Genomic DNA, 144,179 nt, shown 5'->3' with positions numbered 1-144,179 from the left:
CTTTGACAGAAAAGCTGTTAGTTTTGCAGAGCTGAACATGGCAAGAGATGAGGCCAGAAAGGCAAATTGGGGCCATATGGTGGAATCCTTACGTGTTATCCTAAGAAGATGGGTCCATATGTGGTGTGCAGGGTTTTTTCCTTCCCCACAGGCTTTTTTTTTAATTGAAATAAAGTTGATGTACAATATTATGGTAGTTTCAGGTGATTTACATAGTGATTTGACCTTTGCATACATTACGAAATGTTCACCACAATAAGTCTAGTAACTATCATTTCCTAAAGTTATTACAATATCATTAACCATATTCCTTGTGCTGCATATTACATCCCTGTGGCTTATTTATTTTATAACTGTAAGTTTGTACCTCTTACCCCTCTTCACTGATTTTGCCTACCACTATCCCCCTCCCCTCTGGCAACTACCCGTTTTTTTCTCTGTATCTATAAGTCTGTTTCATTTTGTTTTGTATGATTGTTTGGTTGGTTTTCTGGATTCCACATATAAGCGAGATCATATGGTATTTTCTTACTGTAACTTATTTCACTTAGCATAATACCCTCTAGATCCATCCATGTTGTCACAAATGGCAAGATTTCATTTTTTTAATATTTATTTATTTTCGCTCTGCCGGGTCTTACTTGTGGCATGCATGTGGGATCTAGTTCCTTGACCAGGGATTGAACCTGGGCCCCTGCCTTGGGAGTGTGGAGTCTTACCCACTGGACCACCAGGGAAGTCCCAAGATTTCATTTTTTGTGGCTGAGTAATATTCCATTGTATATACTTGATATCTTCTTACCACATCTTCTTTACCCATTCACCTGTCGATGGACACTTAGGTTGCTTCCATATCTTGGCTATTGTAAATAATGGTGCATTGAACATAGGGGTACACCATAGGTTTTTAAGCAGAAAGTTACTCACTATAAATAATAATCTAGTAATTGTTCAGGATAAATGGAAAAGGGGAGAGACTAGAGGCCCTAATACATGTTAGGAGACTTTAGTGGATGCCAAGGATGGGATAATGAGTATGTGACCTTGAGTGTAACAAGGCAATGGAATGTAAGAGATGAAATGGACACTGAGTTGGAGGACAAAAAGAGAGAGAGAAATCAAATCTAAACTCAAAGTTTCCAATCTGGAAGTCTGGCAGAATAATAGTAACATCAATAAAAATAGGGATATCGACAGGAGGAGCTGGTAGAGAAGCAAGAAAATATTCACCTGAGGGCTTCCCTGGTGGCACACTGGTTGAGAGTCTGCCTACCAATGCAAGGGACATGGGTTCGTGCCCCGGTCCGGGAATATCCCACATGCCGCGGAGTGGCTGGGCTCGTGAGCCATGGCCGCTGAGCCTGCGCATCCGAGCCTGTGCTCCACAATGGGAGAGGCCACAACAGTGAGAGGCCCACACACCGGAAAAAAAAAAAAAAGTATTCATTTGTGTTCAAATTGTACTTTTAGAAAGTAAAAAAGTTCAAAAAACAAAGAAACAAGTTCAAAAAACAAAGAAACAAAGTTCGAAGTTATAAAGTCCGAAGTTCTTTAAAAAAAAAAAAGAAATATTCACCTGAGTTTTCACCATGTTGCATGTGAGGCACAGGTGAAATGTCCATCTAGATGGGGAGGTGGAGCAGGCAGGTGAAATGCAGGACTGAAGTTCACTGAAGGGGGAGACCTAGAGATGATAGTTAAACAGAAGAGAAGATAGAAAAAGAGAATATGATGAAGGATAAAACCTGGGGGGACACTGTTACTTAAGAATGGAATAAATCGGGCTTCCCTGGTGGTGCAGTGGCTGAGAGTCCGCCTGCCGATGCAGGGGACACGGGTTCGTGCCCCGGTCCGGGAAGATCCCACATGCCGCGGAGTGGCTGGGCCTGTGAGCCATGGCCGCTGAGCCTGCGCGTCCGGAGCCTGTGCTCTGCAACAGGAGAGGCCACAGCAGTGAGAGGCCCGCCTACCGCAAAAAAAAAAAAAAGAATGGAATAAATCAATCAAAGAGACAAAGACAAAGACAAGAAAGAGGAGGAGAACTAAGAGCTGAGGGTCTCAAAGCTCTAAGAACAATGGGTTGGCTGATCAACTGTGACAATCTGGGGAGGGTAAAGTTAGAAAAAGGCTGCCAACATCTATCTTATTATTGACTTTTAGAATGCAATTTCTGAAGGGCTGGAGGTAGATGCAGTTTTACAGAATCATGGAGCAAAAAGATTTTGTGTAATGATCTCGTCATTACTTATGGTCCAGGTGTCTGACTTGATGGATTATTGCTTATAGCTTCAATTTCTGCCTTTTGAAGTCGGGGATTATTTGTGGGTTTTATTTTTACCTTTTCTATATCTTCAGTAGAGTAAGTGTAGGTCAGAAATAAATATCTACAATTTCATACACAGTAGTTTAGAGTTAGCTGTACTATGAAGCTGTAAGCAAGCTTTTTATATTTAGGACTATTTTTATTATCTCATAAATACCTTTGAGTTTTATTGCTAGTTGATAACAATACATAGATGTTTTTAGAGTATTTATTCTCTCCGTAAATCACACAGTAGTGGCTTTTAAAACTGCCTAATTTAATGATGAAGATTATTTTATTTACTAGGACTTTTTTATAACCAAGAACTCAAACTCTCTAAACCTGGGGGCCAGCAAGTTAATAAATGTTCCTAATTTATTTAAACCATCACCTTGGGAATATTTTAATTAAGGTGTGTTCATTTAATATTCTTTAAGGCATAGTGTTGAAGGCAGTGGTGTAATTGGGGGTGTCCTGTTGACTACTGTCTCCTCCAACCCCTCTTAGGAAAGTCAGGAGGCTGTGGTTTAAAGGTGCAGGCAGAGGCGCTCCCCAGAGCAGAGCTGGGGGTGCCTGGGTAGGAGGAGACTTTGAACTCGGTGGTCAGTCCCAGCCCAGAGCGAGCCACAATGCCCCACCGCCACCCCTCCACCCCTAGTTTTCATTCATCCCTGAGGTGCCGTGCCTCTGGGTCCAACCTCTTAACTCCCTGGGGAATGCCTGAAAGCCTCCACTGCCGGAGGCTGGGCCTCCCAGTAATTGCCGCCAGGGCTGTGTGGCTTTACCCACCTCCCTGTCCCTCCCCACCTCCAGTGAGCAGGGCAATGGCAATTGAAATTTGGGGCCCATCCTTTTTAGGATACTAAGTGACAGCAAGTCTTCCCTCCTCACAAGTGAATTTTATCTTTTCAAATGGCCAAAAGCCATTGAGACCCTCTTTGGAGAAGGATTAATTCAAGTAATAACTCTTTTCAGTCAAAAAGAGCAGAATACAAAGGCATGAGTGATTACTTGGTATGTGTGTTTTTGTAAACAGGTCTGAAGGCAGTCCTAAAAGAAAGTTTTGAATGCTGGTAGTTTTTTATTAAACAAGTGTGTCGCATCAGAAGCTAATGCTTTGAAAGACAGTACTTATGTGAATCTGTAAGTTCTTGTGTGATTGCTAACAATTCAGTTGCATTTATTTGTTGTAATGACAATGTTCATGTACCCTCCTCCTGGAATCCCCTTCCTCTTGCTTCCCTGTGTCAAATCTGACTCATCCATCCTTCAAGGTCTATTTCGAATGGTCTTGTCTCCCAGAAGCCTCTCTGACCTCCCTTGCTTATTACCATGCCCTTCCAAGCTGGAAGTTATCCTTTTCCTCCACAGAACTTCTGTAGTACTTCTTAAAATCTGTACTTCTTTTATGATGCTTAGCACTTTCTACCTTATAAAGCAGTTACTTATTCATTTCGGTAAATATTTATGAAGCACCTACCACGTTTCAGGCACTGGGTGCATTACTGGTGACATTAAGATGAATAATGAGTGGCTCTTCAGAGCTCGGGCTCAAGACATGACCAAACCCAAATTCACAGACAAATAATTACGATATAATGTGAAGTATCATAATAAGGGGGTTCCTAATGAGCCCTTGCAATAGAGAAACAGAAAATTTCCTCTTAGGAGAGTTCCAGAAAACCGACAAAAAGAAGAGAACTTTGAGTTGAGCCTTGAAAGGTGTGTAAGAGTTTTCCAGATAGTAAATTGGGAAGAGCCTTCCAAACAAAGGCACAACCTGAGCAGAAACATGAAGGCTAAGAGCCAATTGCCTGCTGTCAGGGAGAATGGAAGTGTCTTTTCTCTCCTCTGAGGCTGTGAGCTCATTGAAAGCAGGGTTCTTTCTCATTCTGCATGGGATCTGCAGCAGTGACTGGTACAGGGCCTTAAATACAGACAATGTCCAAACACTTTTGCTAAATTGAACACAGTAATTGGTAATTGCATTTCTTCACAGTGAAATTTCCAGAGGCTTATTCCACTAACTACAGATTGTGTTCATTGTTTAAGAGCCACGTAAATACTGTTCCTTTATTTCTTATATCAAATGATGGTAATGGAAATGTACAATGCATTTTCTTATAGGCAACGGCAATGCCTTCCCTGCACTTGTCCCTTGCCATCTGCATGCCCCTAATTCCCAGTTGGTATAAACTCAGGAAATACAAGCTAATATTAGATTAAGTAAAAAGGTTTTCTTAAGAAGGGATGGAGGGAAGGTGCAGATTGTCTTCTAAAGGTAAAAGAAACCCTTCATAGAATATAACATAGAGCTAAGTCCAGATTTATTGGTCCAGGTTGCACCCTTGATAGAAGCTGAGCTAATCACAGACACTTTCCCAGACCTTTCCTGCAAAATTTGGAACTGAAATTGAGGCAAAAGTTACTTTGTCTTTAGTGCACCTCAGCTATAAACCTCAGGAGATGCTGATGCTTCTATTTTTTTATTTTTTCCTAAGTAAATAATGTAAATAGTACAGAGCCAAACGTAAATCATCTTCACAACAGCTCTCACTTCGCCTCACTCCCCACCGCTGCCGTTTACCAAGGATGGATAATTTAAGAAATACAGTTATTTCTCTATGATCCTAAAATCCAAAAGCAAAACAGAAACTTTAATTCAATGATTGTTCAGATCTAGGCTTTTCTGGCCCAATGAAGTCACAGTCCAGATAATTCAAGCCACACATCACTCTTGGTCTTACAACTGTTGGCTATCTATAGTTTGTCTCTTTGTTGGGTATATTCTGCTATCTTTAACTCTGGACATTTTTCCCATGGAAAATTTAATTTTATCTTTCCTTTTTTTATGAGAAATTATATTTTCAAGCTGCCAATGCTGGCAGACAAGAAGAAAAAACAATCTGGGAATCCTAGATTTGGTCCACAGAGCAGTAGCAAAAAATAGGCCAAACCAATCATTAAAGCTACTTATGAAGACAATTTATGCAAAATAGCTGGGTCACTTGAGCAAATTAGGTTGTGTTCAACATATTCTCTGGAATCTGCTCTGAGGGCTTGGTCTGCTTTTATCAAACATCTCTGCTTTGGGCATGTACAACAGGAATCACCACCTGTGGTTTTTGAAGGGCCACATCCAGATCTATAAATTAGGAAACAGTAAGCATAAAAACACTAAGTTACTGGTTTCCACAAACTGATATAGACTGTGTAAGGTATTCTCAGGCTGTTTTCCAATTTAAAGCTGTTTTTCCTTCTCTGAAGGGACTTTGTTTCTTGTTCTTTTTTCATCTACCACCATATTTCACATCTCTCCAGATTATCAAACGAATAACATAGAGAGACCCCAGGAGGGTGGGGAGAATGGGGATGAGGAAACCATCAGAAGTTATTGGCGAAACCGTGAGATTTGGGTTTTTCATTACCTTTCCTGTTGTACCTCTGTCTTGGGCTAAGGGAGTTTGGTGTCTTGCCTCTGAAGAAAAGTGATCAAAATGGGCCTTACATTTCCTTCATAATTGTGGGACCATCTTTTTATTTTGACGGTATATAAGTACCCTTGGTATTTTTATGGAAACTTGAAATTCGAGTAGTATTCTGTTACCATAGATGAAATAGGAAATATTCCCTAAATTGACTTTTTAAAAATTGTTAATAAACATATGCTTAAAATATTATATAGCTCTTCATTGTAATATTTTTTAACAATTCTGTTTTCCTGGAAAGGCCCCCAGAAACTTTGCTTTCATTGGCAGAAGTCTAAAAATTATAGGAAGTGATAGAAATAAGAGAACAGAGATTAAAGTCACAAATTCACTTTGGTTTATACTCAGGTATAAAGGATGATTATCTGTTTATGTGCAGTCTTTTTTCTTGAAAATGGTTGTCTGCCAACAGAAGTGTTGTATAAATATGCATGTAAAATTTGGACATACTTATAGAAATTGACAAATTTGGAAATGTATCAGTTTCACCAAGTTCTTGATCTAAGTACACCTTTCAGAAAATAGAAACTAGTTTTGATGGCTAAAATATAAACAAACCCTAAACCATGAATTTGTGAAGTATTTTTACTGCTATGAAAACTAGTTTATGTATATAGAAAGTTAGTCTTTAGTTCTGAAACTGTAGTTCTTTCTTTTAATCCCTCCCTCCTTTTGTGGTATGTGAGAGGTTTATTATTATCCTGTTTATGTGCCATGTTACATTAAGATCATTTGAGATTCTTCATCTTTGGAAAAACTAATAAACAGCATTGGCAAAAGGCTCAGTTGTAAAACACTGTGAAGTCCTATAGTTTTAGCAGGTTAAAGTAATAAGTCTAAGTGTATTTGTGACTGAAATGGCTTTGTGATTTTTAAACGCTTTATTTGTTTGTTTATTTATCTTCGGCTGCGTTGGGTCTTTTTTGCTGCATGCAGGCTTTCCGTAGTTGTGGCGAGCAGAGACTACTCTTCGTTGTGGTGCAGTGGCTTCTCTTGTTGCAGAGCATGGACTCTAGGCGTGTGGGCTTCAGTAGTTGTGGCACGCAGGCTCAGTAGTTGTGGCTCACGGGCTCTAGAGCGCAGGCTCAGTAGTTGCGGTGCACGGGCTTAGTTGCTCCGCTGCATGTGGGATCTTCCTTGACCAGGGATCAAACCCGTGTCCCCTGCATTGGCAGGCAGATTCTTAACCACTGTTCCACCGGGGAAGTCCCTGAACACTTTTAAAGTGTATAATAGGGCACATGTAATGTACCTGGAAAGCATTAAGTGTAAGCCAGGCGATTAATGGACCAGGCTGTCTCTGAGATGGACAGCAAAAGAGAGAACCTGACCAAGAAACTGAAGACAGCCATCTGTGTGTGTGTGTGAAGGGGAATTGAGGTGGTGGCCATAAGGAAAGGATGGGGGGTGGGAGGAAACCCATAAACAGTGCCACTGCATGTCAGCTGTTTCATTTTGTAGCTTTATCTGTGATCTCCACAAATACTTAAAGATGGTGGCTCAAAATATTGCTGTCACTAAGCTAGTTTTATATAAGAAACATCATAACAAAAGCTCTGCTGTGAGGGACAGAATCCATCTGTTCCAAGAGACTGTCACAGGGGTGATTTTGATTTTCTCGGTCTCTGCCTTTTAAGAAATTGGGAAAAACACACACCAAGATGTAGGTTGCCAGGCCTGTTCTTAAAGTTGGAGATTAATATTACGTGTATATACATTTCTCCCTCAGTCTCTCCTTACAAGACCTGTGTCCTCTACAGAGCATTCGATGGTGTGGCCCCGGCCTAAGTCGTTCTCTGGCTCTCCTGACCCCACTGTCCTGAGGAGAGCTGGCCACACCCTCCTTTGTGCTCCCAGTGTTCCTGTTCACGTGACACACGACACATATCAAACTGAATCTGCAGCTACTATTTTGTGCACTCGACACTCCCACTGGATTATGAGTTTAACAAACAAAAAGTTTAACAAACAAGACATATGCCTACTTCTTCATCATATACCCAGTTCCTTGCAAGGTAGCTCTAGGCAAATGTGGAATGGACAAACGAGCCTACTTATTCTAATTGACTTTCAGTCTATTAAAGAGGTTCTATTTAGACCAAATCATCTGCTACCCCTATTGCTGAATTTGAAAAATCTTAGACTTTAAAAAGTGAAAGTTGAAAATTCCCCAAAAATGTAACTCTTAAACAGAAAATCTTAGATGGAAAACTTTTCTTTGTAGCTGATTTTTTTTTTTTTTTTTTTTTTTTTTTTTGCCTAAGGAGCTGTGTTTCACTTTTTTGCTTAATTTTATCACAAAGACATAAAACCTCCATCTAAAAGTAGTCTATTAGTCTTACTTTCAACAGACCCAACAAAATGGAGAATTGGAGCCCCGTTTGCAGATTATTTAGATCCAAAGCTAGACTGTAGCTGAATTAACTGGATAACTAAGACAGTGGTATGGGCTGTGGGAGATAGAAGTGGTTGTTAATTACATGTGTCAAAACAATGTGGAGATTTCGTTTAAGAACTAGAAATAGTTTCCCTTTCAGAATAAAACCTAAATTCCAAGGTAATAAAATGATAGGTAATTATTTCAAGTGACATTTAATGGAAAAAATTCTGATGCACATTAGTACATAAATATATTCCATGTAATACAATTATAGAATTTTACATATATAGTATATATAACCAAAACATTACGAGCTTGCCACATGCCACATACAATGGTTTCATTAGTTCATAATTATAGTTCATATATTTAAAGGCAGAGGAAGCGGCTGTTCCCAGGACAGTTGAAATTAATTTAGAGAAAGGGATTGGCAGACGTTTTAAAAAGTCTTTGTGCCGCCTTTACCCCGACTCCAAAAAAAAAAAAGTAAATAAACATCTGCTCTCAAAATTAATCTTAATAGAGCTTTCAGAAGCAGCATTGTTAGGTTTTGTGCTGTGTTCTTACAACATAAGTGAACACCTGCACCCTAAATGTGGCCACTTAAAATCATAAATGGCTTTTTTTTTTTTCCAGTTGGAAACCATTGTTACAATGGCTTTAATAAAATGTGTTTTTCAGTTGTTTCCAGTTTGGGGTCTAAGATACTTCAGACTCATTTCGTCAGGATAAGGTAGCATCTTTAAAAAGCAGCTGTGTGGGGGTCGCTGCTCCTTCACTCAGGTTAAGCCTTTCCCCCTTCGACTTCCTTCATTTCGGCCCTCACCTCACCTTTACTTTCCAGTCTGTGTGACCTTGTGCAAGTCACAGGATATCATAATTCTGTAGGCCCTGAGTTTCTAGAAGTGTAATTCTACACTCTAGAAGTAAAATTGTGTTAGGGTAAAACACACCATAGAAGATTGTTTTATTAAGGGTTTTTTTTAGAAGGACCGGAAATACTCAGATAATTTGCAAGGGAACGGCATCTTTTATTAAATGTCCCTTATTCTGTATGTGTAAATCTGACCCCATAGCCTCTATTCCAGGAAATGAATGCAATCTGCAACCTAATTAAAGGTTATCCCCTGTGAGTCTCCCAGGACCCTCTCAGGTTCCTGGTGCAGGCTCAGAGACAGAGTTGCCCACTGGAAGTTTCCATCTGTATCCCTGCACGGCCTTGACTCACAGTGTGAGCTGGGCCAGATCTGCCCCCCTGCCAGTGCTCCTTTCCCCTCTTAGCTAGTCTTCTCACAAGGCCCATATCCCATTGAGAACAAGAAGCAGCAGATCCCTCAACAGGCAACCGAGGTTGTAGGCTTGATCTGACCCACTACTTCTCATTCAGTCTAGACAACCTGGTGCATTACCTCTGCCATGAGATTTTATCTAAGAATAAATCACACCCAGGGGCAATGCCCTTAAATCTCCAGTCCCCAGGGCGTGGGGGGGGGGCAGGTCCCCATCCCAGAACAACTTAGACACTAGGCAGGAAACTGAGATTTGGGTGCAAGTACCCCATTACTGGCACCCGTGGGTACTCAGGAAAAGTGAATAAGGCAAGAGTCCAGTTGCTAGAACGCAGGCACAGAGTCAGAACAAACTAGCGTCCAGGGTGACTTGATGCTGAGATGCCAGTGTCAGTACTCAAGACATATCCCCATGGGATCAAGCCTGGCTCCAGAGTTGGCCATAGGAGCCCAGTCAGCTGCTAAGGCATTAGAGGGAGGGAGCAAGGAGTAGTGGAGATAAAAATTAAATTATTACACCGCCTCCCAACACTTCACGTATATTTAAGACAGAGGCCCAAGAGCAACACGACATATGTGTAGGGTCGCCCACACCTCTGGTTAATTTGACTAGTGGCTTTTTTTTTTTTTTTTACGTCTGAATACAGCATAAAGGATTTCCCTGAAGAAGACTTTAGAATCAAGCAGATATGTGCTTGAATTATGTCCCTGCCATTTACTGGCCATTTAATATCGGGTCATACTTTCTGACTTCCTGCTTTATTTTCTGTGAGAGGGGGATTTCACTCCTAGTGATGTGGTTGTGACGACTAAGACGAATCTCAGCACAAAGCATGCCGTGGTTGTTCCCAGACTTGTGCGCACGTTGGAGTCACCTGTAGGGAGCTTCAGAAAATGCCCGTGTGCTGCCTCCCCAGAGTGTTCCTGCCGCGTGGCCTAGGCTTGGCAACTTCTAACAGATCCCCAGATGATTCTGATGTTCAGACAACTTTGGGAACCCCTTGGCATAGAGCCTGTCCTACACTGAGCATTAAATATGTGTTAGATGAGTGGAAACAACCAGAGCCTGGCATGGACGAGCTTTTCCAGAATTCCTGGCTCCCTTCCCTTCCCTGCCGGTCTCCCCTCTTTCACCGGGGTGCGTGAAGACAGCGTCGGGCTGTGATTCCAATCCGTGCGGCTGCTGCTCATGCCAGACACGTGAGAACGCAGAAAGCCCTGGTCCCACCTGCCTGCAGGAGGAGAAGAGGAGGCGAAGATAAGTTCATCACGAGGGGCAGCCCATGAGCGCCTGGTAAGGGACTCTCTGAGTTTGCTCTCGAGGACACTTGTACGATAAAGCCCCTGGGCACTGCTTGTCAAGTCACCCTGGAAACTAGAGCCCAGGTGTGTGTTCTCACTGGGGCCGATGCAGGAATGAGCCAACGCACAACGGATAAGCCAGTGGCAGAGTTTCAGCTGGTCCTGAGTTCTCCTCTTTTTTTTTGGCTTTTAGAGTCAACACTTGTTGCAGTAAAATCCTTTGTTTGGTGTTCCTGGGTCAGCCATCTGAATGTATCAGAGTTCCAAGAAGCTGAATATGTGGCTTATTGGTTTCAGTGTCCTTTAATGGCTCTTGGAGAGAGCCATGAAAGAATGAATGCTGAGAGCTGGGGAACCATCTAAGTCATTCTAAGATTTAGAAGCCGGTGGTGTCTCCCCTTTCCACAAAATAGGAGAGCTTTAAAGCTGCAGTGTTTCGCATGTGGGAGAGGAGCCTGGCCCTTCGCTGACTATTTGAGTTATTATGTGCTTGTGAGTAAAAGTAATATGTCGTGGCTCTGAGTGTCTGGAACTGGAATATTGTTTGATGTGCAAAGCTTATATTTTACACTTTATGATTCAGAGCAAATGTTCAAATTTCACCCCAGTAACATAATAGGAAATAATTAAAATGCTAAAAAAAAAAAAACAAAGTAGTCAGTCTCAAGAACTGTGCAGTCATTTTCTACTTGACCCAAGAATCCTGATGGAGTCAGGCTGTTTTTCCTTATAAACAAAAAAAACTATCACAAATTATCAGTTCAGGAGATGAGACCTCCAGCCTACTCAGTTTTTAAGATGTGCATTCTCAGTAAGAGAAGAACCTTTTATTTTCAGGATAATTCTACACTAAATAGGGATTGTATAAGTACTTTGAAAATAGTGTGGATTTTTTATTTTCAGCGGAAAACTGCCACAGATTAAAACTTCCTGATATTGACACTTTGTAATACTGTGTTGTTTACAAAAATAAGGATCTGCTGTCTTTGTTAATATTTAGCACTTATGTGATGTTTTACATATCGTATTTCGTACTGAAAATATATAAGCCTCAGGCACATTTTCATCACTCTCAATTTTTATAGTTTCCGTTTTTTTACTTGAATTAACTTCTCATTCTTTGTCATAGTCATACAGTTCTACTTCAGGGTTTAAAAGTAAAATGGTACATAACACAAGGTTATTGTATACGTGTGCTTCTATCTTACTAGTTTTAAGCTCTGTGACAGCTTCGTCTGTGGGGTCCTCTCAAAACATTGAAACAAATCCCTCTATTGTCTATCACCTTTTACTGACATTTCAATTTGTTAGAACTTCATATAGAAAACAAAGATTGCACTTCACATAGCAGAGAAGAGAATAAGCATAGGTCTTGCTCAGGCAAAATACAATTTTCTCTGGTTTACTAACAGTCAGCATTAGATGAACCAAACCATCAGAAGCATCCTGGACCCTGATCACCTTCATGTTTGACAGGCATCCAGGTCACATGTGGTCCTCACTTGGGGTTCGGTTTGAGGCATGCATACTTGAAAAATGAGTTGCAGAGAAAGAGTTTCAGTATCTCTTTCTTTAGCTGCTCATAAAGCTAACCACTGAATATTTTTCCTGTCTCTCTCTCTATCTCATTGGTGGTTGTAATTCCCAGTGTCCCCAAAAGAATCCTCTTACTAGTTGGACCACTTTTTTCTTATGATTATCAATTGGCCAAAGCCCAGTTTCATTCATATCCTGAGCTTTGGCCATGAACCTGTGAATATGGCTTTGTTTGCCTCTGAGTTGGCAGCGTGAATCTGGCACGTGCAGTTTCTACTGACAGGGCTGTACAGCTACGTGATGCTCCGTGTTCCCAAGGCAAACCCCCACTTGGTCCCAGGTCTTCCCAAACAGACCCGTGATGCACAGGTATACCCCTGGGTGCCCTTTGTGAATCTCGAACCCCACTCCCTCATTGACAACAGGTTCTAAGTGATGTTGGCAGAATCCCAGCTCTCAGCAAGGATATCATCTCAATAGAGTGCTTTCCGTCTTCTCTCTCCCACAGGGTCCAGTAGCATCAACCGCATCAGCGTTGTCTGTCCTCTCCGTTGGGCCTGGCCTTCCTCCACCTCCACCTCCTCCAGGGCCACCTCCACCCTTTGATAGTGAGGGCAGAAGAGAGGAGTCCTCTCCTTCACGCTCAGCTTTGTTTGCACAACTTAACCAAGGGGAAGCAATTACAAAAGGTGAGAAAACCAGACCTTGAGGCTGTCCCCCTCTGGCTTCAGGCACACAGATTCCTCAGAGCCCGCGGTGATGGATACATCATTCCATCCCAGTCCCTACTACATGGAGAGCCGTGTGTTCTTCATCTCAAGGTAGATGGGCTCAGTGGGCTGTTGGGTGGATCAGAAAGAAGAACTCAGAGATCCTAGGTTCTAAATGGACCACCGCACTGTGTCACCACTTCAGCCCTGGATGCTTCAGCACCAGCTACAATCCAGGCATCAAGATCAAGTGAAACAAAAATGACAGATGATAGAACCTCTGTCCTCAGAGGTGTATGGGCTTGTCAAAGAATTATATCATTGAACTACCTTTGTGAATGGTTAATATTTTTAATCATATACTTAATAAATTCATGTTGCCAAAAACTTTATGCAGATGTATTTTTGCTTTGCATGGGTAATAGGAATTATGGTATAAGTGTTCTCGTGTGCTGTGCTGGGAGCTAAGAACCAAAACTATTTCTGTGGCTGCAACTGGCTGCATTGTCCCCTCATCCGCAAAGGAAGGGAATGGACTCATAACCCTTAAGTCGATTCCATACTCTGACCTATGCTTACTGAAATGCTCTAACTTTTTAGACTGTATCTAGGAAATGATTTAGCTATGACAGAAGTAAATCATGGAATCCTTTCTGGCGAGGGGGTTTGCATTTTGCATAATTTTTATCTATTAGCTTATCTCCTTCAAGAAGAGGTTCCTCAAGGGGAATTTCCTGACAGTCCAGTGGTTAGGACTCCAAGCTTCCACTGCAGGGGGCAATGGTTCAATCCCTGGTCAGGGAACTAAAGTCCTGCAGCCCATGTGGTAGAGCCCATGTGGTTAGAGGTTCCTCAAATTAAAAAATACTTACAGGGCTTCTATTAGCTCTAAACTTACATAGGTCTCAACCTCTGCATACTGCCCTTGAGAAAACACTCAACTGTTATGAAAATAGCATTACCTGTGCTGTTTACATCATGTTGATACAAGAAGTTAGGGACATTTCCCTTTGCATAAAATGTAGGAAATGTGTCTATGTGTTACCTTCCCAGGGCTCCGGCATGTTACTGATGACCAGAAGACATACAAGAATCCCAGCCTCCGGGCTAACGGAGGACAAACTCCATCTCCTACCAAAAGCCACACTCCAGGCCCCAAGTCTCCCCAGTCTCATCCTCCTAAGAAACATGCTCCTGTGTTAGAGTTGGAAGGGAAGAAATGGAGAGTGGTGAGTGAAGCCCTTTAACTTTATTTAGGACATACTCCGATGAAAGAAACAATGGCTAAACTGTTTGCCAGGGTCTTAAGGATTTCCCATTTTTTCTTCAACTTTTTAAAAATTATTTTTAAAATTGTGGTAAAGTACACATAACACAAAATTTACCATCTTAACATTTAAGTGCACAGCTCAGTGGCATTAAGTACATTCACACTGTCCTGCACCCATCCCCACCATCCATCCACAGAACTCTTTCCATCTGGTAAAACTGAAACTGCACCACTTAAACAATAATTCCCCATTCCCCCTCACGTCACCACCTGGCAACCACCTTTCTACTTTCCGTCTCTATGAATTTGACTCCTCTTTCTGGAAACTTTTAATCTGTGCCCCATTCTGATCTACTGTAGGATGTTTCATCCTATTCCACTGGCCGAGGTGCTGATATAACCTACTGCGTCACCCACCACTTTCACAGTTGTCTGAGCAGGAAAAAGACACTTTGAATGTGGATGGAAGCTGGTGCCCCCTGCCAGTTCAGGGGCCTTCCCTAAAGATGGAGGAACAAAGTCCCCAGAAAGGTTGTCATGGTCTGAAAGTACACTGGGACTTAGACCACTGTTGTGACCTTTGCTGGTTTATTTGTCCAACTCCTACTTGCAGATAGTGCTGCAGCATCAAGTCCAGACTCAGCGGCCAGACTCAACCCAAAGCCCTCACATCCCTGCTGCAGCCCCCGCCCACTAGCCAGCGTGCCTGATGCCTAACGTTTCACAAATTGACACCGACCCCCCTTCCAAGCAGCCGTTCCTCTCATTCCCAACATTACAGTGACAAAGTCAGACCTGCAGTTTGGTTTGTTCAGAAAATGGTTCCTAAAGGAAGAACATATTGAGAAGCTGTAACTGGTGAATGCTCCACAGTGATTGCAGCATGCGGTGGACTTGATTTATGCATCCTTATATTTAATATTTGCATATGTTTTAATTTTAGGAATACCAAGAGGACAGGAATGACCTTGTGATTTCAGAGACTGAACTGAGACAGGTGGCTTACATTTTCAAATGCAGCAAGTCTACTCTACAGATAAAAGGGAAAATAAATTCCATTACAATTGGTAGGGCAGAATTATGGGTCTGTACCTACTATGATAAGCTGCTTTGTATAAATATGCTGAATGAATTTAGCAGATTGTTTTTTTTTTTCCCTAGACAGCTGTAAGAAGTTTGGCCTTGTGTTTGACAATGTGGTGGGCATTGTGGAAGTGATCAACTCCAAGGACATTCAGATGCAGGTAACTGACCCTTTCAGCCATTCCTGGCCCCCACTACCTATGGCTTTGCCTAGACGTCCCCTCTGCTTACAAGGGGCCCTCCATGTCCACCTGTAAAACTCTTATTCTCTTTCCCTCTAGACATAGCTCTGTCTTTACCTCCTCTCTGAAGCCCTCTCTTACTTTTTGGACAGTGTTAATTCCCCCTTTTTAACCTCTTATAACACATCCTATCTTGCACAGCAATTACTAGTTTACCATTTCTATTTCAAGAACAGCCAGTTAATCTTTACAGCTCCAGAAATTTGCACAGTACCTGAACATAGTAGGTGTCCAATAAATGTTTGATGAATGGGTGATTGGAATAAATCAACTAATGAGTGAACCGAAATATTAAGAGGTTCTCCTAGCATAATAGTACCATGCTGAAGAGAATTTATTTCCCTCAGGAAAAATTGGTTCTGGGTAAAGTTTTTCTGAAGAGTCAATGAGATTATCAGAAAAACAACTTGGAAAGCAGGATTGCAATTGAATCTGCAAAACAGAAGAAAATCTGCACTGCTTTAGCAATATTTATTTAGCCAAATGGGATTTTATAACATGCCAAAAGCTAAATGACTTCTTACTTTGGCCAGCTATAACTACTATCTTTGATTACACTGTTTTCATATTGTTAATCACCCCTTATTATCTGATGTTTCCTGATAATGTTTGTTAAAATTGGCTGCTAGTTGTATAGATTGTTCTCTTTGGTTTTACTAGGCTTTTCACCACTGCCCCTTTTAACTAGAGTAGTACATTCAATAGTTGGCACATACATGGAGATGTATTTTAGGACCCTCCATGTGGGAAAAAAATATCTAATCTCTACCTCATACCATATTTAAAAGTAAAGTCCTAATTATAAAAAGAAATACTTTTAAACTTTGAGAATAAAATACAAAAGAAAATCAGTAGAAAAGCAATTAGGGTCAAAAAGCACAAACTATAAAGAAAAGGACAGGTGAATCTAACCACGTTAAAATTTATGTGTTCAACAGAAGACATCACATACAAAGCTGAAAGATGGGGCATGGATTGAAGAAAGATACTTGCAATGCAGATAATCAAAAAGGATTTATAACCAGAATTTATAAAGAACTTAACACAGGGCTTCCCTGGTGGCGCAGTGGTTGGGAGTCCGCCTGCCGATGCAGGGGACACGGGTTCGTCCCCCGGTCCGGGAAGATCCCACATGCTGCAGAGCGGCTGGGCCCATGAGCCATGGCCGCTGAGCCTGCGCGTCCGGAGCCTGTGCTCTGCAACGGGAGAGGCCACAACAGTGAGAGGCCCACGTACTGCAAAAAAAAAAAAAAAAAAAAAAAGAACTTAACACAAATCAAGAGGAAGACTAACAACTCAGTAGAAAAATGGACAAAGAATATCAGGGCAATTCAGAGAAGAAAAAGTGAAGTATTTGATAAATATATGAACATATGCACAACCTGCCTAATAGAAGAAGAAATGCAGATTAATTAGCTATATCTTCTTACACTCAACAGTTTTGAATTCAGGCTGTCCTTACTTTGCAAGGGGCATGTTAGCTGAAACGCATGCGTATCCGAACTGTGCAACTTGAGGACTGCCTGTATATTAAAAAGTCTCATGGTACAAGCGTTGTTATTAGAACCCTGATACATCAGTGTTGGGAGAGTAAACTATTACACTCACTGTGCAGAGCAAATTGGCACCATCTAATAAAGTCAAAGGCAGTCATAGCCTGTAACCAAGCAATTTCACTCTTAGGTGTGTGCACTAAAGAAGCTCTAGTACAAATGTTGATGAGACATGGATAAATGTTTATTGCAGTATTATCCATAATGGCAATAAAAACAAAAACAATTTAAATGTCCACCAGCTGGTAAATGAATAAATAAATCCACCTAATAGAATACTGTACAGTGGTTAAATAAATGAATGAACTACACTTACATGTATAAAAATAGGAAAATCTCAGAAGCAGCCTTGAGTGACAAAGGCAGATTATAGAACAATAGGCACTGTGTAATGTGTCCCTTTATATAAAGATCAAAAACATGCAAAACAATATGCACATTTTAAATATACTCATGAGGGCTCAAGTTCACCTTACGCAAGAGACAAACCTGCTGTGAATTGTAAATACAAAATTCAGAAGAGTAGTTACATCTGTGGAGGGAAGGAAGGAGGACAGTGAGATGGGGGATGGAAGAGAGGGGGCTTCAACTATATTGTAAGATGATAGTCCTAAAAAAAAGGCAAACGAGCCAAAACGTTAAACTCTGATAAAGCTGTTTAACAGGCATATATGTATTTACATTGTTGTTATATTATTCTTTGTATGCTTCTATGTTTGAAATATACATTTTTAAGGCTATGGGCCTTAAAATAATCTGGAAGGATAAATCATGGTTATCTGTCCAAGAGGGATAGAAACTTGGCAGCGTGGTTCAGAAACAAGGGAGAGACATTTTACTGAACACTTCAACCTTCTGGATGTTCAAACCAAGCGAATGTCATTACCTATTTAAAACATTTAATAAACTATTTTAAAAGGGCCTGGACACAATAAAGACAGAACGCAGATTAGTGCAGGCTGCCTGGGGATGAGGACGGAGATTGGCTATAAATGGGCATGAGGGGTATTTGGGGGATGACGGAAATATTCTAAAACTGAATTGAAGTGATGGTTGCACAAATTCACTAAATATCATTAAATTGTACACTTAAAGCAGGTGAATTTTCTGTTTTCACATTTTACTTCAATAATGCTGTTAAAAAGATTGAAAGGAGGAAAAGCGCACAGAGGAAAGTTCATATGATTTACTTCAGTAATTCTGTTTTTTTGCAAACTATCCTAGAAAAATAGTACAAATTATGGGAGAGAGGAGACTAAGATACTATGTGGAAATTTTTTTAAACGTATAGAGAAATAAATTTAAGAAAAACAAAGAATACAGGTACATGTATTAAATGCTAGAGCATTGGCCTGGGCAAGGTCACATAGCACCTGTCACTCAACAGGGGAGCTACTTTTTAGTCCGGTTCTCCTGATAAGGAACAATCTCTGTTCTCAAAATGTTTACAGAGTACCAGGGAAAAAAGGCATGTACTGTATATAATTTACTCTAAGGAAATATTGACTAAAAATGATGTGGAAATGACAATTCTTATCCTCTCAGGGCTATTTAAAAAGTCTACTGCTTTTCAGATTTTCAGATACATCGATATTTTAGCATTTTATGTGCTAAATGTGCTATCCTCGTGTGACCCCACTCTGTCTCATAAATGAATCTCCTAAGACACACTGACAATTTACTTCTTTCCCTTTGCTTGCCTGGTATTCATACAGTTCTGGTCGCTATGGAAATGCTCTTCATCATTATAAAATAAACCTAGAAATTGCCAAAACATTACTGCTGACACATTCTTGATATATACATATAGATATTATTTTATTTTATTTATGGCAAAGCCCTGTGCTTACCTGACCTTAAACTACCTCTGCCTTTTTTTTTTTTTTTTTTCTTTTGGCACTGGGGCTCAATTCCAACTTGGTGTCCAGTTTCTGTGGGGAGAGGAGAAAACAGAGAAGTGTGGTGACCTGGCTAGATTCCCCTAAGGAATTCTTTACATCACCTTCACCATCACAGGAGTTGCTCCTTTAATTTGCAACCCAGCCTATTCTTCAGGGTGAAAGAGGAGATGTTGTTATCACTTCAATTACCATTACGAGAAGGAAAATTATGTAGTTGTAATATGGTCGTTGGGGGAATAGTCTGTGCCTGTAGAGATTTGGGGGGTGGGAATATCTGAAAACTGACTGTTAAAAAAGAAATTTAAAACTGATCATAATGTTTATAGCACTTGATATTTGTAACAATACAAAGAACCACCTCCTCTTGTGTATGGTACTATTTACCTATACAGTGAGTAGCCTGAACCAAGTCTCCAGTTTGGGCTCCTGAAATGAATACATTTCAGAATACCTAGACACTCATTATCTCATTTAAGCTTCACATTCAGCCAGTGAGATTTTTATCTAGCAAAGGACTTATGTGAAAAGAATTGTAGTGTTTCTTATTTATTCTTATTTAGATTCAGGAAAAATCTTCTCAATTACAGAATAATTTATTTACTCTTAAATGACAGTATTAGTGAGTGTTTTAATCCAAGTTTCCTAGAGATTCATCAAAACTAAAATTTTAAGCACATGAAAGCAAATGCATCTTGTTTCTTTTATCATGAAATCAAATATATGTTTCAAATCCACTAACGGGGTTGTGAAACTTTTTCTGAACATTTAGCTGCTGTTTTCCAATTAGTCCCTTTATTTTGTGTCAGGAAAGAGACCCTGAGGTTTGAGAATCCCCTTGTGTGGTCCTTTCATTCTGTCCCCAGATGACACGTACTAATTCACCCTGGAGACTTTGTCATTCAGCCAGCCTCTGCAGCCCTAACCCAGCCATTCCTAATGCTTGTTTAGGCCTGTGGACTGTACTTATTTGGGGACATTGGAATTTCTGTTTATTTGCTTTGGCCCTAGATTTTTTCCCCTTCTATTTCAGGTGATGGGGAAAGTGCCAACAATTTCCATTAATAAGACAGAAGGCTGCCACATATACCTCAGTGAAGATGCGTTAGACTGTGAGATTGTGAGTGCCAAGTCATCTGAGATGAATATACTTATCCCTCGGGACGGTGATTATGTAAGTACCTTTGAAAAGACTGTGAAGAATTTTTCTTATTAACATTCTTAGAGACTGATTAATCACCTCCCAACCTTTGACCTTCCTTTGGAGAATAATTCACAGGCAGGAGAGGAAGTCACCTATCTGCTCCCCTGTTAGTTTCTTGACTATGCCCGGTCCTGGATCTGTGATTCTCACAGCATTTTCCTAATAACTACCTTAATGGGCTAGCTCTTATCAAATAGTACACCAGGCATCTGAGTTCATATTATTTAGGACTAAATATTTTCCTTTGCTATGGTGGAGGCAAACAGAAAAGAGAGAGAAGCACTTTGGGGGAAAAAAAGGAGGGAAAGGAGGTAATAATAAGTGGACCTATTTGTATAGGTATTCTCATGTCAGTGGTTCTCAAACCCAGCATAAGAATCAGCTGGGAAGCTTGATGAAAATACCAGCTCCCAAACTTCACACCCAGAGGTTAGATTCAGGAGGCTTGGAGGGGGCCCAGGAATCTGTAGTTTTAATATACCCAGGTGATTCTGATATTATCAGTCCATCCAGTGACCCTTCTAAGAAACGGTAGCCTAAGCCACCATGTATTTTCTTTGTCTCCTCTCCCCAGCAAAGCAGTTTCTAGAAAAAGCAAGCAGATATTCTCACACACTGAAGAGGAAGCATAAATAAATACATTTTCTGCATCATGCAGTGTGATGGACTTGCTGGCTGTTGCCATTTGAAAGCAAGTTATTACTTCCTATTAGTTGTTGCTTTTTTTTTTTTGATATGGACCCTTTTTAAGGTCTTTATTGAATTTGTTACAATAGTGCTTCTGTTTTACCTTCTGAATTTTTGGCCGAGAGGCATGTGGGATCTTAGCTCCCCAACCAGGAATCAAACCCACGCCCCCTGCATTGGAAGGCGAAGTCTTAACGCCTAGACCTCCAGGGAAGTGCCTAGTTGTTGCTTCTTGAAAGTGGAGAAGTAAATCCAGAGATCATTCCCTCTGGTTCTAGCTGTGCAAGGAAGCAGTGAACTGGGAAGGACGGGAGAAAACGTAACTTAGGCACACCTTTGAAAGAGGACCCCCCCCCCATTAGCCTATGGGTCAATCACCAGCTGTCTACACTGCAGTCAGCACTCAGGTTAATCTCCTTAGGCAGACAACTGGATTGCTGCCATGTTCTCCTTTCCCCACCTGCCAGTGAGCACTACCCAGGCACACACCACATATTTCAGTTCAGAATTCATTGTTTAAGTCTAAAGAACAAAACTCCACAAGCATTGGAGTCACTAGGTATCTGGACAGCCTAACCCTGAGCTAGAGAAGTATCTCCTCTTGGGCTCTCCACCTAAAAAAAAAATACTGAAGAGCTAAAGCCAATACAGAACAGCTTCAGAAGAGGAAAGCTAAAAATTAGGATGATTCCTGGCCTTTGCAGCTGTTTAAGCAGAAGGCTCAGCTTCATGGAAACTGGCTGGAACTGCTAAGAAAAGCAATGGGGGTTTGGACGAGCACTGCAGACTAATTAAACTAGAATCCCTGGATGTGGTATCCAGACATCTGTATTGGTTAAAACTTCCCGGGTGATTCCAGTGTGGAGCCAAGATTGGGATCCACTGACCTAAAGGATGAGTATAGCTCAGAACCTGAGCTTTTATGCTGAAAATGTAGTCTCCCCTCTATAGGTGAATTATCTTGTGTCTTCAGTCCATGGCCCACTTCACGCATTTTCTAACTGGGGGTAGTAGGGAGCAATACAGAGGTCCTGCCACGGGCATTGTAATCTCGAAGTAGATGGTGGGGATGATTCATCCTGAAGGGAATCAGTCTCCCAGAGAAGGTCTGTCATCACATTACTATCATGTCACTCCCAAGAAAGACTGGGAACAGCTGTAGTGCAGTTACCATCAAAGAGGTACCTCCACTCTGGAGCACTCTCCACCTGGCTTGGTTTATTCATCAAGAAGAGCCCCAGAAAGGATGTTAGCCACACACACACACTAGGTTTCTCAGACTGTGGCTTCTTTGCCTTCTCTTAAGACTATTGCAGATTTCACTCAAGGAGAATTCACCACTCATGATAGAAAGGGCCTTCCCTTTAAAGTAGTTAAATAAATAGCTTCTTCCAAAAGAAACAGCTGGACCCAACATCTAGGAAGATACGTGTTAGTGTGTGTATTCCAGTAGATGTGAAACATCACATCTCACCGACAGATGAGCACAGGCACCAGCTTATCACACTGCGGTACAGGAAGTCCAGGGATGTCACAAAGCCAGGGCTCAGGGGACCGCTTCTCAGCTTCCTTTCCTGCCCTCTCCTGCAATGACTGGGGAATCACTCTCCAGGAAAAGGAGAGAGCCCAAACTAATTTTATTTTGACTCTTCTGCATTTTTCTTTGTGTGTGTGTGTGTGTGTGTGTGTGTGTGTGTAGGGGTGTGTGTGGAAGGGGGGCATGTATTCCCCAATGGGAAGAGTAGGAAAGCAGGATGAAGGGTAACAAGTTTATATATAACTTGCAGCACATTTTTATATTTCATCAGAGGGTAGACATAACGCCGGGATAAAGCCCTTATTCAGACTGGGGGCCAGCAGCCTTGGCATCCCCTTGGAACTTGTGGGAAATGGAGATTGTCATCCTCTTTCCCAGATCTACTGAATCAGACAGAGTCTGCCTTTCAGCATGATCCCCAGTGCATGTTTGAATCTGGTGCAGGGTCAAGGGTAAAAAGTCTCAGGTTTGATCTTTGGCTGCTCAGAGGCTTGACCTCTCAGGCCTCTGTTTCCTGTAGATGGCATCTCAATAATATCTAGCTCTTAAAGTTCTTGCAGAGATTAACTGAGTTCACGTATATCTGGTGCTTAGCAGAATGCCTGGTTCTTAGTAAGTGCTAGCATCAATGAGGATGCTGGCAGGCAGTCACAGAGCTGACACGTGACCATGCATCGCTCCCTGATGCAGGTTTGGGTTCCATAAAAATGTCTTTGTCCATCATGTGACACTAATCAGCCTTCCATCTGTTTGCAAAGCCTTGGTTTAAATAACTTTGTTCTTCTGGCCTTTTTCCAGAGAGAATTTCCCGTTCCTGAACAGTTCAAGACAGCATGGGATGGATCCAAGTTGGTCACTGAACCTGCAGAAATTATGGTTTCTGAGAGACCCCCGAACCCCCTGACCTGAATCCCCCCCATCAAAAAAACAAACAAATAAAAGCAGCATTAAAGACCTAGAAGTTGCAGTAGCACCTACTGCTTTAGCTTTGGCCTCCAACAATTCTGTGCTATAGAAACAGCATAATTTCTGGCACGCCTTCGTGGGCATTTTGGAATATTTAACGTTTCTTCGTGATTTGCCTTTGTGTGTGATTTGAGTTCCACATGATGACTTGTGAGCGTTATACATTTAAAGGAAAAAAAAGAGAACTCTGTTCCCCTCATATCATTATCACAGTAGTTAAGAGGTAAAAATATTGCATGACTCACTTTTACACTTACATTTAATTGCTAGTTGATAAATAAAACCTTTGAGAATCTAAGATGTACATTTTTATCTTTCAGACAATTTCCATATATTTGGTAGTATGCTCTAAAAAATGTACGATTTTTGTTTTCTTCTTTTTACCACCTTTATCGGCATGAATACACTGTCAGCCTGAATACATATTTCAACCCATGTTTTTAAAACAACATAAGTTCCATACTAAGAACCACATCCAGTTTCTTGGTCCTTGAAAAGACCTTTATTCTTTGCAGTTACCAGAAACCAAAAGTAAACTCTAATGATTTATCTTAAATACTTTTCTGCCATGTCACTTGGAAAACTTTTACTTTTCTGAGATTATTATTTTTTTTTTTTTTTTGCGGTACGCGGGCCTCGCACTGTTGTGGCCTCTCCCGTTGCAGAGCACAGGCTCCGGACACGCAGGCTCAGCGGCCATGGCTCACGGGCCCAGCCGCTCCACAGCATGTGGGATCTTCCCAGACCGGGGCACGAACCCGTGCATCATCAGGCGGACTCTCAACCACTGCGCCACCAGGGAAGCCCTACTTTTCTGAGATTTTTATGCCAAAAGATGGATAGGAAAAAGCAGGGTGTTTTTTGCTCTATAATACCTCACAATGTTGCTCTAGGAACAAGCTCAGTTGTTATTTTCCAATTTTGAACCTGTGAAATATCAGATGCTTTGTAAGTGATGTCTTTAATGTTTTATTATAGACTTTCTTCTTTTCCACTTGCCAGACTCGCTAGCCAGTCTCAAAAATGAAAATGAAAAAGCCGTAGTTATATTACAACTTCTAAAGCCTAAGGGATTGTTTGTTGGCTTGGCTTGCCGCTCCTGTTTTGCAGTGTTGATAGTACATGCTTTTTCAACGCGAGAGTAACTCTGATACTCCTTTCTGTCTTGTTAGTACATAGTGCTGAAAACCTGCAACTTCTTGGATTACATGTAATGAATTTTAGTATAATGCTTGCAGACCCAATACAAGCATATATATTGTGCCTAGTACAGCCTTTGGAATACATCATTTCCATTTTTTAAATATCTTCTATAACCGTATAGTATTCAAATTAGTAATGCTTGTGTACCACAGTTTTGCTAGAAAAGTTTTTGTCCGTATGAAGAATGTTGTGGCTTTAGTAAATACCTTTTTTTCAGCTGTAAACTTATTCTGAAATAAAGTAAAATTCTAATTGTTTAAATACTGTGATGAATTCAGGGTGTTAAAATATTTTCCTCTTTGATTTGCTCCTTGCTCGTATGTCAGCTTTAGAAAATGCAGCTGAGCTTTTCTAGTTGAATTAGAGAATTTACCCAGCATGCCATCAGTTTTCCTGAAGAATAGCTTCTTCTAGATAAATATCAGATAAAGCCATTTTCAGTTGGAAGAACTGTCAGAAAAGTCTAGAATCAAGTTTTTTTAAATATTGCATTAGTTTAGTTTGAGGTGTACAGCATAGTGATTCAGTTTTTTTTTTGCAGATTGTATTCCATTCTAGGTTATTACAAGATATTGAATATAATTCCCTGTGCTATTCAATAAATCCTTGTTGCTTATCTGTTTTATGTATAATAGTTTGTATCTGTTAATCCCATACTTCTAATTTATCACTACCCTGCACTCTCGCCTTTGGTAACCATAAGTTTTCTATGTCTGTAAATCTGTTTGTGGTTTGCATATATCACTAGATTCATTTGTATTATTTTTTATTTTAAGTTTTATTCATTTTTATTATTTGTATACATATAAGTGATATATAGTATTTGTCTTTCTCTGACTTATTTCACTAAGCATAATATTCTCTAGGTCTATCCATGTTGCTGCAAATGGCAATATTGCATTTCTTTATGGCTGAGTAGTGTTCTATTGTATATATATACCACATCTTCTTAAGCCAGTCATCTATTGATGGGCACTTGGTTTGTTTCCATGTCTTGGCTATTGTAAATAGTGCTGCTATGAGCATTGGGGTGCGTGTATCTTTACAAATTAGAGTTTTTGTTTTTTCCGGTTATATACTCAGGAGTGGGATTGCTGGATCATATGATAGTTCTATTTTTAGTTTTGTAAGGAACCTCCATACTGTTCTCCTTAGTGGCTGCATCAATTTACATTCCCACCGACAGTGTAGGAGGATTCCCTTTTCTCCACACTATTGTTTGTAGACTTTTTGATGATAGCCATTCTGACTGGTGTGAGGTGATACCACATTGTAGTTTTGATTTGCATTTCTCTAATAGTTAGAAATGTTGAGCGTTTTTTCACATCTCTGTTGGCCATATGTATGTCTTCTTTGGAGAAATGTCTATTTAGGTCTTCTGCCCATTTTTTGATTGGGTTGTTTGGGGGTTTTTTGATATTGAGTTGTATGAGCTGTTTGTATATTTTGGATATTAACTCCTTGTAGTTTGCATGATTTGCAAATATTTTCTCCCATTCCATAGGTCTTTTTGTTTGTTGACGGTTTCTTTGCTGTGCAAAAGCTTTTCAGTTTGATTAGGTTCCACATGTTTATTTTTGCTTTTATTTCTTTTGCCTTGGGAGATTGATCTAAGAAAATATTGTTACAATTTATGTCAAAGAATGTTTTGCCTATGATTTCTTCTAGGAGTTTAATGGTGTCATGTCTTATATTTAGGTCTTTAAACCATTTTGAGTTTATTTTTGTGTATGGTGTGCGGGAATGTTCTAATTTCATTGATTTACATGTAGCTGTCCAGCTTTCCCAACACCACTTGTTGTAGAGACTGTCTTTTTTCCATTGTATATTCTTGTCTCCTTTGTCATAGATTAATTGACGGTAGGTGTATGGGTTTTTATTTCTGGGCTCTCTATTCTGTCCCGTTGATCTATATGTCTGTTTTTATGCCAATACCATGCTGTTTTTTTATAAGATAAATTTATTATTTTTTTGACCAAAGTGCAATGATTTTTAAATCTTCTTAGACAACTATGAAAAAAAGTATTCAAGAAAATAAAATACAAATGGAAAATTTAACCATTAGATTTCTTCTACCATGCTGTTTTTATTACTGTAGCTTTGTAGTATAATCTGAAGTCTGGAAGGGTTATACTTCCAGCTCTGTTCTTTTTTCCCAGGATTGCTTTGGCAATTCTGGGTCTTTGGGGCTTCCATATAAATTTTAAGATTATTTGTTCTAGTTTTGTGAAAAATGTTGTGGGTATTTTGATAGGGATTGCACTAAATCTGTAGATTGCTTTGCATAGTATTGTCATTTTAACAATATTAATTCTTTTAATCCAAAAACACAATTATCTTTCCATTTCTTTGAATCTTCTTCAATTTCTTTTGTCAGTGTTTTATAGTTTTCAGCATATAGGTCTTTCACCTCCTTGGTTAAGTTTATTCCTAGGTACTTTTTTTTACATGATTTTAAACAGGATTTTTTTTTTACCTTCTCTTTCTGATATTTCATTATTAATGTAAAGAAATGCAACAGATTTCTTATTAATCTTCTATACTACTACCTTGCTGAATTCACTTATTAGTTCTAGTAGTTTTTTTGTGGAGGCTTTCGGGTTCTCTACATAGAATATCATGTCATCTGCAAACAGTGACAGTTAGAATTCAGTTTTATAATTCAAGGCCTCTTCACTGAGAGAATCCCCTTCACTGATCTTTGTTAATGTAAACATCCCAGAAAATAAATGTAGTTTATAAATGTAATAGAGTATTATATATACTATATAATTAAATATATAATATAAATAACTTTTAGAATAAATTTATAAACGTGTGGAGAAAACAATTTGTGGCAAGAAAAGACTTTTAAAAAACTGCTATATACCTATTACATAGTAATAATTTTATAATGAGAAATAAGTTCACTCAAAATTCTTGGAATCTCTCAACCAGCTTTGGACTTGGCATCCGCCTTTCAAAATACTTCATTGAAGATATTGAACATCTGCATTTGAGATTCACAGAATTATTTTACCAGCCTTGATGCCTTAAATCACCTACTGGCTTTTTGAGCAGGTTGGATTTATTGAAAAAGAAAAAGAGAAAAACAAAAACAAAACCTTTGGCAATGTGTAGGAAAACAATTACCAAAGACAACACTGCATTTCCAATATGTTTTTTTTCTTGTACTTCATTGAATTCCAGTGTTACCAATGCTGTGACCTAATAAATATTGTCAAAGGAGTAAGAAATCCATACTTTGCAGAATTGCATGTTGTACACATTCACAAAAAGTCAAAACAGAAATACGTCAGAAAAATTAAATGCCAAGGGTCTCTTATCTCTCTTTGTAATAATACAAAGTATCATTTTATATGATCAAAATGATGAAATAATCCAAAAGAGTCCTCGCTGCCTTGAAAATCTTTTCCTTGATAATACTGTCTCCATTAGCTAATCTATTACTGATAAACTTGCTTTCACAGCAAGATGTCTTGAAGTGAGTAGTCAGTACTAACCACTTCTCCTTATCTATGAAAAGTATTTCTAGAACTGGTAGGAAATACACTTAGTTTTATTTACTCTTTCATTCATTGAAAATATCTACCTCAACTTCCTAGAATCTAGACGTGTTTATCAAGGGAATCCCCTCGTTTTAAAGATAAAAAGCTGAGGTCCAGTGACATTAACTTGTGTAAAGACAAGCAACCAGTTAGAGATAGAGCAAGGAGTGGAGTGCGTGAGCATGCACACACACACACACACACACACACACACACCTTTTTATCACCTTGTAATGCGGCCTCTAGTCTCACCAAGTTTCAGAAACTCTCAAAGGTCATTAAATCCAGTGGCTTTATCTCATTCCTCATCCATTGAGATTCTTGATGCTTCTTGTTTCTCATTAAACTTCCTTAGATTTTGTGATACACAGTAGACTTCTCTGACTCTTGTCTCTTCTACCTCCCCCCCGTCTCAAATGCTCATTCCTCTCCCTTAACTTCATCTATCACCTCTATGTAGATGACTCTCCAACTCAAATCCATCTCCCAAGAATCTTTTTTTTTTTTTTTTTTTAATTTTGGGCTACATTGGGTCTTTGTTGCTGCACACGGGCTTTCTCTAGTTTCGATGAGCATGGTCTACTCTTTGTTGCAGTGGCTTCTATTCTTGCGGAGCATGGGCTGTAGGTGCGCGGGCTTCAGTAGTTGTGGCACACGGCTCAGTAGTTGTGGTGCATGGGCTTAGTCACTCCGCAGCATGTGGAATCTTTCAGGACCAGGGCTCAAACCTGTGTCCCCTGCATTGGCAGGTGGATTCTTAACCACTGCGCCACCAGGGAAGTCCCTTCCCAGATTCTTAACTCCAGGTGTCCACAGAGTATTTCAACCTGCCTGTCCCAACTTCATTCATCATGGCTAAAATTAATGCACATTGCCCACGCATAGCATATTTTCCTTATCTGCATTTCTAGTTTCAGTCGTAGCCTCCTCATACCTTTCATCATAGATGTAAAATCAGCTCTTTCCTGTGATAGGAAACAGTGAAATAGAACCAGGATCTGGAGGGAACCATGGTTCAGTCTTGAACATGTTTAGCTCAGGGCATCTTTGTGACACTTAATTGGAAATGGAGAATAGGTGGTTGGATATGGGTCTGGAGTCTTTTCATTATGTCTGATACCAAATCCTTAAGAATCATTTCAAAAGTATAATATTTTTTAAAATGACTTTCATTAAACATGTTCATTGCAAAAGAATTATTTTAAACCATTGGCACTTTCTGCACCACTTGAGATACACATATAATTTTAAAGACTTTAATTGCCTCAGCTGAGAAAAGCTGATTTTATAGTCTTTCACAGATATCTTTTGCAAGTTTAACCGTTTTAATGTTTCTGTGTATGATGAAGCTTATATCTATGCTACAAGCGAAAAATGAACCAACTCAGATTAGCCCTTGATAATTCATCCATATTTCTCCAAATGTTTTTTGTTCCTGTACTGTCTAGTAACGTGGCAAAGAATATGTAACTAATGAAGGATAATGTTTGCCTGTTGGTAGAGAATTTTTTTCAGGTTTCCCTCCAGTACAAGGTACTTATATTTAAAGATAATTCTTGCTTAAAACTACAAATTTGAATATTTGAGTTCTAAGTCAACTTCTATTTTAATATCTTGCTTTTTAGGATCCTCATAGTTAAAAAATGATACTTCATGCTGAAATGAAGATCCAGATGAAAGAAATACATCATTGACCACACTTACTAAACCATGATACTAATTATTAAATTTCTTTCACCAATATCACAAGGGTTTTTTCATTAAAATTCAGTTAATAATTTTCCATGGTGTCAGTAATTCATCTTAGAAACTAATCAGAAGGTACACGTTTAAAAATTTTTTGTTATTTTTAATAATAACTCTATGGCCTCATTTCAACTCATAAGCCAAGAAACTTGCAATAGGAAGCCTTCCCATGAACATAACAGTTCTGTAGATTTGTTTGGTATGATGAGATCTGTTTGGGAAGACTGTACTTTCCTGCTCATGGTCCCTATAGGGCATAATCATGCCCACATATAATGAATGGTACACATTCCTAGCAGGGATGAGCTAATGACACATGTTCCCCAGCAGCCTTCCCTGCGTGCAGCTGATATTATGACACCCCGTGCTTCAGGTATTCCTCTTCAGCTTAAAAGCTATAGAGAAAATATCAGAGTTAGGCAGATGCAGACAGTTCCAGGGGGGAGCAATTGCCTTCTGCAATCAAACATGATAAAATCTTTGATCCTTTGTGGATATTTAAAGACATCATCCGGTAGCATTACTAAAAGATGTATAGAGGTCCAGAGAAGTATTGTACAAGAACCATGTATCATATGTGTCTTCAGGAAAATGATACAAGTTTATGGCAATAGGATATTTAAAGGAGTTGTAAGTTGTATATATTCTCCATATCCTGGGATAGAGAAAAATTGGATTAAAAAAACCAGGAGTTTCCTCCACCATTGTGAATCTCACTTCTTTACCTCTGACTGTAATGGCAAATCAAAACAGATTTTTATATTTATCTAACTAACTTAGGCAAAAAGAAATTAATTGTATATGCCTATTGAAAAAGAAATAGTATTTGAAAACCTAAGGTATCCAATTTACCCATCCAGATTACCTGATTAAGTGGCCAATATTTTACTATATGCTCATTCACAGGTCATGTGTAATTGTCTGAATAAAAAGAATATTTTAATATAAGCCCATTCAGTGGATGTGGAATTCAGGGAGTGATGTCCCATCATTAACAACCAAAATCTGGTTCTCTAGAGAGTTATCAAAATGTTCTCTCCTTTGTTAGCATCTAAAATAATTACACCAACAATATCGTCTACATTCTGCAGGCTGTTTCTACCAAGTGGCTAGACAACTATTTTCTCAAATTAAATTAATTCCATACTCTTTAGTTTACAGAAATAAGTCTCTCTTCATCTACCAGACAGACATATTTCCAATAGAATTTATCTTCAGGGGAAAAAGGCTCACACTTCATTAACTCTTCAAAAAAGTAAGATAAGTCTTGCATTAATCAGAAAGAACTTTGGCGGGGAATCAGAAGATACGGTTTTCATTCTGGATCGGCCACAAACCAGAGATGTGCCCATTTGACAAATGCCTGTGACACCTTTAAAGACATGTAATTCTTTTAAAATGAGATCAGTGTGTTAAAATGTTTTTCAAATATACAACAAAACTGCCTGTGGCAGAGTCACTAGTTGACCACCAAGATCTATTCTTCTTTCTTTACTAGGCTGCATTTCCCAGTCTCCACTGCAGTCTGTTGGCCATGTGACTAGATGCTCCTTGAGGGAATGTAAGTATTAAGTAATGTAAATCCCACTTCAGGACTTAGTCTTTTAAGAGAGCATATTTTCTCATGTTCCCTTTCCCTTCCACCAGCCAGATCCTGGATATGGCAACCAGCCTCAATCATGCAGATGACAATATGCTCTTGTTATGCAAGAATAACAAGTTAGAAGGAGCCTGGGTCCCTGAGTTACAATATGGAAGACAGCCACTCACTGACCTGACCTGCTTTAGGTAGTTACATGGGAAATAAAATTACCTTGTGATTAAACTGTTACATATTTGGATTTAGTTATCAGAGAAGGCTAGTCTACCAAAACTAATATGCTATCCAGAAACCCCTGATTTACTGATTCAGTCATTAGAAATACCTCTAAAGAGTTTGAAAGATGTGCAGAGTACATTAAAATGAGCATGTATCAGAAAAACAGATTGTAAGAAAATTTTTATTAAAGTGTATGTAATTAAAAGAACTATATTTGTATATAAAGATGTAAATATATATTTGATGAGAGACAGTTTAGTATAGTTTAGTGGTTGAGAGCTTGGATCCTAGTTTTATCACTTACTGGCTGTATGATTTGGGAGGAAAAAAATCACTTCTTTACACTGTGGTTTGTTCATCTTTAACATAGCTATAATAATAATAGTACTTAGCTGTTGGGTTGTTTTAGGGAGTAAATAAATATACTCATAGCACACAGTACAGGTCATAGAAGCTTTAGTTACTATTATTATCATCATCATTATAGCATAGAGAAAAATATAGAAAGATACACACTAAAATGGCAACAAAGGCTATATTCAGAGTATGGGGTTGGAGGAAAGAATCTTTCCACTTTTGATTCTTCTTATTGTTTGAATTTGTCAGAGTAAACATGAGCATTTGGTTATTAAATTTCTCATAATTCTTAGTGATTACTAAACATCCAATAATTTAAAAAATATATTCAAAAGAAGAGAATTACCTTTTCATCAATTTATTTTATCTGATTCAGATTATAGGTTTTCATTTCAAAAGAGTATACAATGAAGAAAATGTTTTATAATCAACTTGAAAAACATAGTCTGAATGGCAAAATCATGATATTTTTAAATGTTTATTTTACAGAAAGAGTGGTAAAATCTAACAGCACAAGTGTTTAGAACCTAGTGATTTCAATTCAGCAAGTTAAACATTTTTTAAGTACTTCTATGTAATGGGTACTAAGGATACAAGGGGCAAGAGTCATGGTCCCTGCTTTGAGCAAAATTATAGTTTGAAGAATTCTTTAAAGAAACTTACGTTTTATTTTCAATTTCTTAAAAATTATTTTAAAGATAAATGCATACTTTCTAAAACACTAGAAAAGAGAAAACACAAAAAATAATTATATAGGGAGCCAATAAATGCCATCTCAGAGCAGAAAAAAAATAATAATTATATACAAAGTGCAGAAAATAAAAGGACGAATGAAATAGTAAAAATAGAGCAAGAGAAAAAATAGACCAAAGATAGTATAAAAATAGGTATAAATGTGACAAATTATATCATGAGAATAGAAAAACTTGATTCAACAATTATATACACTGTTTTTAAAAGCCAGATCTAAAACAAAGCATCTCAAAATATTACAGCTAAAAGGATGGGCAAAGGGATATTAAATAAATGCAAACAACAAGAAAGCAGGAGTCACAATACTAATAATATATATAATACAATAAAATTCAAAGTAAATATATTAAACAGAACAATAAAGTTTATTTTATAATGAAGGGTGTAATTCACACTGAAAATATAACTCTCAGAAAAACTCTTTATGTGTATGTGTTAGTTTTTATTGCTGCATAACACATAACTACAAACTTAATGGCCATTACTATCTCTAGTTTATGCAGTCTGAAGTCTGAGCATGATGTATTTGAGTGCTCTGGTCAGGGTCTCACAGACCGAAATCAAATCAAGATGCCAGTCAGTCTGTGTTCTCATCTAGTGTTCATCTAAGGCTTGGGGTCCTCTTCCAAGCTCATTCAGGTTATTAGTAGAATTCAATTCCTTGAGGTTGTAAGACTGAGGTTCTCTTACTGGATATTGTCTTCTTTAGTTAATTTTGGCAATCTACCTTTTCTAGGAAATAATCCATTTCTTCTGGGTTTTCAAATTTGTTGGAATGAAATTGAACATCGTATTCTGTTTATTTTTTTAATTGCTTCAGTATTATAAATTATATGTTCTTTCTCATTCTTAATGTCCTATAGCTATAATTTCTTCTTTTTTCTTAATTAACATTGCCAGAATTTTATGTATTGTTTTTTCTTCAAAGAACTAGTTATTGGATTTGTTGACAAGTTATACTATCATTCTACTTTCTAATCTTTTAATTTTTATGACTAGCTCATTTCTTTTTATTGTTTTACTCTTATAAATAATCCTACAGGAAATATGCTTGACTTGCATCTTTTTACCCTAGTGCTCTTATGTCTATAAGGTAGATTCCTAAAAGGGGGATTAAAGAGTCACAAGTCTGATATTTTTTAATGTTGATGGATGCTGCCAAATTGTCCTTTTAAAAAGTTGTGCAGACTTACATTTCCACAAACTGTGAGTGAACCTGTTTCTCCGTACCTCGTCAAAACTGGGTACCATCAGTCTTAGTAATGTTTCCAGTCCAATAGGCAAAAACATGATACGGCCTATCAATGCACGGAACTGATGGGGTGGGAGTGGGCAGGCTAGTGTATAAAAAGCAGGTACGTTATCATGGTTAGCTAGTGAGAATAAACTGAGCCAGGGTATTACATTTAGAAAAGAGTATACAGGTCAACAAAACTCTATGATAAGAGAAAATGGAGAAGAAATCAGCAGAATTGTGGAATTTTTCATTCTTTTGACCGCAAGAGTGAGGGGGGCCAAGAACAGAGTGGGCACTGGATGGAGCTGATTTGAAGTTTCAGTTAATGTTACAACTCCAGACTGGCCTGGCAGGGGACCCTGCTTTATCATAATGATAAGAAAAAATCATGTAAATAAAGTAAATAATAATGGGGTCTTGGAGGGAGCTCAGGAAGAAGCGTGGTAGGATGTGCCAAGGTCAAGGAGGAAGTTCCAAGGGGAGAATCTGAGTTAGGAAGATGAGGACTAAATTGACCTGCGTGCTCAAAAGGTTCCGTGGCTTTTCCCCCTGGATTGGTTGCTTCCGGTGTTGTTAAATAAAGGAGAAACCGACAGAGGCAAATCAATTCTTTTCACGTTCATCATGATGTACTGACACTCGATAGCTTAAAATATTTGTTCTTTGTCTTTCTTAACAGTTTTCCATTGTTGCCTGGACCAAAGCCAAACTCAGCCTCCTTCCTTGACCTTTATGCAAATCCTAACACTTTCCAACATCTCACCAGGGCTCTCTCTTTCTGGCCTCTTTCCTCCCTTATGTCATAGTCATTTTCTTCATACACCCTACTTATTTTCAGCTTTTTATCTCATGCTATACATACCTAAAAAGCTTTCACCTTACCCCCAGTGCTCATGTTTCACCAGTAAAATCTAATCCTAACCTAAAATAGTCTTTCCTTTTACCGGAATTTCCTGGGCTCTATATGTATATGTAACTCAAAGCTAGTCAACATACATAACGTGAAGCTAGTCAACAGTCCTTGGTTTCTGTTAGGATAAAACGGAGAAGACTGGATGGATGACTTTTAAGATTCTCAGATTCTGAAGGCGGGTTTGGGGAGTGCCGTGGTTCTTAGCTTTGGAAATTCCTCCACCTACTGGTTGTCTGAAGTCAGTTTACGCTGAGATTGATGTTGCTTTATGAGTCCGCCCATTTTCAAGAATAACATGTGCCTCTAGTGAATGCTGACACATTTATAAATCACTTTGAATTCCTAAAATAAAAAAGTCTGTTTTGAAGAAAATGTATTCTTATAATATACAATATTTTTAAACAGATGATAAATTTCTTAATGCTCTTTGACAACCACTGGCGGGCAGAAAAACATAGAGCAACTCACTCCAAGTTTGGCTAGAGTTGGAAAAGATGCCTTATTTTAATGTGTATTTCTAAAAGTTAGAAATCAAATTATCTTAAAATTTAATCTTTTATTTTGTGCATTGGACATCTTTTCAGATGAAACCTATGGCAGTGGTTATACTTTTTTTTTCAAATTGTTTTCTATCAATGTATCAGATCAGACAAACCTTTATTCTAAAGTACACTTTAAAAAGCAATTTGCCATCAGGTGTGGGTTTGTCAATATTACTAATAACAGTTGAAATATGTTGATAAGTTAAATATCACTAAAAATTAGAGAAATCAACACTAAAACCACAGATTCATAGCTGCCTGATTTTTAGGAACTCTCTTTTCAGTTATCTTAGCAAAACGCAGCTTCAAACATGGCTTAAAATTATTAGCTATTTCCCTAACACCTTCTCTTCCAAAATAAACTCCCAGAAGTTTAGTATACAATTACTATGTCTACTTCCTCACCTTCTATTCCCTCTTCAATCAACCTTTCACCCTTCACCTCAAGAAACTACTCAGGTAAAGCCATCAGTGACCTCTTAATGGCTGAATCCAATTAAGGTTCTTTAGTTAGAAGGATCATAAACCAGCACTTGCTAACTTCCACGTCAGAGGAACTTACTGGAAGGATATCACAGTCTCTGAAATTAAAGAAAAATGTGTCCCAGTCTCCAATTTGGCACCTCTCCACCCCATCTTCCACAGGACTACCAGAGAGATATTTATAAAAGACAAATATGACCAGGTTTATCTCCCTGATTAAAAGTCTTCAACAGCTCACACAGAACCAAGATGGCGGAGTAGAAGGACATGCTCTCACTCCCTCTTGTGAGAATGCCAGAGTCACGGCTAGCTGCTGGACAATCATTGACAGGAGAACACTGGAGCTCACCAGAAAGGGTATCCCACATCCAAAGACAAAGGAGAAGCCACAATGAGACGGTAGGAGGGGTGCAATCACAGTAAAATCAAATCCTATAACCAATGGATAAAGAGGTTGTGGTACATATATACAATGGAATATTACTCAGCCATAAAAAGGAACGAAATGGGTCATTTGTTGAGACGTGGATGGATCTAGAGACTGTCATACAGAGTGAAGTAAGTCAGAAAGAGGAAAACAAATATCGTATATTAACGCATGTATGTGGAACCTAGAAAAATGGTACAGATGAACCGGTTTGCAGGGCAGAAGTTGAGACACAGATGTAGAGAACAAACGTACAGGCACCAAGGTGGGGGAAGATGTGGGGTGGGGATGGTGGTGTGATGAATTGGGCGATTGGGATTGACTTGTATACACTGATGTGTATAAAATTGATGACTAATAAGAACCTACTGTATAAAAAAGTAAATAAAATTAAATTTAAAAAGTTTTTAAAAAGGATAATAAGGGAATATTATGAAAAGTAAAGCATTAGGCTAATAAATTCAACAACTTAGAAAAAAATGGACAAATTCCTTGAAAAACACAACTTACCAAAATGAATAAAATGAATTAGAAAACTTGAGTATCTACTAAAGATATTAATTCATTATCAAAAACCTTCCCCAAAGACAACTCCAAGCCCAGATCATTTTGCTGATGAATTCTATCAAATACTCTGCAAAATTCTATCAGACACAATACCAAAGAAGATAAAGGAATAGCTAACAAGCCCACAAAAATATGTGTGATATTAGTCTTCAGGGAAGTGCAGATCAAAATCCTATGAAGTGATATTACTTCATACACACTGGAATGGTTAAATGTAAAAAGGCGTTGTGACATCAAATGCTGGCAAGCGTCTGGAGCCACCAGAACTCTCATACATTGCTTGTGCACTACGACCCCTTTGGAAAACTTTCTGGCACTTTCTTACAAAGTTAAAAATAAACCTATTCTATGACCCATAAATTCCATTTCTGGGTATTTACCCAAGATAAACGAAAACATATGATCATGAAAATACTTGCACAAGAATGTCTACAGGAGCTTTTTTTTTTTTTTCGGTACGCGGGCCTCTCACTGTTGTGGCCTCTCCCGTTGCAGAGCACAGGCTCCGGACGCGCAGGCTCAGCAGCCATGGCTCACGGGCCCAGCCGCTCCGCGGCACGTGGGATCTTCCCGGACCGGGGCACGAACCCGTGTCCCCTGCGTCGACAGGCGGACTCTCAACCACTGCGCCACTAGGGAAGCCCTACAGTAGCCTTTTAAAAATTGGGTACAAACTTTCAGTTATAAGATAAATACATTCTGAGGATCTAATGTACAGCATAGTAACTATAGTTAATAATATGGAATTGTACACTTGAAATTTGCTGACAGTAGACTGTATGTGTTCTCAGCACACACACGAAAAAGAGTTAACTATGTGAGCTGATGGCTGTTAATTGACTTGAATTTGGTAATCATTTCACAATGTATATGTACATCAAATCATCAAGTTATACACTTTAAGTATAAAAATTTTATTTGTCAATTACTCCTCCATAAAGGTAAAGAAAATAAATAAAAATTAATAGCTCCAAATTGGAAACAAATGAATGTCCTTCAACAAGAAATTAGAAAAAATACAGTTTATTTGTACATTGGAATGGTGCTTAGCAACAGAAAGGGAAAAATTACTAATAAATCACAACACTGATGAATCTCACAGACATCATTTTGTTGGAAGAAAAGATACAAAATGTTATTCCATTTGCGTGAAGTTCAAGAACAAGCAAAAGTAAACCTATGTTGATTTGCCTCTCTGGGCATGGAGGATTGACTGAGAAGGAGCATGAGCTACAGTTTGCTGGAAAACTGGCTCTCGGGGGCAGGGGGGCAGGGGGCAATCTCTGGTTTGTAGTATTTGCTGATTTCCCATCATGGCCCTCTTTAAGATAACAACAGGATATGGGGATGAGATGTCTGGAATTGCCTGTGTGGGAGCTATCTCCTGCACACCACTGGACCCAGGAGACTTTTCTGGGTTGAAATGCTTTGTACTTTGACTGGGGTGGTAGTTACTTTGGTGTACACAGTTGCCCAAACTCACTGCACTGTATAGTAAAGATCTGCATATTTCACTGTTAAAAAAAAAAAAAAAAGGCTTCAACAGCTTCTGTTGTCTACAGGATAAAGTCCAAACTCCCTCCTAAGGGATAAAAGCCCTTCATAATCCAGCCCGTCCCTACTTTTCCAGATTTACCTTTACTCCAGACCATAGTATCAGCTTAGCTCTCTGCACGATTTTAGCCTTGTTCCTCCCTCTCCCTGGAGTAACCTTCCCTACTATGCCCTTATAATAAATAACTATATGACTCAACTCAGCTCAAAATCACCTCCTATATAAAGCCCTCTGGATCCACACTTCTTGCAGGTAGAACAGACAGTTGTGCAAGACTAGAGTTCTAGAGATTTGCTGTACGACATCGGGCTTATAGTTAACAATATCGTATCGTACACTTACAATGTTCAGAGGGTAGATCTCACGTTAAGTGTTCTTAACACACACATGCACACACACACACAGAAGCTGTCACTACACAACCAAACACTAGCTGTTCTCCTCTCCCTCTGCTCCCAAACCTCAGATGTCAGAGTAAGAAGGGTTAGGTAAAGATATAAAGCCTATTTTCTGTGATCTTGGTACATATTAACTAAAAATATCAAATGTGTTTAAAGTAAAATTTTCTAGTTTGGATCTGAAATTCAAAATATTTAATAACAATTACAGAAGAAATACAATGGCCCCCTTGATACTTTATGTGTATAACTCTGTGCTGCCTTCTAATGCAGTTGTATTGTTGAGGTTTCCACATGTGTGATCTGTACAGAGACCTGGTCACCTTGGATGGGGATTCATCTTTTCTAGCATGGATCACCTGGGAAGAGGAGTTGCTGGACTCGGGTAAGGTATCAAAGACTCTGTCTTTCTCTTTACTGATTATCTGGGTTTAGAGGCAGATATAACATTTCCTATAACTGTGTAGGAAATGAATTGGAGCAGGTCAAGACTAGAGAACCCTGGAGGCCGGGAGGCCATCGTAGGCAGTGTTGTAGCGTCTGCACTAAAATTGATGATGGGAATTCCCTGGTGGTCCAGTGGTTAGGACTCGGTGCTTTCACTGCCTGGGCCAGGTTCGATCCCTGGTGGGGGAACTAAGACCCCACCACACTCTATGAGGCTCGGCCAAAAAAATAAAATTGATGATAACCTGCTGTAGAGTAATACAGAGATGAATTCATTGGAGAATTTCAAAATAAATGTTTTCTGATTAAGTGATAAAGTCCCACAGTTCAAGCACCCTCTCACCCTTTTCCTTATAACCTAGTTTCCATCCCCCTCAGAAGATAACCATATTATTTCCTATTTGTCCTTCCAGAGGTTTTGTCAACATACATAAAGTCATTGCATTTTATATATATATATATATATATATATATATAATTTTGTTCCTTTCTTATTTTACACAAATGTCAGCACACCACACATGCTATTTTGCACCTTGTTTTTGCAACTTAATCTGGAGATATGGGTATAATTTATCTGGGGGACATCAGTGCATGAAGAGTTTCCTCATTTTTATTATAGCTGCATAGCATTGTATAGAGTAGCTGCAGCACTGTAGAGTTTACCAGTCCCCATTGATGGACATTTAGTTTCCAATCAATAATGCTACAACCTTGTATATGTCATTTTGTCTGCATGCAAATAACTGTAGGGCACATTGCTGTAAGTGTAAATCCTGAGTTAGAGGGTATATGCATTTCTAATTATGACCAATATTGTTAAATTGTCCTATATCGAGATTTTACCAATTCACACCGCCAACAAACTTTAGCGTGCAACTGGAGGTCTTATTAAAACACAGCTTGGTGGGGGCCGGGCCCAGAGTCTCTGATTCGGAAGGTCTGACGTGGAACCCAAGAATTTGCATTTCTAACAAGTTCCCAGGTGGTGTTGCTATTGTTTGCTGGTCCAGGAACCAGACTTTGAAAACCACTGTAACAAAATGACTGGGCTGCCACTGCACCGTGGAACTATCCTCTCAAAGTCAGCAATGTCTTCGTCAATGTCGTGGTCTTTTCTCCATCTTCCTTTTCCTCGACTTTTCTGCTATATTTTAAACGTTCTCCTTTTTTTGAATCTTCTCTTCCTATTTGACTCTGTTAATGTTCTTTCCTGCTGCTGTTGTCTTGTTTTCAGTGACTTCCCTGCCACTTAACTGGTCCAGGCTCCATGTATCGACCCACAACTTTTCAGCCCTAGAAAGCTCACTCCTTCTGAAGACTAGGAACACAGAAAGTAAAGGCTGAAGCAATCTTTTGATCCTAACAGGAGAGCTTGCGTTGCTGAGAGAATCCAGATCCTGATGACATTACTTGAATCCTCTCTATTTAGCCATACCTGAAGCCAGCCCCTCCCTTCACTTTTTCTTTCTTTGCCATCAGAGTAATAGATATACATAGTTTAAAAAAATCAAACTGTAGATGAAAACTGGAAATACTCTGCCCCACCTTTCCCCGCTGCAGACCCCATTCTGCTCCCTGGAAGCAGGCTTGTTGCCGTGGAGAGAGTGCACTGCGTAACCCTTGCAGGTGTATTTACAGCACAGACATTATTTTCTTGCAAATGGCAGTGATTTTTTGTCTGTTTGTTTGTTTTGTTTGTGTTTCCTTTTTGGCCGCACTGCGTGGCATGCAGAACTTCCCCAACCAGGGATCGAACCCCCAGCCCCCGTGGAGTCTTAACCACTGGGCCACAAGGGAAGTCCGATAGTGTTTTTGGTTTTGCTTTTACAAAATCAAGATATTAAAATAACTTTCTTACAGGTTTATGTGTCTTGGAGAAGGGGGGCCTTCATTTAGTTTCCACGAAGGTGACCCTATGTACCTTCCATTCTTTTAGTTATTTCATCTGACATTTGCTTCTGTATTTAAAATTTTTTTTTGCAGTATAGTTGATTTGCAGTGTTGTGTTAATTACTACTGTACAGCAAAGTGATTCAGTTATACATACATATACATTCCTTTTTTTATATTCTTTTCCATTATGGTTTATCGTAGGATACTGAATATAGTTCTCTGTGCTATACAGTTGGACCTTGTCATTTATCCATTCTACATATAAAAGCTTACATCTGCTCACCCCAACCTCCCACTCCATCCCTCCTCCAATCCTCTCCCACTTGGCAACCACCAGTCTGTTCTCTATGTCCATGATTCTGTTTCTGTTTTGTAGACAGGTTCATTTGTGGCATATTTTAGATTCCACTTATAAGTGATAACATATGGTATTTGTCCTCTTTCTGACTTACTTCATTTAGTATGATAATCTCTAGGTCCAACCATGTTGCTGCAAATGGCATTATTTTGTTCTTTTTTATGGCTGAGTAATATTCCATTGTATATATGTACCACATCTTCTTTATCCATTCATCTGTTGATGGACATTTAGGTTGTTTCCTTGTCTTAGCTATTGTGAGTAGTGTTGCCATGAACATAAGGGTGCATGTATCTTTTTGAATTAGAGTTTTGTCTGGGTATATGCCCAGGAGTGGGATTGCTGGATCATCTGGTAATTCTATTTTTAGTTTTCTGAGGAACCTCCATACTGTTTTCCATAGTGGCTGTACCAACTTACATTCCCATCAACAATGTAGGAGGGTCCCCTTTTCTACACCCTCTACAGCATTTGTTATTTATAGATTTTTAATGATGGTCATTCTGATTGGTGTGATGTGGTACCTCATTGCTTCCGTATTTCTAAAGAATATGTTTACTTTGATTTTCTTATAGATCAGTTTTAGATGTCAACTATTGACTTGTATTAATAAGGAGATCAGCATTTAGCCGACTTATCTCTTCCCCCACTTCCTCTATTCTCTCTCTTCCTCTGTTCTCTCATAGTAAATACATCACAAATTTTGGTTAAAATAATAGTATTGATATTGTTATGACTCTGTAAATATTATTCAATGATAAGCCAAGTAGTAATTATGATTAATGTTTCCTTTCCTGGGCCTTTTTTTTTTTTTTGCTATTCTGTCATTTAACTGTTTATTTTCCATCACCCTTATTTCCATTTTCTATTTAAGAACTAGTCTTAAGCTGGTCTGTAGAACCGCTTAAGACCCCTCAGTGGTTGCTCCTTCCCATTCAGTGGTCTAAGTGGTGGGAGCTGCAGACCAGTCTTTGGTGGCCAGCTGAGCGCTCCAGGCCTCAGCAGGAAACTGCTGGACAGACTCGGGGGCACCTGTGCTCCTTCAGACCAGTCTGTGACCTCAGGTTGAGTAGCAGTCAACTCAGAATCTGGAGCAGTCCATCCCCCCTGAAATTCTCCCTGGGTCCCGGCCTTTTCAGCAGCAGCCTGCTCTTCCTTTTCACTCTCCTCAGGATCTCTGTAGAAGGAATGATCAGGCCTGACTTCCCAGGGGTGGTCACAGGAAATGGTGCCGTACATGGGCAGAACCTCCTGAAGCAGCATCCACTACATCAGACCAGCTGAGTGAGTTCTCCTGCTGGTGCGTGGTGCGGCCGTGTCCACACAGCACAGAGGAGGGTCTGTTATACAAAGCAGCGGTAGGTTAACATAAGACGCCTCTGTGAGAGGCTGGTGGTCAACCCTGGGATCAGTAACCACTAGAAGTCAGAAAGCCACTCGCATCTGGCCAGTGAAGGTCCCAGGAGCGAAGCAGCCAGGAAGAGGAGTGGCTCCAGTGGCAGCAGCAAACTTCAGCCCAGCGCGCTGGCCGGTATCCCTGGAGTATTTCACGTGACACTGACATCAGCCAGGTTTTCAATGGCAACAACAGCAAAAGCTGCCAGGAGAAGCTTCTCCCAGGTTCTCTTCAGATTTATGATGTAGATGTCATCACTTTTTGCAGATATGAAACCATACGTAATCATGAGTTAAATATATTTCATCTGCCTTCCCTAATCAAGGTTATTTTAATTGCATGTCCTCCAAGCAGCAGGTAGCCTAACTTGGGACTTGGAGTCAGCTGTATCTAGTTCCATCTGAGCTGATTAAACCTGGTTAGGACCACCCACCCTCCAACAGGGCATGCGCGAGTGCCCCCTCGGTGACCTTTGACATCAGAGGGCTGAAGACTCCACCCTCAGATTGTGCTGAGTGCCTCCTCATTGGAACGTGGGGAGGCCTGTAGCTTATTACGCCTGCGCAGAACGACGATTACCGCACCTTTTTCTAATCACGTTTCCCGACTCTCCCCACACCTCAGACCGCCCTGCTCCCCTTCAGGGAGGCGGTTTTGAGATTTGTCCGCCCATATCCTCGTATCCTCACTTGGTTGCCCTGTGAACAAACCCTCTCTTGGCTGCAAAGTGCAGTGTCTCAGCGTTTCGGCTTGCTGCACATCCCGCAAAATGAACCCGATTCGGTAACAGATGCTGTATTCCATTTGGAAGTCAAGGTTGATGCCACCAAGGTAGGTTCCTGCTGCAAGGAATTTGAGGACACCCTCCTCCTTCATTTTCAGGCTATCGGGGGCTCTGGACATTGTGATAGTTTCCTTTTGGGTTAAGATGGGAACTCAGAGCAATGCCATATGGACCCCTTTTAGGGTAACACAGAAAGGCTTGCTTTTCCCGGTATTAATGATTGCCTTCCTTTTAAAAATTTGTTTGGTTTTCTGTATACCTATCCAACTATTTTTTTAATTGTCAAATACTCATCAATATTATTCTCTGCAATTCATATTTATAGATTTCACTTTTGTTTGGGGGACTAATAGGTTTGTTTGGGGGGACTTCTTTCTACACTTAGTTTTATATACTAATAGGTTTCAGGTGAGAGTGATAAGCTGGTAAACCAAACTTTTTGCTCTTGGGCCTCCAAATGGCAACATATAGAAGGCTTTCTCTGGGACCATTCAGTTTCTCGAAAGAATAATACTCCAATATCTAGTTTAGGAGGCATGGCTTTGGCTGATGGAATTTAAAAAAGAGGAATGGGAAAAAAATGGGGGATAAGGAGTCACTATTCAGTATACAGATTTTTACTCATCAGCTTCCTGTAAGCACTTTCCACTTCCCAAAGTACCTTATACCTTCAAGTTCTGAGCCTCTCCTCAAATCAATGACCTACTGTCTTGCAAAACTGCAGCCACCTTGTCAGTTTATAACTATTCCTTTGTTTCACTTCAGTGGGTGCTTTGGAAAGAAAATGAGTGAATGTGGTCAATTCACTATGCTTTTCCAGACTCTCTTTCTCAAATGCATTTAACTCAGGAATTATATTCTTTCAGGATCTAATTTACTCAAAGTCATTTCTTTTTGCATCTCATTCCTTGCTTTTGAGTTCCATTTCCCTCTTACTAAAGTATATACCCTTTAGAGTTTAGGTGTCTGAGTGAAAAATTCTCCATTTTTGTCACTTTCATTAACAGCTTGGTTAAAATGTTTCATTAACATCTTGGTTAATAAACAGATGGTTGATTACAGGTGAACACACTTGTATTCGCTTTCCAAATCAAGAGTTTTGTCAGTCACACCAGAAGCCTGTGTTCTCCATTACAATCACAAACCACCTGCCTCCCCCAAAAGTAATCACTATCTTGACTTTGATAATCACCACTTTTAAAAATGTCTTTAAGTGTACCTCTAGACACTATAATATAGTCTTACTCTTTAATTTGATGTCTTTTAAAAAATACTTAATTGAAGTATAGTTAATTTATAATGTGTTAATTTCTACTGTACAGCAAAATGATTCAGTTAGACATATATATATTCTTTTTCGTATTCTTTTCCATTATGTTTTATCACAGGATAATGAATACAGTTCCCTATGCTATACAGACACTGTTGTTTATCCATCCTACATACATAATTGTTCGCATCTGCTCGTCCCAAACTCGCGTTCCTTCCCTCCCCTACACACGCTTCCCCTTGGCAACCACAAGGGGGAGTAGTATTCCATTGTGTATATGTACCACATCTTCGTCCACTCATCTGTCAATGGACATTTAGGTTGTTTCCATGTCTTGGCTATTGTGAACAGTGCTGCTATGAACATTGGGGTGCATGTTTCTTTTTGAATTATAGCTTTGTCCAGATATACGCCCAGGAGTGGAATTGCTGGATCATATGGTAACTCTATTTTTAGCCTTTTGAGGAATCTCCATACTGTTTTCCATAGTGGCTGCACCCATTTACATTCCCACCAACAGTATAGGAGGGTTTCCTTTTCCCTGCACCCTGTCCAGAATTTCATATATGTAGACTTTTTAATAATGGCCATTCTGACCCTGTGAGATGGTACCTCCTTGTAGTTTGGATTTGCATTTCTCTAATAATTAGTGACGTTAAGCATCTTTTCATGTGCCTGTTGGCCATCTGTATGTCTTCTTTGCAAAAATGTCTATTTAGGTTTTCTGCCCATTTTTTGATTGGGTTGTTTGTTTTTTGATAGTGAGTCATATGAGCTCTTTTAATATTTTGGAAATTAAGCCCTTGTCAGTCGCATCATTTGCGAATATTTTCTCCCAGCCTGTAGGTTGTCTTTTCATTTAATTTATGGTTTCCTTTACTTTTCCTTTGCAAAAGCTTGTAAGTTTGATTAGGTCCCATTTTTAAAATTTTGTTTCTATTTCTATTGCCTTGGGAGACTGACCTAAGAAAATATTGGTACGATCTATGTCAGAGAATGTTTTGCCTATGTTCTCTTCTAGGAGTTTTACGGTGTCGTGTCTTATATTTAAGTCTTTAAGCCATTTAGAGTTTATTTTTGTGTATGGTGGGAGGAGGGTGTGTTCTAATGTCACTGATTTACATGTGGCTGTCCAACTTTTCCAACAGCACTTGCTGAAGAGACTATCTCTTCTCCTTTGTGTATTCTTGCCTCCTTTGTCAAAGTAATTGACTATAGGTGTGTGTGTGTGTTTGTTTTTGGGCTCTCTATTCTGTTCCATTTATCCATGTATCTGTTTTTGTACCAATACCGTGCTGTTTTGGTTACTGTTAGCTTTGTAATATTGTCTAAAGTCTGGGAGGGTTATGCTCCTGCTTTTTTCTTTTTCCTCAGAGTTGCTTTGGCGAATCTGGGTCTTTTATGGTTCCATATAAGTTTTAGGATTATTATTTTATTTATTTATTTATTTTTTTGCGATACTCGGGGCTCTCACTGTTGTGGCCTCTCCCATTGCGGAGCACAGGCTCCGGACACGCAGGCTCAGTGGCCATGGCTCACGGGCCTAGCCGCTCCGCGGCATGTGGGATCTTCCCAGACCGGGGCACGAACCCGTGTCCCCTGCATCAGCAGGCGGACTCTCAACCACTGCGCCACCAGGGAAGCCCAGGATTATTTTTTCTAGATCTGTGAAAAATGTCATGGGTAATTTGGTAAGAATCACACTAAATCTGTAGATTGCTTTGGGTAGTATGGCCATTTCAACAATATTAATTCTTCCAATACAAGAGCATAGGATATCTTTCCATTTCTTTGAGTCATCTTCAATTTCCTTTATTAATATTTTATAGTTCTCAGCATAATATAAGTCTTTCACCTCCTTGGTCAGGTTTACTCCTAAGTATTTTATTTTTTGACGCGATTTTAAAAGGGATTGGTTTTTTACATTCCCTTTCTGGTATTTCATTGTTAATGTAAAGAAATGCAACTGATTTCTATATGTTAACCTTGTATCCTCCTACCTTGATGAATTCGTTTATCAGTTCTAGTAGTTTCTCTGTGGCTTTTTTTAAGGTTTTCTATATATCGTATCCTGTCATCTGCATATAATGACAAATTTACCTCTTCCCTTCCAATGTGGATGCCTTTTATTTCTTTTCCTGATTGCTGTGGCTAGGACTTCCAATACTATGTTGAATAGAAGTGGTGAGAGTGGGCATCCTTGTCTTGTTACAGATTTTAGTGTCCTGAAAATATCAATTAGTCTAACTGTTCTAATGTATCATTTAGGATAATTTGATGTCTTTTAAGTCTCCTTTAATCTATTGGTTCTCCCCCTTCTTTTTCTTACAATTTATCTGTTGAACTCAGCTGTCTGATTGCAGGGTTCCCCACAGTCTGGATTTTGCAGATTGCACACTCATGGTGTTTTCAATGTGTCTTTGTCCTCTATTTCCTGTAAATTGGCAGTTGATCAGATTCAACTTGATCAGATTCAGGTTTAATCCCTTTGGTAAGACTACATTATTATTATGAATTTATGTATTTAAACTTATTTAATGGGTTTCAGTCCATTCTAATTATTACCCTTATTGAAACTCAAATTGTCCCATCTTTGGCCAATGGGGAGCCTCTTCAGGTTGGCTCCTGGGTCCTTTGGACATGACCCTAGAAGTCTTTAATAGTTCCTCTGCTCTTCAGTATGTCAAGATATTTTATGCTCATTCTATACATTTCCTACCCCAGATCAAGAATCACCCATTTCTCCAAGTAGCCCTTGTTTCTTTAAGTGGGACTTGGTATTTCAAAACCACACTCCAGATGATAAGAATGAGCACTGCTACTGAAAAGATGCAGGAAACTAGATAGATAGTTCATACTAATGATAATTACTCATTTTACCCCATATTAAACATACATTCTCAAAATACTAATATTGCCACCATCAATATACTGAAAAGTTAAATTTTTGTCGATGCTCCTCCCAAACTCCTTTCCAGTTTTACAGTAATTTTGTACCAATATTTCAGAATACAAATCCATCTCAGATTATACTTTTTGTGGCTCTCAGCTCCAAATCTTTGTTTGCTGTGCAATAATGGAGCTGAACTCTATAAATACTTCTCCCATATCAGCTGGTTTAATGTTAGGCTTTGTTAGCAGAAGGTACTGTTGCAAGGAGGGGGCGGGGCCGGAGTAGGGGCGGGGAGGCACTGGAGGAGGAAGAGGCTTCTCTTTCTGATTCTCCTGTACTTAATCTCCCTGGGCTCCTGCAGAGTGTGTGGTTCCTTTCAGCAGCGCCCAGTAGCCAACAACAAGCGGCAGCTTCCCAGGGCAGCTTCCCCCAGTACACCGTTTTTTAGATGGCTTCATGAAGTGGTGTGCTGCTGGTATAGCACCTTCGTGTAAGTGGCTTCTCTGGGCACTCTGCAGTGAATTCTGATAAAGGCACCTTGCTGTGGCTAGTTCTCCAAGAACTCCAGAGAGGATTTCTAACGGGGCGCACTGAGGCCACAGCAGGGAGCCACAGTCATGCCTTCTCCAAAAAGGAGGTGGATGGGGCATGGGGGCAAGGGTGCTTCTTGGCCATTCTATTTCAGTTCAGGAGTGGTGGCTGTTCCCTGTATCTACTGTTCCTATATGGTAAGAATTCTCTTTGCCTTTTGCTAGTCAGCCTCCCTTTATTCCAATTCCATTAATATTCTTCATAGTAAATGTCCTCTGTTCAAATTATTGTGTAGTTTCTTTCTCTTGACCCTGACTGAAACAAAGCCTCATCTAGTCTTGGTTCTACAAGTAATATTGAAAGTTTCACTAACTGTCTTTCTGTCACTGTCAGTAATTTTGTTGCCAAGCTTCACCCCTCAGGAAGCACTCAAGTAACAGTCTGAGCCCTTTCATTTTGATAACCAATAGGCTTTTATACTTTTTTGTGTGTGTGTGTGTGGTACGCGGGCCTCTCACTGCTGTGGCCTCTCCCGTTGCGGAGCACAGGCTCCGGACGCGCAGGCTCAGCGGCCATGGCTCACGGGCCCAGCCACTCCGCGGCATGTGGGATCTTCCCGGACCGGGGCACGAACCCGTGTCCCCTGCATCGGCAGGCGGATTCTCAACCCGTGTCACCAGGGAAGCCCCAAGGCTTTTATACTTTCAAGTCAGTTTTGATGGATACAGGGTACTTGGTTCTCATTTTCTTTCTTTGAATATTTTAAATGTTTCACCATTTTCTCCTCACATAAAGTGTTAATGTTGAAGTCTTATGGTAATCCAATTTTCTCTCATAAATTTTTTTTGGCCTAAATGACCATTTTTCAAAACGTAAAGTCTAGTAATTTTACTGACTAGAATACATCTTGTTCACGCTCAGTGCTTTCAGGCGCACAGTATACTCTTTCAGTGTGAGGTTTCGAATATATATGTAAATGTATATATGAATATATATGTGAATATATATAAATAGAATATATGTATTTTACTTCAGGAAAAGTTCTCTTGAATTATGCGTTGTATTCTGTTAGCTAGCTTTGGTTTTCTTTATCAAGAACTCTTAATCCGTACACTGGATCTTCTTTACCTATCTTCAATATTTATCTTTTCTCTAAAATCATTTCTGTTTCTATATTTATTTAAAATCTCATTTTCAAATTCTAGTTCTCTTGGGCACCATCTGTATTTACTCCTGTGTTCCTTCTAGTTCAGTATTTTCTGAAACCACTTTTTCTCTTACTTCTAATTCTTTCCCAAGTTGTTACTTTATTTCTGAGGTATTTTTAATTCTGATTTTTTTTTTTTTTTTTTTTTGCCGCGTCATGCGGGACCTTAGTTCCCTGACCAGGGATGGAACCCGTGCACCCTGCATTGGGAGCATGGAGTCTTAACCACTGGACCACCAGGGAAGTCCCTATTCTGATTTTTCTTTCATGTCTTATATAATTTTCTTAATATCTTCACAGTTTTTATCTGATTTTTTTCGGCATTAACACTATGCAATTTTGCATTTGTGGTTTGGTCCCACACTTGTATTTTGGGGTTTGTGGAGTTATCTGTTACGTAGTTTAGTTGTAAATGTTGCCCCATGCATTTCTGGTTTCACTATACAGTCTGTTTTGATGTGGTGATTCATGGAGATTCAAGATTCACGTACTGCCCTCTTTCCAGAATCCATTCACATTTTTGACTCATGGATACTTCCCTTTTTATATCCCTGAGACTTCAGTCCTTGGCTGAGTATGATGGGAAAGGACTAGGGTTGATCAGGGTGTTGTTTGGATTAGCAGTGGTGCATTACATCACATCCTCATTCTTGAGTGATGATTTACTACGTTGTCCAGGTTATATATATATATATATAGTTATATACTCTGTACTATATATGTTCCACTATCTTTGGCATATTTTTACTTTTGACAATATGGCTTCCAGTCTAAATGTCATTTCTTTCTAGTTAGGTTACGTTTTAACTGCTGCTATTTAAGATCATTATTTTTCTCTTTGCTTACATTCATCATATATGTGTTATATGTATATGTTATTTTCCTAAGACTTGATGTGCTTCTTCAATGTAAAGAGTCATCTTCCTTCAATTCTAGAAAATTATTGGCCATTATTTCTTTTTCTCTCTTTGGAATGCCTATTAGATGTACTGTTGAAACTTCTTCTATTATGTAGAACCTCTGAATTTGTTGATTACAAAAGGCAATAATTTTATTTTTGCTTAAGCCAGTTAGAATTAGGTTTATCACTGAAACAGAAACACTCTTACTTTCTCAAAAGCGAAGTCAAAGAAAGAGAAAAACAGGTGATTCCTGAAGCTGTTACGATTATCTGTAACTAGATATCCTTGAAACCTAAACTACTCCTGAACTTTCTATGCAAGTCAATAAATTCATTTACTTTTTCTCTCTTAAATCAGTTACAATTGGATTTCTGATAACTGCAGCAAAGAGTACTGATAAATATAAATGTCTGCTATGTGAGTGGCACTATGCCAGGTGCTACCTAATCAGTGGTACGCAAAACAAAGACCAGTGTCTCCAATAACCACAATATTTTACACTCATTCCATGCCGTCTTCATTTATTTGTTCCTGCTTCTCCTTCCTCCCCTACCCAAACTTGGAATGCATGTTTAAATGTTACAACTTTTTCAGTTGATATTTTTTTTTAATTTTTGGCTGTGTTGGGTCTTCGTTGCTGCGTGCAGGCTTTCTCTAGTTGCGGTGAGCAGGGGCTACTCTTCATTGCGGTGCATGGGCTTCTCATTGCGGTGGCTTCTCTTGTTGTGGAGCACGGCCTCTAGAAGTGCCGGGTTCAGTAATTGCAGCGCGTGGGCTCAGTAGTTGCGGCTCGTGGGCTTCATTGCTCCACGGCATATGGGATCTTCCCCGACCAGGGATCCAACCCATGTCCCCTGCATTGGCAGGCAAATTCTTAACTGCTGCGCCACCAGGGAAGTCCCGGAGTTGATTTTTAAAATCACATCTGTAAGGGTAACCTTTCTAGCAATAGGCCACCATTATCTTTCCCTTATTTTGGACTCATATTATATTGGTATTGTCTTAAATAGGTCTTCGAGTGTTTCATGAAAGTCTTTCCCTTTAACCAAATCATTAGCTCCTTCAGGGCAAAAGTTAAACCTTTTACTTTCATCTCCCAGAGCAAAGTCAAAAGTGATTATGGGAATCATTGTTAACAAGTATAACCCACGATACCTGGCCCCTGTAGATCTCCTGTATGGGACTGGGGATACAAAGATATATTCCTATCACTTAACCAACTTAAGGACATAGGAAGGTGTATTAAACTATACATATGTAAGGTGCCATATATAATTCAGAGGAAGGGGAAATCGTGCCTGGGCTTCTGTACTCAGAGGAGGCTCCAAAGCTCTGGGATATGAACGGGGCCTTGCCTTAACAGAAAATAAAAGGCAGGCACCAAAGGTTGAGATAACGGGTCTGAGGAAAGGCACAATTTTGCTGAAGTAGGCTTGTGTCTGCAGCAGTGGCGAGTAAGATATTATGGACACAGGTCAGCTCCAGGATAAGGACAGAGTCTAGCTCTTAAATCAACATAACTCCTCTTTTCTCTTACAATCAAGATCTCTGCCGCTGAGCCATACTATCTTGATAGATCCCAGTATGGTTTGGTTATTTCTTATCCTCTAAGGGGATATGCCTCATATCACCTTGAGTACAGATGGGCGAGGACCAGTTAACTGGAATGAACGCAGGCGGAAACAAGTAACAAGCCCTGCGCCTAGAGACCAAAACTGTCGCGGTCCCAAACAGAAAAGGCGGCGCTGAGCCCTGGGACCTCTCTCTGAAATCTTCTTCTTCCATCAGCTCTTTCTCCCGGAGCAGCCTGAGTCCACATCCTGTGAAATTATCTGGAGAAGCCTCGGGCCTCCAACTTCATTAAAACCACAAGAGGTGTGTGTCTGGGGGACCGGTGATAGTCTGGGCCCCTCAAGCGATAAGCCCACGCCCAGCCGAGGAGGAGTCCCGCGGCCTCCCAAGGCTCTGAGCACCAAGGCCCACTCTCACGCCCCGCCTCCTGGCTCCGCCCCGCGCCGGCGACGCCGACGAGGGGGTGGGTTTCCGCTTCCGGTGGCGAATTGTTGACGCCTGCGGCTGCGGCGGTGGTTACCGGGCCGTTGGGGAGGGGCCAGTGGGGGAGTGAGACGGCGCAGTGACAGGACCGCGGAGCGTGCTGCTGAGGCGACGATGGCGGAGGGGCCGGAGAAAGCCCGAGGCCGCCCTCCCGGGCAGGACGACGGCGGAGGGGACCGCGAGCCCGTTCCTTCCCGAAGAGGCCTTCCCGCCGCCGCCCCACGGCCCCGGGACGGGCCGCAGCCCGAACCCCAGGCTCCGGGCCGGCCCCCAGCCCCGGGCCTCGGTCCCCCCGCGGCCGCCACCGAGGAGTCGGAGCCGCCGCGCGAGCCCGAGAATGGCAGGGAGGCGGGCTCCGGCTCTGGCTCCGGCCCCGGCTCGGGCTCGCAGGCACCGGCAGGCTGCGAGGCGCCCGAGGCGGCGGCGGCGCCGCGGGAGAAGCCGGCGCGGCTGAGCGCCCGAGAGTACTCCCGGCAGGTGCACGAGTGGCTGTGGCAGTCCTACTGCGGCTACCTCACCTGGCACAGCGGCCTGGCCGCCTTCCCCGCCTACTGCAGCCCCCAGCCGCCCGCGCCCAGCTACCTCGCGGGCGCCGGCGCCGCCGCTGCCCCGGCCTCCGGGCCGCCGCCCCTGCAGCTGGGCTATTACAACCCCTTCTACTTCCTGAGCGCCGCGGCCGCCGGGCCCGAGCCGCCAGCCTCCGCCGGCCTCACCGCCTCGGCTCCGGTCGCCGGCCCGGGAGCCCGCGCGCCTCACGTGCAGCCGCCGGCCCGGGCAGCCCCCGCGACGAGGGTAGGACCCGCCGCTGCCTCGCGAGCCCCGAGCGAGACCGGGCGGCAGGCAGGTGAGAGGCTCTTCGGGGAGCGACCTGGGGGCGGGGCCGGCGGGCCCCTCTCCGCTGTCACCGCTGCCGCGCTCGCCGCGGCTTCTGCGCGTCTGCCAGCTCGCAGGGTGTACAGCGCGGCCCTGCGTGCGCCTCCCCTTAGACCTGGCGCTCCGAATCGGTTCCCTGGCCCCCCGGTCTGGTGGTTTCCACGTGCAAAGAAGTCTTTGCTCCTCAAAGCGTCCTCTTAGCCTTCGTCTCCACGGTGTGGAGTGAGATCCGAAGCTTAATTCACTCTCAGACGGCAAACCCGGCTTGGGGGTAGGGGAAGTTTTGACTGATGATGCTGGCAAGCATCCAGACATGGATGTATTAACTATATTATCTATAGTTAATATGATAACTTTTATGAATTAGGGACAGTGGAACTGACGGATATTAAAGGAGATTTTCAGGAATGCAAATGGAATTATGAACCTTTGGGCCTTGGCTTCATCTTGTGTGTTGTCTGTTTACTTCTGTATGGGAATTAGAATATTCTGAATCACACTTTTTAGTGTATTATTTAGACTTTTTGTTTACTTTATCCAGCCACAGATAATATGGGACAAGACCTAGTTGCCTGAATTTGATTCAAAATTTAGGATGGCAGCTTGATAATCCCTGGATTTGTTAGAAAGACATAGACAAACTAAATAAGGGGTAAGATGAGGGGCTCAGGGATTTACTTCGCACCGTCTACACTTGATATTTTGCTTAAAAAGTTTAATTTTGTGTCATAGGCTTGTAATCACCTGGAGTCTCCTCATTTGAATCCCTAGTGAAATGTATTGAGTACTTGAAATTTATCTGTGAAATCATTTCTAAACATTAAGGGGGTGAAAACAAGCTTTAAACTGCTCAGTAAATAGTGAAGTAGCGTTGCTGTTTTAATAACATGCCCTATTGAAGTCAATACCAATAATTGTTGCAGTTATAAAATTTTTTTTATCAGCAAGTTGTACCTTGACTTTACATTCATTACCTAGCTTGGGTTCCAAGGCCTATGTGTAACGATTAGTTTTCCTAACTTTTTTTTTTTTTTAAATTTACAGGTAGAGAGTATGTTATTCCATCCTTGGCCCACAGATTCATGGCAGAGATGGTGGATTTCTTTATTCTCTTCTTTATAAAAGCAACCATTGTCTTAAGCATTATGCACCTCAGTGGAATAAAGTAAGTTAAGGCCATTTGCAGAAGGGTTTTAATGTCCACTGTCTAGAGATCTTGCTTTAATTTTTTTTTTCATGCCTGCAAGTGACTTTATGGATAATCTGTGTGCCAGTGTCAGTGATTTCTTTATAGGAGCTTTGTTGGATTTGCTTTCTTGTTGGTTTTAAGAAATAACTACAAAAGAGAGAAAAATACTTAATTCTGCAAGATGTGGGGAATTTCACCTATCAAAAGTAGGTGAAAGGAACCTCCAACCCTGGTTTGATTTTATTCACTATTTTCTTAGGCCAGTTGCAAATTTTTCTCTTACAATCATTTTCAGAGTGGAGTATCTAAACACAAAGGCATAAAGAGGTTTTGGTAGATGAACTATTAATAATCAGCTAGATGGCATTTCCAAATGGGGCTGCGTATACTGTCAGGCAAGTTCCAAGTGAACTGCAAAGTGAGCTATTTATTTGCATAATCTTCCTTTCAGATTAACAATCATAATAGCGGTTATCACTTGCTGAGCACTTCCCATGTTCTAGCCTTTGTATGGATTCTTAACCTTGCCACCACTGTAGAGTAGAGGTTAATATCTCCATTTTATAGAGATTGAAATTTGGGCTTACAAAAAGTTAAGCCCAGAATTTACAAAGGCAGTAAGCGACAGTCAAGTTCAGACCCTGGTAATTAAATTTCAGGGCCCCTGCCAGGAGCCTGAATGTTACTATGATTCTTCCCTGTCTCTCCCTCCCTTATGCCCTACACATCCAATCAAGTACCAGCTAACTCTGTTCAGTCTCTTGAATAACCTTCAACCCATACCATTTCCTTTTCACTGTCAGAATTTCATTTTTCATCATTGCTTCTCCCTAGTCCTGTCACTGCCATCACTTGCTTGGATTATAACACAAGTCTTCTAACTGGTATCTCAGTTTACTGTCTCCTATCTCTATTCAGTCTCTGATAGAAAACCAAAGAGATCATAAATTCTGATTCTGCCACTCTCCTGCCTTAAAATCCTTCAGTAGTTTCTCATTGCCATCAGGGTAAGTCTTATTAATGTCCTCATATATTTTAACAAATACCCTTATTTCTTAATCACTCACCTCTCATAGTTATTTGAGCCACACTGAACTGCCTACAGCTTCCAGCATACTCTTGCTTAAAGGCTTTCTCTCTTGTTAGTCCCTGTCTCTGAAATTTCTCCCTTCTTAGTCTGGCCAACTTCTCTTCATCCTTCAGATCTCACCTTAAATGTCATTTTTGGGAAGCCTCCACTAAGTTAAGTGTGCCTGGTACGTGTCTCCAAGTACCCATTATAGCCCTTTTCCCACTTCATTATTATTTATTCTGCTTTACCTGCTGGGTTAGCAACTCTGTGAAAGCAGAGACCATGTTGAATTCACTTGCCATTTTATCCCCGGGGCTAGTACAGCGCCTGCTCAGGGTAGTGCTGCTTATTTGTTGAATAAGCTAATGAATGTTTTGTGAAGCTAGACAGTTGGAAACCTAAAGATTAGTTTATAATTTCAATTAAAGTTTTTGATTTACACTAATGAAAAAGAAATCAATGCAACTGCTCTGGTAACTAATTCTTTGTAACCGAAAACTATTTTTTTGTAGGGATATCTCTAAGTTTGCTATGCATTATATAATAGAAGAAATAGATGAAGACACATCAATGGAAGACTTGCAGAAAATGATGGTTGTGGCGCTTATATACAGATTATTAGTTTGTTTCTATGAGGTAAGCTACTGACTTCAGCAAATATTAATATTTAACAATCTAATTTTAGATTATCAGCCCAAGACAAAAAAGTAGTGGAGATTTTTATTTTTAATCATGTATTTGTCAAATGTCTTTATTTTTTTCTAAATTTCCTTTAACATAATACTTTCCAAGTTAAAACTTTCAGAATGGAGACATTTTTCATTTGTAATACATTTCTTTGTAATACATTTCAGTCTTGTCCAAAACTATATTGTAAGTTGGTTGTGGAACTTGAAATGCATCTTTCCATAGAAGCAACTTGCTAAAAAATATAATGGGTCATAGAGAAATATTACAGTAGATATCTTGTGGTATTGAAGATGTTAGAGACCTGCAGAAATGCATTAAAAGGTTAACCCTTAAGTATTCTATGAAATTCTTCCAACGTGAAAAATTTAAAACATGAATCATACGGCAGGAAAATTTACCTTTAAAATTGGTATAGTTGAGCCAGTAAATTATTATAAAATTATCCTTCTTTCCTTAGATAATTTGCATTTGGGGAGCAGGTGGAGCCACCCCAGGGAAGTTCCTGCTAGGGCTTCGAGTTGTGACATGCGATACGTCGGTGCTTATTGCGCCAAGTCGGGTTTTAGTGATTCCTTCCTCAAATGTTAGCATTACAACGTAAGTTCTTTTTTTTAGCTTAATGTATTATGTACTTATGAATTGTATTGATTACTTAAAAATTATTTTCATAAGTTATACCATTTGATAAAAGTATTTTTAGGATGTTGGTTCTTCATGGCATATAATAGGCTTACATTTATTAAGTTTAAAACAAAGTTTGAATGTTTTCAATGATTATAGACTTCTCTTCAGTATATATCTTCAAAGGTAAGCATTTTATGAACTGTAGGTCACAATAATGAGGAGGATTTGGGCGTGGCTACTCTCTGTATCAGTGCTCCAGGCCTAGCTTTATTATTCTCTAGATCTGTGGATATTGGAGTTTAGCGCTCCAGGCCTAGCTTTATTATTCTCTAGATCTGTGGATATTGGAGTTTAGTTACTGCTGTGCCTTGAAGCTTCCATTTGGTAATACCTGTCATTATCCCATCTTGAATAGGCAATAAGAATTTTGACAGCTATACATGCGTGCATCCTGCTCCTAAGTGATAGAGCTTGTAATACTTCCAGTACTCATGGCTAGCTGTTGGCATCTGGCTCTGGGGGAAGGTACAGATAGTGATAATGGAAGTTGTGGAGGTGAGTAGGTGGTAATCAGTTGAGCAAAACAGGATACTGGCTGGAATTGCTGCCAGAATGATTCAGAGTTGGGTTGTTTAAACAAGAGACTCTAGAAAAAGCCTTGAATTTGCTCACATCTTCAAAATTTCCTTACATTTTTGTGATTCTAATAATCCTGGCTGTTACGTTTAATGAGTCAATAATGGCTAATATTTATTGAGCACCTCATAAACCAGGCACTGTTTTAAAAACATTGCATATGTATTAACTAATTTAAGTTAGGTACTATAGGTACTATTACCCTCTTATTACAGATGTGTAACACAACTAGTAGTTGGTAGAAAATGAATCTGAAACCAAGCAGTCTGGATTCAGAGCCCACATTCAGCTGCTGTGTTATCCTATAACCGTTCAGTGCACCGAAAGGCAGAAATCTAATGTTAGTAGGACAATTCTCCATTCTGAGCTACTGTTGAAAGCTTTCCTTAATCACAGAAGCCCACAGAGAAAGATCTGATAAACAAATACAGTAATTTGAAATGCTGGTGCTCTTCACAGAAGGTAGAAAATGGGACTGCGTAAGTGTACTCAGTTTAGAAGATGGTGAAAACACACTAAAAGTATAGAGGTACTGAGTGACTATAGAAAGGGTAGTAAAGGGAATAGTTATTCTAGTCTTCTGTCAAAATACTAGAAAATACTGTAAACTTTTAGTTCACATTCTAAGACATATTATTGCTTTTCATGTGTAAGTTCTAAAGTCGAACTAACTTTTATGTTACAAAGTCTTTAGAACTAGTCCTGGTGGTTTGATCATACTTTGCTGCTTGAAAGTAATTCAGTTATCAAAGGTTAAAACTCTGTTAATTATACTCTGAATATGTTTTAAATACATCTTGAACTTGATAGAATACTATTAATCTATATGTAGTTGGTATACGACTTATCTGTTTTTTGGGTTTTTTTTTTGCTTTAATTTTTTAGGTCCACTATACGAGCTTTGATCAAGAATTTTTCTATTGCTTCTTTTTTCCCTGCTTTCATCACACTGCTGTTTTTTCAGCATAATCGAACAGCCTATGACATTGTAGCAGGAACCATTGTGGTAAAAAGAAATGGGGTCAGATGATGCCCCAAAAAGCCCTGAATTCCATACTCTCTGGAATAATGACAAGACTAAACTATATATCAAGGCCATCAGTATCCCTGGGTTACATTAACTGATGATTTAGAAATTAAAGCAGTCGCTCCAGTGTGATGCAGGTGACTATGCTGAAAGTATTGATTTTACTTGAATGTCAAAGAAAGAACTTTTCCAGAAGAAAAACCTATTAAGTTCAAGTGTTAAAATTTTTAGATTGAACCGAAGGCAAGTAGTGTCATAATCAACAACGGACAGTATATACTTAAGATCTAAGGTATTAGAACTTGCTGAAAGCATTTTCAGCTTTGAAATCTCCAAATGAAACTTTAAAAGCTTATTTTGGTTTATCCCAAAATGATGGAAAATGTCCAGTTGTGTTTTGTGAACACACTCATCTTTTAGTTAACACTTCTTAAGGAAACTTTTGTCTTTGCTTTTTGCGGGGAGGGAATGAGGACACACATTTGATAAGCCACTTAGCGCCCATCCCAGGAGCTGGTGAGTTAGCTGCAAGAGAGAGGGGAAAGTGAGGCCGGCCTAGCAGTTCCCTGACTTGAAATTTTAAAATCTGTACTGCAGTTTACTGCAGGAATGATGTAACTTTGTAACTATTCTTAATGCCTAAACATGTATTTGGGGGCAGATTTTGCATGATGATGAAAAAGTATTAAGTCATATTGCTATCTTATCCTTGATTTTTTTTTGTTTTTTTAAAGAAAAAGGTAAGTTAGTGATTGCTTTTAATGGGGTTGGGGGGAGGGGTAAGTTTTCACTGTAAATTTATTTAAATTGAAACTCACGTGCAAGTGTTTTCCGTGCCCTAAATCAAACCATAAATATGTGGGGAAAAGCAGTCCTATCAAACTGTTGCATATTTACTGTAAAACAATATTCCCAGTATGTGCGCAGCATGAAGAAAGTATTAGTGCTTTTTCAGTGTTCTGAATATAACTTCTCTTCATATACAGGATATCCACATACTAGTTTCCTTTTATTATATTGTTCAAGGAATTAAATAATCTTAGCATTTCATGATTAAATACTAGTAGCCTGTGAAATACTTACCAATTTTCCCATTAGGGACTGTTCTCTGTAACAAGGAAGAGTAGCATTTCCAGATGTTATTCCAAGTTCTTTGGTTCTGTGGGCCAGCAGCTCATTTGGGGCCTGCCAGGGATGATGTTTTTGAGGGAAATGTTAAGTAACACTTTGTGTATTGCCATTTTAATTTATTCTTCGATTGCATAGTTGTAGAGTTTTAAGTGTGTGTATGTGCTTTTTGTTAGATGGCCCAGTTAGCTGTGCTGAGGTATATCTGAACTAAAAGTTTTGTTTCTTAGGCATTTTCTGCATCTGTTATTTTCCCCCAAAACACTAAACTGTGTTGAACAGTTCATAACTAGGGTGCTTACAGGATCAGTCTAGGCTTTATTTTGGGCTTAACAGCAAATACATTTGCTATTACTGTATCAGTTTTTAAAGTGGGTTTTTTTTGGACATTTAAAACGTGAATATTTTCAATTTGTTTATAGAAACCTTAACAGTGTCCTTAATGCCTTTTCTTATTGTAAAATTTCATAAACCATGAACCATGGTTTTCATAAACAATGTTTTTCAAAATAACTTTATAGTAAATCCATCACAGAAAGCCTATTAGTTAAATGTGTCAAAATACTAAACAGATCATTCATTCACCTGTTTCTGGGAAGAGAAAGTGTTACGGTCCTTCACAGTAAACAAACCCAAACCATCCACTAACTTCTTAAATTAGAGGAAAAATTATTAGGAAATGTTACATAAACTTACCGATTAGTAGTGTATAGATTAGCATCAGAGTATACACCCCCTTTGCCCCTGACTGGGAACTGGAGTTGAAACGTACCCTTCTGACATGTAGCTCTGGAATACACCTTTAATGTATAATTTCCTCGATGGTTCACCACTTAGGCTATTTTTATACAGTAAAACAAAAGGAAATATGTAGTCCAGTTTGTTTTATACTTTAGTATCTATGTAGATGCATTTCTCAGGATTCAAGTTACACTATGTAGCCCTATCAAGTAAAAAGTGTTACTTTGTCTGCCTTTACAACAAAATCCAAGTCTGTTTATGAATTCAGCACTTAGGGAGATTTTTGATTCCCAAGTTGGGGGGAAAAATGACAAAATGGGGAAGAAGGGGGAGCCACATGTTTTTCTCTTGGGGCTGGGGCCCTCCCTATTTTCAGTATACTTTATTATATTTCATTTACAGAAATGCTGAATTTTCTGTGTCAAGACAGAATTCTCATACTGAAGCTCTACAGCCTAAAAAGGCAAAAAGAAAGTTGTCTTCATAGTATTAACATTATTCATCACTTTTACAAGATAATACGGGAACAAAAATTAGGAGTTATGCTGAGAATAGTATTTCAGTGAACATACCGTATATAAAACCACAGGTCATGCGGTTAATTTAGGCATCTAGAAACTCTACCTGTTATGAAATGTGCAGCCTGAGTGGCTCCTGCACCTTGAGAAAAGTCTGACATACTAATGCACGCTGGGCTGAGCTAGGTGAGGGAGCAGCGGCAAGCAAGCTGTGCTTTTAGGGAGTCTGTGGCTAGAGAGAAAGCCAGCACCTGTGTGGTACTCGTGTGGCACTGCTTCAGAAGTTACTTCTTTCTCCCTGAACAGTCACCTAGTTTCTCCCAAATATTTAGGATTGAAAAAACATTATATTTGAGGGCTTTGTCTAAATTTATAAAAGTCTTCAATGTTTCAAATGACGGTAAAAATTGTTCTAACTAAAAGAAGGATTTTTTTTCCGTTAAGTGACTTGTTTGGGCGTTTCACTTAGGCATAAATACTTCCAGCAAAAGGAAGACAGGAGTTGAAAATAAAACTACTTGGGAATAAAGGGCTTTTTGATGAATGTATTAACTTTTTTTATTCTACACTTACCCCTATGAAAACAGGCTGTTGGTCCTTTTAAAGAATATTCCTAAATAATAGCAGTATTCCTAAAATCTGGCAAATACTTGTTACTTGCCATTTCCCACCCTCCAGCCCATACCAAAGGCCAAAATCTTTGCAATATGTGCTCGCCTGGGTAAAGTTCCTCATCTCAAGCTGTGTGCGTATTTCTTTGCAGTTCATTATAGTATGGCTTGATCCACAAACAGTATCTGATGGCCTGCCTATAAATGAAAATTCAACATTCTGTTTTTAATAATTTGCCACCAATTTGTATTGTCTCAATAAATACCTGGTCACCACTGCTTTTGTGTTTTGCCTGTTTCTTTGAGGTTTGCTCCAGAATCTCCTGCTTCCAAATACAGCTGCTCTAGCATTCTCTGCCTTCAGGAGATGAATGCTTTCAGAACTAGAGGTCTATCAAAAAAAAAATCATCCACTTTGAGATATATTCTTTTAGCAAGTCACTCAGAAGTTAGCTGTAGATGACTAAGCTTTTAATGTTAAACTAATCCTGTCCGTTCCTTACAGTTAACCATTCCAACCGCAGTGCAAGATACTAAGGACCCACATTACAAATGAGGAACCAGCAGTCAGAGTCTCGTAGCTAGTAGAAGACTGAGCTGGGCAATTTAATCCTAGTCTGGTCTTGAAAGCGTTCCCTATTCAGACCTTTACAAACAAAACTAGGACAGGACACACAACAGGTTCCTCGAGAAACACAAAGATAATAAAGGATAAACTTAAATGTAGTTAAACTGTGGCGTGGTCTGAATCCTGTAGACAATGTGCTGTCAGGACCTCAGCCATGAACTACTACACATTCTGGAAACCACAGTGGATGTCTGAGGTAAGCTTATAAAAATTGCCCCGGGGCTTCCCTGGTGGCACAGTGGTTGAGAGTCCGCCTGCCAATGCAGGGGACACGGGTTCATGCCCCGGTCCGGGAAGATCCCACATGCCGCGAAGCGGCTGGGCCCGTGAGCCATAGCCGCTGAGACTGCGTGTCCGGAGCCTGTGCTCCGCAATGGGAGAGGCCACAACAGTGAGAGGCCCGCGTACTGCAAAAAAAAAAAAAAAAAAAAAAAATTGCCCCGTATTACAAGGAAATGAAAGCTCTGACATGGTACATATAGCTGGTGTGTGTAGCTAGACCCAACACACCCATTTTTATCAAATTTACTGTACCAAATTCGCCAGTTTCCAAACAGGCCCAGCACATGACATAGTGATACAATTAAAGAAAACATAAGTTTTTCCCCAGGCTAAACCAGGAAGTTTATGGCCTGGTTACAAATTCCTAAAATTAGTCCAACACTTATTTCAAGTAATAAAATCCTAATTCCGTGAATAATTCCAAGAGAAATTTGTAACAAATAGCTAAAGGAAGACTTATTTCAGTTGTCTGAATTGTACTTCTCAGTGCCCCAAACTGTAAATTACTAAAAAACCAACCTACCACTTGAGAGTGGCATGCCTGGACCTCATGCATCAGAAGTCTTCCAGGTGCTCATGTAATGATTTGGGGCCCTACCTGGACCCAGTGATGCATCAGTCTCTGGTGAGCAGGTCCCAGGATATACATTTGGCCCACCTCACCAAGCATGTTGATGTACATTCAGTGAGAACAACAGACCCTCTTGTAAATCAAATTATATAAACATACCTGATGATTCCATCTTTCTGCGTATGCCTTTCTTACCTTCAGAGATTATTTTCAGTTAAAAACAATTCCTCATTGATCCAGCACGAGAAGTGGGCTTTTATTGTTTTCTTTCCATAACGTTTCCCCTTCTTCCACAAACAGCGCTTGACTTTCGTGTATGGAGCATGGAACCCAAGGCAGCTATTACAGCCACAGGGAGTGGGTCTACAGCCTGTACCAGTCCAACGAAGAGATACCTCTGCTGGGCTTAAGCAGGGACTGATTTGAGGCTGGAGCTGCTACCACGAATGTTTTCTATAGCTGCCATGTGCAGCCTGAGAGTTAAAGCAGTTGACATGAAAAGACAAGTCCTACCTAAGTCCCAAATACTCTAGCCCTAGAGATCTCAGTTCTGGGGGCCAGATTTCATTTATAAAATAAGCCACCCTAAGTTTGGTTTTCAGTTACTTGCTTTTAAAAAAAAATTACTAAATAAAATATTTCCAGCACATTTTTAATGAAAAATCTTTCCCAGAATAGAAAGGCTAATATTCCCATCCATATCGACCTAAAGAATGGCTAAGAGTGAACGAACATGCAGTTTAGTTAGGCATTAACTTCTCAGCATCAACACCCCACAGGTTTCCAGTTTACTTCTTTTAGCATTCACCATCATCTGCCCCCAAAAGAGGTTCATGTCAAATGTATATTATTTAATAAGGTGAGAATTATAAATACAAAATTCCTACTCCGAAACCAGCATTTGATGATGGCCTAAGACATTTTCAGTAAGAGAAACCATGTCACTGGAAACACAGAAAAGCTCTTAAACATTTTAAAGTACTGAATTTAACCACAAGTTCAGCAAAATAAAAGTCGGCACAGAATAATCATATGTACAGATTGAAGAATACAATTATCAAACGCTGTCCCAAGAGCACTTTTATGGACCATAGGAAAGAAATCTAGTTTAAAAAAATCGATAAAATAATCCAAAAGAAATTCCACAAAATGACCACTGAAGTTTTTGTGGGCTATTTTGGGCATGCATCTCCAAGAATTCTATCAATAAAACATTGTCTAGCCACCTATCAAGGAAGATACAAACAGAAATGGCTGCGTGTGTTTATTTTCAACTTTTAAAAAGGTATGTCCATTTATATGCAAAGTAGGTGCGATTCCTAGCACCAGACATAAAGCAGGGTTATCTTCAGACACTTCCCCTTCAGTTAGGAGTTGTCCAAATCACTTCAATGTATTCTTCAGAATTTTTCTTCTAACTGACCATTGTTAACCTTCATAAAAAGGTTCCCTTCCACTAACACTCATACCTTCACTAGGATTTAACACTAGAACAAAACGTATTTCATAACTTTTTATTGATGGCATTTATCCCATGGTTTAACATGTTAATTATACTGTAATAAACATGGCTTTAATATTAAACTTTTCCTTATTATCCAAAGTCACCACAGTCCATTTCAGTAAATATAAAAATATATGCTTAATACTTTGTACAATACTGGTTTTTGGTCCAAACAAAAACTGGATCAGAAAAGCCAATAAACTCACTTTAAGAATCCCCAATTTTTTTTTTTTTAAAGATTTCCAAATGGATTTAGGCAACTTTGAATAATGGGATTTACATAATAAAATCTGAGACAAGACTAAACAACAAAAAAAACTTTCTAACACAAAATTAAAATTTCAAGTTCACAGATTTATGTTATGCCAAAAAAGTACAGAAACAAAATTGTATTTACACAAGTTTCATAATAAAATAATGAAAAAGGCAAGACAGGTGATAGTCAGAAGAATGCCAATATAGAAATAGCATATAATTATTAAATGGAGAACGAACTAGATCTAACAACTCCTTAGCATGGACCACTCTTTAATCAGGCTTCCTCTATCAGAAAATTTTAGTGCACAATACACCCAACTCACTCACTTCACACATACACCAGCACAAACTCAGCATAGAAATCATTCATTTCAACATCCTCTAATCTATACAGAATTCCTCAGATATAATTACAATTTCAATGCGTTCCATAAAACGCATATCAACGCACACGGTGGTGCAGAGGTTGTATACAAAGCCATTCTCTTGAGCGGGCTTGATTCCTGGGTTCAGCCAGCCTATGCCAAACCAGTGAATAATTTGCTGGATCATAAAACATTTTTGCTGAAGAATAAGTCACCAGTCTAGCTATTATTTTTTTAAAAGGGGGTGGGAGAGGTAAGGTTGGGGCTTCTGTAAAGAAAAAAGGAGAAAAATTCCAAAATTAAAGATCTGACCTCAGATAACCCAGCACGTAGTACAATCCAGAATCTGAAAGTAGGGCACCAGCTGTTGTTAAAACAGTGTGTATAACACCATCAAGATCTTTATTTCCTGCGTCTAACAGCAGTCTTTATCTTGCGACCAGAAACCGCAGTTCCAGGAGAGAATGAGTTTTTCCCATTTGACCTGTGAAAAACAAAAACTCTATAATGTGACATGATGCTCAGATGAAAGTTCACAATCATAACACTAAATGTGACTGGTGATGGGGTGGGGGACACTACTTTCTGCTACACCTCATACCCTCAAGAGAGACACACGCACACGCACACACACCCTGCTACTTTCTGCTACACCTCATACCCTCAAGAGAGAGACACACGCACACACACACACACACCCTGCTACTTTCTGCTACACCTCATACCCTCAAGAGAGAGACACACGCACACACACACACCCCCTGCTGCTTTCTGCTACACCTCATACCCGAGACAGACAGACAGACAGACACACACACACACACTCTCTCTCTCTCCCTGCCTCCTGCTAGTTTTCTTAGGCCATGATCCTCCAAAATTGTAATACGGTAAACTGATGGAGAACATAGATTTTACCTCAGCCATACTGCACCCTGGTGATTCTATACACACACACACAAACACACACCCTCACTATGTTAAATTCTCCATTTCAACAAAAAGCTCTCTTACCCCACAGAAAACGCCGCTGGAGACTGGCTAAATTGAAAGCCCCCCGAGCCAGAGGGCTGGGCTGAGGCCGCAGGTGTGCTGGCATTTGCGCCGAACGTGAACACTCCTGATGGATTATTGTTTGTGAAGTTGAAATTTGTAGCGCTGCTGCCAAACTGGAAAACAGAACCTGCAATAGATGAAGCAGAAAAACTTTATTAAGGTAAAAATGATGGTTCTTCTAGTAATGACTCTGACCTTTACATACAAAAACCTGTAAAGGGTTAAAGCTCTTATGGTCACTTAAAGAAAATTAAGTATTTTCTCCACTCACACAATATATACCTGACACCCTCAAACAAGTGACCTAACTCACCCATGACCAAGGAAAAAAGGGCAGGGTGGACTTTGGAATCCGTGGAAACCATGGAATCAACAAACATACTTACCTCTATCTTCTTCAAAATTATGTTAAAATAACAGTAAAGGGAATTTTACAATAAATGGAGAGAGGAGACAACACAACAAAATTTTGAAGCTGGAAGGCTAACTGGAGCCAAGTACTAAACTAGCAGCAAGGGAAAGCACAGAAGTCTTTCCATTTACACTAAACATACCCAAAAGGTTTAGGTTCCAGGTACTTCCGGAAGTGAGAATGAAGGTGTGACTGAAAAAAACCCCAGCAGAATGGTAGAGTATCTGTTTAAGAAGCAGATACCTAGATCAATCCCTCCCCAGCACCAAACAGGATAATAAATCTCCTCTACCCAGCAGAAGAATAGAACTTTAGTCTCTGGAGAGGCCTCTGGACCAGGGGACATCACACATAAAGGCAAAGATACCATACTGCAAACAGAAGCATTCAGCATAGCTTGATACAATGAATATTGAGAGCGGCAGCCTTCTGCCCTGACTCAGCTCCCATACCGCTGGCAATCAGGAGTATATATACCCTTCAGGAAGGAGACTGGAAGAATCTTCTCTGGGAAATCTGGCAGTCTGAAAGGAAAGACCTAAAGATATTGTACTAGCATCCAGTTCTTCCCAAGAGGACAAGCCAGTTATTAGATAAACCTACAATGATATTCAAGATCTGTAAGCCCTAACCACATACAATGAATTATTGAGTGGTATTTAGGTGTCCTGCACTCATAAAGTTATAAGTAGAATGGAAGAAAATATTCACAAACCATGTATCTGATAAAGGGCTGATATCCAAAATACATACGAACTCCTACAACTCAAGAGCAAACCTCCCCCCCACCAACAAACAAAAACCAAAACCAAACCAAGAAACCCCTCAAATAACCCAATTAAAAAACGGGCAAAGAACCTGAATAGACATTTCTCCGGAGACAACACACGCGTAAATATAAAAAGATGCTCAACCTCACTAACCATCGGGGGGAATGCAAATCAAAACCACTAGGAGATATCAGCTCACACCTCTTAGAACGGCTATTATCAAAAAGATAAGAAATAACAAGTGTTGGCAAGGACGTGGAGAAAAGGGAGCCCTTGTGAACTGTGGGTAGAAATGTAAACCGCTGCAGCCACTATGGAAAACAGTATGGAAGTTCCTCAAAAAGTTAAAGATAGAACCACCATATGATCCAGCAATCTCATTCTAGGTATTTACCCAAAAGACTTGAAACTAGGCTCTCAAAAAGATAGCTGGACTCTCTCATTCACTGCAGCATTATTCACAATGACCAAGATGTAGAAACAACCTAAATATCCATAGACAGATACACAGATAAAGGAAATGACATATATACATAAAATGGAATGTTCATCTTGCAATATGGGAAAACATGCATGCATCTGGAGGACATAAGTGAAATAAGCCAATCACAGAAGAACAAGTACTACATGACTTCACTTCTATGAGGAATCTAAAATAACCAAATTCACAGAAGCTGAAAGAATGGTGGCTGCAGAGGAGGGCTTGGGAGTGGGAAGAAATGAGGAGCTGCTATTCAAAAGGTATAGAGTGTCAGTCATGCAAGACGCGTACATTCTAGAACTCTGCTGCACAATACTGTGCCCAGAGTTAACAACACTGCATTGCACACTTAATTTGTTGAAAGAGTAGATAGATCTCACGTTAAACATGCTTACTACAATTAAAACAAAACCCCCAAACACTACAAGTAGAGAGGCAAGAAGCACCAAACACGTGAGGAAAGTATTTCATAAGAAACACTAAGACCAGAACAATAATAAAGAAAAGCAATTTGGAGAAAACTGACTAAGCAAAAGCTTTAAGAAGGGGGAAAAAAACCTCTGCATCATTAATATCTTCAAGAGATCAATAGAAAACGCTTCTAAAACAAAAGCAGAAGGATATAAAAAGGAGACATCCACAGAACAAAGAGGACCACTCGAAAATTAAAAAGTAATACACGTAGAAGTAAAATCTCAACAGGTGTGTTTAAAAGTAAATTGAGGGGGACTTCCCTGGTGGTGCAATGGTTAAGAATCCACCTGCCAATGCAGGGGACACGGGTTCGAGCCCTGGTCCGGGAAGATCCCACATGCCACGGAGCAGCTAAGCCCGTGCGTCACAACTACTGAAGCCCACGCGCTCTAAGGTCCACGTCCCGCAACTACTGAGCTCACGTGCTACAACTACTGAAGCCCACGCACCTAGAGCCCGTGCTCTGCAACAGAAGAAGCCACCACAATGAGAAGCCCACGCACCACAACGAACAGTGGCCCTTGCTCACCGCAACTAGAGAAAGCCCGCGCACAGCAACGAAAACCCAATGCAGCCGAAAAGAAGTGCTTGACTGTGTGAAAGTTGGGAATGCTGTTTATAGGTAATACACATCTCTGTTCTGCCAAGTACAAGAGACAAAAAAAAAAAAAAAGACATGCATGGTTTCAAAGTTCAAAGAAAAACATTGTATTTAAGACATACAGAACCCAAATGCGGAAACAAAGGACATGACTACTACATACTTACTGGAATTAGGAGCTGTTCCTGAGCCAAATGCAGACTGACTAGGCTGCTGTCCAAACACGGGAGGCTGGCTGCTGCTCGACACTGTCCCAAAAGTAGGTGGTGCAGGCTGAGAGCCAGCAGAAAATAATGCTGCTGAAGATGACAGAGACCCAAAGCCTGGGGGGTTAGGCTGGCTGGCACCTTGGCTTTGTCCAAATGCTGGGGTCTGGTTAGCACCGAACGCTGGACTGGCAGATGGTGCTGAAGGTCCAGTGCCGAATACAAAGGAGGATCCTAGAGGCCCACAGAAATACTGAAATTACCATGATGGTTAAAATGAGATAAGCCTCAAGAAATCTCTATAAACTGAAAAGCACATTTCAAGCTTCTTTCCAGACTCTTACCTTGCTGAACACATCTTATCAAGACAAGTTTTGAATACTGATTAAGAATACAATTCTCTCTACCATTATTTAGTAAAACCATATAAAATCCAAATAAACAAAAACTTCATTAACAAGACTCCTGTCTTAACAGCCCCAAATTTTTAGGTCTTTAAAGAGATAAATCTAAGAAGACAACTGATCTGCCATCAGAAGTGTGACACACTGCAGAAATCAGCTAATGTTGTGACTATGTATCCGTTGCATAACGAGGACTAATGTCTATTAAAATAACCTTCGGTGTCTGGCTATTTACAAATTAACATTGCAAAGAAAAACAAAACAAAAACCCCCAAAAAGACAAGAAACACTTGAAAAAACTAAAGATTATACTCCTAATGAGATCAGAAATATTGCTTCCAAGAGTTACTTAAACTATACACAAAATGCACATCATTCCACATACTGAATAACTACAACACCCTGGGTAGAGATGACCTAAAAGCGGCCATGCTCTTTTGTGGTATTATTTGCTAAGAGTTCGTCTGCTTACAATGAAAGCCATTCAAATTAACATGTCTCTTCTTTTTTAAAAGTACCTGCAGAGCTCGATGTGGTGGGAGCTCCAAAGCTGAAACCAGAGGCGGCAGCATCGCTGCTGCTGGCACCCGGACCAAAGACAAATGGGGCGACAGCTGTGCCCGCGCTCGACGTGGTTGCTGGTTTGCTCTCTCGAGAAAATAGCAAAGACTGAGATGTACTGGATTCGGCAGAGTTCCCAAAGGCAGAGCTGCTCACAGGACTGTTGGCCTGTCCAAACACAAAGGCAGCCGCAGGCGCACTGGAGGACGAGGTGGAACTACCAAATATGCCACCACCAGCTGAAGTGGCTGGTGTACTTGAATTAGAGGAACTGTTGTTCAAGAAACTGAAAACTGGCTTTGCTGTACCTTGATCTGTAAGACAGAAATTAAGAAATAAACAAAAACCTTTAAAAACAAGTAATACCAAAAGCATTTTTTCCTAGTCTAAAGTCTAATACGAGTCCATTAGAAAACAATCATTAAGTTTTTAATATAGATTCATTCATCAAATGGACATCTGTTATGTTAAATTTTTTTTTTTTTTTTTTGCGGTACGCGGGCCTCTCACTGTTGTGGCCTCTCCCGTTGCGGAGCACAGGCTCCAGACGCACAGGCCCAGCGGCCATGGCCCACGGGCCCAGCCGCTCCGCGGCATGTGGGATCCTCCCGGACTGGGGCACGAACCCGCGTCCCCTGCATCGGCAGGCGGACTCTCAACCACTGCACCACCAGGGAAGTCCTGTCATGTTAAATTTTGATGTAGTCAAATATATCCACCTTTTCTTTTATGGCTTATGAATTTTGTCTAACATAGCAAAACCTTTGGCATTCAGATTAATAAAAATAAAAAATATTCCTTAAATCCAAATCTAACTGGATACTTCGGATAACAAATTCAGACAATGGGAGATAGCTACACTTTTATAAATTTGATCTTGCAATTTATGTTAGCAGGATTGTAACTTCAATTTATCTGAACAATGGCCAATTTTCTCTGCCGCCTTTACTGACTGGTGTACCCTTTTGCTCACTAATTTGTAACTCTACCTTTACCACGTATTAACTTCCAAACCTCTACAGTTACTGTTACTAGACTATTTTAAATATTGTAACTTTGTAGTATTGTTTGATATTAGTAGGGCAAACCTACCTGACTGTATGTGTACCCTTCTCCCCAAAATTTCTTATACATTTTCCCTTCCACGTGAATTTTAGAATTATTTTAGCTTGTCAAGCTCCACAAAAATTCCTCTAAGAACTGAAATTATATTGGGAGTGAGGTGAAGAGTAAAGGATATTCTCACTCAGGAACAAGTATAAAACATGCCTTTTATGTTCTCTTAATTCTTTAGCATGTTGCAGGTTCTGCTGATATTATAAAATACAAATTGGAAATGTTAGTAAATACAAATGGGAAATGCTGTCCAACTATTTATTCTTGATTTGGAGAAAAGAGAATGATTTTTTATATGGTGACCCTGAATCCAGCTACCTTCAGTAGAAGACTTTTTTTTTTTAAACTTGTTCCAATAACATCTCAGTTCCAACACTATTTACTAGACAGGGCTGGTCACATTGTGGTATGGGCATTGGTATAATTTACAGAAAATGGAACATGTTAGCTCACTTTCAGGTGGTTTAATAGGACGTTAAAAATGTCTATTTCAATGGAAACAGTATAGCGATACCAGGATTAAATTCGATTAGACCCTATCTCATTTTTATTCCTTTCTAAATAATAATGTATAATTTAGTTTTTGTTTCCTTTGAAGTGTGTGTTAAAATTTAAGCAGAATTTTATGGACAAAAACTGCTCACACCTATGTGTGGAATTCCATACTTCTTTTTTCAGGTTAATTTTTCATTTTCTTGTGTTTCTAATTTATTATTCAAAAGTGTTCATGTTCTTTTGTATTGTGTTCTGGGAAATTCCAGTTCACTAATCCAATTATCAGCTTTTTTTTGCCCCCGCTGCTCCTCAGTCCACACAATGATTTTATTTCACAAACCATGTTTCTTTAACTTTTAAAAATACTATTTCATTTTTTTCTTCCAGATCTTAGTTTTCATAATCACCTCTATTTCTCAGGGATTTATCATATTTGTTGTCTATGTTCCTTAAATGCCAGATGAAGACTGGTTATCTCTATTTGTAAATGAAGGCCTGTACATAAAGATTTTATTAGTTAAAAAATAAAATATTTCATGAGCTTAAGAAAAAATGCTTATTTTCCTGAACAGTATATGTCAATTCTGATTATAAAAGCCCAAACAGAAGAGAGTAAGTCACGAACAAATGTGCAAATACTGTGGGCTTTCCATTAGAGCTGTGTTTCTCAAAATTAGATATGCAGATAACTTCATGAGAATCACGGGGGGGATTCTGAAGGAGCTGAATCCTCGGCTGCTTCCCAGAGAGTTCTATTACTGGTACTCTCTCAACTATTTCCAGTATAAACCATTCCTTGACTTGCTACCTTTGACACCTTGTAAAAAAAAAAAACAACAACAATGTTTAATACCTACCAGCTGTAGTACTGGTTTGAGCTCCAAAAGCAAAAGTGGCCTTCGTTGGCTGTTCAGATTCCTTCTCAGATGGTTTTGCCATACTGAAACTAAAGGTCGAAGACTTGGAAGAACCCTCGTCTTTGGTTTGCTCTGAGTTCCCAAAGGAAAACACTGGTGTACACTTTGGCTCTTCACTGTCAGCTTTTTTCCCAAACACTAGAGATGTAGACGTGACAGGCTCTTGCTGTTTCTCTTCTGTCCTTCCCAAAACAAACAACGAGGCAGATGGCAGGGGGGCAGGGTCCACGCTGCCGAAAGTGAACCCTCCTTTGGAGGCAGGGGTTTCTTCTTTTTTTGCTTCTGGCGTCTGACATGTGAAAGGAGCCCCTGGGACACTCTTGGTGTCCACGGTTCCAAAACTGAAGCTGCTCTTGCTCTCAGAGGTCACTGTGGTGTCAGTAGCAGCAGGGGGAGGGTTAATGACACCACAACCAAAGCCAAAGCCTGCTGATGAAGATTTCGGCGGTTCTTCTTTCTTTTCTTGCTGCCCAAGACTAGACACCCCAAACTGAAATGGAGCTAAAGAAGGCGGATTGCTTAAACCAGAAGCAAGTCCAAACTTAAAATTATCGTTTTTACTATCTTTTTTAACTTCTTCAGGTTTAGAATCAGATGAAACTCCAAATTTAAAATCTCCTATTGGTTTAGAAAATTTAAAGCCTTCACTCAAAGGGGTTACAGACCCAGAATCTAATGACACACCTATTTTGAAACCTCCTTGATCTCCAAATTTAAAATTTCCAGTGTTTGTTAAAGTCTGAGAAGGCCCAGAAGAGGATGATGGGATACCAAATTTGAAGGATGAGGTTGCTGGGTTCGAAGATGAGGAAGATGGGCTGAAGCCTTCAAAAATATAAGAAACACCAAAAAGACAATGAATTACTACTACTCTCTCAAACAGAATGTCAACCTTGAAAAGTAAAGGGACATGGGACAACTCTGAAAAGGCCTACTTCGAAGAGTATTAGTTTAACAATGGCAGTAAACATGAACCAAGTTGCCCATATTCAGCATCTCGATACTCACAACTACACGGATGTGCCACATTTCATCTATCAGACTGACAGAGATCAAACAAGTTTGATAAAACAGTGCTGGTGATGAGACTAGGGAGTAACAGACACTCCAGACATGGCAGGTGGATGTGTAAATCAGCACAAAATTTGTGGAGGGCAACTTGCCAATATTTACCCCAAATTACAGACACATGTACCCTTTGACCCAGCAAGTCTACAGCTGAGTCTTTATTTGAATGATAAACTCAAAGATATGCAGAATGCCATATGCAATCCAGGCAGCTGTAAATGAAGAACAAAGTCCAAGCTAATCTGTGGTAATGTCAAGGGTGCAAAAAGGCGGTGTGGTATACAACCTTTTCTAACAAGGTAGAGAGAAGTAAGAATAGAGAGAATAGAAGTATATTTGCTTGTGATGTGCATAAAGAAACACTGAAAGAGTTACAAGAAACTAACCACAGATAGCTATTACCATTGGTGGAGCAGGAAGGATGGAAAATGAGCCAACAGGGACAAGAGAGAGACTTTTCGCTGGGAATCCTGTCATAATTTGCTTTTTAAATCCTGTGAGTACATGTGTTATTTACTTAAGAATTAAGATTTTTAGCACCAAAGAACTAGAATTATATGAGTGGAAGCAATATATTTTTTTTTTGCGGTACGCGGGCCTCTCACTGTTGTGGCCTCTCCCGTTGCGGAGCACAGGCTCCGGACTCACAGGCTCAGCGGCCACAGCCCACGGGCCCAGCCGCTCCACGGCATGCGGGATCTTCCCAGACCAGGGCACGAACCCGTGTCCCCTGCATCGGCAGGTGGACTCTCAACTACTGCGCCACCAGGGAAGCCCTGGAAGCAATATTTTAAAAAATAAAAATACTATACTGACAAGATCAAAGTCTTGGTTTCAGAATTCTTCTCTGTAGTGGAATAAACTAGAAATGAAGCACTTGAATGACTGGCTCAACACAAAAATCATTAAACGGTGCCAAGGTATTCATCCATTACTCTGTTTACCCACATGTTAATAGAGACAGGTGGCAACCAAGGGCTTGTAAAAATCGCTTGTCTTCAGATTTCCCCCTTTAATGATTACCCACCCCACTTTCTTTCCATAAGAAACTTATTTGAAATTATATCAGAATCTCAAAAGCAGGACTCCCCTGGTGGCGCAGTGGTTAAGAATCCACCTGCCAGTGAAGGGGACATGGGTTTGATACCTGGTCTGGGAAGATCCCACGTGCCGAGGAGCCACTAAGCCCAAGCACCACGCAACTACTGAGCCTGTGCTCTAGAGCCTGCGTGCTGCAACTACTGAGCCCACGAGACACAACTACTGAAGCCCGCGCGCCTAGAGCCCGTGCTCCACAACGAGAGAAGCCACCGCAGTGAGAAGCCCGCGCACCACAACGAAGAGTAGCCCCCGCTCGCCGCAACTAGAGAAAGCCCACGTGCAGCAACGAAGACCCAACGCACCCAAAAAAAAATCTCAAAAGCAAATGGCTATCCACACGGTCTCTGAAATACCTTAAGTGATATTAGACAGAAAGCTAAAAATAAAGCTGCCAAAGACAATAATTAACTAGTTATCACCTCTGACTCAAAGGATCTCAAAGGCACTTCTGCCTCAAAAGGAAGGTTTAAAGGTATGGTGATTACTGTACTACAGGTGGGGAAAACAGGAAAGGGACCATGAGGTAGCAGCCACATAAGGAGCTTTAGTGATCTTCTAAAACCCAAATGCAGTGTTTTTCAAACCAGTTGTATCCCCTTAGCCATGTTAATTAATTCAGTGGGCTGCAACCAGCATTTTCCTTCTCAAATGAAAACAAATAAAATAGAAAATGTACTTATCTTCACTGCAGACTAGCAAACAATTCAACTGCATAGTAATTCAGAGACAGATATGAGCTAAAAGTCCAGGACAATAGCTCATTTTACATGAATTTTCAACAGAGAATGAATAGTTTTAAAACCAAAGCTGTTTGTAAATATTTCACTTTAAAGTGGTAATCTAAGGAGGCACTTTGCCAACACCTTACCTGTAAACTCAGACTTTGTGCCCGGCTTTGCACTCTCGCATGCTACGCATTTGTTAGAATCTGCTTTATTCTCCACTAGGCACACTTCACAGTCCCAGCTTCCCTCAGGTTTCTTGAACTTGTCCAATCCTAGGCAGCCTCCAGACAACAGAGAGACAGAGACAGTGCTGCTACTTGAAGCAGGTACTGAACTTCCTAAAAAATAATGGGGAAATACAGGAAAATTCGGATTTACATTATGTCAAGATCTCAATGACACCACTAAGTCTAAATGTACAGTTTTTAATGTGTTTCCTATTAAGAGAAAATGCCAGAAATCTAAACATCACATTGTTAAAAACAGTACAGACATCTCAGATTTCTTTTAATCTTACAAAAGAGCAACTCACACTCACCTTGCTCAGTGATGAGCCCCCTTTTAATCCCCAGTTTGAACAGCCATGGTTTTTAAGAACCATGCTCACAAATCAGAGCCTAAAAGCCTGAATTTTCCTTAATAATCTATCCAATTTTGTTACACATCACAGATTATAAAACATACATTCTCAATTGTAGGCAACAGCCTGACTCATAAAACACACCGCCCAGGCAATATTCATTTCAAGATTTCAAAGCACAGATCTCTGGCTTTGAAATGACTATTTTTGCATAGAAGTGCTCTTTTATCCACTTCGCAATTCAACTCAACACTACCTACTATGTTCATGGCATTTCTGTTATAAGGTAGCCATTTAACAGACATTTATTAAGCGCCATAACGTGCTTAGGTTCTGGGGATATCGAGATGAATAAAATGTTGCTTAACTTCTAAAGGTGTTTCTGGTCTAAAAGGGGGGAAAGCAAAACGAACATAAATGCATAGCAGCACCATCACTAAGACGGAGAGTGACAAATGATCTAAACAAGAGTACAGAGAAGAAATTACTATGGGATAGGAGAAGGATTCACAGGGGTGGTATTTACATTTTTAAGCAGAACTAGCAATTTTGTGGGCAGATGCGGCGGCACAGGAAGGATAGCTCAGCAAGGCACAGCTGCATGAAGAAATACAGTGTTGAGAGTGGAGCCATTCATTCTGGTAACCTCACTTCTCTAAATGTCCTCTAGCTGTTGTCACTTTTCCCAGTTACCTGATCTGTGTTTTACTGGTATGTTCTCTTCCATCTTGCCAACAGAATTGTGCCATCTTTGGTCCACTGCCCTTCTCATGAGCTCTCATCTACTCTGATGATTTTAACCACCAACAAAATCTTTCCCATCCATACCTGAGACCCACACTTCTGGCTTTCATCCCTGTGGTATCTCTTTGTTGGTAGTTCCACTATCCACCTGGCTACCTTGGCTAGATGACAACTCTTCCCTTATACATCTCTCCAATCTATTTCATTCTCTTTCTCTGACCCTTCTACTGCTTTTCTGGTTCAAGCCCCCTCATCTCTTGCTTAATAGCCTTGTTATTGAGACCTCTGGTTTCATTCCCTTGAAATCCATCCTCCTAAAAAGCAACTAGTACCACGTGGTTTTTGTTTTTCCTCTCTGGTTATTCATTTAAAAGATTAACTGCTCCAAAGTTCTATTCTTGCTACTCTCTTAAGTTGGCAGAGTTCAGTTTTAGGCTGTCTTCTCTATTTGCTCTGCTCACTCACCTTATATCACCTCTACTCCCATGACTTACTTGAAAACTATGGGCTAATGACTCCCAAATCTGTATCTCCAGTCCAGAGGGTCCATTATCAGTATATCCAAAGGCCTCACACATATCTGTCAACTTCAGCAGCTTGAAATCAACATATCTTCAAACCGTACATTATTCTATACCCCATTTGCTTTTATTAGTACATATCACTACTATCTCTACCTATATTATTGATCAACTTCCTAATCTGTCCTCTGGTTTCCAAATTTTGCTGCCTTCAAATCTATCCTCCAAAAAGCCACCAGGTGATTTATCAAAAATATAAGTTTGACCCATCAACTCAGAATAAATTTTGGTTTCCTACACGTATCAAGAGCTTTCTTTCTTTTTTTTGTTAAGGGGAAGAGGAAGAATGCCAGATGGAAAGAGAAAAATATTTTGGAAAAAAGATTCTGAAATCTTATTCTTGTAGAGATGTCTAGCAGGAATCAGAAATATGGCTCACCCCTGGTGTTAAGAGAGGGATGTGGGCTATTAACTCAAGAGCTTTCCATTGCAGACACAAAATCACACATCCATGATAATGCAATAAAAATAGGAAGTATAATTCCCAGGATACTCATAACATGTTTTATTTAGTATCCATGTTACCATATATCTGTACCAAATAATTATATAATAGCATTACAAACACAGCAGAGTCAAATGAATTAATTCCAAATGAATTAAAGATCAATGTAAATCTTCAGTTAACTCTTTCAAAATTGAACAGCAACAGGAAAAACTCAACTCTAACTTCATTTTTCTGGTTACCTAATAGAACTTTTCATTAATGATTCAGTAATTTATGATCATTGCAGTATCTCTGGCAGATAGCGCATACAGGTACAGGTATCACCATTAACATTCAGCCACAGCCTTCTCATAATGCAATGAAACCAGCTGTGTAAATGACCACTAGCCATCCTCACTTCTACTTAGAGGAAAAGAGACAAAGGAATATTTTATTCTGTGTAAAGGTTTGAGAAAGATTGCCCCGTTTTAAGACCTTTGCATCTATATTAGCCAACTTTGAAAATGATCATGAAGAGCAAGAAGCTTCTGATAAAATTACATACAAAAAAAGACGTCAAAGCAAATGCTGGACTGATTTTAACACACAGCCTCTCCTAAGAGAACATGCAGTTCCAGTCCCAAGCAAGTCATTTTAATTTCAAGACAGTTTAGAAAAATTAAGACATATGAGGAAATGCTCATCTTGAAACATCTAAAATATTGAGGTTATTCTTAGCTGTTTTACAGAGAATAAATTAAAATGTTCTATTAAAGAAATGAACAAAATTATTCCAAACAGCCATAAACGTACCTGGTTTCTGAGACATACAGGACACACATTTATTGTCTTCTGCATTATTAGAAACACAGCACACTGGACACTCCCAAGATCCCACGGGCCTTTTGAATTTATCTGTAAATCCTAAGGCACCAGTGGTCTCAGTGCAGCTGGAGGAGGAAGCAGCCACAGTAACAGCGCTTTCTGAAGCCACTGGCAACGTAAGGACTCGCTTAACACCAGTTCCCGGTTTCGGTGTTTCACAAGCTACACATTTTATCGCTTCAGGTTTATTTTGCACTAAACAGGTATCGCAATCCCAAGTTCCTACTGCTGGTTTAAATTTGTCTCCAAAGCCTGTCTCTGGTGCAGAAACAGTAGGTTTGCCACTTTTACTCGGTGTCCCAGTTCCGGTCTGTTTAGCAGTATCTTTTGGCGGCAATTTTGCTGCTTGACAGGCTACACATTTGTTGTCTGTAACTTTGTTCTGGAGTAGACAGGTATCACACTGCCACGATGGCCCAGGTTTTAAACTTTCCCCAAACCCAATTCCACTAGAAGAAAAGCTACTTATTGCTGGTCTTGAATAAACTACCAGGCTTGTGGTGGTAGGTTGCACAGCAAGAGAATCTGCCTTTGGTGATGTGAAACCTACAATGCGGGGGAAGAGGGGAGTGGGAAGGAAAAGATTAGTCCACGTTTTGATTAGAAAGCCTATTATTTATTAATCATTAATAAATATTAATAATATTAATATAGACAATAATTATAGAGTAATAGCTGTTAATGATAAAAATATTATTCCTGGGAGGAAACATTTTTACCTTAATTACAGAGTTATTACAGTCCAAGATGGACTACTTAAAAGTAGTTTTTCACCTAAGCTATATTTCTAGTACTAATCACATATTTAATAAGCGACAGACCTAGGTAAAAGTCTACAAAAGATGTTTGGTTTATAGTATATCATCTTCCTCTAGGAATCTGTTTACTGTAGTTCAACCAATACCTAATTTGAGACTTAATTAAGGTATACACATAGAACCATGAAATAAGGAAAAGTCTTTGGAAATAAGGAAAAAAACCATGAGGAAAAGTCTTTGTGCTATCAAAACTGGCAACAGTTGAGTTTCACTCAAACTACACTGTATTTGTAGAAATGACCTTTCAATCCTTTACTCTGGACCAATTAACTTTTATTTTACATACACCAAAAAAACACCCGTTTCTCTAGCCTTTAGCATCAAGGGAAAAGAAAATCAGAGGGAAAGATGATACAGAAGGTTGTTAAAGAGGTTTTCTAGTGGTACCAAGAAATAATCCAGCCTAGAGCTATTTTTTGCCTAAAGATAAAACAATCCCACATACTTCAGTTACTCCCAAAAGAGGAAAATGTACTATTTTGTTAATGATTAACGTGAGTCACTAAGGTTGGCAAAATTTTAACAGTAACCACTTCAAGGTGTTACAAGTTTTCTTTTCCTCCCACTTTTTTGGATTTTCCTGATTTCCCTCAAGAGAACATGTAACTTCTCCAAATTTTTGCTATTTAAAAAAAGTTTAAAAGAGGGGAGGAGTGGGCATTATGAATGCAAAGTGTAACTTCTATGAAGATAACCTATATGCATTTGATGCTGACTACCACTTAGTTCACCCTAACACAGGCATCCTGGAGTCCTGCCCATAACTGCATAAAACCGTCTATATTGAGACTCCAGTAGGCAGTATACCCATCTATAAAATGGGAGCTACACCAAAAAAACCTAATCCGAGCTTCCCTGGTGGCGTAGTGGTTGAGAGTCCGCCTGCTGATGCAGGGGACACGGGTTCGTGCCCCGGTCCGGGAAGATCCCACATGCCGCGGAGTGGCTGGGCCCGTGAGCTATGGCCGCTGAGTCTGTGCGTCCGGAGCCTGTGCTCCGCAATGGGAGAGGCCACAGCAGTGAGAGGCTCACGTACCACAAGAAAAAAAAAAAAAAACCTAATCCCTCTAAATCTTGCTGTAGCATCCAACCTTATTATTGAAACTCATATGCAGTTATACATGAACACACGTGCTGGATAAATCTAAATTCTTTCTGAGCTACTAGATTATTTTATAAACACTTTTATATTCTTATAGTATACATACCAGTTGGAATTATACTATCCTTTTTGATTTTCAAACTGAAAACCTATTCCTATTTGAGGACTTCTATTCATTATCTTCAAATTCTTACCCACTAACATTCATATCTTATTTTATTTGAAGTGAGTACTATCCTGTGTGTGTGTGTGTGTGTGTGTGTGTGTTACAGTCAGCATATGTTTCCTTTCCATCTGGCTTTGTTATATATATCCCACAACTGGGGAATAATCTGAGAAGAACAAGGCAGTTCAATGCTCTCAGAGAGAGACATGTCCAGGTATATCATCAGGTTTATTTACTTTTTTCCAATTATTGGCCCATCTCTAATTAACAGGCAATTCACATTTTCTCCTTCTATACTTGCCCCTTAGAGATTCCATTTTAGTGCAGAGTCCTTAAATTCTAAAGAAATAGTTACTAAGGTCTTGCACCTAAAAAGTTACATCTGATTACATCTACATTCAAAAGCCAATCTCCTATCAAACTAGACATCATTTTTTAAAAGCCTGAAGTACAACAAAGTATTAACAAATGATATTAAGATGAGATCATGATTTTGCAATTAAGATTTTAGATTATCTCAAGGGCAGCCATTATCTTACCAGGGTTCTTCAGAACATCTAGGACACTTCCTTCTTTCAGGGTTTTTGCAGGTTTGAAAGGGCCCTTGCAATCTTCATCTGGTTTCTTCTTACAGCTTGGACTGTTCACTGCAGTGATATCTTGAGCTGTAATTTTTTTTAATTGTAAGAGATATTATGCTAAGAAAAAGCAAGTTACATGTATTAAAAATCTCTCAAAGTCAATTTGAATCAACATCTTAAAAAAAAAACAAAACACCAAAAAAGTCACTGTAATTCAAAGATAATGAACAAATGATTTAAAGTACAGGGTTAACTTGCCATTACAAGGAAGCAAAAAATACTATTTCCCATACTGTACATCTCTCTCCTCCAGAAGGACAAAAAATTATATAAACTATATATAATCTGTAATTGTTACCAATAAGTTCACCAGTTTCATCAGACTGAAACCCTGAAGAGGATATGGCAACAGGGGTGAGTTCAAACACTGTATGAAATAGGTATTTGATTACACAGCAATTTACAACACTGATTAAAAAAAAACTTTAAAAATTAATGTTTATGGGAGCAACCTAAGTGTCCATAGACAGATGAATGGATAAAGAAGACGTGGCACATATATACAATGGAATGTTACTCAGCCATAAAACGGAATGAAATTGAGTTATCTGTAGTGAGGTGGATGGACCTAGAGTCTGTCATACAGAGTGGAGTAAGTCAGAGAGAGAAAAACAAATACCGTATGCTAACACATATATATGGAATCTAAAAAAAAAAAGGTTCTGAAGAACCTAGGGACAGGAATAAAGACGCAGACACAGAGAACGGACTTGAGGACATAGGGAGGGGGAGGGGTAAGCTGGAATGAAGTGAGAGAGTGGCATGGACATATATACACTACCAAATGTAAAACAGACAGCTAGTGGGAAGTAGCCGCATAGCACAGGGAGATCAGGTCAGTGCTCTGTGACCACCTAGAGGGGTGGGATAGGGAGGGTGGGAGGGAGACACAAGAGGGAGTGGATATGGGGATATATGTATACGTATAGCTGATTCACTTTGTTATACAGCAGAAAATAACACAACATTGTAAAGCAATTATACTCCAATAAAGATGTTAAAAAAATTTAATGTTTAATTAAGCCAGATATTTCATTTCTATAAATTTATCCTATGATTGAAAATATCTTTCAGTTATTATATTGAAAACCTGGATGATACTTAATAAAAGGGGCTAGCTACATAAATTATAGAACATTGACATGATGGAATGCTATGCAGCCAGAAAAAATCATTCTTAGAAGCATAGTTATGGGAAAGAGGAGGTTAGAAAGTCCAGAAGATTTTGACCGTTTATATCTAAAGAGTGATATTTTTACTTTTCATAGTTCCCAAACTTGCTAAAACGAACATATCCTTATACTTAAAATAAGAGATCTATATTGTGAGTACAATAATCATTTTGTCATTATATTTGTTTACAGATGAAATATGTTTGGGATTGTTTCAAAATTACCTGATAGGTGTGTTCGTGTGTGTGAGGGGAGAAGGAAGGAGGGAGAGAGAAACAAGATTGGTCACAAAATGGTAAATGCTGAAGCTCAGTAAAGTGTGTATGGGGACTCAGTCTACGCTTCCACTTCTGAGAATGTTTGAAATTTTCCATAATAAAATATAAATAATCAGGTTTTTCTTCTAAAGTGCTTGCCAATTTAAAAGCAGTGGGTAAAGTAGTTCAAAAACCCTACCTACCCTTACCTCACACCATAAACAAAAATTAATTCAAAATGGATCAATGGGGACTTCTCTGGTGGCGCAGTGGTTGAGAATCCACCTGCCAATGCAGGGGACACAGGTTAGAGCCCTGGTCTGGGAAGATCCCACATGCCGCGGAGCAACTAAGCCCATGCGCTACTACTACTGAGCCTGCACTCTACAGCCCACGAGCCACAACTACTGAAGCCTGTGCACCTAGAGCCTGTGCTCTGCAACAAGAGAAGCCACCGCAATGAGAAGCCCGCACACCGCAACGAAGAGTAGCCCTCACTTGCCGCGACTAGAGAAAGCCCGTGCACAGCAACGAAGACCTAACACAGACAAAAATAAATTAATTAATTAATTTAACAAAAAAATGGATCAATGACCTAAACATAAGAACTGAAACCATAAAACTCTTAAAAGAAAACCTAGGAGGTGTATCTTCATGACCATGGATTTGACAATGAATTCTTAGATATGACACCAAAAGCACAAGTAAATAAAAAACTGAACTTCACCAAAATTAGAAATCTTTGTGCATCTAAGGACATTATCAAGAAAGTGACAACTGACTGAATGGGAAAAAATATTTGCAAATCACACATCTGATAAAGATCTAGTATCCAGACTATATAAAAATGCTACAACTCAGCAACAAGAAGACAAACCAATTTGAAAATGGGCAAAGGACCTGACCAGACATTTCTCCCAAGAAGATATGTAAAGGGCCAAAAAGCACATGAGAAGATGCTAAACAGGAGTTCAGGTTTTTTAAGCATAAGCCACCTGTTCTCCTTGCTTGGCCCTGCAATAAACCTTTCTCTGTTCCAAAAAAAAAAAAAAAAGATACTAAACACCATTAGTCTTCAGGGAAATAAATGCAAATCAAAACCACAATGAAGGGCTTCCCTGGTGGTGCAGTGGTTGAGAGTCCACCTGCCGATGCAGGGGACGTGGGTTTGTGCTCCAGTCTGGGAAGATCCCACGTGCTGCGGAGCAGCTGGGCCCGTGAGCCATGGCCGCTAAGTCTGTGCGTCCGGAGCCTGTGCTCCGCAACGGGAGAGGCCACAGCAGTGAGAGGCCCGTGTACCGCAAAAACAACAACAACAACAAAAACCACAATGAAGCATCACTTCATACCCACTACGACGGCTATCATCAAAAAATGGAAAATAGTAAACATGGTGAGAACATGGAGAAATTTGAATCCTGCTAGTGGGAATGTAAAATGGGCCGGCTGCTGAGAGAAAGTTTTATAGTTCCTCAAGAAGTTAAATACAGGACTATCATTTGATCCATCAACTCCATTCCCAGGTATACACTCCAAAGCACTGAAACTAGTATTCAAACAAATACAAGTACATGCATATTCATAGCAACACTATTCACAATAGCCAAAAAGTGGAAACAACTCAAATGTCTATCAACGAATAAACAGATAAATTATGGTATATCCATATGATGGAATATCATTCAGCCACAAAAGGAATGAAGTAATGATACATACTACAAGACAGATGAACCTTGAAAACGGTACGTGAAAGAAGCCAGATACAAAAAGTCACACTGTATGGTTCCAGGATAGGTAAATACATAGAACACAGATTAGTAGCTGTCAGCAGTTGGGGGGTGGGGGGGGAAATGGGGAAAAACTGGTTAATGGGTACAGGTTTCCTTTTGGAAGTGATAAAAATGTATGGTACTAGTTAGAGGTGGTGACTGCACTAAACACAATCAACATTGTGATTGTACTAAACACCAATGAATTGTTCCCTGTAAATGATTAACTTTATCTTATGTCAATTTCACCTGAATAATAAAAATGTGCAAAAAACAAAACACCATACCTATCTCTTACAACTGTGTCAAAACAAAGAAAAATGCTTTTATTACTTTATCACATGCTATCTTCCTTTATAATTAAAATTGAATTGCTTTTAGCAACTTAAGGTAAATTTTAAGGATTTCCTAAAGTATACTCAAAGAGATGGAAAATGAAGATAATGGGAAAATTAGCTCCTATCACAGCGTAATCATGACTTCCACATTTTCATCAGCTTTTTAATGACAGAAGTGGTGAGAAACAGAGGTCTCAATGTAAGAACAATTCTATATATGCCACTCATAATAAACTCCTGAAAAATCTGGATAATTTCCCCAGATGTAATGAAACACAAAAGTTGTTTTAACAAACTATTACTCATTCGGTTACCATTAGTAAAGCATTAATAAAAACTGAAGGACTTCAATGCCTTTCCCTCATAACCAGGCATGAAAATGAAATTTGAATTGGTTTATTCTTCTTGAATTCACAGTAACATTAAAGAAAAAAAAATCATGTGTTAAGTACACCTGAAATATGCTTATTACTTTCTCTTACACAGGGCTGTTTTATTCAACAAAAATCAGGATTGAAAACATACCAGTCAAATTCTTATTTTGTGCCACTCTTGTAACCTATGCTCTTGTCTTCCAGATCATCCAAAGACAAAGACTTTCTTAGCTGGCTCTTTGATAGCTTTTTAAATCTACCTTTTGAGGGAGGATCTAGTTTTCAAAAATTCCCAAACTCAGCAGATAGTCAACGAAACACTTCTGAATAAGGCAACAGCCCCTTAACTGGTGTCTCAGCATATGACACCCCACTCCCACCCACCTGCCCACTCAACACACTGCTGTTACGCCAAGGCACCATCTCACCCCCTATAAAAACCACCCAATGTTTTCCTACCACATTCAGATTAAAATCCAATTATTGAGCATAGCATTCGGAGAATTTTTAGAATTTAAAGCTACCTCTCAATCTCATGACAAATTATTTGCGGTTTTCAAAGTATGCCATGCTTTTCCTCTTGTTCTCTTGCATTTGGCTGTTCATTGGGTGAGAAATGCCCTTACTCAGAATTCTTGACCTGAGTAACTCAGCCCAGATTATTCTTCATTTCCCAAACACCCAATACTTGAAACAAAACCACCACCACCACAGCAAAAGCCTATGGTTTAATTATCTGAATATTCATTTCTTTCCCTCTATTATGCCCATTTTTTTGAGTTTAGAAATTATATATCACTATCTGCAGAGGCTGGCATAACCCTTACGCATAAAAATGCTTGTGAACTCAAGAGTAAACCTACAGATGGAATTCACTGTAATTACAATGTAGACCACCCTTGAACTTCCTGTAACATTTCATTTATAGAGCTTCCACGGCCAGAGACCCGCTGAGGGAGCTCTCCTGTTGCTCAGATGATGACGTCTGCTTAGCACAGAGGAGAGTCTGGTATTGAGAGCACTGGTAGACAGGTTAATACCAGACACCTCTGTGAGACCTGGTGGGCAGCCCTGGGATCAGTAACCAGCAGTCACGGCTCCTGGAAGGATGCTTAGATCTGGTGAGTGGTGGCCTAGGAGCAAAGCTGCAGCAATAGGAGTAGTTCCAGTGACAGGAGCAAACAACAGCACAGCTCCCTGTTGCTTGGTTCCCACAACTGAGGACAAATTTATAACCATCAGGATATTCCTGAAATAATACATCAAATATGATACCAAGAGAAGAGTAACAATAACCGCTGTAATCAAAAGTAAACACAGTGGGCGACCTTCAAGATGGCGAAGGAGTAAAACGTGAAGATCACCATACACTATACGACTAGATACCAATTACAGGAAAAAAATTATAAAAAATACAAACACATGGAGGCTAAATGATATGCTACTAAATAACCAAGGGATTACTGAAGAAATCAAAGAGGAAATAAAAAATACCTAGAAGCAAATGACAATGAAAACATGATATCCCAAATCCTATGGGATGCAGCAAAACCAGTTCTAAGAGAGAAGTTTATAGCAATACAATCCTACCTCAAGAAACAAGAAAAATCTCCAACAACCTAACCTTACACCTAAAGCAATTAGAGAAAGAACAAAAAAACCCACCAAAGTTAACAGAAGAAATCATAAAGATCATATCAGAAATAAATGAAAAAGAAATGAAGGAAACAATAGCAAAGATGAATAAAACTAAAAGCTGGTTCTTTCAGAAGATAAACAAAATTGATATACCATTAGACAGACTCATCAAGAAAAAAAGGGAGAAGACTCAAATCAATAGATTTAGAAATGAAAAAGAAGTAACAACTGACACTGCAGAAATACAAAGGATCATGAGAGATTCCTACAAGCAATTATATGCCAATAAAATGGACAATCTGGAATTCTTAGAAAAGCACAATCTTCTGAAACCGAACCAAGAAGAAACAGAAAATATAAACAGACCAATCACAAGCACTGAAATTGGACCTGTGATTAAAAATCTTCCAACTTGGGCTTCCCTGGTGGCCCAGTGGTTGAGAGTCTGCCTGCCGATGCAGGGGACACGGGTTCGTGCCCCGTTCTGGGAAGATCCCACATGCCACGTAGCGGCTGGGCCCGTGAGCCATGGCCACTGAGCCTGCGCGTCCGGAGCCTGTGCTTGGCAACGGGAGAGGCCACAACAGTGAGAGGCCCGCGTACCGCAAAAAAAAAAATCTTCCAACAAAAGCCCAGGACCAGATGGATTCACAGGCAAATTCTATCAAACATTTAGAGAAGAGCTAACACCTATCCTTCTCAAACTCTTCCGAAATATAGCAGAGGGAGGAACACTCCCAAACTCATTCTACGAGGCCACCATCACCCTGACACCAAAGCCAGACATGGATGTCACAAAGAAAGAAAACTACAGGCCAATATCACTGATGAACATAGATGCAAACATCCTCAACAAAATACTAGCAAACAGAATCCAACAGCATACTAAAAAGATCACACACCATGATAAAGTGGGGTTTATCACAGGAATGCAAGGATTCTTCAATATACGCAAATCAATGAATATGATACAGCATATTAACGGACTGAAGGATAAAAACCATATGATCATCTCAATAGATGCAGAAAAAGCTTTTGACAAAATTCAACACCCATTAATGATAAAAATTCTCCAGCAAGTGGGCATAGAGGGAACCTACCTCAACATAATAAAGGCCACATATGACAAACCCACAGCCAACATCATTCTCAATGGTGAGAAACTGAAACCATTTCCATTAAGATCAGGAACAAGACAAGATTTCCACTCTAACCATTACTATTCAACACAGTTTTGGAAGTTTTAGCCACAGCAATCAGAGAAGAAAAAGAAATAAAAGGAATCCAAACCAGAAAAGAAGAAGTAAAACTGTCACTGTTTGCAGATGACATGATACTATACATAGAGAATCCTAAAGATGCCACCAGAAAACTACTAGAGCTAATCAACGAATCTGGTAAAGTAGCAGGATACAAAATTAATGCACAGAAATCTCTGGCATTCCTCTACACTAATGATGAAAAATCTGAAAGAGAAATTAAGGAAACACTCCCATTTACCACTGCAACAAAAAGAATAAAATACCTATGAATAAACCTACCTAAGGAGATAAAAGACCTGTATGCAGAAAATTATAAGACACGGATGAAAGAAATAAAACATGATACAAATAGATGGAGAGATATACCGTATTCTTGGATTGGAAGAATCAACATTGTGAAAATGGCTATACCACCCGAAGCAATCTACAGATTCAATGCAATCCCTATCAAACTACCAATGGCATTTTCCACAGAACTAGAACAAAAAAATTTCACAATTTGTATGGATACACAAAAGACCTGAAATAGCCAAAGCAATCTTGAGAAAGAAAAATGGAGCTGGAGGAATCAGGCTCCCTGACTTCAGACTATACTACAAAGCTACAGTAATCAAGATAGTCTGGTACTGGCACAAAAACAGAAATATAGATCAATGGAACAGGATAGAAAGCCCAGAGATAAACCCACACACATATGGTCACCTTATCTTTGATAAGGGAGGCAAGAATATACAATGGAGAAAGGACAGCCTCTTCAGTAAGTGGTGCTGGGAAAACTGGACAGCTACATGTAAAAGAATGAAATTAGAACACTCCCTAACACCATACACAAAAATAAACTCAAAATGGATTAAAGACCTAAATGCAAGGCCAGACACTATCAAACTATAGGCAGAACACTCTAATAAATCACAGCAAGATGCTTTTTGACCCACCTCCTAGAGAAATGAAACAAAACCAAAAATAAACAAATGGACCTAACGAAACTTAAAAGCTTTTGCACAGCAAAGGCAACCATAAAAAAAGACAACCCTCAGAATGGGAGAAAATATTTGCAAACGAAGCAACTGACAAAGGACTAATCTCCAAAATATACAAGCAGCTCAATATCAAAAAAAAAAATAACCCAATCCCAAAATGGGCAGAGACCTAAATAGACATTTCTCCAAAGATATACAGATTGTCAACAAACACATGAAAGGATGCTCAACATTACTAATCATTAGAGAAATGCAAATCAAAACTACAATGAGGTATCACCTCACCAGTCAGAATGGCCATCATCAAAAAACCTACAAACAATAAATGTTGGAGACAGTGTGGAGAAAAGAGAACCCTCTTGCACTGCTGGTGGGAATGTAGATCTCCAGCCACTATGGAGAACAGTATGGAGGTTCCTTAAAAAACTAAAAATAGAACTACCATATGACCCCACAATCCCACTACTGGGCATATCCCCTGAGAAAACCGTAATTCAAACAGAGTCATGTACCACAATGTTCACTGCAGCACTATTTACAATAGCCAGGACATGGAAGCAACTAAGTGTCCATTGACATATACAATGGAATATTACTCAGCCATAAAAATAAACGAAATTGAGTTATTTGGAGGTGCATGGACCTAGAGTCTGTCACACAGAGTGAAGTCAGAAAGAGAAAAACAAATATCATATGCTAACATATATATATGGAATCTTAAAAAAAAAAAGGGTTTTGAAGAACCTAGGGGCAGGACTGGAATAAAGAAAAAAGACACAGACGAGAGAATGGACTTGAGGACTCAGGGAAGGGTAAGGGTAAGCTGGGACAAACTGAGAGAGTGGCACGGACATATATACACTACGAAATGTAAAATAGATAGCTAGTGGGAAGCAGCCGCATAGCACAGGGAGATCAGCTTGGTGCTTTGTGACCACCTAGAGGGGTGGGGTAGGGAGGGTGGGAGGGAGATGCAAGAGGGAGTGGATATGGGGATATACGTATACGTATAGCTGATTCACTCTGTTATACAGCAGAAACTAACACACCATTGTAAAGCAATTATACTCCAATAAAGATGTTAAAAAGGGAAGATTTCATTTATAATAAACTATCACTTTATTTTGACTAAACAAAGACAGTGGATAAATTTGTTATTGTGACCATCCCTTTCACATCCAAACTGTAACCATTCACATTTAGAGAGCTAATTGTATTCAAATGAAACCATTTACAAGAACGGCCAAAGGTAAAAGATAATTTAAAATATCAATCTAATGTATTTTTATGTGAAATATTATGGAAATGGTTCCTTACCTGAACTCCTTGTAAGTGGCTCTGAGGCACCACTAGTGCCACAACGTTCTGCTGTCTTTGCCACGGGCACACTAAATGTAAATCCAATCTGTAGAAAGAGAAGGTGTCTTTTCAGTGTCCATTTAGCTTCAAATGATTATCAAATATAAAGCTCTACTTTATGCCAAGTCAAAAAAATATACTGAATACCACATGTTCTAAGATTCACAGTTTCTCCCATTTTAAATCTCTAAAATTGGTGTGCTTATAATGAATGGTGTGTCACAGTTTAACAAGAGCATTTTAAATTTCTGAAGCATTTTTTCATTCAAAGCAATACGTAAAATAATGTGTTCTTAATGCCCAGTTCTGGATTTCTAAATGCCATTTCCTAATAAAAAGTATGAGACTTTATGGCCAACAAGTGCATTTCAGGCATGTGGCAGGGAAGTTACAAAATGATCTGGAACATCTAGTTGTGACAGAAAACAAGAACACAGTAAAAACAAAGTAACATGTTAAAATGATACACATGCCAAATACAGGTAGGGCAATTTGAACATTAAACTTATGTATTTTCTTACTCAAAATATTTATTCTTAATTATGAAGAAACAAATACATATTGTGGGACATAAAAACTTCCAACTTTTCTAGATTAAAGTCAATTCAAGAGACATGTTAACTAAATTCAATATGACTTAGATCAGTCCTAATTGTAAGTGGATCCAGGACCAAGAGAAACAAACAGCAATTAAAGGACAGTATGGGGCTGATGGGTAGATGTGAACATGAACACTATTACTATTATATCATGTTACATTTCTTGGATAGGATAACTGTATTGTGGGTATACAAAGGAATATCCTTTTTCTTAGGGGATACATGGAAAGGTATTAAGGGTACCAAGATGTCTGCATCCTAACTTGCAAATGGTACATAAGAAAATGCATATGCATATATGTATATATAGTGAAAAATATATAGATGTTCATTCAAAGTTTTCTGTACATTGGAATTATTTTGGTAAGAAAAGTGGTATTTCTTACTACCAATGGCATCTTAGATTTGATTTTAAAAATACAGTATGCCTTTGAAATCAATAAATATGAAATATTCCTTGCTTGTTACTTACAGATGATGGAGGTAGTACATCTGCCTCAGTAGATTTTACAATTGGAGATGAAAATCTAAACAAGGGGCTGCCAGTGCTGTTTGGAGAGGTCATTTGTACCTAGTTTTCCAAATTATTAAAGAAACGACACAAAAATAGTTTTTTAGAAAAGAAATTGACAATAAAAAAACACACCTTAAGCAAAATTAATTATTACAAAGAAGCCAGAAGCAATTTTTTCCCCTTTTGAATTTAAAAATCACTTTTTAACTTCTGAAAACTACTTAACAGTTAACTGCTATAAGATCTTGCTTCCTCTTGGAAGAGGAATATACATTACCTTAGAGGGAGATATTTATCTAAAGGGGAAAAATAACATCTATAAAAATATGTTCAGAAGATGTAAAAGGGAAAAAAGCATAAAAATTTCAGGAGATTAAAAATGTTAATACTACTTGAGAAACAAAAATTAAATCCACTCTCACTGAAAAAAAAAAGTATTTTAACTGGCAACATTGTTTGGAAACAAACTAATAATCAACTCTTCCTCTAATGCATTCATAAGAATTGAAGAATGCTCCCATCATGATGTACATTAAAAAAAAAAAGCAAAACACTATTTCCATTTTTCTCATCTTACTGAGTTGTTAATTTCCATAGTGAAAATTAATCATTGCTTTAAACAGATTAGCTTTTTTAAAAATAAAGAATGAGAAAAAACAAAAATCACCTCTATTGGTACAATGGTCTTTTACCTGGTTTGTTAATGATTGTGAAGGAGTAGTGGGTGATGGAGAGGAAGTTGTAATCACAGAAGAACTAAAATTGAAGGTAGGCAGTGAAGAACTGGTGATGGGTAGAGAGATTTTCGGTAATACTGGGACTTCCATTTCCTAAAACACAACATGTTTTACAATGGTATATTTCATCTTTCGTGTCATACTTTTGACTCTACTTATTTTCAGGTAGAATTGATATATCAATAGTTACAGGTAAGTTTAGAATAAACAGGGATACGGTAGTGTTAATGTGAGCTCTTGAATAAAAAAAAAACTAAACAAGATATGAATCCCAGCTGTGCCACCAGTCAGCCATGAGACTTTGTGAACCTAACTGTCCTCAGTACCAATTTCCTAACTGGTGAAAATGAGAAAAAAAAAAAAAAACATACCATAGTTGTGGTATTAATACGAAAGAAAGTCACTTTTGGTCTTGGCATGCAAAACAAGCATTTAATAAATGTCAGCACTGTAAGTCTGGTGAACTGCCTTGGTTTTTAACTCAATATAGCAAAGACCACCACTAGTCTCAAATGACCCAGATTAGAACAAACAAAAAGAGTTCCACTTCTGCTAATGGTGGAGGAGCTTGTGTCTGACCAATGCTCTGACAGATAAGAATTATAGACTCTGGACAATATATTAAAAACATCCATCTGAAAACACTACAAAGCAACCAAAAGCAAGCAGATACTGTAGGGAAAAAGATACTTAGAAGACGGGCTTCTTCTGAGTAAGCTTCCTGCTCTCTTTGAGTTGATGCCAGTTGGATAGTTGAAATTCAGAAAGAAAACTGCAAATCTGTTGGTTGAGGCATTCAAAGGACACACAAGGGTGATCACAGTAGGCAGAAAATAAGGGGAGATGCAGGAATGAAGAGCCACAGAAGGGGAGTCCCCAAGTCTGCATATAAACTGTCTAAATCTCTGGCAAACCAAATCTCTGTAAACTACAGGTGTGTAATAAAGGCACTTGGAGAAAACAAAACTAAGAATCTGTCACCATAAAACCTGCTCTATAGGTTCTTTAGGGTGAAGGGAAATGATACCAAATGGAAATTCAGATTTCTGGAAGAAGTGCAGAATATGTGAGGTAAACATCCATTTTTCCTCTTAATCACTTAACCTAAAAGAAGACAGTTTTCAAAAGGTACAAGAGAGAAACAAAAAACAAGTGGGAAAAATAGAAAATTTAAAAAAAGGTAGACCTTAATCCAACCATACCAATAATATAAGTAAACATTCCAATTAAAAGGCAGAAAATAGATAAAAGGACAAGACTCAATTATATGCTGTCTATAAGAGACTTACGTTAAACGAAAAGGCACAGATTGAAAGTAAATGGATGGAAAAAGATATAACTTGCAATTAGTAAGCATAAGAAGGCTAATTCCAGTAACAAGTGGCTGGCTATATTAAACACCGGCTAAAGCAGGTTTCAAAACAAAGAATATTTCCAAAGATTTTTTTAAAGGACATTTAGTAATATTAAAAGGGGCAAATCACTGAGAAGCCACAATAGATATAAGGTGTATGCACCAATGAGGGCCTCAAAATAAGTAAGCAAAAATTGATATTATAAATGGGAAAAAGATAAATTCACCAAATAAAAGTTGACAATTTTAACTCATATCTCAACAATACAGTAAACAGACATCTCCCCACCCCACTCCCTCCAAAATTCAGCAAGAACAAAGATCTTAGAAATACTATCAGTCATCCTATCTAACTGATATCTAGAGAATACTATACCCAACAAACCGCAGAATATACATTCGTCAAGACTCATCAAGCAGACCATGTGCTGGGCTACAAAACAAGTCTCAATACATTTCAAAACATTAAAATCACGACTAAATCCACTTCTTAATAATCCACAGATCATATAAGGAATCAAAAAGGAAACTAGGAAAAACATAAAAGCAGTACTATAAATCTCCTAGAAGAAAACATAGGAGACTTTTTTGGCAGCCTGGGGATAGGTTTCTTAGGACACAAAGAACAGTAAAAATAATGGGAAAAAATGGGTAAGTTCAGACTTCATAAAGTTAGAACATCTGCTTATCAAAGAATACTGTTAAGAAAAGGATTAGGCAAGTCAAACTGGGAGAAAATATTTGTAAGACACGTATCTGACAAAGTACTTGGGTCTAGAATTTACAGAGTTCCTACAACCTGATAGTAAGACAATCCAATTTTTAAAAGAGCAAAAGGTCTGACACTTCACAAAGGAAGATATTATGGCCAATAAACACATAAAGAAGAACACATTATTAAGCAAGAGGGAAAGGCAAATTAAAATTACGAGACACCATCATAGACAAAGCAGAATGGCTAAAATTTAAAGGATGACAGTCAACTACTGATAAAGAGTAGTTGATTAAGAAAAGCCCCACACTGCTGGTGGAAGTGTAAAATGTTACAATCACTTTGGGGAAAACAGTTTGTCAGTTACTTAAAAAGTTAAATACATATCATATAACCTCATAACTCCACTTCTAAGTATTTACCTTAAGAGAAAAAACTTATGTCTACAAAAAGGTTCAAGGATGTTCACAGCAGCTTTATTCACAATAGTCAGGAACACAAGAATACATATTGACTATCAATATGAAGTTCTAGAACCAGCAAAACCATATATATATATGATGGAACAAATGAGAATAGTGACTGTCCTTGGGGCAGGAGGCAATGGGCACTGACAGGGAAGGTGTATGAGTGAACTTTCTGGAGTGATGGAAATGTTTGACAGCTTGAAAGGGGTTTGGGTTACACAGGTGGAAACATTTCTCCGGACTTGCCTGGTGGTCCAGTGGTTAAGAATCCATCTTGCAATGCAGGGGATGCCAGTTTGATCCCTGGTCGGGGAAACCAAGACCCCACATGCCATGGAGCAACTAAGCCCGTGCACCACAACTACTGAGCCTGCACTCTAGAGCCCGCAAGCCACAACTACTGAGCCCGCATGCCACAACTACTGAAGCCCGCACGCCTAGAGTCCACGCTCCACAACAAGAGAAGCCACCACAATGAGAAGCCAGTGCACTGCAATGAAGAGTAGCCCTTGCTCACCGCAACCAGAGAAAGCCCGCGCAGCAACGAAGACCCAACGCAGCCAAAAATTACTTAAAAAAAAAAAAAGCCTGACAGCTTAACATACACACACACGCTTTTAAGGAACTGTTTCAATGGCAGATTATTCTTGTGTTGGGTCTCCCCAAACCGCACCCCTCCAGGGGACCTCCAGGTCTCCCCCTCACCACCACACCAAAGCTTTTAATAATAAACTTCAGGTATTACGATGCTTCAGAACACATTAAGCGTACAACCCTAAAGATGTTAAAAAAAAAAAAAAAAAAGAGTACAACCCTACCTCCTCCTCTTGAGGTTCAGATGCCACAAAGCGCGTCCTCTCTCGCCTCATCTTCCCACCTGCAGCACCTACTCCAGAAGACAAACCATTGGCTGCAGACACACTGAAATCTGGGTAAGAAAAGCCGCTAGGCAAAGGAAAAGAAAATTAAAACCAATGATGTATTACTCTGGTCCATGACTTGTTAACTAATTGAACACCAAAAAATTAGAACTGCTAACAACTGAGAAAATAAATGTTCAGCTGAATGTCATTTTAAAAGCTGACAGATTTGTGTGTGTGTGTGTGTGTGGTTTCTATTTTTTTAACCTTCTTAATCTTCAAAAAGGCAGATACAAATCAAATACAGAGCTTACAAATAAGTATAAAGAAGCTTCACTATAAAGATGACATTACCTTTCTCGCTGTTCTCTACTTTGTCCTGGTGTCATATTTTTTTCATATCCAGTCTAGGAAAGAATAAACACAATGTAATTACACGCTTGCTTATTTAATTTTCTTAACACCACCCTTCTATCTGTGAATTTTAATATCTGGAATCAGGAATTTGATGATTTTTTAGTTAGTGAATCCTAAAATCTGCAACCTATACCCTGTCTCCTGAAAGATGACCAAGAGCTACAGTGTGATTATACAAATAAACTGTCACTAAGCACAACTGTCCTTTCAACAAAACAGCAGTGTACAAATTTAATACATTTACCAACCACAAAAATACTTTTACTTATCTCTCATTATGGCCTATTAAATGTGCAATCAAATTTACAAGGATATTCCTTTTGAAATGATTCTCTGCAACTTAAGAGTTCCTCCATCTAAAGGAATCAGGGTTCCTTGGAGAAATGGCTGATTACAGGGCTGGGGCTGAAAACTCACAAGATGAGCCTGGGTTGTTTTATAGTATCAAAAAGAAACTAAGTGCTTGAAAAATGATGGGGAAATATTAAAAGGACACACAGGAGCCAGTTCAAAGGCCAAATATGGGACAATATGAGCATCAAAATAAATAACGCTAATAAAAGATTATAATCTTATGAAGAATTCACGCTGACTTAAATAGAGAAATACACACAAAAAACAGAAAAGAAAACTTCCTACAGTAGAAAACCAACTTCATAAAGGTAGAAGAAATAGTGTAATTAGAAAACCACCATTTGGCATCTACAAATAATAGATTCAGGCAAACATCTTCAATAATGCTAACACTGGTGGGTGAAAAAGATACTTATCCTCTCAAAGTTATCTTATTAATTACGAAAGGTAAAATAGTAACTTCACAGTGAAGAAATCCCACTGACGCTACCTTAACTAGTTATCACAGTGTCAGGAGTGGGACAAGCTGGTAGAGCGTGCCTCCTAATACGACACACTGAGAAGAGTTCAGACTCTATTCTGTGGTATTACTACCAAAAGTACCACACTGGAGTCTAATCATGAGGAGACGTCGAACACGCAGCTTACTTTACTCTTCAAAACCATCAATGTTATGAAATACCAAAAAACAAATAAAAAACCCTAAAAACCTGTTCTAGACTAAATGAGATAAAGAGATATGACAACTAAGTGCAAGACATGATCTTGCATTTTCTTTCTTTTGGGACAACTGGCATCTAAATAAAATCTGTAAATAATAATACTGTACCGATGTCAAGTTTCTTTCTGGTTTGAGTAATTGTTCTGCAGTTATGTGTTTGTAGAAAACACAGAAAAACATGAAGGAAATGTAGTAAAATGTGGAGCTCTTAAGATTTTTCTTGCAAGTCCAAAATTATGCTCAAATCATTTTTTTAAAGTTTGATAAAGCAAATATAACAAAATGTTAAAGACTGGTGGGTCAAGTTAAAGGAAATGGGTAAATACTGTACTATTCTTTCAACTTTAGTTTGAAAATTTTAAAGAAATTGAGTTATGAAGATCGAATGAAATCAAACATAAACAAAGGCACAAATAGGAAGATGTTATGTAAATACAAAAAAATACACTTTAGTTAAATGACACAGGAAAACAGACAAACCCAAGATACGAGACACATCATATACGACAACTGACCTGGCCTTTTCAAATACCAATGTGCCTAACAATTCTACTCCAAGCTGTAAGACCCAAGAGAAACGAATACCTATGTCCACAAAAAAACTTGCACACAAAAGTTCACAGCAGTATTTATTCATTACAGTTAAAAAGTGAAAACAACCCAAATGTCCCTCAACTGATGAATGGATAAACATGGTATATCCAAACAATGAAGTATCATTCAGCCATAAAAAGGACTGAAGTTCTAATATATGATGTGAACCTCAAAAACATAAGTGAAATAAGCCAAACACCAAGGATCACTTATTTTAAGATTTCATTTATATGAAATGTCCAGATAAGCAAACCTATAGTGACAGATTAGTGGTTGCCTAGGGCTTGAGGGGTAGAGGTGGAAAGTGACTACTAACGGATGTGAGATTTGGGGGAGGGGGAGGGGATGGTGATGAAAATGTTCTAAAATTGCCTGTAGTGGTAGATGAACAACTGTGAATGTACTAACACCACTGAACTGTAAACTTTAAATAAATAGGTGAACGGCAAGGTATGTGAATTATACCTCAATAAGGAAGTTATTTAAAAACAAAAACAATGTGGTAAGCATGAAGATTTGAGGTCTAGAAAGACAAAACCAAAAGTAATATGTGAAACCTGTTTGGATTCTGGCTCAAAAGTAGCCATAGGGAATTAATTCCCTTGCAGTCCAGTGGTTAGGACTCTGCGCTTTCACTGCCTGGGCCCCGGGTTCAATCTCTGGTTGGGGAACTAAGATCCCACAAGATGCATGGTATGGCAAAAAAAACAAAACAAAACAAAAAAAACCCCAACAGCTATAAATAACATATGAATATGAACTACATATTAGATAATATTAGGAAGGAACTGACAGTAATTTGCTTAGACATGACAACATACGAGATCTATACCAAAGTAGTTTGGGGTGAACAGTCATGGTGTCTAAAATTTATTTTCAAATAATTCAATAACATTAACAAAACACACAAATAAAGCTAGTGTGGCAAAATTATTTAATCTAAACAATGAATATATACTAGTGTTTACTAGTAAACACTAATTTAGGATTTGACCAAGGTGCCAACCATTTAAAGCCATACCAATTCGTAATCATCACTAATTCACAAACTTTATGCATTATCTAGTTGCTAGACTGCAGTAGTAAGTTACTGGTACTTTACATTACTTATTCTTATTCATTTTAATCGATATTCAAAGACTAGTGAAAATAAACACATACTCACACTGTGCTTTTTATCTATTCTTTGATTAGTCTTCCTTAATTCACCAGATGGGGTCAGAGATGGTTTAAAATAAACAGTTCGATTTGCTGCTATGGAAACTGGCTTTGGGGTCATGAGTCTCTGAACAGGGGGGTGTTGAGAGTCCACCTTACAGACAGGCAGAAATCAAAAGACAAACTTTTATTTTCATATATCAGCAATGCATATCTAAAAATTATCTGACAACAGCTAATGTAACCCAGAGACTATGAGTACTTCCTAGAGAAATACCCAGTGGGTGCAAACAAATACTAGGAGGAAAAACTGAAAGTAAAGAACCAAGGGTGTGGGGGGGTATTTATATTATTTATGTATGTACTTATTTATTTAGACATATACCTACATATACACATATAATTTCAAAAGTTTCACAGACTATTTTATTCTAGACTTAATGCCTTTTCACACACATGTGACACACACAAAATGGAAACTACTGCAGAACATTTTGAATAATCTAAGCTTTTACAAGATGAATTTCAAACATATGAACTGATTCATACATAAAACTGATAAACATACATATTATTCAAACATAAAACTGATTTTGCCACATTTTCCCCAAATTACTATCTACATTCTCTTCAGCTGTATTTTTTAACTAGCTATGAAAATATCTTAATTGCTAAAAAATGAGCAAATCTCTCTCCAAGTAAATTTTCTTCCATTGTTATTTAAAAACCAAATCAAAACTCGTACAATTTAAGTCTAATTAGTAAAGCATTGTGAAGAATTCCAAATCTTAAGATGAACTGACTTCATTATCTAAGTACACAAGTGTTTTGTCAACATTCTTTTGGTACACTGAAACACAGTAAAAATCCTGTTGGCGTAAGACGACTATAAAGCCAAGAGCTTCTACTCTGTCCAAAGACTAATACTATGAATACAGTCCTTTCACCCAGCAGCAGCTGTGAACAACACTGGTTTCCAGGGCAAAGCCTCTGTATAGTTACTAGCTCTTCCCTAAATCCTCATCACAAATGTGCTGATCCTATAATTCAATGAACAAGTCTGTTTTGTAGACTGTTCTGATTACAACCGTAAAACCTGAACTACAATACTGTATTCTGGTCTTTATACTTCGTAGCACCCATTACCAAAATTTTACTGATACTATACTCAACCATTAATAAAATTTTTATTGATGAGAACTTCTCTTATGGCACAATTTTTTAATTTTACGTCTTTTTAAGCAATCTGATATAAGTGAGTCTGAGAAAAGCAGTTAATGGCTTAAATTAATCCCATCACAGCAGCCAATAATGAATTCTCTCTTGCCTTATTACAAATGTCTGGTTACTACGGAAAACTGAGAAGCAATGCTATCCCAAGAAAAAACTCAATTAAGCTTTCAGAATTTCAGTAACAATAATTATAATTTACCAATATCTTGAATATAGTTACCACAATTAATTCAGAGATTTATGATAATTTTAATCAATTACTGCTGGGGGAACTTGGTATCATAATAACTGCTTTCACAAGTAATGATCTGGGAATCTGCTTCCCCTGAAGGATATTTAACTAGCCACAAATATAACTGACAAAAAATATATCTCTTTAACTCTAACTATCAAGCTTTTTTTTCCCCACAGTAATCTCCAAAGCTAATTTTAACCAAATAGAATACACTAAAAAAGGTTATCAATGTATAATCTATATTTTATTTTTTATTAGCTCTGCTATCTTGGAACAGTACATTCATTGGCTGACTGATGGAAGATATGCCAACTAGAAATCCCATCACACATAACAAATTTGACATAATGTTTGTTTATGAGGAAAATTTACAAAGATAACTATGTTCAATGAGGGCTTTAGTTCACTGAACTTCTAATTAATAAAAACGTCTAACTCTGTTCACTCCTACTTTCATTTATCAAAAGGTAAGAGTCACTCATAAAGGCTGACAGGAATATATAAAATAGATAACTAATAAGAAGCTACTGTATAGCACAGGGAACTCTACTCTATACTCTGTAATGGCCTATGTGGGAAAAGAATCTAAAAAATGAGTGGACATATGTATAACTGATTCACTTTGCTATACACCTGAAACTAACGAAACATTGTAAATCACCTATACCCCCCCCCAAAATTTTTTAAAATGTTAAAAAAAAAAAAGACTGCCAGGATACTGAAGATGGAAATGCCAAATAACCAAGAAATATTCACTGAGCATCTACTACATACACAGCATGTGGTAAGGCCCTCACAAGAGGCTACAATGTCCAAGTAAAAAAATCTATTTTTTCAAACATGTTCCCTAATGACTACCAATTAAAGTCAATTTGTATATTTCCCAACTTAAAAATAAATACAGGGCCTCCCTGGTGGCGCAGTGGTTGAGAGTCCGCCTGCCGATGCAGGGGACACGGGTTCGTGCCCCGGTCCGGGAAGATCCCACGTGCCGCGGAGCAGCTAGGCCAAAGTTATAGTATCACCTGGATCAATTTATCCCTGATATTTAAATCAAAGAGCCATGGCCGCTGAGCCTGCGCGTCCGGAGCCTGTGCTCCGCAACGGGAGAGGCCACAACAGTGAGAGGCCCACGTAACTCAAAATAAATAAATAAATACAACAAAACTGCCAATACCTTAAGTAAATGCTAAAGAAGTCTTACCTTTTCCCTTCTGGCCTGAAAATTTGTGGTGGTATCTATCCCACTCCTATCAAGAGGCTGAAAAAATAAAACACTATTAGAATAGATGGGAAACTTTGAAAAAATATGACTCTCATCACCAATATATAAAAATATTATCTCCCAAAAAGATTTAAAAGTCAACTTACGGAATTCAGAGGAGAAGAAAAAACAGATGGAATTCTTTTTGCATCCTGTTAATGTTGAAATAACAAAATTAAGATTTTTTTCACTAAACTCAAATTCTGTTACATTCCTGAATTTGTGATTTAAAAAATTTACCACTAGAGGGCTTGACATCTTCTCTAAAGACTGCAATATCCTCCGAGCTGTTGAACTAGTCACACCATAGGATTGTGCGTTCAGTTGCTTAGCTTTCATCTGTCTTCTGACTGGTGCCTATAATGTAAACCTTGAGTTATTTGTTGGAACCGTAAACTCTAAAGCACATATTTTAGGCAATGAAAATACTTACAAAATAGAATGAAAGTGAGAAGTGAAATAGGATTAACTGTTAACAGCAACTTATCTCTGGGTGGTATCATTAAGCTCATGTTCAACGTTTTTTCTTTATGCCTTTATTGAAAATTCAATTCTCTAAGAAATTACTTTTACAATCAGATAAAAATGATAAAATAGCACATGCTACTCTAAAGACCAGTCAGCTATGTTAAATGTGAAAAATGAGACAACTGGTAAAAAGTTATAGTATCACCTGGATCAATTTATCCCTGATATTTAAATCAAAAAACACTAATGAGAACTGCATTAGTATTAATTATTTTTGGTATTAAATAACTTCTAACTATAGTAACATCCAAGATAGCTAAACAGGACTGTAAACTTTTATTGAAATGGAAATTAAAAATTTTAAACTGACTTGTTTCTCAAATTTTAATATAAGAAAAATTTTAAATACTCGGGCTATTTATTAATAAATAACTTTTAAAACGTTCTTAAAATTGGAGTTAAGGAAAAAGCCTTATAAAGAATAAACATGTACCCTTTAACACACAAGCAATGTTTACAAATTCTAATAGAAACACTTCCTTTTGTCATGAACGCATTATAACATTCCAATAGCCAAGTGACTACCACAAAACATCCAAGTGACTACCACAAATGTAGTCTGGAAATGCTTAATATAAAAAAAAATATGCTCACAATCAAAATATAACTCAGTTTCTATAAATAGCTCATAATATCTGAAAACGTGAATCAAAATAACTACTTTAAATAAGTTTCTCTGATACCAATATTCATTTTATTTTCAGAGTAGCTGCAATATTCTACGTTAGTTTTATTAAGAACTTGGTGCACTGTTTAGGACTGCTGTTCAGGCCAGAGGCTTTGGCAAACATGAGGTAACATTAAAATCCTCGGGGAAAACATGACAGTCTGTCATTGGATTCTGCTGGTCACTGGCCTCTCAGGGCCTCCATTCACAAATCAATAAAATGGAACTGAATTAGAGAATCTTTAATATACCTCCCAGCTCTAACACCCTAGGAAAGGAATAGGAAATAGATTTAACCCCAAATATCAATGATGAACAGTTGGAAGCTCATGTTGACAAGGATTCTAAGGGTATGTCAAGACTCAGCATTAAAAAGTATAGGATTTGATACAAGAAACAGAGGAGGAAGTAGCAGAAATATACTCTGACTTGGACTATTCCATGAATCACAGGCATGCTTCATTTTATCTTCTAATATACGCTGAACTATTTTAACTGTAAAAATTTTGTGAAAAAGAGTAATATGATCCAGTTTAAGCTCTAGAAAAAACTCCAACATCCAGTTAACACTTTAAGTAACAAAATATTGCCCTTCATGAACAACACACTCAGAAATAAGACTCATAATTACTGTCAATTACATATAGAAGCATCCTCTACTTAGGAAAGAAACTACTCCTAAAGGACAAGACACAATCTTCATATATACTTGTTTTGTGTCACTTCTATATCATGGATTGTCATCTTCAAATGGATCTCCCTCTCCAAAAGTCTACCAAAAGCCTACAGGCTTAAAGTATTATTACACCTCCATCTTTAAAAGGTCAAAACCTGTAATGTAAGCACCATGACAACATACACATGAAACTGGACTTTTACGATCAAGTAACTCTTGGGACAAAGCACAGAATGATGCAATTTACCTTAAATTGATGTTTTTAAAAAATTAATCAATTTCCAATTGTTCTGTTAATATATGTATGTAAATACAGCTGATTTTGTATGTTGACCTTTATTCTGTGACCTCGCTAAACTCATTTGTAAGTTCTGACAACTTTTTTTTGGTGTTTCTTAAAGGTTTTCTATGTAGATAAGCACGTTGTCTATGAATGGGAGTCATTTTTACTTCTTCCTTTCTAATCAGGGTGCCTTGTATTTCTGTATTCTTGCTGTGGGTCTTGCAGCACAACACTGATCAGTAGCGGTGACAGCAGACATCCTTGTTCTCTTCCTGATCTTAGGAAGAAAATACTAACCTTTCACCATGAGTATGATGCTCCCGAAGATTTTCCGTAGACAAAATTTATCAGGTTGAGTAGGTTCCCATCTATTCCTAGGTCACTGAAAATTTTTATCATGAATGGATGTTCGATTTTGTCAAATGTGTTTTATGTATCTGTGGAGATGTTCATTCAGTTTTTATTCTTTAGTTTGTTTCCATGGTAGATCACATTAATTTTCAAATGTTGAGCCAACCTTGCATTCCCAGGATAAACCCCACTTGATCATAATGTAGTATCCTTTTTATATATACTAGGTGCCTTGTGCAGGTAATTCAAGAGAAATACTGGTTTGTAGAGTTCTTGTAATGTCTTTGTCCTGTTTAATATCAGGGTAATGTTGGCCTCATAAATGTGTTGGGAAGTATGCCTTCCTATTGTATGGAAAAGTTTGTATAAAATTGGTATTATTTTTTTCTTAAATGTTTGGTAGAATTTGCCAGGGAAGCTATCTGGGCTTGAAGTTTTCTTTGGTGGAAAGTACTTTAACTATGAATTCAATTTACTGAATAGACTATTTGGGCTATTTATTGTTGACTAATACCAAATAACATAAAATACTTAGGTATACATCCAACAAAATATGTGCAAGGTCTGCGTGATGAATACTACAAAACACTGATGAAAGAAATAAAAAGACCTATATAATGGAGAGACATACTGTGTTCACTGACTGGAAGACTCCATTTTGTTAAGATGCATATTCTCCCCAAATTGATCTTTAGATTCAATGCAATCACAATCAGAATCCCAGCAGATTTGTGGAAACTGATAAGGTAATTCTAAAATTACAAAAAAGTAAAGGAACTAGGAAAGCCAAAACAACCTTGGGCGGGGACAGGGGGGTTTGGAAGACTCAGATTACTTGATTTCAAGACTTAATATAAATATATAGTAATCAAGACAAAAGGACAGTGTTGACAAAAGATAGGTGTATATATATATATACGTGCACGTGGACACAAACACACATCAACGGAAAAGAACAGAAAGTCCAGAAATAGAGCCACATATATGGTCAATTGATTTTCATAAAAGGTGCAAAGGCAATTCAATGGAGAAAATAGTCTTATCAACAAACAGGACTAGAAAAAATGAAAACCAGTATGTTAAAAAAATGAATCTTGATCCACACCTCATACCACACACAAACATTTTACCTCAAAATGAATCACAGATCTAAATTAAAACCTAAAACCATAAAGCTTCTAAAAGAAAACAGAAGAAAGTCTCTGTGACCTTGGGTTAGGCAAAAATTTCTTAGATATGATACCAAAAGCATGAACCATAAAAAGAAGAAAAAATATGCTGAATGTCATCAAAAGTAAAAACTTCTCTTGACAAGATATTGTTCAGACAAGCCAGAGAATGGGAGAAAATATTTGCAAAACATATATCTAATAAAGGACTTACATCCTGAATAATGAACTCTCAAAACTGATTAATCAGAAAAATTTTTTTTAAAAAATGGGCAAAAGGGACAGACGAAATAGGTGAAGGGGATTCATAGGTGTACACTTCAGGTATAAAATAAATAAGTCACAGGGATGTAATGTACACACAGGGAATATAGTCAGTAATATTTTAACAACTTTGTATGGTGATGGATGGTAACTGGTCTTAATGCGGTTGTTTCATAATGTATAAAAATATCAAATCACTATGTTGCACATCTAAAACTAATATTCTATATTAATTATAACTCAGTGAAAAATGTTTTTAGATTTTTTTTAATGGGCAGTAAGATTTGAATTAGGTACTTCACCTAAGATATATTGATGGTAATTAAGCACATGAAAAGATGCCCAACATCATTAATCATAAGGGAAATGCAAAACCACAGTGAGTTGGAGTTATCACTACATGCCTACTAGAATGCCTGAAATAAACAAAACACTGATGATAACAAGTGCTGACCAGAACACACTTGTAACACTGGTGAGAATGCAAAGTGGTAGCAGCCACTTTGGAAAACACTTTCATGGTTTATTATAAAATTAATGTATATTTACCATCTGACTCAGCAGTCCAACTTCTAGGTACTTACCCAAGAGAAATGAAAATTAATGTTTATAGCAGTTTTATTCACAATGGACAAAAATTAGAAACAACCCAAGCATCCTTTCACTGGTGAGCAGATAAACAATAACTCAGCAATAAAAAGGAACTAACTATTGATATATGCAAATACAGAGACTGATCTTAAATACATTATGCTAAGCTGAATAAGCCACATTCAAAAAACTACACAGTATGTGATTAAGTTTATGACATCCTGGGAAAAAACAAAACTACAGGGAAAGAAAACAGATCAGTGGGTGCCAAGAGGTAGAAGTAGGAAGAAGGGTGCACCGACCTCCGCGTAGGCTGCGCGGCCTAGGCCTCAGCGGGCCGCTCACCGCCTGCTTTCTCCGCAGCCCGCCCCTGGGGTCACTCGCTCACAGGCGCGGGGCCCTCATCGGGACGAGAGCACCCCCACACACACACCACTGCGGGCCCGGGGGTGGGAGACCCGGGGGACACGGACACTGGTGGGTGGTTCGGTGTAAGTAGAGCGGGCCGCGCGCAATGGAGCAAGCGAGGGGGGAAGGGAAAAGAGGAGAGCGAGCGAGGCTGATTTAAAAAAAAAAAAGGAATTTAGGAAAAGGAAACGGGCCGCAGAGACAGGCCGACTGTCTGTCTGTTTCCCCGCCCGCCCTTGGTGCCCCAGCTTCCCAGCCCCCGCCGCAGTCAGAAATTCACACAAAATGGCGGCTCGGGCCCGGATGTGCCAAGAGGCTGAGGCGGAAGGAAGGGCGAGGTGGGAGGGGGAACTGGGAGGTGGAGGCAGCGTCACGAGAGAGGCAGACGGCTCTCCCGAAGGGCCGCGGAAAGAGCAGAAGGGAGAGAGTGAGGCATAGAAAAGAAAAAAAGAAAAAGAAAAAAAAAAGGAGTAGGAAGAAGGGCTGACTACAGAGATACACAACGTAATATTCTGGGGTGATGGAAATGTTTATTCAGTATTTTGATTGCAGAAGTGGTTACTCAACTGTATGTGTTTAGTTAAAATTCAAATACTGTGGAAAGGGTAAATTTTACCACATGTAAATTATACCTCAATTTTTTAAAAAAGGAATTAATCATCATACTTCCTAAAACACACACACACGGACTTCCCTGGTGGTGCAGTGGTTAAGGATCTGCCTCCTAATAATGCAGGCAACACAGGTTTGAGCCCTGGTCTGGGAAGATCCCACATGCCATGGAGCATCTAACCCTGTGCGCCACAACTACAGAGCCTGCACTCTAGAGCCTGCGAGTCACAACTACTGAGCCCGCGTGCCTAGAGCCCATGATCTGCAACAAGAGAAGCCACCGCAGTGGGAAGTCCGCGCACCGCAACGAAGAGTAGCCCCCACTCGCCGCAACTAGAAAAAGCCCGCGCTCAGCAACAAAGACCAAACGCAGCCAAAAAATACATAAATTTAAAAAAAAGAATCCACCTGCCAATGCGGCAGACACAGGTTCGATCCCTGGCTGGGGAAGATCCCACATGCCACAGAGCACCTAAGCCCATGCACCACAACTACTGAGCCTGCACTCTAGAGCCCGCAAGCCACAACTACCGAGCCTGCATTCCACAACTACAGAAACCCACACACTCTAGGGCCCACATGCCACAATTACTGAGCGCACGTGCTGCAACTACTGAAGCCCACGCACCTAGAACCCATGTTCCACAACAAGAGAAGCCCACATACTGCAACTAGAGAAAGCCCGCGTGCAGCAACAAAAACCCAACACAGCCATAAATAAATAAATGAACGAATGAATGAGTGAATGAATGAATAAATAAATCACAAATAATGTATAAAATGTTCCCTTAGGTCTCAAATAATATTAATATAGCCCCTAAATGAAAAGAATGTAATCCAGAGTTCTATCATTTCACCAAAGAATAACTAAACCAAAACTCTATTTGAGTGCCAAGTTACTTATTGATTATTAAAAAAAAATGGTTACGAATCCTCCCTCCTATTCAAACCAACCTGATAGGGTGTGTTTTGTAGTTTAGACTGTCTTACAGCAGCTGCTGCCCCACCATATGTCGTTTTTCCAGGGTAAAAAGGAGAATCTCCAAGCTGACTTGTTTTAAGAACTGAAGAATTCCCAAGTGACTGCACAAAAACATAATGATAAATTATAAGCAATAAACACTCAAAACTAACATGGTTAAATCACATCAAATTAGTACTCACAGGAGAAAGTGTTCCAAAGACAGACAAGTTGAATGCTGGTTTTTTTGAGCTGGTGGCAGTGTGCTGTGAGAGTGAATGAGAACGTTCAGCCTCTGGGGACCACAGAGGTGGCACTGAAGTGTTCTTTGAAACAGCTATATCTGAAACAAGAATATGCAATGCATAGTAATGCCACTAATTACAAGGCCTATATTTTTATAAATTGAAAATGACAACCAAGTTAGAAAAAATTATCCCATGAAATTTATTTTTACTACCAAAATTATATACTACCAAATGCCAAGAATACCTTTATCAGAAGCTCTTGAAGAAAAACCACTGGTGGTTGAGATGTTATCATCATCATGCTGAGAGGTAGAATCTTTAATTTCCTTTACGAGGGAAAATCCAGAACTGCCAATTGGGAATGCCGAAGATGTGGAGGGCTGACAGTGTAACGCAGGAGATTCCAACATGGAGAAATTCAGATGGCTCCGATGAAGAGAAGGCCTTGTTAATACATCTGGATAATTTGAAGCAGTACTAGTTGTTGAGGGTTCTTAAAAGAAAAGCATTAATATTATGAATACTCAACTTAGAAAAAGCAATATACTGTCAAAACAAAACAGTGTTTGTTTCAAGAAAATATACTGTATAATAAATATAGCTTCAATTCAAAACGCTGAAGCCTCCCATAAGCCCAATTTAAAATATTCTTTAGCCAAACAAAGTTTCAACTAACTGAAATTTACCTAACCTAGTGTCAAAATATACTTCACTATCAAATACACTTCTAAAAGTACAAGCTTCTTGATTTCCCTTGAATTGGTATTATAAAACGTGCTCAATAATAAAGAAAAAAAACAATAAAATCTGCTCATGGAAAAATAAAAGCAAAGAAGCTATATAAGAAAGTCATAAAACAAAAAGGTAAGTCCATCCCTCCAGAAACAACCCCTATTAAATTTGTATATCCTAAAAAAAAAAAAAAAAAAAAAAAAAAATTTGTATATCCTCTAATGGAATACTATTCAGTCAATAAAAAAAGAATGAAATTTTGCCATTTTGCATCAACATGGACGGACGTGAGAGTATTAGAAAGTATTATGCTTAGTGAAATAAGTCAGCAAATGGCAAACAGTGTATGATATCACTTACATGAGGAATCTAAAAAATAGAACTAATGAATATTACAAAAAAGAAACAGACTCACAAACACAGAGAACAAACTAGTAGTTACCAGTGGAGAGAGAGAAGTGGGTGGGCACCAGACAGGGGTAAGGAGAGTGAGAGATACAAACTACTACATATAAATGTATAAGCTACAAGGACATATTTATTGTACAGCACAGGGAATACAAGCGATATTTTACAATAATGATAAAGGGAGAATAACCTTTAAAAACTGTGAATCACTATGTTGTACATCTGAAACATATAATACTGTAAATCAATTATATCTCAAAAAAATTTGTATATCCTCTCAGACATTCTGTATGCATACACATTTTCCCTAATCACATAATCATGCTTATGCATTATGTTCTGTGATTTGTTTTTTTCATTTATAATTTTGTCTCCACATACAGAGCACATTCCATGTGAAGACCACATTCTATTTTATCAGACTGATTTAGCATCATTATTTATGTAATTGTTTTCTCAATATTCTATCAAACATACAAGCACTTATATTTGCAGACTTTGTATTCTTTTTGGATAAATCCATGGTTCTTTAAACATGTAAGAGAAACATGAGGAGAAATTATTTAAGAAATATGCCTAAGTGACCCACAAAAAATCTGACTCTGTACGTCTGAAATTGGGCCCATAAAGCAGCCTAAGTACTGCAAGGTATCCTCAGAATCAATGGATAAACAATAATTTGTGGAACTGCCCTGTCATACTGGATCAGAGTACATGCTCACTTTTGCTTATGAGAGATACTGTGGATCCAAAGGTTTTCTGTTAAGCTATACTGCATATAGTAAATGACAATGTGTATTTCCCCCATGCTCTCCAATACTGGATAATAATAACCTTTTCTGATTTCTGTCAATCTACTGTGTCCAGTGGCATCATTACTATCTGCATTTATTTAAATGACATATTGAGCACACTTCCCTATTCATTAGTCATTTATATTTCTTCTGCTAACTGCTCATTGATATAGTTTATCTTGCTAATAAAATTAGTCCAATCTAGTTTCTTTTTGATCAGTAAGATTAGTGTGACATGATCTGAAATATCACAACTAATTTTTTTCACTGTTGGTTGAAACCATTATTTTTTTGATGGTGTCCTTTGTAATACAGAAAATAATATGTATTTTTACAGAGACTTCTACCATTCCAAGACTAAGAAATAAAAAATCTTACTCTCTTCTTTTTGGTAGTATTGCTTTTATTTCAATATAATGTTTAATCTTGATTCCATATGGAATCAGTTATGATGAAGTAGTGAGGGAATGATTTAGCTTCACTGTTTTCCGAATGGTTAGTCTGTTTATATTCTAAAATAATCTTCTTAAGTAAGCCATCTTTTCCTCACTGATCGAGAAGCCACCACTACCACATAGTAAATTCTAGGAGGCCTTCCCCAACGATATATATCTATACCAGTACCATAATGTTTTAAATCCTATAGCTTTATAACACATTTAATACCTGTAAAAGTTACTCTGACTTACATCACATTTCCCTTACTCTTTTTCAGGATTTCTCTATTCATTTTCTGGTGTATTTTTAAGAACTTTAGAATCATTTGTGAAGTTTCCAAAAGACTCTCTTCCAGTTAGGCTGGAATAAGTGAGGCCCTAGACTAGCCCTTCTTACTGTAAGTAACTATAAAAGTGGACAATATATATGAGGTAGTAACTTTCAGACAACAGAAAACGGACAAGAAAAACTCACAGTGAGCCCTATCACTACCCAGCTGTCTAGGAACATTTCCAGACCTGGCAGAGAGAGTTGGAGTCAAAGCAAAATACAGTAGACAGAAATCAGAATTAAGGGTATTGAACAGTAGAAAACTACGCAGGAAGGGGCCTCCAGAAGTCTACACAGGAGTGTCCAGAGCGTGGACGGGCTATACACACACAGAGCAAGACCACCTAAGGGTTACCAAATAGCAGCTGCTATGAAATTGAGAAAACAGCTACTAGAAGGTTGATCAGTGCTAGGGGAAAAAAGCCGTGCTGAGGACAGTGAAGTTCCAAGACGGCCAGAATTTAGAGGCCCCATAAACACCTCCTTAAATAACCCTGGCATTCAGCTGAGATACCAGAAGAGCTTTCCCTTGAGACCAAGGGCCATGTCCTAGATCAAGACCTGCTGTAAACCCACCTAAAAAGCCACACAGGAGACAGAGTTTGAAAAAGCCACAGAGGAGACAGAGTTTGGAGGCTAAATCCCGCCACCTTAGGGGACTTAACACACACCTTAGATTTCCCACAGATGGACATTAATAAAACATAAAACTATATGAGAGTTCAAAATGATCATTCAGTAACAACGCTTGCTGAAACAAGAATCAATACTTCTCAGAGGAAGACAACAGAACCCAGAATCTCCATCCATATTCTACAAAATAATTTAGTCCAAAATCACTTGAAAAATCACATTTTAAAAAATGCTTCTATTGTTTCACCATGACACATGATTTCTGGCCTGTGGATGACTGACATATTAAGCAGTGGTTTCCATATTCCAAGTATAAATAAAGAACAATAGATTTGCCATATATATGAAAAACTAACAGCTAACATCATACCTAATGGTGAAAGACTGATTTTCCTCCAAGACCAGGAATAAGATAAGAATGCCTGCATTCCCCACTTCTATTTAACACAGGATTGGAAACTCTAGCTAGAGTAATAAGACAAGAAAAAGAAACTAAATTCATCCAAATTGGAAGGGAAGAAGTAAAATTATGTTTTCAAATGATATATCTTATACGCAGAAATCCCTAAATATTCCACCAAAAAAAAGTGTTAGAATAAACAAATTCGGCAAAGTAGCAGAATACAAAATCAACATACAGGGCTTCCCTGGTGGCGCAGTAGTAGGGAGTCCGCCTGCCAATGCAGGGGACACGGGTTCGTGCCCTGGTCCGGGAAGATCTCACATGCCGCGGAGCAGCTAGGCTCGTGACCATGGCCGCTGAGCCTGTGCGTCCGGAGCCTGTGCTCCGCGACGGGAGAGGCCATAACAGTGAGGCCCACGTACCGCAAAAAAAAAAAAAAAAAAAAAAAATCAACATACAATAATCAGTTTTGTTTCTATACACTAACAATGAACAATCTAAAAAGTAAAGAAAATGATTGCATTATTAATAGCTTCAAAAAGAATAAAACACTTAGGAATTAACTAAGGAAGGAAGTGAAAGGCTTGCATGATGAAAACTACAAAACATTGCTGAAAGAAATTTAAGAAGATGTAATAAATGGAAAGACATCCTATGTTCTTAGGTTGGAAGACCTAATGTTGTTAAAATGTCAATACTACCCAAAGTGATCTGCAGATTCAATGCAATTCCTTTAAAAAAACCAATGACTTCTTTTGACAAAATAAAAAAATTCATCCTAAAGTTCTTATGGAATCTCAAGGGACCACTTATAACCAAGATAATCTTGAAAAAGAACAACATTGGAGATCTCACACTTCCTGATTTCAAAAACTTATTTCCAAACAGTAATCAAAAGTATGCTGCTGGCATAAAGACAGACAGGTAGACCAATGGAAAAGAATAGAGAACCCAGAAATAAACCCTTGCATACATGGTCAAATGATCCTTGACACAGTGCCAAGACCAATCAATGAATGGGGAAAGGACAGTCTCTTCCACAAATAATCTTGGGAAAACTGGATACCCACAGGCAAAAGAAGGAAACTGGACCCTTATCTTACACTATATACAAAAATAAACCCAAACTGTTTTAAAGACCTAACGTAAGACCCCAAACTATAAAACTTATAGGAAAAAAAAACAGAGAAAAGCTTCAAGACATTAGTCTTGGCAGTGATTTCTTAGATATGACAGGCAACAAAAGAAAAAAGACATGTGGGACTATATAAAACTTAAAAACTTTTGTGCACTAAGACACAATCAAGAATAAAAAGGCAACTTACAGAATGGTAGAAAATGTTTGCAAATCATATATATGATAAGGGGTTAATATCTAGAACACATAAAAGACTCCTATAACTCAACAACAATAACAAATCAAATAACCTGATTAAAAACTGGGCAAAGGACTTGAACAGACATTTCTCCAGAGATGATATACAAACAACCAAAAGCATATGAAAAGATGCTCAGCACCACTAATCATCAGAAAAATGCAAATGAAAACCACAGTGAGATACCACTTCACACTCATGAGGACAGCTACTATCAGAAAAAAAGAAAGTAATGTTGGCATGGATGTGGAGAAGCTAGAAACCTTGTGCACTGTTGAGAGGAAATGTAAAATGGGTGTGGCCACTGTGGAAAACAGTATGGTGGTTCCTCAAAAAATTAAAAATAGAATTACCATATGACCCAGCAATTCCACTTCTGGGTATATATCCAAAAGAACTGAAAGCAGAGTCTCAAAGAGATGTGTACAACCATGTTTCTAACAGCATTATTCACAAGAGCCAAAAGTGGAAGTAACGTTAAGCGTCCATCAACAGATGAATGAATAAATAAACGTGGTAAATACATACAGTGAATGTTCTTCAGCCTTAAAAAGGAAATAAATTCTGATATATGCTACAATAATGTGAATGAACTTTGAAGACATTCTGCTAAGCGAAATAAGTCAGTCACAAAAGATTAAACACTGTATGATTCTACTCATACAAGGTACGTAGTCAAAGTCATAGAGAAACTACAGTGGTGTTTGCCAGGGGCAGGGGGGAGGGGGAATGGGGAATTAGAATTTAATGTATATGTAATAATTTCTTATCAAGCTAAGACAGAAACTGGCTGGAGCTTCGAAATCTACTGGTATCGGCATTTAAACCTATTGGCATCTAAAGATTATCATATTTCAATTTCTCTGCAGTCAGGATTCATACACATACAGGCTGAAATGTTTCTTAGAGTATTAAGTATTCTAACTTTGTAGTATGTTATATCCTAAAAGTGCTTTTTACTTACCCATTCTCTCATGCCTACAGCAGTTCATCCTATAGGATAAAAGTGATAGGACAACTTTCTAGATATTGGCAGACATTTACTAAATCTAGTATATACAGAAGCTATAGAGAAAAAAGAAATCTAGTATGATATACTTCTACTGGAAGGTATACTGCTAATAGCAATGCCAGTTTTTTATATTTACAGAGCTTCCTTAACCTCCAAATCAGGCCCAATAAAGGATGCATTTGGGGATAATAAGACTAAATAAGGCCACATCATCTACAGATTCACATCAGCCGTAAATGCCCAGTTTCTAAGACTACACCTATGATCACATAGTATCAATCAGCCAATACAGTCTACAACTTCAATCTACTGCTGACTAGCATACTAAATATGCCATTGTGGGGCTCTCAGAGGCCTGAACTCTTACTGAATCAATAAAAATCTAACAGGTACATTATTTGAGGTTCTTCTCACTGATCCATTTCATTACCCTAGCAGAAGAAATCTAGACACCTAATGGCTCACCATCATTAAGACAGTCAGTACAAGGAGGTACATACAAGCAGACAGTTGCAGACAACAGATCTGAAAGGGGCCACAGATTCTATAACTGTCATACTGCACTGTGCTATTTGAAGAATGTCCTATACGCTCCAGCTCCAGTTACTATTAATACAAAAGTTACAGTGGTGAAATTACTATTTAGTAAACAACACTCAGGACTGTTATATCTAAATTATTTTAAGCTTTTGATAATTTTACACTACTTTAAAAGCAAGTATATCTAAGTTGTTTTTTGTGGTACGCGGGCCTCTCACTGCTGTGGCCTCTCCCGTTGCTGAGCACAGGCTCCGGACGCGCAGGCTCAGCGGCCATGGCTCACGGGCCTAGCCGCTCCGCGGCATGTGGGATCTTCCCAGATCGGGGCACAAACCTGTGTCCCCTGCATCAGCAGGCGGACTCTGAACCACTGTGCCACCAGGGAAGCCCTCTAAGTTGTTTTGAGAATGCATTGTCAAATTTAAGAGTAATGTTTCACAGAGTAAACATAAACTGATTTGCTACATCTGGTAAGATCTATATTCACCATACTGGGGAGTTATCAACAGTACTGTAGTCACACATTATGTGACTACAACTATTGAATAAATACTTTGAGAAAGGTGGAGGTAGATTGTGAGACGAGAACTGCCTGGAACTTACAGATTTTAAGACAGGAGCAGGAGTCAGCTCTTAGACAAGACAGAGGGAAAATGCCAACAAGTTTTTGAAGTTAATATCAGAAAGCTGTTCACAATTTGCTTCTAAATAATCAGGGGAGTTAGACGGAGAAGGTAGGTGAATAGATGTGGGAATAAAGAAAACAAAGTCAGCCATAAGCTCGTTGTCTTTGAAGCTGGGTTACAGGTACATGGAGGTTCATTGTACTATCCTCCTTACTTTTGTAGTTTGAAAATTTCCACAATAATTTAAATTTAGAAGTTATTCACAAAGGTGTGTGTAATATACACATAACAGAAAAGCTACCTTACAAACCTAATAATATAATGAATAAAATCCAAGTTGGAATTAACCTTGGCAGACCACTGAATTAATTCCATAATTTCAATGAAAATACAAACAGAAAAGAACTTTACAGATGTAAAATGAGAAACGCCATTAATCTCACAGCTGAATTAAATTCTTCAAGTTAGTTAATCCCCACAAGCATACTCATTAGGATGCAAAAGAAGGTTTCAGTCACTGTAGATATATGCTGCTGCACACTAAAAGTCTCCAGTCAAAAGAAAGAAAAAAGCTGTGGTCCCATTTGAGGTCCAGAAAAGAGAACAATATAGAAGCAGTCACCTTAGAGATCTACCAAATAAAACCTCAAGATGGTTGCTGGTAATATATTAGAAAGAAATCTTGAACAGTACAGATATTAAAACTCCCTAAGTTACTCTAATAAAAATAAGCAAGGATTTGAAGACTAAGCCAAACTGAATATCACTAAGAAAACTTAGATTTGCCATTTCTCCCAAGTAAGAATCACTCTTTCAGCCCATTTCACCCTCACTAGTTTTCCCTTATAAGCAAATCAGGCAGGAAAATAAGTTACTAAGTATACCAAAATTAATAGGCACATATCCACATCAATTATTTAGGCAAGACAAGATTTCAGAGTTCAAAAACATTTTTATAATTATAAGTCAAAACATGTAGTGAAAGAAAAAATATATAAACTGAAAGAAACATATACTTGAGGGATAAAGTGGACTTCATCAAAATTTAAAATTTTGTGCTTCAAAGGACACCATCAAGAAGCCAGAATAGGAGAAAATACTTGCAAATCATATACAGGTAAGGGCTTATATCCAGAATATGTGAAGACCTCTTTCAATTCAACTATAAAAAGACAAATAACCCAGTTAAAAATGGAAAAGGGGGATCTGCATAGCCATTTCTCCAAAGATGTATAAGTGGCCAATAAGCATGAAATAAGCTCAATAAGCTCATTATTAGTCATCAGGGAGATGCAAATCAACACAATGAGATACCACTTCACGTCTGCCAAAATAGGTATAATTTATGTTTTTTTAAAAAAGGAAAATTAGTATTTGTGAGGTTGTAAAGAAATTGCATTCTTCATACACCGCTGGTGGGAAGGTAAGATGGTGTAGCCACTTTAGAAAAACAGTTTTTCCTCAAAATGTAAAATTACCAGATGACCCAGCAATTCTCCTCCTAGGTATATACCCAAGAGAAAACATATCCACACAAAAATGTGCATAGTAATACTCAAACTGGCACTGTTCATAATACCCAAAAAGTAGAAACAATACAAATGTCCATCAACGGATGAATGGATAAATAAAATGTAGTTTCTCCATTCCACGAGCTATTACCTGGCAATAAAAAGGAAGTTCTGATACATGCTATGACATGGATGAACCTTGAAGACATTATGCTAAGTGAAATAAGCCAGTTACAAAAGACCACATATTTTATGATTCCATTTATATGAAATGTCCAGTATACAGACTGGTGGTTGCCTAGGGCTGGAGGGGTAGGGATGGGGAGGGACTACTAATGGGTATAGGATTTTGCGGTGATGGGGAGGGAAGGATGGTGATTAAAATGTTCTAAAATTGACTGTGGTGACTGAACAACTCTGTATATACCAAAAACCACTGAACTATACAATTTAAATGGGTGAGTCCTATTGTTATGTGAAGTACATCTCACTAAAGCTCTAAAAAATATATAAAGTGAAATGACAGAGTAATATTCCCAAATATGTCACATTCATGGGTTACAATGAAGCTATTTAATACTTGTAAACTCCACAAAAACGCCATAAACGGATCCAAAAAAGCATTTAAAATGCAGGGTCACTCAGTGGTAAGATTAATGAAGTGCCCCAGCTGCACTAGCTGCAGAGGACAGAAGACAACTGCAGTGACACCATACCCAAGTCCGTGTGCTGTGGGAAGCACTGCCACGCTGCTCCTTTAGTGCCATGACCTACTCAAAGGGCTTCAACTTTACTTTTTTCAAAACCACTTCTGAGGGTACAGAGGAGAACAAAGATTATCTTGACCAAAGCCTCATGACTAACAATTGGTGGTATGAAAATTCAAACCCAAAGTCTAACAGCAGAGCTTGCACCCTCAACTGATATATTTCAGCCTCCCTTAATAAACAAAAAAGCTGATAAATAAAAAAGATTTCTAATTTGAAGGTGATCATCACCCTCCTCCAACATCATTTCTGTACTACACAATTAGATTTACCATAGCCAGGTAACATAAACATATTTTAAATTAAGGCATGAAAACCTATCATTCACAACAAAATATCCACATTCCATTTACCTTCTGTATTACTGACTGTTGGCTCAGGAGTGATTCTCCCATCATGAATGTTAGGGTTCTCCTCATCAGCATATATTATATGGTCATCTTCCCTATTTTCCGGCCACTGTGCCACCTCTCTTGTGTCTGTTGAGCAGCTACATACGTCTTCACTCTTGTTAAAGTATCTTTGTAACCATCCTGGCACAATATTCTTAACAGATTCTGTAACCCTGCTGAGAATGCCCTGTTGGGGGGAAAACATGTAAGGCAGTTTTAGAAATTTATCTTTTAAATAAGTACCTATTTACAGAAAGCCATACCAAGCAAAACACAACTGTTTCCAACAAAGTTTCCTAAAATTCAGTTACGTGAGTTAATGTTGACATAATGTATTTTACAAATTCTATTCTTTATAAAATTCCTACTTTTTTCTTTCTTTCATATGCATATGTCCATGAGCCAATAATTGTCCCAAATGGCCATACTATTCTAATCTTTAAAAAACTCACAGGTCTTCAACTAAGCAATATAAATTTTAGATTTAGTAATAAGATATGCACTAAAATGTTATAATCCCAGACAAAAGGCATCCATCTTGATCCCAGCATATTAAAAGAAGCAATAAATACCTTCAACAGCTTCCTCAAATATTTTATTGCACATTCTTTAAGAATAAAAATTTAGACAAATGAGAATTTTTTTAAAAGGCAATAAGACAACTAATCCAACATAATAAACTCAAGAAATAATCTAAGATTTTTTTTGATGGTAAAATTTTGTTATATCAAATGTTGCCTGAAAACCAATTATTTTATTACAGTAACTTTTAAAGGGAGAAAAAGATGTGGTATAACAACTACCAGCATTATTAACATTCATCATAGAACAGACACTGTTCTCAGCAGTTTAAACATATTATTCAATTTAATCCTCACAATAATTTTATGAAATTGGTTTTAACCGTGCCACTTTACAGATGAAGAGAGACAATGAAGTTAAGTAACCTGCCCAGGTACAAACACAACTGCTGTGGTATATCTAGGATAGAGTAAAAGCATTGACTTCGGGGTTGGCAGGCTGTACTACGATTTACTCTAGGTAAATAAGAATAACACTCTCTCCTACTATTACCTGATAGGAATTATAATGAAGATCAAATGAAGTAATGTGAAAGCACTTCACAATTTACTAAATATTAACAGAAACATACACTGATAATTTTATTACTAATGAGAAAAAACATTAGCAGAAACAAGCTGGGGTGAGGTAATCAGTTTTAGGCAACAATTCCCTTCACAGAATAGGATTTCAGAGAGAAAGTCACGGAAGGGAAAGAATGAATCAGCAGGTACAAAAAAAAAAAAAACAGTAAAGTTAAGGCAGAACACATGAACCTTGAAAGCAAACCCAAGACAAAGAGGCCTTGAAAAATTCTGTCTATAGGAAAGATGGAAGACACCTCTGATATAAGCACTTGAATAGTATTTTCCTGATTATCTGAAAAGCTGTAGGTAACAACTGGGAAAAAAGTAATTACTTTTCCTCCAAACAGAAACTTTGAACAGATCTACATTGTGTAAGATCTCTAACAACACATGAAGCCAGCAGCCCTAGAATACTCACTAATGAAAAACACAAATTCACTGTTCCCCTTTTCTATGCCAATGTTACACAGTATTAGTTTCTTTGGAAAGAAAGATTCTATACCTACTCCAAGATTTAACATTTATAAAAACATTCATGTTTATTATTTTGCTAATTATTTATATTTAAATATTTATTTACCCCCTCCCCATATTCCAAAAGACTTGAAAGTGCTTTCAATACATAACACAGTTTAAATAAGAAAAAAAAAAAAGACACACTTGATACAAAGCGATGTTAAGGCACTACAGCAAGAACTTAGTGTAAAATAAATCTTTTGTAGACTTCCTCTAAGGGGTTTAGCTACTAAAAGTATCAGAGATTCCTGTGATCTCTAGTCACTGAAGGAGGCAAGTACAGAACAACTTAAAATTAGCACCGTACTGAACCAAAGGTCACTTATGTGGCAGCATTAGGTATTGTGGAGAATAATCAGTAAAAATTGAACAGTCAAAATGGATTAAAAAAAAAAAAAGCTCCTTCGTTGAAACTCATGTTTGCTTGGAGACCTTCTCTTTTCTAAACTAAAATGTAACCAATTTATTTAGTCTCAGCCCAGAGCAGCTTAGTACAAAATTACAGTGAGAGGGCTTCCCTGGTGGCGCAGTAGGTAAGAATCCACCTGCCAATGCAGGGGACACGGGTTCGAGCCCTGGTCCGGAAAGATCCCACATGCCGCAGAGCAACTAGGCCCGTGCACCACTAGTACTGAGCCCATGGGCCACAACTACTGAAGCCCGTGCACCTGGAGCCTGTGCTCCACAACAAGAGAAGTCACCACAATGAGAAGTCCCCGCACCACAGCGAAGGGTAGCCCCCGCTAGCCTCAAGTAGAGAAAGCCCACATGCAGCCAAAAATAAATAAATTTTTTAAAAAATTACAATGAGAGAGGAATTACTAATGGCACAATGAATGACAGCATGATGCACTTGACAACAAAATTAAATACAGATGCTAAAATTGACCTGGAACCATTATTAAAAAGAAATATCCCCTTACTTCAATATGCCTCTATAGGGTAAATGACCCTAAGTCATCAAGAAAAGTTAAATTAAGCTCAGTATACCCTAGTACTAGTGGTTCCCAAGATGTGGTCCCTTCACCATTTATATCTGCATTACCTAAGGCCCAACCCCAGCCCTACTAAATTCAGGAGACAGGGCTCACCTGTTTTCACAAACCTTCCCAAGTGAATCTGATGTATGCTATAGTTTGAGAACCACCAATCTCATTAAAGAGATTAGGAAATTAGATACATTTCAGGAAATCACAATACAATTCAGGGAAGAAATCCCTCTACAAGAGGTGAATAAAATTATGTATACTTAAATCTTAATATTCAGTTATCTGGAAAACATACATGTGGAGCACTAGTCAGACAATAATTAAAATATATCATAATATTAAAATGCTATTTAATGAATCAGAAAAACAAATCTTATAGTGGACTGTGCTGAATACAATGTGGATTAATAACTATTTCCCCAGTGTTTCCCAAACTGTAGCCATGATTTTTACCTGTACTGTTATTTAATGGTTTTCTTTCTATCTATTTATTTTATTTCTCTTAATAAACAGTTTTTCCTATACAATAAAATCTTCCTGACTGGCTGTCTCAACGAACTGGCTTCTGGATTGGCTCATGAGAGATTCTGGAGGATATTAGATATTAGAGTATGGGAGGAAAGAGAAGTCTTTCTTCCTGTGCTCCCTCTGCTCAAGCGCCCCTTCTCCAAAACTACAGCTCCAGCCAGGTAGCCCTTCCTCCACTCCAGTTGCACAGATTCTTCCCTTTATCCATCCAGTCCTAGGGATGGTAGCAGCTTCCCACTGTTGCTAGTCTCTGGGTATCCTGCTATCCTGCATGTATTCCTTTAATCACCACCATATCTTTGAGTAGACTCTTTCTTAAAGATATTTCAGCTGAACCATCTGGAGAACTGTTTCCTGTTGGGTCCTTACTTGTTAAATTTGTTTTCTAATTAACATGAAAAATAAAAAGTCAGTCCACGTATCAGTTAGATTCATCTTCTTTAGCAACAATGGAACACATATACCACACCTGGGGAAGCACTCACTATCCAAAAGTTACATCCAACTTTTATCTCTGTAAAACAGTACATAAACGGACCAGGAAAGAGGCTTACCCTGATGAATATTTTAATATCTTATCTAGCTCACAGAGGTAAAAGGCAAACATTGCTTTTCTTCATTTAATCTATACTTATTGATCACATACTACATGTCAGGCAAGAACACTAGGGATAAAAAACAGGGAACAGGTTCCTGCCCTCTTGGAGCTTAGATCCTAAGTTAGGGAGACAAATAAGTATAACATGTAACACATGATATGGTGATTCAGTGCTATGGGCAGCAATAAAGCAATAAAGGGAAGCAAAATGGGGATAGTCGTTTTATATATGCAAAGACCTGAAAAAGTGAGAAATGAGCCATGTACGTTTCTAGCAGAGAAGTATTATAGGCTGAGAAAGCAAAAGGTGCAAAGACTCACATGTAGGAATGTCCTTGGCACGTGCCATCCAAGCTTCTCGTAACGCTGTTAATAAATGCAAAATCTGATAGACCTGAAAAACTATTTCGATCCTTCAAAATTCCCCTTTAATCATGTGTGTGTGCACGTACATGTATGTGTGAGAATGTACGTGTAACCTTTTGTTCTGTGGCTTATCTAGTGACTATAAAAAAGCCTAAAAAAGTGGTTCTCAAATTGGAATCTTCAGACCAGCAGCCTTGGTTTGGTGTCACCTAAGAGCATGTTAGAAATGTACATTTGTTTTAACAAGCTCTTAAGGTGATTCTTACGCAAATTAAAGTTTGAGAACCACTGTACTAAAATCATCTAAAAACTCTGACAAGTTTCCCAATTAAGGCCATGATAAACATAACCCTGAGTATAAACTTAACTACAAAATAAACTGTTTCCGAGATTATCTCATCAAAGATGTCATACCATTATACCAACTTTCATAAACACCTACTTTATAATATGAATTCTGAAAATCAAATATAGAAGTAAACAAAAGTAAAACATAAAAGGCTACCTTTGAATCTCTTTTATTTCCAGCTAAAGACTTAACATGCTTATTTATAGTAAATAACCCACTACCAGATACTAGAAGTTTAAAAAGCTGTTAGGGAAGAGAAATCTTCTGATTATGCACAAAATAGGGTAGACTGAAGATGTAAGGGACCCTGTCTATCATATAGATTTGGAGAAGTACTTCCCTGGCGGGCAATTTTTATGAGTTTCAAAGTACTTCAGCCACTAATGGAAAACTGAGAAAAAGTGAAGGAAGCTAGAAAAGGGGGAAAAATAGTTTTCTTATGGAATAGTTTTCTTCTTTACAATCACCAAAGAAGGTCTATCTTTTCAAGAGTTATTGAGATAATACGCTTCAGGTCTTTACAGGAATGGGGCAAATCAGCTTCCTATATGGACTTGAAGAAAGAATGTTTTGTGATATTAAAAATAATCAAGCAGGGCTTCCCTGGTGGCCCAGTGGTTGAGAGTCCGCCTGCCGATGCAGGGAACACGGGTTCGTGCCCCGGGCCGGGAAGATCCCGCATGCCGCGGAGCGGCTGGCCCGTGAGCCATGGCAGCTGAGCCTGCGCATCCGGAGCCTGTGCTCCGCAACGGGAGAGGCCCCAACGGTGAGAGGCCCTCGTACTGCAAAAAATAAATAAATAAATAAATAAGCAAGCAAACAAACCAACCAACCTTGCGGGGGAAAGAGGTACACTAAGTAAAGGTCTACTAAGCAGTGAATACTCAAATCCTACTTTACCAGAATAGCTTTCTCTCCACTTCCACAGGCTTCAGTGGTAAGCATAACTGCCATCATTGTAACTTGATGTTTAAGTTTTCCTACAGAAAATCTTCTCTGATCCTCCAAGTCTAGGACAGTCACTCACTTACATGCACCAACAGCACCCTGTACTTCCTACAGGCAATCTGTCATATGGGATGGTAATCACAGTCTATCACCTCCCCTGGAGGATCAGCTCTGTGAAGGTAGGCAACAGGTCTGTACAGTGCGCAGATTAGCTGGTGCATGATTTTAATTTTCTACAGCTGCACTAGTCAACCAGCTTTTTATTCCCACATACGAATATGCTGTGGCAAGTTTCAAAAAAGGACATCAATAATCCTAGAATTCAAAAAAAAAAATAATACATTTGCTTGGTCTAACAGCTTCAACTTAAACAAATATTATTTTTGTTGCCACACTAATAGTCCTTCCTCCAAAAAACAACTTGTGAAGTTAGCCAAGAGCATGGGAAAACTGAACCATCCTCTGGAATGATAAATACCACAAAGCCAACTAAATGAAGAGAAGCAGAAAAGTAGTCAAAGAAATAAAAATTAATGAAGGGCTTATCAGAAAAAGCAACAAAACAAATGGGGCATTAAAATCTTTAAAATACTCCTCGTAGCCAAAGCAAAGTCTACACCAGATGATCCTAAGTAATGAAGTTAAATTCAAGGATTACAGGAGTGAATCTTTAAACCTGGACTGATTAAAATGATTGGACTTTTTTTATCCTCAAGAACTAAGGGTTCTTCATTTGGCAAACATGGCAAAAACAAAACAAAAACAAAACACCTCACAACAAAAACACTATCAAAATGTCACTGAGATCTAGAATAAATACTCAATTTGGGGGCCAGAAGTAAATTCAATACTATACACATATCAAGCACATCCAATCTGTAAGGTACTGTGAATATATTAGCTTTTCAAATTTCATTTAACCTGAGTTCAAGGGTTAATGAAAAAGGCTGAGGTGGGGCAAGGCTCTTCTACAATCCTAACTCAGAACTCATTTGTAATGGAAAAAAAATTCCTGTATATCGTCTCACCAATTTGTAATATCGTAATAACCAGAGACACCTCTCCTTATAAATACTATATAGCCTTCCTTCTTCTTATATAATGCTCTCTATTCCTATTAGTTTACTTGAGTTTTGACTTCAGTTCTATTCAACTGTTTTTTTGTTTGTTTTTTTGCTGCACCACGCTGTGTCGCTTGCAGGATCTTAGTTCCCCGACCAGGGACTGAACCCAGGCCCTCAGCTGTGAGAGCACAGAGCCCTACCACTAGACCACCAGGGAATTCCCTCAACTCTCCTTTCTTCACATTACCCTCTACTAAATAGCAGTATTCAGATTATAAAATCTTTCTCATGTAAACTTTACGGGATTGCTAACTATAAATATCAAACATAACCCATCTTCAGTTTTAAGGTTCTGAAGCCCTATTCTCCCAGAATACACTGCTGTTTTGATTTCTGTCTGTTCTTTCGGCTGCCTTTATTTTGTTGAAGCTTGTCACTGACCCTCAGTTTTCTTCCAGGGGCCTGTGAACTCTCTCCTTACCCACTCAACTCCCGTATCACTAGTCTCTCCACACTTCCTGGAAGTCTCATTTCATATAGATTCCCTAATCAGTTTTCCCCCTGCTCCATCCAAGCCCAAGTGAAGAACAAGGGCTAAGAACCCAAGACTTCACATGAGACTTAAAGAATATCTAATTATAAATATAAAAAAACTTAAACCCTAAATAGTAAAAACCTAGATGCCATTCTAATCTTTCAGTTAGTTTCAGCTTTTTAATATATCCATTCTAACATTACTTATTTTAACAATGCATCTCTATTATAAAGTATTCAAATTCTAATGCAGTTATACTGAATCTAGTTTCAATAATCTGAATTTAATCTAAGCTATTATTTGTCACATTTTACAACCTACAGATAGTCATTTAGCAGCCAAGTTTCTCCTAACCACCCAGTCCAAATCTTTCTAGCCACGTAAAATCCATTCCTTATACTTTTCATTTCTCTTCTCAACATCAAGAGATAAACTCAAAAAACATGAGCATAGGGACTTGCCTGGTGGCACAGTGGTTAAGACTCTGCCTGCTGATGTAGGGAACATGGGTTTGAGTCCTAGTCTGTTAAGATCCCACATGCTGCGGAACAACTAAGCCCATGTGCCACAACTACTGAGCCTGTGCTCTAGAGCCCACAAGGCACAACTACTGAGCCCACGCTCTGCAACAAAGAGAAGCCACCGCAATGAAGAGTAGCCCCCACTCGCTGCAACAAAGACCCAATGCAGCCAAAAATAAAATTAATTAATTAATTTAAAAAAACAAAACATGAGCATAATAGTTATTGTAGCTAAGAAAATTTTAAATTACAACTGGCCACAATTTTCAACGTCCCTTAAGACTAACACTAATTCAGGAAGGAGAAACATGACCTGGCTTAGTCTCTTATTTTTAGAGATCTACATTATAGAGGTGGTATTAATAGATAATTAACAGTAATCAAACAACAAGGACAAGAAAAGGAGTCCCTAAGAGACCTTTCAAACTAGCAATAGGAGACACAATAAAAGCCTAAAGCAACTTAATCCACTAAAAGTTATCTACAAGATATTGTCACTTTCCTTTCACATTCTGTTTGAAAATTGGGTGTTCAAGTTTATTCTTTAAGTCACAAGCAAAGGGGCAGGGAAGCTGAAATATCTTTAGACGGAAGAGGCGTTCTACCATCCTTTTTCCAACAGTAAACACAGTAAATTGTATCTGGTAGCAAGACTTTCAACTGGGCTTAGCAACACAGAAGAATCCTTTAAAAATATATTACAGAGAGGGCGGAGTTAAGATGGCATACTAGGAGGACGCAGAATTCGCGTCTCCTCACCACTAGGGCACCTACCAGGCACCAGTGGGGAACCACAGACACGGGAAGAACCCCCAGCGACCAGGTAGGACAGGGGGCGTGGGGAGAGTGAAGGCAGAGGAGAAGTGGAGGCTGGACGGGACTGGCGCCCCTGAGGGGCAGTTGGGGGAGGGGAAGGGATCCCACGCCCGAAGGGGGAAATTGGGGAACCACTGGGAGGGCAGAAGATCAAAAGGGAGCGTGCCCACTTGGGCCCGCGGGAGCCTGCTGAGATCCCGGGCCTGATCCTCTGCCCACCAAGGGCCCCTCCAGCTGCATGGGTCCTGAGGGACTAGGAGGGAGGGAAGGGGGAGCAAAAGTAAAGGCCGCAACTCTGGGACCGGCACCCCTGAAGTGTGGCTACGGGAAGGGAGGGGTTCCTACAGCAGCAGGACCCACACCGGTTAGGGGTCCAGTGGCTACGGGGGAGACGGTGGGGGAGGGGCACAAAGGAACGGAAGGGAACAGGGCCCGTGCTCTCCCTGTCCACTTGGGCACCAGGACGCCTGCTGGGCTCCCAGGCCTAATCCTCTGCCCTCGGAGCCTCTCCTGCCACGCAGAGCCCAAGCCCCGCCCCTGCCCCCCCACCCAGGGCCCCACCTCTGCCCTCAGAGATCCACTCTGAGACCCCTTCCAATGCGCTGGGCCTAAACCCCTCCCACACACCCTCAACCAGGGCCCTAGGAACTCCACACTCTGGAGGCCCTCCTTTGGAGGTGCTGCCTCACCCCTTCCAAGCAGGTCCTAAGCAGAGGCCCCGCCTCACGCTTGAACAGTCACCCTGCCTAGGCCCTGCCCAACGCTAAACTCTGCTCCTGACTCAGTTCCACCCCCGCCTAAACTCCGCCAAGCTTTTTTTGACTCCCATAGCCAAGGCTTTTTTATTTTCTTTTTTCCTCTTTTAGATTGGGGTTCTGTTTTACCTTGTTGATTCACTGTTCCGATTCTTTTATATTTTTATTTTCCCTAATAAATCTTTTATTTTTCTAATTTTATTTTATTCTTTATACCTTGTTATTGTTCTCTCCTTTTGGCTTGTTGCCCCCCCCTTTTTTTCTTTTTTCTGTTGTAGTTTTATTTTAACTTGCTGCAGTTGTTTCAACTACAGTTTTATTTTTCCTAATATATTTTTTATCTTTCTAATTTTATTTTCTTTTTTATTCTTTGATACTGTAGTTCCTTTTTCTCTCTCTTTTTTTTTTTTTTTTTAATCGTGCCACAAAACTTGCAGGATCTTGGTTCCGAGGCCACAGGTTAGGGCTGAGCTCCTGTGGTTGGGAGCTCTGAGTCCAAACCACTGGACTAACAGAGACCCTCAGACACCAGGGAATATTAATCTGAGTGAGGCCTCGCGGAAGTCCTCATCTCAGCATCAAAAACTGGCTCTATCCAACTGCCTGCAAACTCAAGCACTAGATGTCTCAGGCCAAACAACCAGTAGGACAGGAATACAGCACCACCCAAAAAAAAAAAAAAATGTATATATATATATATAACAGACTAAGTAGCAAGGTAAAAACCTACAAGACCAAATAAATGAACACAAACTAGGCAACCTACCCCCAAAAAAATTCAGAGTAATGACAGTAAAGATGATCCAAAATCTTGGAAACAGAATGGAGAAAATACAAGACACACTTAACAAGGGTCTAGAAGAACTAAAGAGCAATCAAACAGTGATGAACAACACAATAAATGAAATTAAAAATTCTCTAGAAGGAACCAATAGCAGAATAACTGAGGCAGAAGAACGGATAAGTGACCTGGAAGATAAAAGAGCAGAAATAACTACCGCAGTGCAGAATAAAAAAAAAAAAAGAATGAAAAGAATTGAGGACAGTCTCAGAGACCTCTGGGACAACACTAAACGAACCAACATTCAAATTACAGGGGTCCCAGAAGAAGAAAAGAAAGGGTCTGAGAAAATACTTGAAGAGATTATAATTGAAAACTTCCCTAACATGGGAAAGGAAATAGTCAATCAAGTCCAGGAAGCGCAGAGTCCCATACAGGATAAATCCAAGAAGAAGCAGGCCAAGACACATATTAATCAAACTATCAAAAATTAAATACAAAGAAAAATATTAAGAGCAACAAGGAAAAAGCAACAAATAACATACAAGGGAATCCCCATAAGGTTAACAGCTGATCTTTCAGCAGAAACTCTGCAAGCCAGAAGGGACTGGCAGGACATATTTAAAGTGATGAAAGGGAAGAACCTACAACCAAGATTACTCTACCCAGCAAGAATCTCATTCAGATTTGATGGAGAAATTAAAACCTTTACAGATAAGCAAAAGTTAAGAGAATTCACCACCACCAAACCAGCTCTAAAACAAATGCTAAAGGAACTTCTGTAGGCAGGAAACACAAGAGAAGGAAAAGATTTAAAAAACAAACCCAAAACATTAAGAAAAGGGTAATAGGAACATACATATCGATAACCACCTTAAATGTAAATGGATTAAATGCTCCAACCAAAAGACAAAGACTGGCTGAATGGATACAAAAACAACCCCATACATACGCTGTCTACAAGAGACCCACTTCAGACCTAGGGACACACACAGACTGAAAGTGAGGGGATGGAAAAGATATTCCATGCAAATGGAAATCAAAAGAAAGCTGTACTAGCAATTCTCATATCAGACAAAATAGACTTTAAAATAAAGACCATTACAAGACACAAAGAAGGATACGACATAACGATCAAGGGATCAATCCAAGAAGAAGGTGTAACAATTGTAAATATTTATGCACCCAACATAGAAGCACCTCAATATATAAGGCAAATGCTAACAGCCATAAAAGGGGAAATCGACAGTAACACAATAACAGTAGGGGACTTTAACACCCCACTTTCACCAATGAATAGATCAACCAAAATTAAAATAAGAAAACACAGGCTTTAAATGATACATTAACCAAGATGGACTTAATTGATATTTATAGGACATTCCATCTAAAAATAACAATACACTTTCTTCTCAAGTGCTCATGGAACATTCTCCAGGATAAATCATATCTTGGGTCACAAAGCAAGCCTTGGTAAATTTAAGAAAACTGAAATCATATCAAGTTTCTCTTCTGACCACAATGCTATGAGACTAGTTATCAATAAAAGGAAAAAAACTGTAAAAAACACAAACACATGGAGGCTAAACAATACGTTATTAAATAACCAAGAGATCACTGAAGAGATCAAAGGGGAAATCAAAAAATACCTAGAAACAAATGAAAAGGAAAACACGACGACCCAAAACCTATGGGATGCAGCAAAAACAGTTCTAAGAGGGAAGTTTATAGCAATACAATCCTACCTCAAGAAACAAGAAAAATCTCAAATAAACAACCTAAACTTACACCTAAAGCAATTAGAGAAAGAAGAACAAAAACACCCCAAAGTTAGCAAAAGGAAAGAAATCACAGAGATCAGATCAGAAATAAATGAAAAAGAAATGAAGGAAACAATAGCAAAGATGAATAAAACTAAAAGCTGGTTCTTTGAGAAGAAAACAAAACTGATAAACCATTAGCCAGACTCATCAAGAAAAAAGGGAGAAGACTCAAATCAATAAAATTAGAAATGAAAAAGGGGTAGTAAAAACTGACACTGCAGAAATACAAAGGATCATGAGAGATTACTACAAGCAACTATATGCCAATAAAATGGACAACCTGGAATTCCTAGAAAAGCACAACCCTCCGAAACTGAACCAGGAAGAAATAGAAAATATAAACAAACCAATCACAAGCACTGAACTTGGAACTGTGATTAAAAATCTTCCAACAGGGTTTCCCTGGTGGTGCAGCGTTTAAGAGTCTGCCTGCCAATGCAGGGGACACAGGTTCGTGCCCCGGTCCGGGAGGATCCCACATGCCACGGAGCGGCTGGGCCCGTGAGCCACGGCTGCTGAGCCTTTGCGTCCGGAGCCTGTGCTCCGCAGCGGGAGAGGCCACAACAGTGAGAGGCCCGCGTACTGCAAAAAAAAAAAAAAAAAAAAAAATCTTCCAACAAACAGCCCAGGACCAGATGGCTTCACAAGCAAATTCTATCAAACATTTAGAGAAAAGCTAATACCTATCCTTCTCAAACTCTTCCATAATATAGCAGAGGGAGGAACACTCCCAAACTCATTCTATGAGGCCACCATCACTCTGATACCAAAACCAGACAAATGTTACGAACAAAGAAAACTACAGGCCAATGTCTCTGATGAACATAGATGCAAATATCATCAACAATATACTAGCAAACAGAATACAGCAGCACATTAAAAGGATCATACACCATGATCAAGTGGGGTTTATCCCAGGAATGCAAGGATTCTTCAGTATACGCAAATCAATCAACGTGATACAACATATTAACAAACTGAAGGATAAAAACCATACGATCATCTCAATAGATGCAGAAAAAGCTTTTGACAAAATTCAACACCCATTTATGATAAAAACTCTCCAGAAAGCAGGCATAGAGGGAACGTATGTCAACATAATAAAGGCCATATATGACAAACCCACAGCCAACATTGTTCTCAAGGGTGAAACACTGAAACCATTTCCGCTAAGATCAGGAACAAGACAAGCTTGCCCACTCTCACCACTATTATTCAACATAGTTTTGGAAGTTTTAGCCACAGCAATCAGAGACGAAAAAGAAATAAAAGAAATCCAAATCAGAAAAGAAGAAGTAAAACTGTCACTGTTTGCAGATTACATGATACTATACATAGAGAATCCTAAAGATGCTACCAGAAAACTACTAGAACTAATCAATGAATATGGTAGAATAGCAGGATACAAAATTAAAGCACAGGGGCTTCCCTGGTGGCAGAGTGGTTAAGAACCTGCCTGCCAATGCAGGGGACACGGGTTCAAGCCCTGGTCCGGGAAGATCCCACATGCTGCAGACCAACTAAGCCTCTGCGTCACAACTACTGAGCCTGTGCTCTAGAGCCCATGCTCTGCAACAAGAGAAGCCACCGCAATGAGAAGCCCGCGCACCACAATGAAGAGTAGCCTGCACTCACCACAACTAGAGAAAGCCCGCGTGCAGCAACGAAGACCTAACACAGCCAAAAATATAAATAAATTAATTAATTTAAAAAATTAATGCACAGAATCTCTTGCATTCCTATACACTAATGTTGAAAAATCTGAAAAGGAAATTAAGGAAACACTCCCATCTACCACTGCAAAAAGAATAAAATACCTAGGAATAAACCTACCTAAGGAGATAAAAGACCTGTATGCAGAAAACTATAAGACACTGACGAAAAAAAATGATACAAACAGATGGAGAGATATACCATGTTCTTGGATTGGAAGAATCAACATTGTGAAAATGACTATACTACCCAAAGCACTCTACAGATTCAATGCAATCCCTATCAAATTACCACTGCTATTTTTCACAGAACTAGAAAAAAAAATTTCACAATTTGTATGGAAACACAAAAGACCCCGAATAGCCAAAGCAATCTTGAGAAAGAAAAACGGAGCTGGAGGAATTAGGCTCCTGGACTTCAAATTATACTACAAAGCTACAGTAATCAAGACAATATGGTACTGGCACAAAAACAGAAATATAGATCGATGGAACAGGAAAGAAAGCCCAGAGATAAACCCACACACATATGGTCACCTTATCTTTGATAAAGGAGACAAGAGTACACAATGGAGAAAAGACAGCCTCTTCAATAAGTGGTGCTGGGAAAACTGGACAGCTACATGTAAAAGAATGAAATTAGAACATTTCCTAACACCATACACAAAAATAAACTGAAAATGGATCAAAGACCTAAATGTAAGGCCAGACACTATAAAACTGTTAAAGGAAAACACAGGCAGAACATTCTATGACATAAATCACAGCAAGATCCTTTTTGACCCACCTCCTAGAGAAATGGAAATAAAAACATAAATCAATAAATGGGACCTAATGAAACTTAAAAACTTCTGCACAGCAAAGGAAACCATAAACAAGATGAAGACAGCCCTCAGAATGGGAGAAAATATTTGCAAATGAAGCAACTGACAAAGGACTAATCTCCAAAATATACAAGCAGCTCATGCAGCTCAGTATCAAAAAAACAACAACCCAATCAAAAATGGGCAGAAGACCTAAACAGACATTTCCCCAAAGAAGATATAGATTGTCAACAAACACATGAAAAGATGCTCAACATCACTAATCACTAGAGAAATGCAAATCAAAACTACAATGAGGTAGCACCTCACACCAGTCAGAATGGCCATCATCAAAAAATCTACGAACAATAAATGCTAGAGAGGGTGTGGAGAAAAGGGAACCCTCTTGCACTGTTGGTGGGAATGTAAATTGATACAGCCACTATGGAGAACAGTATGGAGGTTCCTTAAAAAACTAAAAGTAGAGCTACCATATGACCCTGCAATCCCACTACTGGGCATATCCCCTGAGAAAACCATAATTCAAAAAGAGTTATATACCACAATGTTCATTGCAGCACTATTTACAATAGCCAGGACATGGAAGCAACCTAATTGTCCACTGACAGATGAATGGATAAAGAAGATGTGGCACATATATACAATGGAATATTACTAAGCCATAAAAAGAAATGAAATTTAGTTATTTGTAGTGAGGTGGATGGACCTAGAGTCTGTCTTACAGAGTGAAGTAAGTCAGAAAGAGAAAAACAAATACCGTATGCTAACATATATACATGGAATCTAAAAAAAAAAAGGTTCTGATGAACCTAGGGGCAGGACAGGAATAAAGACGCAGACGTAGAGAATGGACTTGAGACACGTGGAGGGGGAAGGGGAAGCTGCAACCAAGTGAGAGAGTGGCATGGACATATATACACTACCAAATGTAAAACAGACAGCTAGTGGGAAGCAGCCACATAGCACAGGGAAATCAGTTCGGTGCTTTGTGACCACCTAGAGGGGTGGGATAGGGAGGGTGGGAAGGAGGCGCAAGAGGAAGGGGATGTGGGGATATATGTATACATATAGCAGATTCACCCTGTTATACAGCAGAAACTAACACAACATTGTAAAGCAATTATAGTCCAGTAAATATCTTAAAAAAAACAAAAACAAATACCTAAAAGGGAAATATATATATATATATATATAAAACAACCATGACCATTAGCCAAGTAGCTACAAATAAAACATTTTTGAAAATACAAGGTCATCACATCTTTCCAATAATATTCTGTGCCTAATGAAATGGTTTTAATTAGTGACATCAGACCATTCTACTTCAAGTAATAGGTAATTGCCTTATCAAAGGACTTTCCAGGAAATGGAGACAACACCTGGGCTTTTTTGTCATTATCTGAAAAACTGGTGAGTAAATTGATAAACTATCACACACAAGGGCCTCTCATCACAAACAAAAAAACCTACTATGCATTAAATAATTTAACACTTGGATTTATTTTCTTATACACTTAAATGACAGGCATTTCTATGAGGAACATGTTAAAAATAATGTATTTTTACGCAGTTTAAGGTAGTTTAAAGGTGTGGCCTCATCACTCAGAAAACAAGTTTTTAAATCTAGTACAAACCTATAAAAGATTGAACTTTGGTACATAAAAGAAAAATACCTCTACTAAGAGGCAGCAAAATTCAGAGACGATAAAACATTTAAATCAAAAGGTTCTACTTAATCACAACAATTTCAAATGAGTCCTTACTCTATATGCCAGGCTCTGTTCTAAGAGCTTTCCTTATATTATCTCATTTAACCCCTCCCAACCATTTCCACTTTACAGATGAGTAAATTAAGCAGAAAGAACTTGTCCAAGTTCTGGCAGAATAGGGATTCAAATCCAGAGGCCCTGACTGTATTACAGCATATTTTTTTCCTATCAACTATTTCCATTTCTGTTTTCACTAACAGTATTAATTAAACATCTAGGATAAAGCAAATAAAGATAAAATAAAAGTCAAAACTACTCAGAGACTTCTGGAATGAGTTAAGTTTTCAGCCATTAAATATCCCTCCTTTTCAAAACTGAGAACACTCTTTTGCCATCAGAATCCAAGCAGGACATAGTTATTTGGGACAAAGTATCATACAGAAGCTACCAAAACAACAAAAAAAACTACACTATCATATAAACCAAGATTAGGCAAACCACTGTCTGTGGGCCAAATTCAGCCCTCAGCCTGTTTTCATACAGGCGGCAAGCTAAGAATGATTTTTACATTTTTTAAAGGGTTATAAAAACAAACCAAAGAACCTGCAGCAACAAAACCTAAAATATTTACTATATGGTCCTTTACAGAAAACGTTTGCAGACTCCTGATTTAAGCTACTGAATAGATAAAGGGGTTTCCTCCCCCCCTTTTTTAAAAATAGCTAAATGCAGAAACTGACTTGTAAGACAAACTGTATCTAGGAAGATAAAATGAGTGGATTCCCTTAGCTCCAAACCAGAAGACAAAACCTCTGAAGCACACCCCCCAAAAAAGGGCAAAAATAAGTAGTTCCCTTCTCACCAGGAGGTGGCAGTAGATTCTTCCAGAGGCAAGGTTCTGGTTTGCCCATGGGCTCAAGTTTTTTGTGGTGGCTATTAAGAAAAGCAGCTTGACCTCTCCAGAGCTGACTTTCTGGGCCTGACAATCTGCACAAAAAGGAAAGGGGAAAGGAGACTGAACAGGTGACAAGAACTAAGCACATTCTCTTTACTGACCTGTTCACTCCCACTAGAAAAATGATACCATTTCCTAAATGCATCTGGGCTAAGAGTTAGGGGGTAGGAAAGAAGGCAAGTGAAGATGATCAACTTAATCATTTGGTGCTGTTCTTCATTTTTGCTTCTACAATTCTTAGGTTACTACCCTTCAGTTAGTTGAATAAGACAATGGATTCTTGTCTCCACAACTTGAAGCAAGATGCCATTTTAAAGATCAGAAGTTAATAGGAAAAAAATGTGAACTTTAAATATACCTCAGCAGAGCTAAACCAGAATAAGTCAAAACAGGAAATTACAAGTCAGTTGAACACATGCGAAAGTCGCAGGTACTGCATTACTGCACAAGCCGGTTGGCCTGACAAGCAATGGCAAACATCCATCAACTAACAGTGCCAGATCGCTCATTCTTCTTTCAAGCCTCTACTACACAACCCAAAAACTTCATTTTTGCCCAGAAACCACTGGACATTTAACCAAAATACATTAGTACAAAACATGCCATGTCATGAAGCTCCCTGCTATTCATGATGACTCAGCAGTTGCTGCAAAACAGAGGTGACCGCCTAGGATAGTTGACAGCAACCAGGTAGTCTACAAGTTCACAAAAGTTCCAGTAAGGATTAAAGAAAGTCCTTATTTTAAGATTTAAAAAAAAAAATCCTTAAAGTATTCTTTTGTATATTCCTGGATACTTTTCTTTGGTAGTATCTGCCAATATTAATACCTTCAGTGTTGATTAAGAAACCCCCAACACCTTTGATCCAATTCAACAGCTAAAAATGTACTTTCTTTTTCAATTAAATGGGTGGGGCAAAAAGCTGAAAGTACTTTAGATAGGGGGAAATGATAAACTATCAGGCTTTAAAACAAAACCACACAGTCTGAAATCATACCAGCTCTAAGACAAATTGGATCATAGGTGTTACATTGTTAAGGCATCATCTCCCCCAAATTAGATTTTTATCTAAGTACATTTAAAAATAAGGTGTGATTTTTGGCTTTTGCCACTCAGAATATATGAGCTCCTTTCTAAACTCTGCCCAGACCATCCAATGATCTGTATTTACAAATTTATTTTATGTAGTAACTTTCTTTTGAGGAGATCTAGAAAGCACTCAAAGACATTTATCTTCAGGAAAAACAGAAAGCATGTGTGTTTAACTTCCACTCAACCAAAGGATTCGGTTAAATGGCCAGGCGTGTGACCTGAATTCTAATCTTAAATCTGCCTGCAAGTACCCCTGCTCCTCAAAAAGGAATCTGAAAAACAAGCTCTTTTTGGTATATATCTGGGGGAAAACCGGTGGGAGGTAAAAGTAAGGCCAAGACCTGTAACCGTAAGTAGAGAGCTACCTAGTATTATAAACCACAATTTTTACTACTAAGAAATTTCTCTGAAATCTTTTAAAATTCTGTTTTTAATGATACAATTTAACACCAGCACCAAACATGTTAAAGTGTTCAATATTCATCATCATCCAGAACAAGGCAATCTAGGAAGTCTACCCTTAACAGTAAGCAACACGTTATCAGACCCTTTTGCTATACCTTTGTGTTTTTTGTAAGTTTAAGACCCACACTTACTCCTACCTTAGTATCCCTGAAAAGTGTTATAAGTGACGTTTATTAGAATATTCTTAACGTATTCCTACTCAATCCCCATAACAAGTAAAATTTTAAAAATAGAGTTGTCTCAGAATCAAATGTCTCAGTTACAATTAGGATAAACTCCTTTTCATAATTTCAAACACCCACGAGTGCACAGGGTGCTTAGATTATAAGACCACCAACATTCCTGGAATGTCAAAAGTACCTAAACTTCTAGAATACGCCCCGTAACATTAAAATAGTTTGTGCGTGAGATCAGAACTGGAGTCCCGGTCAGCTGTGCAGAATGGCCAATTCCAGCTTCCAAAATAAAAGGCGGGGGGGTGGGGTGGCGGTGGGGGGGGGATTGGACAAAAGTGGGGAGGAAAGAGTCTCGCGACGGAAAAGAAACGTAAGTGTGGAGAGGGACTTTCAAAATGCCCCAGTGCCACTAACTATAAGCCGGTTAAGAAACAAACAAACAAACAAACAAAACAAAATCGAAGCCAGTGCTCTCAGATCGGGGAGGGACACCGGGAGATGGAGAATTAATTAATCGCGTTGTAACTTATTTCACTTTCCGCGCTAACAGCGCCCCCGACAACCCCCGGGTGCCCCGGAGGCAGATTCCTCCGGGCAGCCCCCTCCCCACACACGCTAAGACGCGGGAGACTAGCAAACAGCAGGCGTAGGGGCCTCCAGCCACATCTTTTTCCTTCTCCCTCGAGAGGACGTGAGTAATACCCCCAAACCCCCAATCCCCGCCAAAAAAAGGAAGAATTCTAGGCCCAGCGTGGCCTAGGATTTCTGTTCCCGCCCTGCGCTGGTCGGGGGAAAGCCCCAGGCGGAGAGGGCTGCGGAGAGGCGGCCGAACCACACGTGTGCGCCGCAGGATTGGCCCGTCTCAGCCCACTTCCCGTCGCCGCCCCTGCGGCCAGAGCTCCCGCCGCCTCGCTCGGGCCTCCGCTCAGGCCCTCCCGTCCGCTCCACGTGGGGCGCCGGGGCCCCTCGCCGCCCGTCCACTCCCGCCCAGTTCCCGACCCGCTAGGCCCCCACGGCGCCGGGGTCCCGTACCTGGTGCTGTTGTCGCCCCTGCTGGTAAGGTTTAATTGGCCCCTGGTGGCAACGCCGAGTCCGGATCTTGCCGCCACCGCCCCCTCCTATGCCTCCAGCTCCCGAGGCCATGGCGTGAGCCTCCGCGGCTTCCCCCTCCGGGGCGGGAGAGGCAGAGACGGCCTTAGAGCCCCCCCCGCCCGGCCCCAGCCCAAAAGTACGCACGCGCTGCCCACACAGCGGGGCACAGGCACACCAGGAATCGCGGGGCTGCGAGCAGGAGCGGAGAGAGAACGCGCGCTGGCGGCAGGGAAGGGGGTGGCGGCGACAGAGGCCGAGTAGCTGGCTCCGGTCCGGCAGCCTCCCGCGGACCCCAGCCTCTGTGTATGTCACCGTCTCTGTGTAGATTCCCCCGCAGAGGACAGTGCGGGCGGCTCCGGGCGCTGCTTAGGCCTAACTCAACCGCCGGCTGCTGGAGATTCTTCTTCCGTCGCCCTAGCCGTAGCTGCCGCAGTTGAAGCCGCCGGCGCCGCCCGCCTACCCCTCCCCTTTGCGCACAGCGCCCGCCCAGCCGTCGTCGTCTTCCCTGCAGTCGCCGTTGTTGCGTCTATTGCCGCTGCTAAGGCCGCCGCTGCAGTCGTGAGCCAGAAGGTCGTCACTTGTTAGCGCCCGACGAGTTTGCATAATCACGCTGCGACCGGGTGATAGGCAAGGAGGAAGGAAGGGCGGGTCGAGCCCGCGCTCTCGGCTGCGCGGGCCTCTGGGAAACGTAGTTCAGCAGAAGACGACGAATTCTCAGGACGCGGAAGATGGGCGGTTCGCCGCAGAGGCACAAAGCCAGGGGTTCCGTTCGCTTTATTGCTCTTCACTGCAAACGTAGACTTCGAAAGAGGCGTTTAGCACAAAAAGAGTAACCTCCTTCCCAGTCTCCTTCTCCCCGTGGTTGGTAAAGCGGGCAGAAAGTGAGCAGATCGTAAAATCACAGACAGAAGCTAACAATACCTTATAAAAAGAAAAAAACTGGTTGAAAAGACAATGTCCATGATCTTTAAGCCTAAAGCAGAAATAGAAAATACATAGTTCCGTTAATGTTCCATTAACATATAAGGGCTTTGTTGTCAAAACACACAAGTGCTGGAATTCTCACTCCACCACTCTCTAGTTTGACCTTGGATAAGTCAAAACCTTCCTCCCCCCTATAAAACGGGAACTTTAAAATCCACCTCATAGAGCTGTTGTGATCATCCAAATGGAGCACTTAGTATATTTCCTGGTATACAGGAAATGCAATAAATGAATACCCACAGCAGTCAGCTCACATTAGAGGTGAGTGGTATATTACCAGTAATAAAAATATACATATATTTGCCCCAAATAGAAGGCATTATATTTAGGAAAGTGAATAAGCGAGCTAGGCTCAGACTGCATCCACAAAGTAGAGAGATTGTAAGAGCTGACTGTTAGAAAGATCTTGGTGATCACGTGGTCCAGCCCTCATTCAACGGACAAGACAGGGGTCCAGAGAAATCAGGTGGCATACTGGAGGACACTAAGCTGCGCAGTCAAAGCCAGGACTATAACCCAGCTTTTCTATAAGAGTTCAAACAAGTAACCAAATGATTAGGGAGAAAATCTACTGTGAAGAAACATAGGCTTAATGTTCCATTTGAGACAATTGGTTTGAAAGCTTATAAATAACTTCGGAGTCAAACAGACTTAATTTAAAATCTATCACTTACTAGCTGTGTAGCCTTGGGGAAGTTACTGATCCTCTTTCTAAGCTTCAGTTTCCTCATCTGCAAATAGAATGAATATTAACCTCAACAGGTTGGTGGTTCTGATGAAGGGATTTATGTATCTCTGTATAGTTCATAATAAATGCTTAGATACAAAGCATCTAATATCATCCAGTTATCAGATACAAATAACTAACTTCAAGACTTTTATACCATCTCTACCACCAAACTTCACTCCAATATTCCAATCACTATATAAATCATATAAGTCAAAAGGTGAAGCCAGAGCTTCCGGGGTGGCGCAGTGGTTGAGAGTCCGCCTGCCGAGGCAGGGGACACGGGTTCGTGCCACGGTCCGGGAAGATCCCACATGCCGCAGAGCGGCTGGGCCCGTGAGCCATGGCCGCTGAGCCTGCGCGTTCTGAGCCTGTGCGCCCCAACGGGAGAGGCCACAACAGTGACAGGCCCGCGTACCGCAAAAAAAAAAAAAAAAAAAAAAAAAGGTGAAGCCAAACTTACAGTACCTTGGAATTTGTAGTACCTTCCAGCACCTAAGGAATCATGCCCTATAAGGCATAGGTTTACAGAACAAATGGCACCTCTGACCATAACCAACAAGACTATAAAAAGTTCCCAAACAGGATAGACAAAATTAATTACCTCCTTTTGTGCTTCAGTGTCCCCCTTCCACCACTAACTCCCCACTAGACTCTCCAGGTATACAAGCTCTTCCCCCTGAAGCACTTCATCCTTCTTCAATACAGTTGTCTTTCATGATTCTTAGCTAGGTATGTGACAAGCTGAGTAAGGTAATTCGTAATAAGCCAATTCCCAGGAAAGATCTGTACCTGAATCTCTAATTACACTTCATATATAGGAGACTGAACTGTAGCCACATACCATTTGCCCTTTTCACCCTACCAAACTCAAAATTTCCAGCACAGGAGAATAAATTGTGGCTCAAAAATCATTCCTTTCTTGGGGGCTGTTATTTGGTGTATGAGACAGCATTCATATCCGAGCTCTGAAAGGAAAGGACATGCGAAAGAGCTGGGCCACACTCAGATAAAACTTCAGAATAGAAGATTAGTAGGATTCAGGGAGATAAGGAAAAATCCACATCCTCCTTTAGCCTTGATCTCAGTTGTTTAACTCATTTTATGATTATTTCTTTGAAGTAAAATAAATGTGAGGGAACAATAATTCTTTAGTCCCACATTCAGGTAACTGAGTTATTGGAAACTTTACCAATCTTGACAGCAGAGAAGGGATAAGAAGCAAGAAGAAATCTGCATCCTAAACTTTCCACTGACTAATTTTACCCTGAAATAGTATCAGCCTCGCTATGGGATGAAATAACTTCTTGTACATAGTTTGAGATTCTAAAATAATATGGTGTCTGTGCTAAAATTCAGTTTGGAGTTACAAATCACCAAACCTAGAATTCTTCACACACTTTTTGGTACAGAACTCATTGTTCAGTTAGGAATTACTAGTAGTTGAATGGGTTATAATAAGTTATTCTGATTATAAAACTTAATCTGCCACCTTCAAACATACAAATAATTACTGAATATTTCTCTAAGAGATACTATATATAAGTTGGGAAAAATATCAAATGGCATGGAATAATAATATGTATTCTTGAAATCCTTCCAGCCATATTAGGAGTTGTTTTGGGGGAAGGGAATAATATGTATTATTTAGTATGTGTAAGTAAGCAATTTCTATAAATGATACAATTTAATCCCTACAAAACCTATGATATTCTGTAGTTCACAGAATTGGAAGCTATCACTTGCAGATTTTCTATTATAAAATGGTTATCTTCTTTATTCATCCTTTATTCATTATTTCTATTCCCATCAGTCTTTAGGTCTAGACAAAACTGAAATAACTCTGAGAAGTGATCTTGTGTTTTGGGTTGTTTCACTGGGAGTATTTTAATAGAAACTAATTTCTCCCCTAATAGGTTTTAAACACCAAGATTTTTCTCCTCACTGCTATAATCTGAGCACATAGAACAGTGTTGACACATAGCAGTAGCTCTACATATACTTTAGCTCATTTGCCCAACATCCAATTACTACCAATGCCAACTGTTTCCACTTTATTGCAATAAATAATACAATGATGAATACAGCTGAACTACTTTATATAACCTTTCCTAGCTTGCATACATTCATTTTCTATACTGCATAACAAATTAATATTTCTCAAATTCATTTATACATGATACAGCATTCATTAGCATTGTAAACAGATCCCTATGAAAATATTATGCAGGAATTATTATCCTCTTACCTTTGCCATCACTCTGCCATTTTTGTAGCCAATTTAGGAACCTAACTACCACTTAAACATTTTTTTAAAAAAGATTTTTTTTCCAGTTCAGTGGAGAACTCCACACTTTAGAAATCTCTGTGATAGCCTTCATGTTGACTAAAATGTTGAGATCCTAGTACTGTCTTACTGCATAGTGAGCACAGACATTTGCCAGCTGTATGATATGATAGCCGTTGGAAAGACTAGACTCAAACAGCTGGCTTAGGATCACCTGGGAATTCCAGGACTCCCATCATGGCATGGGGATATGAGGATATGTTGAAGGATGGGAGTGAAGAGTACATCAACAGGTGCATTTGGGTGGAAAGGATATTGTACATCAGACCTCCAAATCAAAGAGAGATGCCATGTTAGCAAAATCAATAGAATTCAATGTATTTGTCTCTATGAGGATAAGGGAAAAAAAGACAGCTATTCATATTCAGATCAAGTGGCAGAAATGGACACAAAACACAGAAGGACAGAAATTCCATCTCAATAAGTTGAAAAAAAAATTAGACCAACTTCACTTAAACGTGGATCCAGTTTTTTTCAGCCAAAACAGATGGTGTATTGGAAGAGATCTTAATTTATGAAAAGACTGTTACTACTAAAGTCCCTCCCCACAAAGAAACATCTTTATTTTTCCCCATATAATATGGTATTCATCTGACAATTATAAATTAGCAAATAGAGAGGCTTCTGACCTTTCTTTAGAGATAAGGAATATCCACCAATTACAAGTGAAATACAATTTGGTCTACACCCAACCTGGATTGAAAAACAGCCTTTATATCTTCTTCAGAAGGTAAGACAATTCTGGCCAAAGGAGTATTTAGAGATGACAATTACAAGAAGTTAGAAAGGTATGTATTTACCCTACCTACACAAAATGAGGTATCTGCTATGATGTGTATTGAAGCAAATTATTTTATTGAGAGTAGTTTTAGACAGATCTCCTTGATCTTCCAACAGACATTTCTATGTGATAATTATTACCAAGCATTTCATTAGATAGAAAAATAAGGTTAAACTAGTGTTTTTTTAAAAAAAATGTATTATAATGATATAATGAACTTCAATCTCAGCTGGAAAAACTCAAAGTGGGGTTGGGATTCTAGAAAAGTATTGGGGTTTTTGTCTGTATTTTAGGGACAGAGAGGCCACAGCATTGGGAAGATATTTAAAGATGTACATCATTATACTCTCATTAACTTACTGTGTTCTCTGACTTTGGGGAATAAAGTAATACTTAAGACTAAATGAATTAACTAATATAATCAAATTTTGATTAACTATATATATCACTTAATTCCAACATGCCATATAACATTTTTCTTCTTCCTGACTGTGTATGTCAATATATAGTAGCTTTGGGCATATATGTGTTTATGTACCTTCCATTATAATTGAAGGCACATTTTAAATTCATCAATCCTAAATGGAAATTCAGTTTTACTGAATGAAATAATAACCAAATTCAGGAAGACCAGTCCCATCCTAATATTTAACACAGTGAATGAATCGACAAAGATTAAACATAGCCTATAGGCAAAATGTAAACTAGGAT

At 38.9% G+C, this 144,179-nt stretch overlaps 3 protein-coding genes and 1 pseudogene across 7 annotated transcripts in view; 2 read left to right on the top strand and 2 right to left on the bottom strand.

The window, feature by feature from the left end:
- Window positions 1-25,266, top strand: part of CAP2 (cyclase associated actin cytoskeleton regulatory protein 2) — a 136,267-nt gene extending 111,001 nt beyond the window's left edge. Inside the window, exons 8-13 of the mRNA XM_060163624.1 lie at window positions 12,806-12,986; window positions 14,061-14,236; window positions 15,221-15,344; window positions 15,439-15,521; window positions 20,087-20,227; window positions 23,280-25,266. Coding sequence (XP_060019607.1) covers window positions 12,806-12,986; window positions 14,061-14,236; window positions 15,221-15,344; window positions 15,439-15,521; window positions 20,087-20,227; window positions 23,280-23,390 — 816 coding nt within the window. The 3' untranslated portion in view covers window positions 23,391-25,266. The remainder of the gene's footprint in view (window positions 1-12,805; window positions 12,987-14,060; window positions 14,237-15,220; window positions 15,345-15,438; window positions 15,522-20,086; window positions 20,228-23,279) is intronic.
- Window positions 25,267-42,600: 17,334 nt separating this feature from the next.
- Window positions 42,601-43,995, bottom strand: LOC132527680 (small ribosomal subunit protein uS2B-like; annotated as a pseudogene).
- Window positions 43,996-52,788: 8,793 nt separating this feature from the next.
- Window positions 52,789-62,119, top strand: FAM8A1 (family with sequence similarity 8 member A1). The gene is made up of 5 exons (XM_060163621.1): window positions 52,789-53,578; window positions 54,652-54,772; window positions 56,381-56,504; window positions 57,016-57,155; window positions 58,704-62,119. The coding sequence occupies exons 1-5, from the start codon at window positions 52,849-52,851 to the stop codon at window positions 58,846-58,848; spliced, it is 1,260 nt and encodes a 419-aa protein (XP_060019604.1). The 5' UTR covers window positions 52,789-52,848; the 3' UTR covers window positions 58,849-62,119.
- NUP153 (nucleoporin 153) lies at window positions 60,472-139,085 on the bottom strand. 5 transcript variants are annotated; one of them, XM_060163616.1, is made up of 22 exons: window positions 138,570-139,085; window positions 118,829-119,054; window positions 109,150-109,398; window positions 108,861-109,000; window positions 108,651-108,779; window positions 102,388-102,504; window positions 102,255-102,299; window positions 102,088-102,144; window positions 99,423-99,569; window positions 96,526-96,578; window positions 96,130-96,256; window positions 92,734-92,871; window positions 92,000-92,098; window positions 90,887-90,974; window positions 81,678-81,803; window positions 78,981-79,598; window positions 75,979-76,173; window positions 72,882-73,766; window positions 70,371-70,727; window positions 69,410-69,682; window positions 66,463-66,631; window positions 60,472-65,935 (listed from the first exon to the last, which is right to left on the bottom strand). In XM_060163616.1, the coding sequence occupies exons 1-22, from the start codon at window positions 138,678-138,680 to the stop codon at window positions 65,854-65,856; spliced, it is 4,431 nt and encodes a 1,476-aa protein (XP_060019599.1). In that variant the 5' UTR covers window positions 138,681-139,085; the 3' UTR covers window positions 60,472-65,853. The 5 variants fall into 5 exon arrangements, with proteins under 5 accessions (XP_060019599.1, XP_060019602.1, XP_060019600.1 ...); XM_060163619.1 differs by having other exon boundaries at window positions 72,882-73,442; XM_060163617.1 differs by having other exon boundaries at window positions 81,678-81,785.
- Window positions 139,086-144,179: the final 5,094 nt, after the last annotated feature.

This window comes from Lagenorhynchus albirostris, chromosome 10 (assembly GCF_949774975.1).
Source record: "Lagenorhynchus albirostris chromosome 10, mLagAlb1.1, whole genome shotgun sequence".
Taxonomy (NCBI): domain Eukaryota; kingdom Metazoa; phylum Chordata; class Mammalia; order Artiodactyla; family Delphinidae; genus Lagenorhynchus; species Lagenorhynchus albirostris.
This window is presented reverse-complemented; position numbering and strand designations above follow the sequence as displayed.

Coding starts and splice junctions, on each gene's coding strand:
- FAM8A1 (XM_060163621.1), top strand. CDS start 52,849: ATGGCGGAGGGGCCGGAGAAAGCCCGAGGCCGCCCTCCCGGGCAGGAC. Junction 53,579..54,651: donor CGAGACCGGGCGGCAGGCAG/GTGAGAGGCTCT, acceptor TTAAATTTACAG/GTAGAGAGTATGTTATTCCA. Junction 57,156..58,703: donor TCAAATGTTAGCATTACAAC/GTAAGTTCTTTT, acceptor TTAATTTTTTAG/GTCCACTATACGAGCTTTGA.
- NUP153 (XM_060163616.1), bottom strand. CDS start 138,680: ATGGCCTCGGGAGCTGGAGGCATAGGAGGGGGCGGTGGCGGCAAGATC. Junction 99,570..102,087: donor TTCAGGCCAGAAGGGAAAAG/GTAAGACTTCTT, acceptor CCTGTCTGTAAG/GTGGACTCTCAACACCCCCC. Junction 92,099..92,733: donor CACAATCATTAACAAACCAG/GTAAAAGACCAT, acceptor TTGGAAAACTAG/GTACAAATGACCTCTCCAAA.